The 144179-nt window shown below is 38.5% G+C and overlaps 5 protein-coding genes and 1 long non-coding RNA gene across 6 annotated transcripts in view; 4 read left to right on the forward strand and 2 right to left on the reverse strand.

Moving 5' to 3' along the window:
• Positions 1-10358, forward strand: part of LOC141428804 (uncharacterized) — a 25349-nt gene extending 14991 nt beyond the window's left edge. The window contains exon 5 of the mRNA XM_074088821.1: positions 10231-10358. Coding sequence (XP_073944922.1) covers positions 10231-10301 — 71 coding nt within the window. The 3' untranslated portion in view covers positions 10302-10358. The remainder of the gene's footprint in view (positions 1-10230) is intronic.
• Positions 10359-22861: 12503 nt separating this feature from the next.
• Positions 22862-58151, forward strand: LOC141428803 (uncharacterized). Its single transcript, XM_074088820.1, has 5 exons — positions 22862-22911; positions 33017-33178; positions 50561-50649; positions 55303-55423; positions 57978-58151. Coding segments are annotated over exons 1-5 (444 nt in total). The 5' UTR covers positions 22862-22910; the 3' UTR covers positions 58049-58151.
• Positions 58152-64819: 6668 nt separating this feature from the next.
• LOC141428808 (uncharacterized) lies at positions 64820-78172 on the reverse strand. Its single transcript, XR_012451466.1, has 5 exons — positions 77992-78172; positions 76511-76672; positions 73018-73094; positions 68083-68212; positions 64820-65041 (listed from the first exon to the last, which is right to left on the reverse strand). It is a non-coding gene; the product is annotated as an uncharacterized lncRNA (long non-coding RNA).
• Positions 78173-78836: 664 nt separating this feature from the next.
• LOC141428559 (anoctamin-5-like) lies at positions 78837-109623 on the reverse strand. Its single transcript, XM_074088564.1, has 22 exons — positions 109537-109623; positions 108387-108482; positions 107776-107910; positions 106483-106656; positions 105156-105355; positions 103499-103612; positions 102796-102907; positions 101649-101732; positions 101086-101201; positions 100118-100284; positions 98959-99049; positions 98486-98612; positions 97058-97222; positions 95731-95874; positions 94879-95066; positions 92739-92869; positions 91222-91309; positions 90643-90760; positions 89010-89120; positions 87639-87732; positions 81584-81708; positions 78837-79035 (listed from the first exon to the last, which is right to left on the reverse strand). The coding sequence occupies exons 1-22, from the start codon at positions 109552-109554 to the stop codon at positions 78904-78906; spliced, it is 2730 nt and encodes a 909-aa protein (XP_073944665.1). The 5' UTR covers positions 109555-109623; the 3' UTR covers positions 78837-78903.
• An 18123-nt stretch (positions 109624-127746) lies between these two features.
• On the forward strand, positions 127747-131329 carry LOC141428489 (uncharacterized). The gene is made up of 3 exons (XM_074088479.1): positions 127747-127834; positions 128822-128913; positions 129873-131329. The coding sequence occupies exons 1-3, from the start codon at positions 127829-127831 to the stop codon at positions 131173-131175; spliced, it is 1401 nt and encodes a 466-aa protein (XP_073944580.1). The 5' UTR covers positions 127747-127828; the 3' UTR covers positions 131176-131329.
• A 3835-nt stretch (positions 131330-135164) lies between these two features.
• The window catches only part of LOC141428799 (uncharacterized), a 164328-nt gene continuing 155313 nt past the window's right edge, over positions 135165-144179 (forward strand). The window contains exon 1 of the mRNA XM_074088817.1: positions 135165-135611. Within this exon, the coding sequence (XP_073944918.1) occupies positions 135226-135611 (386 nt within the window). The 5' untranslated portion in view covers positions 135165-135225. The remainder of the gene's footprint in view (positions 135612-144179) is intronic.

Raw genomic sequence — 144179 nt, forward strand, 5'->3', positions numbered from 1 at the left:
AAAAATCATTTGGGCTCATACCTGTTGAAATTGGGGTGTTTCTGTAAATAAATAAAAAAAATTGTAACAATATTTATTTAGATAATCTAGAGTTTGAAATTTGTAATCACCCAAGTGATTTTTGTGTACTTTGTATTGTCCGTTCAGCCATACCATTAGAGTCAGGGTGGTAAGGTGGGCTTCTAAGAGCTTCACAGCCATTAGCTTTTAAATTTTTTAATAAATTCATTGGAAGTAAATGGAGGCCCATTGTCACTTACAATATGCCCTGGTACCCCTATGAAAGCAAAAGTCTTTGATAATTTTTCAATGACCTGTTGTGTCTCGCCCCGCGCGCCCTTGCGAGTGGCTATTTTTATTTGCGTGACTGCGTGCGTCTTGTAGCAAGGCATAATGCCTTCGAATTTGGTAAAATGTTGCAGCTGTAACATTGTGATTAACGAGTTATTGGAGTTTGTGAATAATAGGATTGACGTGAAGGATGAGGAAAGTGTCAGTCGAATATGTATTAATGCGTTTTCTCAAGCAGACATATCAAGTGCTAAAAATCTGTTATTCTATTCTATTTTGACTACTAAACGTAAAAAGGTAAGAAAAAGGAGTGGCAAAGCATTACGTGATATAGATGATATTATAAGTACGTTAAAAGAGTGTGATCCGGAGGACATTCCTGTTTTTGTGGCTCGTGAATTACATAAACTGCGCTGCCTGTGCAGTTTGACCATGTTGATGTAACTCGTCTGCTGAAAGACATCGTAAAATTACAACAAGATGTTAGCCTAATTAAAGAATAATGCGAGATGCAGGTAAACTCAAACTTGTTGCTAAGATCGGAGTTGGATGTTTTAAAACAATCATTGGCGAAAAATGACTCACCGCATTGCAATGTAAATCTCAAACGAGGCGCCTTTCTAGGTATCTTCGAGTATAATAGTGGACCAATGGGACTATTACATATATGTGATGATAACGCAAGCATGCATAATAGCAATTTAATGCACAATACTCCATCAAAAAATGGCACTCCTGTGTATCGCGACATTGTAAAGAAACGATCTTCAACTCATGAATCATTAATGAATGTGCAATACAATTCACTTGAAATAAATGCAGAAACTGGGGTCGTTACAAATTTAAAAAAAAACTGTGAGGCGGTGACTCATCCTACTGATAGCGAGCAACCACCCGCGTCAGCCAGTGAAGTGCCAGGAACCGGTTTGTCGGGTGATATGAAGTTGCATTGCAGAATAGTAACAACAGCTTACAATACAATAAAGAGATCGATGAGAGTATAATTAACTGCGATTTTAAGATTCAAGAAAAGGATGTTGAATGGAAATTTATTCAAAGAAAGCGATTTAGAAATAGGTTCGCAGGCAACAGAGGGAGTGCTACTGTAAACAAAAATGATAGCGGCGGAAATTAAAATACCGATTTATATTATATAATGGGGCGAGGGAGCTGGCAGGCTCGGATGTTATCGAATACGTCAAGAATAAATCTAACTTGAATGTTTCTGTATCCATGGCTAATATGAAGGCCGCGAAAGACTACAATGTCTTCAAAATATTTATTCCAAAGGATAAATTAGATTTGTTCTCACGAGAAGATTTCTGGCCGGAAGGGATTGCTTATCGCAAATTCTACGATTTTAAGGGTAAGAAGACAGATAAAACGGAAAAATTAAATTAAATTTTGAAATGGATAGCATAAGCATAGCGAAACATAATTTTTTTAGTTTTAACTGTAAATTGGTGAAGCGATGTGTGGACGCCGTGAGGCAGCTGATTTAATCGCATTGCAAGAAACTTGGTTGTTCCCGAATGACCTTTTGTTTCTTAATGGTATACATAAGGACTTCGAATGCACCGGGAAGTCGTCAGTAGACACGTCTGCGGGCCTTATAAGAGGGTGACCATACGGAGGGGTGGCGATCTTGTGGCGCAAAAGTGCTTTTGAATCAGTGTCAGTGATAAGCTGTGATAGTGCGCGTATAACAGCGATCAGGGTCTCATTAGACAATAAATGTTTTATGGTATGTAGCGTGTATATGCCGACCGATTGTAAGGACAATATGCCCGAATTTGTTGACTGTATGGTTATTGGAGGAGACCTGTCGCTTCCGGCCCTTATTGAAAAAATGGCAGAAAGCGAAGAGGCCTGGGCGGCATTTTGTGTGTTTGCCGATGATATAATGTCGCAGAAGGAAACGGCGGAGCGGGAGCGGGAGGACGACGTCAACTCGCTTCCGCAACGCCGAAGGAGACCAGGTCGGCGGCGACGTGCCTTCGCAGGCCGAATACTGCCGCAATGACGGCGACCAAGGTGAGGTTGGCGGTGGAGCCAGCCTTCTGATCCACCGCGGGGCGTTGCCCCCCTGACGCCCAGCCTCTAGTGGTGGACACGGGGGAGTTCGCCACAGAAAGCACGGGACGGAGGCAGAGGAGGAAGACTCGCTCTACCATCATGGCGCGTTTTCGAGGTGGGTCAAGCGTCAGGTCAAGGTCAGCGTTCCTGTGGCCCTGCCGCTATGTGGCGAGGTGGAAATTTCGGGGAGTTTTTAGTGGGTAGGCCGCGGTCTTCTGCTCCGGGAGTCCCACATATCCGTCCCGGTCCCCCAGCCGGGCGGAATGCGTAATTGCATTTTCTCCCCGAAAAAGTGCTAACAAATACAGGGAATCGTAGTGGTGTCATTTGGGGGGAAAGGGACGCTTATCAAAAAAATAATTACCATGAGTTGTGCAGCGAGCGACTTAAGCTTATTGAGTTTCCCCAGGGGCTGGCGATGTGTATTGATAGTCATTGTGATAATCACGAACATAGACAGGTACTTGATAATATGTATGCAAATATTGTGTCCAAACTTACTGATGCTGCTATTAGTACTAATGTTATTCAAGGTGAAAAAAAATTTAAAAGGCTAGTTGGGTGGAACAAGCACGTTCGTGATGCACACAGGCAGGCCAGGTTCGCGTATCAAGTTTGGAAGTCTCATAATAAGCCAACCTTAGGCGGCGCATATGAGGAAAAGTGTTTAAAGTAACGCGCAAAAAGTTTAAAAGCAAACTTAAATGGTGTCAAAACCATCAAGAATAGATAAAACTACATCATTGCCTCACATCGTGCTGCCAAAGATTTCAAAAAAATCTGGAAGGCGACAAACAGACTGGATGGGGGATCTGAGCTGCCTGTGAGTGTTGGTGACGCCAGCAAGCCTGAGGCGATAGCAAATCTATTTGCGCAATATTTTAAAGTGGACTCGCCGCTTGGCCGCGCTCAGGGGAGAGTCAAGGCTGGGGTATGTCATGGCATGGACCAGGTTTCTTTCACAGAAAACCAAATAAGCAGGGTAATCAAGAATATGGCCAAAGGCAAATCCCCTGGCCATGACGGCCTCAGCGTCGAGCATCTGCAGAATGCTGGCATCCACCTGCCGCGGGTCCTGTCAATGTTTTACTCGCTGTGTATGGCGCATTCCTATCTCCCAGGTGACTTCATGATACCCATTGTATAAGTCCCATAGACTTTTAAGCTACTATTGTTATTTTTTGACTGTATGTGGCTTGTGTGAGAAGAATGAAGTGAGGAATGCCTATGACGGAAAATTGGATGTGGTTTTGGTATCAGACCGTATCAAGGATGTTAAGGTTGTGGAGATTGACGGTGGTGGGCTTGTCCTCCATAGAGACGCTTACCATCCGCCATTATATGTATTAATCCCAATCAGTAGCGGTGTGAAACGATCACCTGTCGGTTCAGTAGACCCTAGCCAATGTTGATATGCGAAAGGATTGGATTTTTGCAAAAGGTGACTTTGAGCTTCTATACGCATTGTTCTCGGAAGTGTGTTGGGATGATGTTCTTCAGTCTCAAGATGTTGAGGTAGCAGTAGACATTTTGTATTCGACTATTTATTGAATATTTAATATTTGTATACCTAAAACCTGCACAAATCTGCGAAGCAATTCAATGGTGTGTGTGAAGTTCCCAGGCCGCACTGGGCCCGCGTGGGAACTATGGCCCAAGTCCTCTTGTTCTGAGAGGAGGCCTGTGCCCAGCAGTGGGACGTATATAGGCTGGGATGATGATGATGATGATACCTAAAAAAGTTCGTCCTAAGATCCCTAGTGGACGCTATCCAGTTTTGTTTGACGCTGACTTAATTAAAGCGGTAAAAACGAAAACTGTACTTCAGAAAAAATGGAAAGCGTCCAAGAACATGGATATTTACGAGGAGTTCAGTAAGCTTAGGAGACACGTTAAGGAACGGATATCTTCCGCGTATGACAGTTACATTGTTCGTGCTGCTTTTGCTTTTTCCAGATTTTTTTCTAGCGTGTTCTTACCGGATGTTCCACGCCTCGATGGAAATGATACTAGCAACAGAGGCCGAGGATGTAATGCTAACCTTGTAAATATTTCTAACATAACTGAAGCAGATGTTGGGGCAGGCAGTAAGTGTCTTAAACCTAATAGTTCGTTGGGACCGGATTGTTTGCCGGCATACATTATTAAGGGGTGTGCTGATCATTTGAAGGCACCTCTGGTTCACATTTTAAACTTGTCCCTCTGCACTGGAACGTACCCACACCAGAGGAAAGTCACCAGAGTAAAGCCAATACCCAAGTCAGGTGACGCATCCGAGGTGGAGAGTAATAGGCCTATCGCAGTTCTTTCTACTCTCGCGAAATTATTCGAGTCTATCCTTCACCGTATAATTTCCCCACAGATAAAACCATTTTTAAGTGATTCCTAGCATGGTTTTAGAGCTAATCGCTCAGTGAGTTCTAATCTCTTAATATTGGTGGATACTATCTCGGAGCAACTGGACCGGGGGGCTCAGGTGGATGTCCTATACTTTGACTTCAAAAAGGCTTTCGATCGAGTAGATAACGACGTATTACTGACTAAGCTTGACGATATAGGTTTTTCCCTTAAGCTGATCAAATTTTTTGCTAGTGTTCTACGCTACCGAAAGCAGTATGTTTGGCATGGAATATTCATTTCATCTCCGTATCATACTCGATCAGGAGTTAGCCAGGGCTCGATTCTGGGTCCTCTCCTGTTTGGAATCATGATTAATGATCTGAAATCATCGGTAAGATTTGCGAAGTGTCTTCTATATGCAGATGATCTTAAGTTGGTGTACAGGGTTGGGCACGAACAGGACTGTCATGATCTGCAGGAGGATATCTCGTCAGTGTATCGTTGGAGTATTAAAAATAAGCTGGAATTCAATGATGCTAAATGCCAGGTGTGTATTTTCGTCGCTCTAGCACTCCGATACATAACAAATATATGCTTGGTTCAGTGGGTATAGAGAGGGTCTTCTCCGTCAAGGATCTTGGTGTTGTCTTTGACACTCGCTGTTGATAACAACATGTCGCATACTTCGTGGCGAGTCGGACTGCCTTGAGCTAGTCGCTAGACTAGTGCGATTGTTTGTTCCGAACATCCCTCGGATCGAGCTGCGGCGCTGGCGATGCTTAATACGTTTTTGGTTTCCGCGCCGGACCTTGACCTGTTAGCTGGGAGACTGTCGGCAGTGTGCAGTGAATGCTTTAGGTTTTGTGAGGAGATGGATAAAAGGAAATCGAGCGTTATGTGAGCTATGTATTGTCTTGTTAGTTTACTAGTTAAATGCTAATTTTTAATTTGTTGGTTTTTTTAGTTTTACGGTGAATTGGATGTATATCTGTAATGCCGTGTTAACGTTATGAAATAAATAAATAAATAAATGATGAAAGTGGTGATACCCATAGTTAAAAATAAGACGGGTGACATAACGGACAGGTGTAATTATCCGCCCAATTTACTTGCCACGATCTTGGCGCTGGCGGCGGATGGATGCGAGGGGCTGAAGACAGAGTGTTGTGGCGCGCCATGGAAGAGGCCTATGTCCAGCAGTGGACTGCTGTAGGCTGATGATGATCTTGGCGAGGGTTCTTGACAGCTTGCTGGATACCTGTCTGCAGGACTATCTAGATTTGCACGATGCACAGTTCGGTTTCCGATCCGGATTGTCCACAGAAAGTGCTATCCTCGGCTTGAAACACACGGTGCAATACTATTCGAAGCGAGGAACACCAGTGTACGCTTGTTTCTTGGACCTATCTAAAGCTTTCGACCTGGTGTCCTACGACGTCTTGTGGGACAAGCTGAGGTGCAGAGGGGTGCCAGCGGAGCAGTTGCGAATCTTCCAATATTGGTACTTAAACCAACTCAATGGTGTGAGATGGTTGGATAAACTATCTGACACATACAGGCTGCAGTGTGGGGTGAGGCAGGGGGGAATGACCTCGCCGAAGCTCTTGAACCTGTATGTGAATGACAGATCATTAGCATTAGCCGAGCTTAGCAGCAAGCGTATCGGTTGCAGTGTGGATGATGTCATCGTCAACAATATCAGTTATGCAGACGATATGGTGCTGCTGAGCCCGTCGGTCAGGGCACTTAGGGAACTGCTATCGACTTGTGAGGGGTATGCTACGGAACATGGCTTAGCCTATAATGTCAGAAAGAGTGAGTATCTGGTTTTTAAGGCCGTCGGTGGAAAATGTCCTGAATTCGTACCTCCCGTTAGGATTAATGGTCGAGAGCTTCAACGGACCTACCAGTTCAAATATCTGGGACATATGGTTACCGATGACCTTAAAGACCAGTTGGATATCGAGCGGGAACGGAGGACGATGGCGGTTCGATGTAATATGCCGATTCGGCGGTTTGCTCGTTGTAGTGAGCAAGTTAAAATATCTTTATTTAAAGCTTATTGCCAAGTATACTACACGAGCAGCCTATGGACCAACTATACTCAGAGGGCCATCAACAGCTTCCGAGTCCAGTAAAATAATGAATTCAGGATGCTGATGGGACTGCCGCGCTTCTGCAGCGCATCAGGGATGTTTGCGCAGGCGCACACTGATGATTTTTACGCCATAATGCGCAAGAAAACAGCCTCTTTGCTCAGTCGTTTGCGCGCCAGTCCCAACACCATCCTGAGGACAGTTGCTATTAGGTATGACTCACATATCGCTACCCAAAACGAATAAAGCGGTAAGTGCTGTAATTCCTTTTATCATTTTATTGCATTATTAGATGCAAAGTGCCCAGCTGCTCATTCCTGATGTTTTTCATAAACGTAGCACTAATCCTTGCGAAATTATAAAAAAAATGTAATAATTACGTCAACTTTTTGAACCAAAATGAATCGCAACACAGGTTTATCGATATATTACTATCAAGATCTAATACTAAAGATTGTACATGATTATTACCGCCTTTTTCGCCGGAAATATTTAAATGCTTAGAAAGTAAACTATTGTTAAGTCTATATCAACTAAAATATTTTTGGTGGCGCTGAAAGGCAATGTTTAGTTAGGTACTTTAATTATTATTAAAGATGGAATGGTAACATAAACGAACAAAAAGTTAAATAAAGTTTTTACTTGTAAATATGGTGAAACAAAATGATTTAGCCAGGACTAATTTAGCCATATTCGCTTACAGTAAGTTGTTTCTAATCCATGATGCATAAACACCACTCGCTTCACACTCACTTTTATGTCAATGTATCTACTCTTTGGCTAATGTAAAACATGTATGTGACAACTGACTTTGCAACTGACTGACATCAATGTCTGCCTGCGATCTGCGGGGGTACAACGAAATTCGAAAATCGAAGTTCGTGTCGTTCCGTCTCTCTCACTTAACTTAAATGATTAAATAATATAAGCGTCAGCGGGACGGCAAATTTTGCACTTCGTAATACGGGCCCTGCGTGACAGATACCATAAATAAACCTAGATACTTATGGATTTAGGTACTTTCAGGTAAATGAATTCAACCCTTAAAAATACGAAGGTCAATCTAAGATCAAACATATTTTTGCCGATATATTCGTAACCCTTAAATATTTTTGAATCAGAATAGGACAAAATTGTTCAAAACCCCTATCCCTCGAAATGTTTTTAGATTAAGGGTACATTGGTAAAATATGAACAATGCTAATTATATTTCATATTACCATGAAACTTAAACTGTGAGGGTCAGCTGACAGGCCGTTAGTTAGCGTATCGGCTGTTAGCAATTGCGTGTGCGGAACTTTCACTTGTGAACGACAGGTCGACGGATTTTACACCTTATTTACTACTCCAGAGAACCGACTTCGCAATGGCGACTTGTGCTGGGTGCTTAAATAAAATCGCTGATAGAATATTTTTGAAGTGCGCTAACTGCCAAAAAAGTACCATCTACTTTGCGCGAATATTACCGAGGACATTTTCTACAGCAAGCATCACAGGAATGGAGAGGCCGGATGTGTGTGCAGTGTAGAAGTGCAGAGCCCAGGACGGACAATACGGGATCACCGGAAACACCGTTGCGGGGCGGATACGCCAATGTTAATATGGGTCACGGTGCGGCACGGTACCGTGCGGCTCGGAATCCGGACGAGCCCGAGGGAGACAGCTCCGTCATGGAGGTATCCTACACTGAAAACCGTCCACACAACACCACCCCGCACGACAATGGGCTGGACGCGTCACGCGTCACCGACATGCAGCTGCTGGTCGCCGAGCTCCGGCTCTTTCAGGAGAAGATGCGGACGATGAGCCATGAGCTGCATGCCCTCCGCACAGCCATGTCGAGCTGAGATATCTAGTGGTGGCGGCCTTGGGTCAGAAGTTGGGGGTCACACTCACCGAGCACGACATCGTCAACGCGACGCACGTAGGGCGGGCGCCACAGCCGGAGGGCGGACAGGGCCCGGCGCCGCAGGCGCGGCCGCTCGTGGTGCGCCTGGCGCGCCGCGCCGTGAGGGACCAGATGCTCCAGGCAGCGCGCGTGGCGCAGAGGGCACCGGCATTACGGGCCGAACAGCCAGGTTCTGCGTCAACGAGCGGCTGACCCCTCACAATCGACGTCTTCTGTACAGGGCTCGGGAGCTGAAGCAGCAGCACGGCTGGCGATATGTGTGGACCAGGGACGGTAAGATCTTCGCGCGACAACAGGCAGGCACTGATTCGCCTCGACCCCGCATACGCACGGAGCTAGATATAAATCGTGTTTTTGGTCCACGAAATCTTTGAACTTTATGTATTTGTTTACCTTGTTTAACTATGTATTTTTGTAATTTTGATTTAAATTTTTTTCTGTTGCCGCTTGGTCGCTTCGACCACAGCTTCGACACAACATCGCAAAAAAACACTCGCACTCCTTACACTTGTAATCATCTGATTCCTGCACTTGTTACCTTAATTCAATTTATTGTTGACATTTCATAATTACACATGTAACCCTAATCTACGCATAATTTTCGCTAGTTATTATCATTTTCACTAGGTAACTTACGTAAGGTTTATTTTATAACAATTCTGAGAAATAAATGGTTTCAGCAGGAAAAAAAATTATGACTAACAATAATTCTGACAAACATTACATTATGACTTAAAAAGTTATGGGGAACAATAGAGACCCATATTAAACGTAGTGTTAGAGTGCGTAATTTACTGCATCCGGTAGAACCCCAGCACAAGTCGATAGATCAAATGTGGTTACATAATAATATGACTCTTCAAGGAAAAAAAATAGTAGTAGGTACAGCGTACCACCCACCCTGGTAGGACATTGACCTATTTTTTGACGCAATATCAGACACCAATTGATTCCGGACTTACATGTTTATTCATAACTTTTGTTTATCCAATTTCATCCAAATACCAAAGAGTTGTAAAGAATCAGCTAGGTCCTTCAACATTATCAGGTGAAGCCATACGAGCGTAATTTTTTGAGTTGTGAGCCGCGTAATTTTGGCCGCGTAATTTCTGCTGCATTCATTTTTATTTATACAAACGTCTAGTTTGTGCCACACGGCGGCTGAAAATGAGGTGTGCACATTGTATGAAACAAAAGTATGCGGCTCACAGCTCAAAAATCACGCTCATCTGGCTTCACCCTAAATTGCAAACCTTGCAGCGTCTCTGCCACGATGACGATAACATCTGCAAATCTCAAGTGTGAGAGGTACTCGCCGTTTATATGAATGCCATGTCCTGTCCAGTCCAGTGTCTTGAACATATCCATAGTCATGTCATACACACGTTGAATTATGCCTGCACAAATGAGCTGTGCAGGTATAACCATCGGTTATAAATTATTATCTAGCGTGTGTGGCCGGCTTTATCTATCATATGTTTTTATTTTACTTTTTGTAATAGATTTTTTTTTCCGCAGTTGTGTTGTTGGGTATGGACAGCTACTTCGAGTTGGTGGTAATTAGCTACTTTCTAGAACTCGTAAGTTAAGACTACGGAGTACCTATTTCAAGTAATTTTTACAATTAAATATACATATTTTGTGACTGTCTACTGCTTTGAAAAATTATATTTAATTATGCTCAATACTGTTGACACGTTGTTGTTTAATTTCCTTCACAAATCTAAAGGGCGATTGTAGACTTGCAAGAAAAACCGTGCAAGTTGCATTCATTGCGAGGCCGTAAAGCCAACGAGTTTGTAGTGGCCAATCGAGCGCGGTAATGTAATGCAAATTTCACGATTTTTCTTGCAAGTCTAAACTCGGCTTTACTTACACTATTCTAATCGCAAAAGTCGCTACACGCGGGGTTTTAAAACAGGTTTTGCGTAGTGTTGTGCTGTGCTTGCATAGAGCACACGCGCTGTCGATTGAACTATTACAAAAAGTTGGAAAACCCCCGACTTTGTCACTTCAAAGTTCAATATCTCAAAAATGGCTGAACCAATTTTGATGAAACATATCTAAGAATCATTGCTAGAAATCCTGTATTTAAATAAAAAAAAACACATTTTTATGTAAGTGATTCGCGGGTAGTTCTAAATCATTAATATAGCATGTCTGCCCTACATGTTTGGAAGATGATTATTACCTGAATGGCGATAGTCGGGATACGGCCTTTCCTTTCGAAAAACCCTAATATCTCTTAAAACCGGGACATAACAGTGGCGACGAGTTGAAATTTGATCAATACATTCAGTGCGGTACAATAAGTGATTTTCGAAATTATGTCGAGTTTTGGTAGTGTTCCGATATTTGACTGCAAGTCTGACGAGTGGGTGCATAAGGCACAATTATCAAACCTAAGATGAGTGATTGGTCTCGCACGAGACCAATCATTCATCTAAGTATCAAACTTTTTCTTAACGAATGGAATCGACGATACTTCCGATGAGTCGGCTGGTAAACGGCGAGCGATTTTTCTAAATTGCATATCACAAGAATCTTATCGACTCTCGCGAGATTTACTTTACCTTCTCACGCCAGAAGAAACCAACTACATCGTATCTACACTATACCCATTTCCAACCAAAAAAATGTGTTTACGCAGAGCGACAAAAGTTCTATTCAGCTAATAAGGAAACTCATGAGTCATTGGCCGGGTTCGCGGCACGGCTACGGGGATTAGCTTCGGATTGCAGTTTCGGCACGGCACTCGAGATGTGCCTGACTGACAGATTTGTATTAGGCGTAGACTCCCCAGCTGTTCGTGAAAAACTGTTTCGCGAGAAGGCGGACAAGTTGAACTTGTCAACGGCATTAAAATTGGCATGTGCCGTGGAGAGTGCTCGACTGGTGCTAGCTGGGAGTGAAACGTGTCCTAGTGGAGCGGCAGCGGCGGTGAAGGCCGAGCCCCTGCTGTATGCCGCGGCCAGCCGCAGCGGCAGGCGCGCGGCACCGGCGGCTCGCGGGGGCGTCGCGCAGTGCTCCGTGTGCGGCGGCAGGTCGCATGCCGCCGCCGATTGTGGTTATCGTCATTTAAATTGTGATAATTGTGGAGTTAAAGGACATTTAAAAAAGATGTGTACAAGTAAAAGTACTTACTTCAAAATAAACGCACAATAAATCTTTCAATAAAAAAAGTAGCAAGAATTGGCGTTACTATTATATAACGGTTCGGTGCTGACGCCGGTGTGCATGCGCACGCTGCCGGTCTCGTATAATGGTGTGACGCATGGTCTTAACTTTTATGTTATTGAACACGACCCAGTATCATTGTTAGGCCGGGATTTCCTATCAAAATTTAAGTTAGCTTTTGTGGCACTTAATTATTGTGCATCAAATGATGGCGGTAAAGCCGTCTTAGCGAAATATGGGTCATTATTTTCGGGCAACCTTTGCACATTTAATAAATATAAGTTGACGTTGCATCTAAAAGAAGGTTCAACTCCAAAAATTTTAAAGCCAGAACCGTGCCGTTTGCTTTGAAAGATAAGGTGAGTGCGGAATAAGATAGATTGGTGAGCGTAGGTATTTTAAAACCAGTCACCTATTCAAAGTAAGTATGCATCGCCTGCCTAAAATCTCCGAATTGTGCGCGTCGTTGCACAATGCGCGTTACTTTAGTTAATTGGATTTATCAAACAGTTACAATCAGTTTTGCTGGACGAGCAATCCCAGCAGTACACCTGCATCAATACTCACAAGGGGCTCTTTGTGTACTCTTTGTGTGTGGGAGTTGAAGTTTTCATCGATGACGTGCTCATAGCCGCCCCGTCTGCATGCTGGGAATTAGGAAAATGCGGATATATATTATAACGTCTCAGACATTGGGGGCCAACCTTAACCAACTCATTAAGTAAGTAATTAAGCTTTATGGAGCGCAGTGTTGTCACATCTACCTATTTTCCATTTCAAATTCTACCAATTTCTACTAATTTTGTATGCCGTTTTGCTAATAAATTGTACAGCCAGCCAAATAAGTGGTCTATCAATTCTTAAACAAGTTCCTATCAAATGAATATGTCGCTAAAGTCGAACTTTCAAGTTGACAGGCACCTCTATTGGCATTATTGTTTTATGACATGCAAACGATTATCAACTTTAGGGTGGTAGAAAACATATTTGGCTGATGGTACGTGACAATACTGATGGAGCGGTTCCTGTTCAGTCTCACAATAACGGACCACAAGTGATCGCCTACGGGGATTAGAGATGACTGACGTAGGAAAATGTTATTGTCAGACAGTAACGACCACTCGCACTAGTTTGGGCGGTAAAACATTTTAAAAGGTACCTTATGGAGAGAAATCTTCTGATTTAGGCATAGACTACGAACCGCTGAGGGTTATTACTTAATACAAGCTTTTATTAGTTTCACCTGTCCCGATGGTTGTCATCAAATCTTGCAAATTAAATTTGGTCCACTTCCCAGTTACCGATTAAGCTGAAATTTTGCATACTTGTGTCAATTGCGTAACAACACAATAATCTGGTAGTGACATCCTGGTACTCCAGCCAGGATCGTCTCCGCGGGACGGAACTCTTCAACGGGTAATGGAATCGACTTGAAATTGGTATGCAAATGTGGTTTTGGCGGCAATGCGGGTACAGGCAACAAAATCTTTAACATATAAAATATATTTACTATCATGGTCAATGATTTGGCATCTTGTCTTGGAACAGGCCGGACATTATTGTATGCTGATGACGTTAAAATAATAGTGGAAATCAGAGACCCACAGGATTGTCAGGGCATGCAACGCAACTTAGATGCCGTCCATCGATGGAGTGTTGCAAATCGTCTGTGCCTGAACGCATCGAAGTGTTTTGTTCTGAGCTTTACTCGGTCGAAGCGGCCAATATTGACTCAATATAATATAAATGGCGTGCCCATTGCTCGTACTCAGTCAATAAAGGACTTGGGAGTGATGTTTGATCCCGGACTCACTTTCCACGATCACATGCGCTATCTGGTTGGAGAAGGGTTCAGGAGATTGGGATTTATCACCCGTAACTGTGAGGCCTTCACATGCATGAGCGCCATCAGGCTCTTGTATACAGCACTTGTGAGATCCAAGTTGGAGGCGAGCTCGTGCGTGTGGAACCCTCACGAATCGACGTACGCTTTGATGATCGAGCGAGTTCAAAAACGTTTCCTGCGCTTTCTTTATAAAAAAGGTCATGGACATTATCCCTTTCTGTACCCTACCGCCTATCTGCAGGGAACCCTCGGCTTTAACTCGCTGGCTACGCGCAGGCTGTTTGACCAGGTCATCACAATTGTCCGAATCATGCGTGGTCGTCTCGACTGCCCCGTCCTATTTGGTGAGGTGTGTCGTTTGTTTGTTCCCGACCAAAGGACACGTTTTCGCAGCGATCGGATGCGTTTATTCGCGGTTCCCTTCTCGCGTACAATTTCGCGTCGCAACTCTCCAGTGTGCCGTGCACTGCACTGTCTTAATACCCTCGGCGCTGCGCGACTTTCGTGTGACCTATTTGCGGATGGCTGGACGGTAATCGAGAGGGAGTGCATGAGGCTGTGCGAGAGCCTTACTCAACAGTCGAGTTCTATTTGTGCATAGCACCATGGCATCTTATTATTATTGTTATTAGCTGACTGGTAATTTAATTTTCAATTGTCTTTTTCTTTTTGTATTCTATTTTAATTTATTTTTGTTTGAAATTTGTATGGTATTTTAAATGTGGAAAAATTGTAATGACTTGGGTTTTCACCTGTAATGTTACACTTTTTTTTTTTTAATGATTATTATTGAATAAATTGAATTGAATAAATTGAATATTTAATATTTATTTAATAATAAGCATATTACAGGTGAGGACCCAAGCCATTACAATTTTCCACATCTAAAACATTATATGCCAATGTCAAACAAACATAAAATAAAATTTGTCAAGAATTAAGTAGTTAGGTATAAAACAATATCTTACAAGGTCATATTCCCCGCAACAATAGTCTTGCGGTAGGAGATGGTTATAAAAGTTGAGCAATAGTATTTACCTAGATATTATATACGTATAATAGATTAAATAAACAACCTACTTATAATTAGAATCATGTACTTCAATTGTTTAAATTAATGAAACGAATTTATATCATTTCATTATATATTATGTATTGTAAATCTGTTTAAAATATTTATACCTCGTTGAGTTTCTTGCCGGATTCTTCTCAACAGAGGTTTTTCCGAACCGGTGGTAGAATCACAAAGTCATTCATATACATTGTTAATTTATTATTGATAAACAAAGTAAAGACTGATAAATTAATTATAAAGACAAAGAGATAAATAAATAAATACAACTTTTTTTAAGTACCTACTAGTATCAATAAACTTTGTTTGAATTAAAATCACACTCAATAGCATAAAGAACATTATATAAAATAACTTAAAAGTAAAATTAATAATAAAAGTAACTAAATAATGACTAGATAACAACCATATTACTTACATACAAACGTAATTCTTAAAGATTCTTCAATTATACCTGGTTTTTCAGGGCCCTCTACTTTTTCCATAATATTCTTCAGAATCCTTTTTTCTTTCAGTGTTTTCATCCTTTGATAACTTGCTTTCATTGCTGTAGATAGCTGCTGATATTTAGTTTTATCATCTACTTTGCGTGTTTTGTTTTTTTAATTCCGTTTCTTTGGCAACGCTTTCTATACTTTTTGCATTCTCTTTTCAGTTTTTCTACCTGTTCTTTCAGTCTTAAATTATCTCTATGTAGTTTGGAACGATCTCTTCTTATTTTCTTTTTGCCTTGCGCTTTTTTATTAGGTTTATCTTTTGGAACTGGTGGTAGTGGTGCTGCGTCAATTCCGGGTAAGTTCACGTCTTCATTCAAATTCGCATTCAGGGGCTCTTGAAGGGGAGCTGGAAGGTGTTATATCGAGAACACGGTTGAGGTTTTGTTTCCGCTGTTTTACATTCTTCTTTCTCAATTTCCATATCACTCTAGCGTTGAATCTTTCTTTTGGTGTCAAATCCTTTACAAGTCTTTTCTTCTTGTGGTAATTTGCTCGTTTTTTCTTTTTATATTCTTCATACTTTTCTGCATTCTGTTTTAATTTTTCTTTATAGCGCTTCTGTCTTTCTGCTGCAGTTAAGCCCATATTAGCTGAAAAACACATTAAAGCGTAAGCAATCGAAGAAAAGCACTGCCACGTGAATAGAAAAAGCGGCCTTATTTCAGACCTTACGATGAATTAGTATAGTAGTAATATTAGTATAATCTAACCCGATTTTATCGAATCAGTAAGGACAAACTATTAATAATTAAATAAAAATAATAAAATTACTTCAAATTAATTATTAATTCAATTTTACTATTAACATAGTGTAGTGTCCGAGTATCTAATTCTTAAGTTTAAATGAGACTCGTCTAGGAATATTTTGACAAAATACCGCAATTTACATGACGACTATATCTAAGGGACAACGCAATTTAGTATGGAACTTGAAAATTAACCACTGGGTCACTTTTTTTTCACATAATTTTGAATAACATTATGAAAGTTGATTGTGTAAACAAGACCACAATAGTTCTAATTTTGTAATTGAAACAATAAAATGAACGAAATTCAGTTAAGATTGGTTTTTTGGAATCTTTTTGTATTTTTTATTTCAATTCCAAATTTTTACTTTTACGGTCATCCCGTAAAACCGAAATTGAAAATACAAACTGAAATATAGATGCACAGAAAAAACAGAAAAATAAGACCATCACTGGGAATCGAACCCAGGTCCTCGGTAATCCGTACCGCGTGCTATACCGCTACACCACTGATGGTCAACGGTACCGACACGAATTTCCCTATGCACCTCATATCTCAGCTTGTGTTTCTTACTTAGTCACTTAAGCAGCGACGCTAGCGACATCTATGCCGTAAGCCCTCAAACTTTTTCGGCATTCCTTTGGAACTATCCGCTCACCCGGACAAGAGATATCGTTTCTAAGCAATCAAATTAAGATTGGTTTTTTGGAATCTTTTTGTATTTTTTATTTCAATTCCAAATTTTTACTTTTACGGTCAAAATTCAGTTAGTTTATTCAAAATCATGAAACGTTTGCAACGGACAGGTATTGGCAAGAAAAAGTTGATCGACCCAAATAACTTAAAAGTAAAATTAATAATAAAAGTAACTTAATAATGACTAGATAACAACCATATTAATATTTGAATATATGTATATTATTATTGTACCTCCGAAACGTATCGCCTAAGAAATATTTATTGTAAGTAGGTATTATTATTATTTTAAATTAGATGTGTATTCTAAATTTTCTAATTCTTATTCTTACGATTGCTGGAGTGTCTTATTTTCATTTTTATCGTTATTAACTTAAAATGAATCCAGACAAATCATGGCGATGTAACAAGTTAATGTAATACCTACAATTAGGATTACTTAATTTTACTACTATCTACTAGGTTTATGTTCTAAGATTTGTATAGTATCTTATTTTGATGCGGAACATAAATTGTGACAGTTTACGAATTGAATTATATGAGGCTCCATTAAACTTGATAAAAAGGGAAAGATGTGACGTGTGATTACCTTACATTACTATAAAATAAATATGCACATCGCCGGAAGTGCGGGTAGCGCGGGTGCTATGTCAGGCAACCGGAGCGGACCGTACTTGCGGCAATGAGCTAAACCCCAAAAGGTGTTTAATTTCTACCATTAACTAACCCTGTCCCGGGACGTCACATATACCCTAAATAATAGAAGCCTGTTTCAATTTAATCGCGGATAGTGTGGTTTTCTGTTGAATTCACTTATTCCTATCCCACGGTAATCCTATGTCGCGTAGGTACGAAGTCGCGCAAAAAAAAACAAGGTTTTCTAAAATTACACCCCTGACCTGAAGATGTGAAACAGAGCTTCAAAGTTGATTTTTAAATTCGAAAATTTGCAAATATAATCCTCCGAAAAGATCGTGGAAAGTAAATCTGTGCTACACCAAATTTAACGCGAGCGAAGCCGCGGGCAAAATCTAGTAAATAAATAAGCAAACAGGGCAAGCTAAAGAAAATCTTCTAAAAATATCGCCGAAATGTTAGCACTTGTGCAAGTATTTCGAATAAAAAACAATTTGTATTCTCATCCTCTTTGGTTCTGGCTGTTTGCTTCTGAAGCCATTGCCCGCAACTTGCCGCGCGCGGCTAAAAAAATATATTGCCAGATCTCGGTTTATTCGCGGGAAATTCGGCGGACTTCGTATGTTGTGTAATTAAATAATAAGAAGCTCGACTAGTGTGAATAAATTTTAAACTGTATTATAAACCTTGTAAATAGTGTTAAATACTTAGTATGACTTTTTTTAGTGTAAAAAACAATAGGTAAACATAGTGATTAATGCGGTGTGGATTTGGCGAGCGCTTTATCATAGTTGGATTCATTGAGGTTTATGGTTCATAAATTGCTTTATTAATTTTGCGCAAAAACAAATAAACCACACAATCAGACATTCACTATAATTATTATACTATCGAAGCTTTTATAAAACATCATTAAAATCGCAAACTTAAAGGTAAATATTCAAACGACATAGCTACCCGTTGCTAGGCGACTTGGTCGCCTTAGCAACGGCTAATAACGTTCTAGCAACCAAAAATCGCTGAAAAAAACACGTTTCTTGTATGACGACCCCCGTTAATTTGTAATTTTATTTTATTTTTAGTATTTATTGTTATAGCGGCCACAGTAATACATAATGTGAAAATTTCAAGTGTGTAACTTTTACGGCTTCTGAGATAAAGCCCTGTGACAGACGGACAGACAGACAGACAGCGGAGTCTCAGTAAAAGGGTCCCGTTAGCACCCTTTGGGTACGGAACCCTAACAAGTGATATCTCATTTACTGATATGTAATGTAATATGGCATTACATTTGAAAGCACTGTTTAGCGCATGTCTCGGTGCCCTAAATCTGGTCACGTGACCCCATTTTGAAGGTGATTTTGAATTTCCCGCGACTCAAAAAAAGTAGCGTCAAGTCGCCGCGTCGTGTAGCAGCCACACGATGGCTTTTTGCAGGATTGATCTTGGCCTTGGAAGCTGATTTCTTAATCTAATTTAGTACCAGTCGTATCAGTGGTACAAATAAAATAAAATAGTAAAAAAAAAAAAGTTTTTTTGCCGAAATTGAAGAAGTTTTTTTCCAACGATAAATCTCAACATTGTCTCAGTCTCAGCTTTGTCGCTATATGTCACGTGACCAGATTTGACACTAGAAATGAGCATCCAGCGATTTCATGTGGCCGCGGGCTTATGTCATCGAATGCGCGAGAGGACGGCGCAATACTAACTTTGAGTTTCGTAGTAGCCCCTCAGTCAGATAAGCAAGCGCGGCCACATCAAAGTCACTCGACGCTCGCTTCCAGGGTCAATCTGGTCACTTGACATATAGCGATTAAGCTGAAAATGTTGAATAAAAACCTCTTCAATTTCAGCAAAAACAATGTGTTTTTTTTTCATTCACTCCAATTTCTTTTATTTGTACCACTGCCACGACTGCTTCTAAATGAGATAAAGAAATTAGATTCCAAGACCAAGATCATTCCTGCAAGCAGCCATCTTGTCGCGCTGCTCGACGCGGCGACTTGACGCTACTTTTTTTGAGTCGCGAGAAATTCAAAATCACATTCAAAATGGGGTCACGCGACCAGATTTGTCGCTGCAAACGAGCGACCAGCGACCGAATGTGGCCGTACCTTAAGAAATGCATGGCATGATAATCGAAAGCCAATAAACCGATATGTCTTAGGTAATGTACAATTGCGACCACAATGCGCAAGGCGAGCGTGCCGCGGCAGCCGCCAAGATCAAAAATAAGTTATTATTTTCTATGCTAAGCTAATTGTCGAACAAACTTAGAAATACTAACCTCCAGTCCAGCCAAAGTATACGAAAATCGGCCGACATTGACATGGTGGTAAGTACCTATCAGGTCGGAATTGATCATCAGTAACTATGCCGGACTGATATTTAATATTCCGTGACATGGGTTTCAATGCACGTGTAACACGAAAACAGGATCGGTATTTCCAATTCCAAGTCGGTAAAATCCGAGCCGGCAACGAGTTTTTGTTCAGTTGAGATGGATGTTGGTACCTATAAAATTTGTATAACCAGCTTCAAAAAATAATAAAATACTTGCCAGAGCAATTACATCTTGAGCAGTTCGAGTCATTGGAGAATCACAGCGTGACATATATTAATAACTAGTAATAGTAGTGTTGTAAACTAGTCCTTCCTCATTTCTGTAAAAAAGGTTGCCTGGAAGAGATCGCTCTTAAGCGATAAGGCCGCCTATAACTTACCTTGTAATTTTTTCTCTATGTATCTGTTTTCTGTATCGATTACTATTTCTGGTGTAGGTACAATAAAGAGTCTTTGTATTGTATTGTAATAAAAACATATAATAATAAAATCATCTTGGATGTTTAATATATTACATTCAATCTGTTCAAATGGGTTTATCTCTTACCTAGGTAATCCTTATTTACTTTACCTATATTATATACCCATAATAATACAAGCTTTGCTCACTTTGTGACTGAACCAATAATTATTGTGAATTGTTCTATGATATTTATTTATAATTTAATCGATTTTTCCCACACCTTCGCATGCGTAAACCATTAGATCCGGCAGTTGAGTTGAATTCCGGAATTTTAATAGACTCCCACGGAATTCTCGAAAATTACATTGTGGATTTCATTAACATTGCAGATAAAAAAAATTGAGACGGCTCAATTTGTGGTGTCTAATCCCAGTGGCTGAAATTTTGACATTTTGTGGCTGGGACTCCGTCTTGTAGCTTCGTTCAGCTATCTCGAGTTCAATTCGAGTTATGAGTAGGTGTAACAACAAAATTCAAATTTAAGAAATGATCTTTAAAAAAAAACATACTAATCATAACAAATAACATAGATATAATAAAAATTAGTAAAAACTGAGAAAACTCAAAAAATGCATAACTGTCGCGATAGCCAGACAGCAGAAAGTTGGCAGAACGACTTTGAATTTGTCACGTCAAGTCAACATTTATATATATAAAAGAAGAAACTGACTGACTTATAGATCAACGTACAGCCCAAACCGCTGGACCTAGAAACTTGAAATTTGGTACAGGGGTTCTTTTTATAATGTAAGTGAGCACTAAGAAAGGATTTTTAGAAATTCATCCCCTAAGGGGGTGAAAAAGGGGGTGAAGTTTATATGGAATTTTCTCATTACTCGACTTAGAAGTATGAAAATAGGTGTAAAAGTTCTCGGTTACAATTAAAAATTAACTGTGTAAGTGGAATGGATAAAATTCTCCCCCTAAAGGGGTAAAATGGGGGGGTAAAGTTTGTATGGAAATATTCTCATTTCTGGACTTAGAAGTATCAAAATAGGTAAACAAGTTCTCGATTACAATTAAAAATTATCTGTGTAGGTGAAATGGATAAAATTCCCCCCTAAAGGGGTAAAGATTGTATGGAAATTTTCTCATTTCTGGACTTAGAAGTATGAAAATAGGTGTGTAAGTTCTTGATTACGATTAAAAATTATCTGTGTAAGTGAAATGGATAAAATTCCCCCCTAAAGGCGTAAAACGGGGGGACGGGGGTTAAGTTTGTAAGGAAATTTTCTCATTTCTGGACTTAGAAGTATGAAAATAGGTATAAAAGTTCTCGATTACAATGAAAAATTATCTGTGTAAGTGAAATGGATAAAATTCCCCCCTAAAGGGGTAAAACGGGGGGGGGGTAAAGTTTGTACGGAAATTTTCTCATTTCTGGCCTTAGAGGTATGAAAATAGGCATACAAGTTCTCGATTAGAATTAAAAATTACCCCTAAAGGGGTAAAATGGCGGATAAAGTTTGTATGGAAATTTTCTTATTTCTGGATATAGCATTATGAAAATTGGTATACAGGGTCCTAATTAGAAATAAAAATGATCTGCGTAGGCAAAAATAAAGAAAGAAGAAGTAGCTTTCGACTTATTAGGGGGAGTTTCTATGAGACTTCCTTATTTCTCGACTAAAAATACTTATGGCTGGTCACAATTTAAAATGATCCGTATGGTGTCGGCGACTTCAATAGGGGAGGGGGTTTTTCATACAAAATGTGATAAAATGTTGAAATTAAATTGATATTTAAAATGATGTGTGATATAAATTTGCAAGTAATTATGCAGTAGGTACGGTAGGTTGTGCATAATAAAATCAATAATATTAATATAAGCGTATTTTTTTATGATTACCCGATATTATTTATCTTTTACCTAATTTACAAAATATTATGCACACTGCAATTTCGAAATTATACTTCGGGTTCTAGAGTAAGATTCGGTTCTCGCCGAAAGCACACGAGATAATTAATTTACTCTCGTGCTTTGCATAAAACTTTTCATAAATTCATAAACTAGCTTCAAAACTGGTAAAAAATGTTGTTTATAGCGAAGTACTGTAGTAAACTGTTACCTATCGTTTACGGCAGTACTTCGCTATGCACATAGATACCAATGTCACAATTATAACGGGGGTTAATTAAAACATATGCCCTGATAACTAAAATACACGCGGACGAAGTCGCGGGCAAAAGCTAGTTTGACATATTTTTGTCAATTTCGTTTAGCGCCTCATAACAGAGGCGCTGAAGTGCCCGTAAAAAAGTGACGTTTTAAGTGTGATTTCTATATAGGTACTAATACTCTTTGGTTTAAACACTTTAAACTGTCACAGTCATGCTCTTCGACGAAGTGTCACTTTTTAGAGGGCCTTTATTAGACACAGCTAAACGCTTTATAAAACTGAATAAAATCATCAGTTCGTCCGTAAACATTTGGATCCATGACAAAAAACCTGGCTATAATTACTTGGACTAGTTGAAGCGCACAGCAGGAGCAGTTCTGGGGAATCTTTGTTTATGAGTCTGCAGCAAAGCCAGCGTCGCAACAAGTACGTACAGACGTTTTACTAAACCGTTAGCGGGCACCGCGAAGCCACAACAAATGATTATAATCTAAGCAGACCATGTATTGCGAAAAAAACCGATACAGCAAGTCCTCAAAATATAAAAAAACATTGCCTACATCCTAATGGGTTACCCGGGGCAAAAGCAACTAAAAAAAATAGTAAGTATAATAATTTTGCCGCCCTCTACCATGAGCTATATAATTACAAGGGTTTTATAAATAAATATATAATTATATAATAAAATAGGCTTAGGTTTCCAATAATTGATTTTATTCTTTCACGAGAGCAGTAGGTAACAGTTACATTCACGCTACCGTGGGGTTAAAGTGACTATTAATTATAACATTGTTGTAATCAGTTACTATGCTTTGGGAGATAAGAGTACGTACGAGTACATTCACGCAACACATATCCGAAGATGGTATCTAGTTGCTGAAAATAGGGCTGTCTCCAGCAAATTCTTTTATTTTTATTTTTATGGGGTAAATGCGACTATCTTCCATAGTGGCTAGTGTTGGAATACTACTTATCGATAAATGTTTGTGAATTAAATTCAACATTTTTTTTTCATGTTTTCCTTACCATTCTTTGACCTGATGTTTCCATGACCTCAGTATTTGATGAAATTATTTAGCTGTGCTGTTTCAAACATATTAAGATAAAGTTTTTTTTTGTTAATTTTAGGCTTATTTTTTTTTAAGCTACTTCATTTGTCTTTTGTTATAAAGTCTTACATGCTTCGCACCAATTGCAGATCTTAAATAGTAATAAAATATGTGAAATTCATTTATCGAAATATCGACACGGGACATCACTATACTTGGTTTGGATAGGAATTTTACTAAATGTAAACAAAACAATGTCAATGGGTGTCATAAATGTTGAAATTCCCCCATTAAACTATCTAAACATTTTCATTTATGTATTGAAATACACTAGTCTAGTTTGTATTGCAAAGATAGAACAGTAAAATGTTTAAAATCCTTGAATGTACGAAATCTGACAGCTGAAGTTTGTTTACATTTAGTTAAATACATATCCAAACCAAGTTTAGCGAATAGCATTTTTCGTACAAAAACTATGGGGCTATTGCAAATGTTGAAATAGTTGAGGTTAATGTAACTACGAGTATATCAATAAACTATTAATTGGAAGAATAAAATTAATAGTTTATTTAACATATCAAGTAATTTTTAAAGTTGTACAATTATGAGTTTACATACATACATTGGAAGACATACAGTTGAAATAAATATACCAAAAGCATTTACGTTTTATCTTGTTTTAGGACGAACTTGTGTTTTTTCCATAAAACGGCTTGTAATATTTTTTATAACACAAAAAATATAGACACACTACACTGCACTACTAATCTACATTTCAATTTTAAACAAACGTTACTTTCAGTTTTACTAGTAGACAAACTCTTTTGCATTGGGGCTCGTAAAACCGATGGCTCTTTTTACAAAAACCGTTACATTGAAAGAAACTTCTCAATTAGTTACTTTAGCCTCATACTTGCTTTCGCCTCGGGTGACCTTGCTAATATTATAAATGCGAAAGTGTGTGTGTGTTTGTCCGTCTTTCACGTCGAAACGGAGCGTCGGATCGACGTGATTTTTGGCATAGACATAGTTTATGGGTCAGAGAGTGACATTGACTACTTTTTATCCCGGAAAAATGGTCAGTTCCCGAGGTCACGCCGCGGAAGGTTTTGGCACTCACAGACAAAACGCGTACCACAATACAAGTAATATAGGCAGTCATTCGACTTTATACTAGATCCATAGTAGAAGAGGAGAAGTAAGTTCACTACGACCCTTTAGGAGACTTAACTGCCTACTCCAGCGCGGGCGCTTAGGGTTGTCGACGTCTATTTTAGATTAATTACCTACCGGCAAATAATTTTAGCACGAAAGTTAGCTTAAATTGTCTTATGTCTCTGTCTAGAAAAACAAGATTCTATGCCGCTATATTACTATTATTATTATTATACTAAATTAGAAAATACGAGATTACGAGAATTATTTATAAATTCGCCGGAGTGGCGATGGCGACTGTGTATATACTACTCATGTTTAACTACACATAATAACTATATAAAACGCAGCTGAAGTTGGTTTTCATTTAGTTAAATACCTATCCAAACCAAGTATAGGTATTTACTTAAAGTAAATAAAGAATAGTTAACATTATTCATAAGTATTAATTAATTATTAATATTTCTTACCGTTTCCCTTGTGTTGGTAACTTGGTATGCCAAAGAACGACAATGCTGGATTCGCTGAATTGTTGAGGCAGCCGAAAACAGAACAATACGTCTTCGCGATGCATTTGTTGTCATTATCAATAGGTTTTATTGTTTGTAGGTGTGTCCTTGCATGAAACTATTACATTACACTACACTTATATCTTACTACTAAATTACTAATTTAAAACTACATATTTATTTATTATTTACACTGTGACTATATCTAATACAAAAAAAATACGTAAATACGAGTACGCGAACGTATAGTGGTCGCAAAGAGACCGCGAGACGATCAACGTGCGGCACCGGCGATAGCGTAGCCTTGACTAAAGACAACTTAATTAATCATCCTTAAATTATCAGTGTGTGCGTGCGGTGGGTGCATGCGTACCGCCGCCAGCCGGCGCGCACATATTTAAGCCGCGCGATGTACTTTTGTTTATAGTGAACTTACTTTTCCCCTTTTACTATGTTAGAGCGCCCGAATCGACGCACGCACACAGCGAAGCGTCTTACACGGCCGCTAACTAAACTTCGCCCGATAAAACTACGCAGTGTCACGCCGCACGCCACGCAGTCCGGTCGCTGGTCGAGTGAGTGCTGCACCGCGCCGCCCGCTCTATCATAGTAAAAGAGGAAGAGTAAGTTCAATACAACCAAAAGTACATCGCGCGGCTTAAATGTGTGCGCGCCGGCTGGTGGCAGTACGCAAGCACCCACCGCACGCACAAACTGCTAAATTTAAGGAGGATTAAGTTATCTTTAGTCAAGGCTGCGCTATCGTCGGTGCTGTACGTTGCTCGTCTCTCGCTCTCTTCGCGATCACCTTTCACGTTCGCGTACTCGTATTTACGTATTTTTTTGTATTAGGTATAGTCAGAGTAGATAATAAATAAATATGTAGTTGTAAATTAGTAATTTAGTAGTAGGTATATAAGTGTAGTGTAGTGTAATAGTTTCGTGCAAGGACACACCTATCTATAATATAAAAGTGAAGCGCCAGAACGGGAAAAAAACGAGACAGAGCAGGATGGCGCTCTTCAACAAAATTTTGACACGTTTCTCCCAAACAACGCATTATTTCTCTGGAATTTTAAAGCAATTCGATTCTTTGACCTTGGAAGTTGCGAAAAACTTGAGAAAATATGATATTGAGTGTGTACATTTTGTATATTAAGCAAAATCAATTCACAAGTTCGAATTTCGAGCCAAAAACGAGCGATCTATTATCTATGCCAGTGTTGCCATTCAGGCAAAAATATCTATTCATTATCCTGCATTGCAGTCTGAAAAGCTCTTTACTCATTCATTGCCGTGCACCATAATACGCTGGTAAACATTCAGCTGTCTATGTACATAGATAGCTGAATGTCTAAAATAACACATAGGCTACTTTTATTTCAATATTCCCACAGGATAGCCGTTCTTAACACAATACCTCAATGAAGATTGATATAAATTTTGGGATTTCCCACGGGAATTTTGTAAAATCCCGGAATTTCAATTGTTACTACCAGATCGAATAGTTTACGCGTGCGAAGCCGTGGGTAAACTCTAGTATACAATAATATTGATAATGGCAACAAAAGGAGCGCGAAGGTATTGTTCTGTTTTCGGCTGCCTCAACAATCTACATCACTAGAACTCTATGAACTCTTTCCTTGCCATTACAGAGGCGAGAGTGCAAAGTGTTATTAAGTGTTACGAGGGTCAAACTGAAAGTTCTTAGAAAATCAAAAACTGAGCAAACTAGGTAGCAAGTTATTAGTTTTATTACAGCTTTTCAAAATAGTGTCCATTCACATCAATAAACCGCTGCATCCGATGGAACCACTGAGAAAAGCACTTAGCCCACTCGTCCTTAGGGGTCTCTTCGACGGTCTTTTGAAACGCACCCACTGCTTCCTCGGTGTTCATAAAAAGTTTTCCTAATAAATAAAAATCGCAAGGTGCGAGGTCGGGGCTATACGGCGGGTGACCCAGTAATTCCACGTCTGACGTCACTAAATAGTCGATCGTTCGCCTGGCGGTGTGCGACGAGGCGTTGTCGTGGTCAAGAAGGATCCTACTTCGAGGTCGTTTCTCTCGAACTTTTTCCAATACTAGTGGCAAACAATTGTTAGTGTACCACTCTGCAGTAACTGTTTTTTGATCCTCTAAAATAATTGTCGCATAGTGACCTGTCCTTCCGAAGAACGAGGCCACCATCTTTTTTCCCACGCTTCGACCTCTCTTCACTTTAGTTGGCAACTCCTCGAAAGGAAACACTCATTGAGCAGACTGTCTCATCGGTGAGATTAGTGCGACCACGTTTAAACTCATTAAACCAGTTGTAAATAGTTGCACGAGATGGAACTTCATGATGAAAGGCCAATCGAAGTCTATCATAGCTTTCTTGTTGACTTAAATGACATCGAAAGTTATAAAAAAACGTTGCACGAAAATTTTTGAACAGACAATTTTCAATTTGCCGCCAAATCGTAAAACAAATGACAAATGAATTAAATACATACTCAATAATATGAATAGTTCCATTTTCAAAATTTTAACTTACTTATTTATTATATTGTTTACAAGTCGCCAGTTCTAAAAACTTTCAGTGTCGCCCTCGTATTAGTGTTGTTAAGAGTTCAAAGTGGGCAGAAGTCGGGTGTCTACAAACTAACATGCGACACCTGTAATCCATACTATACTATATACTATAATATACTATATATACTTTTGGCAGAATGGTATCCTAAATAAATTAAATACTTCCCAAAGTTACTATTCCACGCGGAGGAAGTCGCGGGCAAAAGCTACTTAGTAAGGTATATGTAGGGCAGACGGAACGTAATTTTGCGACTAGGTACAAGGAGCATGTTTCTTCTTTTAGGCATAGACGCTCCGAAAAATCCAATTTCGCAAAACATTTACTCAAAGTCATAGTCAAAATATCTTTATTCAATTTAGGCTATAACAAGCACTTATGAATGACATGTCAATAAAAAAACTACCTCCGGCACAGAATATATAATAGTACTGACGTACAGAATGGCCACGCTCCGCCCCGCACCGTTTCGAGTTACCCCACCCCTCAAGCGCAGATTGCAGGAAAACCGCAGGAAAGCAGTCGGGCGCGCAACGCGATGTATGTCGGCCGCACGGCACCAAGTTCGGGAGCAATAACTTTGCGAAATGGTGATATACTGTTCATTGTATGGGTGTTTGTCAACAGCCAAAGATAAGAAAAGGAGTTTTTTTCGATTTCCGAAGGACGAAAAAAGGTAGGTAAGGTACCTAACCAACTTTAATTAGCAACATGTATAATGTAGGTATTAGGTAACTGAGGAAAAAACCAATACCTAGGTTTAAAAGTGTGTACCTATAATGTATAAATAGACGTCTTATATAGTAGGTAGGTATTTGTAAAATTTATTTCTTAATTCTCTCCTATCAATAGACCAATATATATCTTATCTACACACACTATACTAATTATATAACAAATTGTCTAAAAGTATCGCGATTAATACATGAAATAACTAATTAGGTACCGAATAATTCGTTCAAGTTTGTAGTCATATATTTATTGTAATGTATAATAATAATGCTTAAATACATAGACAGACACATTTTAAGTAGGTTTAAATAAAAATATATGATTAACGATTACATTTATTTACACATCTAAGCCATACCTACATACCATACCCTATAGTACTAGGGTTTTGCGATAGTCAGCCCTGTGTGTCTTACGCACACATTGACGCGTGTACAGACGTCGTCGTGCCTATGTAGATTCAAGAACGCGTATTTTGTATGGCGTGTCCGCCCTGTGCCTCCGGTTCGGAAAAACCTCTGTTGAGAAGAATCCGGCAAGAAACTCAAAGAGTAATTTATTGAATCAGGCGTTACTTTGCGGAGGTCCATATCAATGAACTAAAATAATTTCCTTGCTCACCCGCGACCTTACGATAGCCAATCTATCTATCGTAAGGTCGCGGGTGAGCAAGGAAATTATTTTAGTTCATTAAACTCAAAGAGGTCTATTTTTTTAAAACAGATTTACAAATATTATTAAGCCGGGTACTCATCAGCGAGCTGTAACCGTAACCGTTGCATGCACTGTAACCAAAAAACATAGTGTGTACGTGGTTCGCGAACCTGCTGCGAGCGGGTACGCGTCGGGCTTGCAGCGAGCCGATGTTTACAGCGTACTCATTTCTGAACCTGTCACGTTGCACGTAACTGTAACCGTTACTGTTACCAAAAACATAGTGTGTACGTGGTTCGCGAACCTGCTGCGAGCGGGTACGCGTCGGGCTTGCAGCGAACCGATGTTTACAGCGTACTCATTTCGGAGCCTGTAACGTTGCACGTTACAGTTACCGTTACTGTTACCAACCATCTACCAACCGCTACGAACCATCTGTACTATCTATTTCTCTCGACATGAGTGAATGGTCAGAGGAGAAATGTCTGTCGTTGATAGACGCCTAGAGGGAAAACACGGTGCTATGGAACCCTAAGGATAAGGACTACTACAAAAAACATTTAAAAGAAGATGCCTGGGCTAATATAGGAGGTATAATTAATGAAAGTGGTGCAGCATAAACTGAGGGCAGGGAAGGCCTCCACGGTCGTTACACTCCCCGTACACACTAGAACTTCGTTACTGTATCTGTTTGGTTACAGTTACAACTCGCAAAATGAGTACGCTCGGTGAAAGCGTTCGGGCGACAACACGAGCCTAAGCTGTAACACGCGTACACACTAGAACCTTGTTACTATATCACGCAGGATACAGTTACAGCTCGCTAATGAGTACACGGCTTTAAATGATATGTATACATCACAAGTATTTAACACAACTTTATTTTTAACACAGTAGGTTCGCTATTTGAAGGGATCGCTAATGCGGATCGGAATTATTTCCAAATAATTAATCCTGCCGTGAAACAGCAGTGCTTGCACTGTTGTGTTTCGACGTGGAAAGTAAGACAGCCGGTGAAATTACTGGCACTTGAGGTATCCCATCTTAAGCCTCTAGGTTGGCAACGCATCTGCAATCCCCCTGGTGTTGCAGGTGTCTATGGGCGGTGGTGATCTCTTATCATCAGGAGACCCACTTGCTCGTTTGCCATCCAGTTGAATAAAAAAAAATATATATCCCTGTCCATGATATAATCATTAACTTTATAATACGCCTTAGACAATAGACAATAGATCTGAATTTTGTATCCGTTTCATTTATAATATTTTTTGGAATTTTATTATAAAAACGTATACAATTTCCCAGAAACGACTTTTTGGTTTTAGCCAGTCTATAAGATGGAACTTTAACCCTTAACTACCTACGTCCGGTTTCAGAAACACAACCACCTATGAGCGGTCTAGGAGACCACTAGTTTTAAAAGATAATATTATGCAATAATTATAGAAATTTAGTTTAAATTTAATAAAAAAGTAATAAATAGATTTGTAACAGTCTATGCTATTTATTTGCAATAAACATTACAAAATAAATCAATAGTTTTTTTCATAAACAACACAATTCAGTACTTCTCCTATCTTTACTGTAAAATTACTTACCCGAAGGGGATATGAGATCTCAAAATATAGGAACATAATATAAAGATTATTAAGTATCAAAGTTTCATCAAATTAAATGTTCAACCAAGTTATTTAACTGATTTAATTTTACAGGAACATTTTATTTTTATAAAATTGGAAACCTCAAAACAACCATTTTTGTCGGCAATCAATAGTTATTTTTCAAACATTCGAGACAAATTAGTCTCTTGCATTCAATAATGTTACTTATTTTAACCACCTTTTGTGACTGTGTTACTAGGAAGCATGTTTTACTAAAAAATAAAAATAAATATTTTTTCACTATAATAAAAATGTTAACAAATAAAACACAATCACCTACGTTCGGTCTGGGAGACCACGTAAGAATATTACGCAACCACCTACCTACGGTCTCTGAGACCGTTGTCGCCAGTATTATGCTCACTTAATTCAAAGGAATACACATCCAAACGTGTCGACCACATGGCGGCCATTAATTGACCCCCGGAAAAGGTACAAGGTCACTAGAAGTTTGTTCGCCGCGATTGCATCGAATTATTATGATGTTTATATCTGCTAAGCTCTGAGAGACCGCACGTAGGTGGTTAAGGGTTAAACTTCCCTGTGTTTCTAGTAGCCTTTGGCTTATCGACGTTAGTGGGAAAATCACATTTGTTCTTGTTTCTAGAACATAACCATGATTTACTAGATTCACATACATACGACATATTACATGTTTGTGAAAAAGGATTACGTCTGAGTGTCCTAGAGCAGATGGAAATAAATAGGTCCAAAAATAGGGGTGTCATTATCAATGAACAATTAAATTTTGCGTCATTGCCATTGGTATTTTCTAGTACTACAGGCAATTAAAGTGAAAGGGAAGGCATAAATAACACCAATCGTTCTGAGTGAGCTCATTCTTCGACCAAGCGTCGTAGGGTCAACATCCGCTGATGATGCTTCGGAGAGAAGCGAAACACGTGTCCGGGATCTTAGTTGTGGTGGTGGTGGTTCTCTTGGTGGTGGATTCAGTTGCGTTTGAGTTGGTTATTTACGTTTTTTATGCGGAGGGAGGGCGGGTTAAAATGCATGAAAAAACATTTCTTCAACTCAAACGTAGCTGTTTCGCACGACTTGGTCTCACTACTTGGTGGAGGAGCAAGATAGACATTCCATTATTTTTTTCGTACACGTTAGCACAGTTTACACATTTTAGAAAGTATTTATCTTTATTTTATTTTTTTACATTCACAATAAACGGCCATAATTAAATTTTAAAAACCTATTATGATATTTATGGCCTTGACCTACCTAAACAAATAGGCTGTTTCACCACCCATTGATTTATTTTAACTGACGGATAAATGTGATGCCGTCTCTCTTTTTAAAACTACACAGATACAATAAAAATCTACACACGTCTGTTTTACTTTTTGTAGTTGCCAACCCTAGCGCTCCGCGCAGCCGTAGGTATAAATTTCAAGAATACGACCGAATCGGTCTACTGCCTGTTACTTGTATTGCGCACGTACACTCTTACTTACGACGTATTATGTAGGCTGTTATGTAGCGAAATTTTAGTCCCATAGTTCTGTTACTAGTCGAAATAAAAATCGAGGCACCTATCCCACTGGGGTTGGGTTACTAATGAAGTTTTAAAATACGCTTTTACGGTAACTTTATAATTAGCCTGTAGATTATGCTATGCACTTATTTAAAGTATACCTAATAAGAAAGGTATATAGGATATTGGGATTTCTTATTCTATTGATGGAGCGAGCGTGAAGCACGGGCCAAGAGTCTTACGTTCCACTGTTAATCACGGCTGACAGACAAACAGATTGGCGGAATGAAACTATGTTTTGAGTTGCGTTTTGGTCATTTGAGTTAGGGAGCCGGTGTGAAAAATTCGCCATTTGCATATCCACCTTGTTCAGTGAAACGGGTGTAGTCGTGAGTTGAGCCGTTTTATAACTTTTAGTCGTTCATTGACAAGCTTGCATGCTCAAGAAATCACTTGCAAGCTTAAAAGTCACAGCTCATTACAGCTACCCGGCACCCGACCAGCACCGCCTCGCCTCGAGCGGTTAGTATTCTTCATACGGATTTGCATGGGCATGCGCTCACTACATCAACTCCGTAGCGTCACCGGGTCGCCTCACTTGCGAGGTTGCCACGCGCGGAAGGTGAAGGACCACTCGGTTATAGCCCGCTGCTCACCGCCATAGTAACTACTAGGAAATTCGTGGACCACGCGAGGTCTACTCGTTGTCAAGTCAATGCAGCGTCGACCCGTGGACCACCTGTCAACAACAAGTGGACGCCGAAAGTCGAGACCAGTCGAGACGGTGCTGGTCGGGTGCTGGGTTGCTCTATATTTACCTTTACACCAGATCATACATGGCCAGATTTTATCGTGTACAGTCTTTAAGTCTGATCATAACTTTTTGTAGTGCTGACGAATTGCTGCGGAGGCAGGGATCTAAGAGAGGGATCTCAGCTCATAGCATTTTTGGCAGGATTAAAACTGCTCGTTGTTGTGATAGGTGCTATTCTTATTGCACTGGGCTTGAATGTTTCTAACAAAGAAGACGACTATCAAATGGAATCCAATAGTAAGTTGGAGGAACTTCATTATTCAAACGGTTAATTTAATCTCGCGACTTTGAGAAAAACACATTGCACCTTATTAGCTAACACACATAACTCAATATTCGCCATATTGGCATCTGATCTGTTATCTGCGATCACCATTCTTGCACTATTATTGAAAGATATTTTCATTTGTTTAACTTTTTTTTTTTTTTGAGGGTAACTTATGATTTCCAGCTATGATGGCCTCTTATATCGTTCATTTAGTTGAGAGCTAAGTATTTAAGAAATATTTCGCGATGCCCGTATATTTAGGGAGCGATATGATGAGCCTAGGGACGCAGCGTCCCTTGGGAGGGTGGGATGCTAATCTCTTCGGACGAAGCCTTCGTATAATTATGATAGAACTTCACGTACAGGTATGTTCGTTTAATCATTAATTATACTCGGTTTCGTCCTCGAGATTAGCAAACAAATAACACATGTAGACTTTTAGAGATAATCGTGAAATACTTTTGATACTTGAGAGGAGTTAAAGTATCAATGAAAGATGATAAATGTATGAATTATGACATGACCATTACGGTCTGTAATGAGCTGTCTATGATAGCTCGAGCAAAAGAATCATTATTTACATCATCCTGTAAGGGTTTGTTATAAAACCTAAAGAAAACATTAGAGGTACCGCTCCAGCCGGCCGTCAGCCTGATGTCATCGAGGCTGACGCCGGCGCGGTGCGCCGCGGACGTGGCGGCGTGGCGCGTGCTGTGCGCACTGAACGCGGCCACGTCCACGCCGCTTGCACCCAGGGTGCTGCGGATCCAACGGCTTAGCGTCTGCGCAGAGACAGCCGAATGTGGTTTCTTTAAACCGATGAATAGATATTTGACGTTTTTACGTAAAGAATTTGTTTTATCTAAGTAACATTGTAAAGTTTTTCCTGGGCATAATTCGGGTTTCTGATTGTAAAATGGTAAAACTAAAATAGGCTGTAAGGACCCAGGGCGTGATGTTTTAATTAGCTCAGTGATGTTAATATTAATCCGGTTTGCTGAAATTGAAATGTGATCTATGCTAATTTTGCGCCGAATGCACCGAAGACGATTTCAGAGTATGCAAGTGAACTGCGAAACCGGATTGATGGTGTTCACAATCATGTTCGTGAACACGGACTGCAGGCTAGCGAAAAGATGAAGACCAGATATGACCGGAAGTCTAACCAGGCGAGGTTTGAGGAAGGATCGTTGGTATGGCTACATAACCCTATGCGAAGAAAAGGGAAGTCCCTCAAACTATCACCGAGTTGGCGAGGGCCGTACAAGGTAGTCACTAGGATCAACGACGTCACATACCGGATACAGCGTAACGCGCGTAGCACCTTTAACCCTTAACCACCTACGTACGGTCTCTCAGACCTTTGCAGACATAATCATCATAATAATTCGATGCAATCGCGGCGAACAAACTTCTAGTGACCTTGTACTATGGCCTGCAAAAGTCGATGGACAATTCCAAAACATAATCGTCTGACGCGAGAAACGGCGCCATCTATGTGTTTGAAGTGTATTAGCGGTATTTACTTATTTACTAACTTAGTTAGTTTATTAATATCTCACTAGATGGCGCTGGCGCTAACCTTAAAAAATATTTTATATTCATGATAGAAATTTTATATTTCGCTGCCGTAGTAACTAAATTATGTCTCTGCCTGGGTGGGACACCTAGGGATGTTACCGCGAATCGCGTAACGACATTTTCTGTCTCTTTCGTACTTATCGTAAGAGAAGGAGAATATTATTATTCGCATTACTATCGTTTCTTTTCCTTCAAATATTCCAACGATAAATTATTTGGTGTGTGTGAAGTTCCCAATCCGCACTGGGCCCGCGTGGGAACTACGGCCCAAGCCCTCTCATTCTGAGACGAGGCCTGTGACCAGCAGTGGGACGTGTATCTATAGGCTGGGAGGCTGATGATAATGAAATTCTTTATTTACGAAGACCCATGTTGCGAATTAGTGTCAACTTTAGTAATCTCCAAATCTAGCAGTAAATTTACAAAAACACAAACTCAATATTTATCGCCTGGTGGGATTTGAACTTGTGACATACGAACGAAGAACGAAGTTCACAACCACTTGACTATATTACTGTTATCTTAAGCGATGAAAATCGGATCTATATCGGGTCGTCTTAAAATTAATCGGTAAGTCATGCGTGTTTAACGAAACTTAAAGAGGGTAGACTGAAGATCTTAGAACTACCAGGCTAAGTTTTTATTACAAAGATTTTGCTACTTGTTCAGCTGCTTGCAACATCGTTTGATCGTCTCTTTCAAGTTGAATCTGCTTATTATCGTAATTATTCTTTAAAATGAGTTCTCATCGCAATATTGAGATGGTTAAAAGTTGTGAAATTATTAATTTATATGAAGAAGGAAAAAATATGTCGGAAATTTCTAGAGAAATTGGAGTTAATGTAAGTTTTTTTTTGTTTACGTTCATCCTACCAACTTCTTCATTAAAATGATATCTACGTTATATTATTTTATGTTTATTTATATTGTTACAGATAAAAACAGTTAAATTATGGGTACGACGATATCAAGACGAAGGATCTTTGCTGCATCGTCAAAGATCGGGTAGACCACGACTCATCGCAACGCCAGCTATGATGTTGCCCACTGTTAGAGTTGTCTATCCAAAAGAACAAGTGCCGTGCATAACGTTCGTGCAAGATAACTGCCCAATACACCGGTCGCGTATTGTGCAAGACTGGTTTAATCAACACAAAAATAATGTTAAAGTCGTTCCTTGGCCTGCCAGATCACCGGATTTAAATCCCATTGAAAAATTATAAGTTGTTATAACCATGTCCAACGTTGGGATAACAAAAATAAGCGAACTCCGGAAACGTTAGAAGCCCACTGTGTAAAAATAAGGGACAGTATTCGCGGCTCTAATATGTGTGAAAATCTAGTTGCATCGATGCGATTCTTTTTGCAAGCAGTTATCGACTATCATGGTGTTTACAACAGAGTTATTAAAATAAAATTGATAGTTACGTGTAGACCGGGTTATATACTCAACAATTATGTTATAATAAAATATATAAGGTGCGGATATTTTCAGGGTATGTAATTAATAACCTAAGAATTAATTATACACATAAATTATTAAGGTATTGTGTGGTAAATTTTTTGCTTCATACAAAAATACCATTCCGTTCAAAAAAAAATCATCCTCGCATTAACATTAACTGTATTTTTTTTTTAATTTAATTTAATTGAAACCAATTGACGACGATGCAAATAATCGATCCTTAAAATATCCGCATCCGATTTTCTAGCACACTGTATTATATGAACCAAAATATTTATCTTTATTTGTGATCCATCCTGTAGGTATCACTTTGTTATGAAAAGTAATTATTTGATTATTATGAACAAAACATTTAATTATACCTTGATAGTTTTGTTTACTTATGTGAGATAAGTGTGAAAGTTCAATATATGACTGTAATCTTATTATAACTGTCAGTAACACATTACACACACTACAGTGGATCTACGCCATCAATTATTGATAAGTAAATGTTTAAAACTGGAAAACTTCAATTATTATAGTTTATAACGCGTACGAGTCTTACGATAACCCGGTCTCAGGTATAATAATTTCAAATACTATTTTGTTATTGCGGTTCAGCTTCAATCCTCTTTCCAGAATCGGAAATGAATACTTAAGCTAATACCTCAATAAAATGTTAAAATACAACTTTTGGTCAGGTGCTAATAAAATAACTGAAAACCTCACACGACACACAGAAAATATTTTTTCATTTTATTTTAAGTTAGTTGTTTGCGTTTATTTTCGAATACTTACCTTCATTATTTCCTAAAATAATTGTATGTTTTTCGTAATCAGTTTCTACTTCATTTCTAACTTAACTACTTACTTACTTACTTAATTACTTACTTTTTTTATTTTCTTATTGGGATTTAAAAGAAAGCCAAACTGACGCAAAACGGCCAGTATTAAATTATCTAAGGGGTATGAAACATCCCTAAAACATTTAATTGGCGTATAAATTCGTTATATTTAGACTGGGCACAATAAAAAAGGATTTAAAAACTCAAACACTACCTGATTTTAAACATAGTGTAAACGATTCTACTCTGGATTCTGAGCAAACTACTTTCTGGTTTTCAGTTATTTAATTAATATATTATTATAGTATAACATTAATAACTGCGTCAATATTTAATGAATAGAAATATTGTTTTAGGAATATTTTTTTATGTTTTAAACTTCAAAACGTGTATTATTTCTGTTGCAACGTTATCCTTTTTTCAGAGTTTTTTTTTATTTCCATATCAGTTATCTACAAAATTTAAATAGAAAGTTATAAATAAAAAATAAGAACAAAAAACAATTCTGATATGTAGGATACGAACTCATGATCATTTACGAATTTATCTAAGCAGCCGATCAACTTAGCTATCGGCACATTGCTGTTACGGGGATAAAATATCGATCATATCATAATAACAGCGTCATCTAGTTCATTTCTTGTGAACACCTAACAAAATCGCCAACTCTCGTGTTCAAACGATTATAGAACGTAAGGTGTCCATCCACTTATGCTGGCCATTGTACCTTTTCCGGGGGTCAATTAATGGCCGCCATGTGGTCGACACGTTTGGATGTGTATTCCTTTGAATTAAGTGAGCATAATACTGGTGACAACGGTCTCAGAGAGGTGGTTGCGTAATATTCTTACGTGGTCTCCCAGACCGAACGTAGGTGGTTGTGTGTTTTATTTGTTAACATTTTTATTATAATAAAAAAATATTCATTATGTGTATGCCTATGTGTGAGAGAGACAGACAGACGGTCCTATTTCCGGAATATTCTAGTAACTGTGTGAGAGAGATAGCACATGAAAGAGACAGACAATCTACTCGTTTCCGGAACATTCGAGAAGTAGGTATGACGTCCTAGCTGGACTGTTCTCGAAGTTTGTAGACCGATTCACCGGGGGTATATAAGCCGGGCGAGGTTGCAGCGGAGGGAGTTTCGAATGCGATACCGAGAGATAAACATCGAAGAGAATCAAAGCGACTATGGTCGAAGCCATAATTCGTGAGACTAAATTGACAAGTCAATGAAATAGAAATAGAAATAGAAATAGAATTTATTTATTGTCAAACTGTGTACAAAAGATGACATAATATAATAGTTCCAACAGTTACCCAATGTGGGCGTACAATATTTATATCCCTACCATACATATTTTATCAGTTAAATACAAAATTTTTTTTTTTTTTTTTACAATACTGTTATTCACTTCCTTCCGTCACATTCAAAAAATTCTTTTAAATTGTAGAACACTTTTTGTATTAGCCAATTTTTTAATTTGTATCTGAACTGATTGCCTTCCAGAGTTTTAAGTTCGATAGGAAGGTTATTAAATACATTTATTGCGCTTATATATGTACTTTTTTTATAAATTCTGGTTTTTACCCTTGGAAGAATTAAATTATGTTTGTACTGATTACGTAAATTGTTTTTGAAAGCAGATTTTTTAACAAAATATTCAGGATTATTTTTAACAAAAGTACATAAATCAAGAATATATATACCAGTCAGCGTGAGAAAACCTTTTTCCCTAAAAGTTGTTCTAAGAGAATACTTCTTATTAAGGCAATAAATAGTGCGTATACATCTTTTTTGAAGAACAAAAGTTGACTGGACGTTTGTAGAGTTTCCCCAATATATGACTCCATAAGTAAGTAATGGATAAATATTTCCGTAGTATGCACCTTTAGTGATTTCTTCTGAGCATGTCTCAGAGAGTACAGATAAAGCATAGCATTGGCTAGATATGCTTTTGTTCACTTTTTCTATATGAGTCTTCCAGTTTAAGTTGGGATCAATATTTACTCCTAAAAATTTGGTACTGTTCACTGCTTCGATAGGTACCCCCGTTTTACTTATATTTAAACTTATCGGGATTGTATTGTAACTTCTAAACTGCATAGTTTTAGTTTTAGTTAGATTTACATTGAGGTTGAGTTTGCCCAACCATTCCATAATAATCTTTAAAGTGCAACTTATATTGTTCTCCAAAATTGATGCATTCGAATTTGCATCAGAAAAAAGTACCGTTGCGTCGTCAGCAAACAGTACACAGAGTTCCTTAACTACCCTCGGGAGCTCATTTATGTATATCAAAAACAAGAGGGGCCCGAGAATACTACCCTGTGGCACACCTAACTTAACAATTTCATACTCAGATTGATATTTTTCAATCGTTTTATCAGTTTCACAGTATTTAGTAATTATTGTCTTTTGCTGTCTATTGCATAGGTAGTTTTCCAGCAACTTTAGTGCTTGTCCTCTTATACCTATATTTTCAAGTTGCTTTAACACTATTTTATGTACAACACAATCAAAAGCCTTAGACATATCTATAAATAAGCCGACACAGAGTTGTTTATTATTTATTTTATCCCATATGTCTTTAAAAATGTTGAAAATAGCTAAAGAAGTAGATTTCCCTTTTTGAAATCCGTATTGATTAGGATTCAGTATATCATGTGCGTTAAAGTATTTAGTCAGTCTATTGTATATTACTTTTTCGAATATTTTGGAAAAGTTAGACAATAAGGCTATAGGCCTATAATTACTCATATTGTCCTTCGGACCCTTTTTGAAAATTGGCTTTATGATGGCCTTTTTCAACTCATCTGGGAATATACCCGTCTCTAGTGTAAGATTTACTATGTGAGTAAGTGGGTGAACAATGTAGTCTACACTTGCTTTTATGACCTGTATCGGTATTTCGTCATGTCCACAACTCTTTTTTGATTTTAAAGACTTTATAATTTTTCTTATTTCATTTGCATCAGCTGGCATGATAAAAATGCTGTTACAAGCTGAAGGAGTAATAGGTTTATAGTCCATAGATTCTAACTGAGGCTTAATATTTTGATATAAGAAAAACTTATTTAGTTGTGTTGCCATATTGATTGGATCTGTAATAGAATTTCCGTCTTGGTCAATTTTCTCAATCGAGGAACTAATTAAATTGTTTGAGCACGTGTTATGCTTGATCAACTTCCACATACCCTTATTTTTATTTGTACAGTTTTTTAAAAAAATATCATTTGCCAATATTTTAGCTTTACGTACAACTATTTTAAACAACTTACAATATTTTCTATACTTCCTTTTATTCTGAATATTATCACTTTTTTGGGTAGCCAAATGCATTTTTCGTTTAACTTTACTAGCAGTTTTTATACCCTTTGTTATCCAATTTGTTTTTCTTTTATAAGTCTTTTTTATGATTTCTTCAGGTATACACAAGTTAAAAATTAATTTAAATAAATCTATAAATACATTATATGCCTTGTTCGGATCAGAATGTTGGTATACTTCGTCAAAACTAATTTGTGAAATATATTTCAAAAATATATCCATATTTTGTTCAATTTTCCTTACTCGTATATACCAGTATTTTTCTTTGAAGCTTATGTTTGTTGGGATTTTTAAAATTTGGCCTGTATGGTCAGATATTGCTAAGTTCAACACCTCCGAAATATAATTACTAGTGTTTGTTAAAATATTATCAATGCAAGTTTTGGTATGACTGGTAATCCTTGTAGGTTCGTGTATTGTAGGATGGATACCATATTTGCGCAATAAAGAAACAAAGAGGTTCGAGTTCTTATCATCGTTCAGTAAATTAATGTTAAAGTCTCCCGCAATAAAGAACTGGCGTGTGAACTTTTTAGTCCGGAATACTAGTTTATCAAGAAGAGAGTCCAAATTCTGCAAAAATATATTGAGATCGCTGCCAGGAGTTCGATAAATACAAAGTACAATGAGCTTTAGGTCTGGAATTATTATACCACAAGCTTCGAAGTGACACTCAAGACACATATCTTTGATCCAATCCAAACTATAACAATTTAATGACTTCTTAACATAGATTGCAACGCCCCCTCGTGACTTAAAATTTCTAGAAAAATATGAAGCAATCTTATAGCCGTGTAGCTGCAACGTTATGGCATCGTTAGCTTTAAGGAAAGTTTCCGTAAAACACATCACATCAATGTCAGTATTTTCTATTAAAATCTCAATTTGACTTAATTTTGACTTTAAGCCCTGTACATTTTGGTGGTAAATGCTAAAGTTATATTTCTTAGTTACGAAAACAATTTTTTATCACTTGGTCTTCAATGTCTGTTTCAACATTTGTCCGACTATATATTTGACACTTGTATACTGAATCTACATTTTCACTACAAAAGAATGCCAAATACTTTTTCAAATTCAGAAATATATTTCTCACACCAAATTGCGTAATTTTACCTGAGTAATTTGAAAACATATCCAGTGATAAATCATAATTTGTGTCAAATATATATGCATAATCGTGACTCTGTAGGTCCATAGCTAATAGAGTATTGAACATTTCAACTTTATAATTGTATATGGGGGCTCCGCAGACATAAGTAGGTAGACCTATTATTATATTCGTATGTGTAATTTTTCGAAGGGTTTCTCGTAAATAATTTACTAAGTCTATGCTATTTACATTTGATGTTAAATCTTTTTTACCGATAAAGACGATACAAAAATCTTTAGTAGAAAATGATTCTAGTTTCATCTCTAAATTTTTCAGAACATCTTTAATACTACCATTTGGAGCCACATAGTGACAGAAATTAACTTCGCCATGGAACGCATGCTCAATAGCCTGGAGCGTTTTCTTATTCGTTAGATTGCTAATTATGCAAAGTTTAATCTTATCCTGTTTACAGGCTTCGCCAGTATCAGTACGAATGTCCCGATAACTCGGACCTGGGTCGGGGGGTGGGCTGCCTGGTACAAGGCTTGGGAGATATCTGCGTTGCATTAAGGCTCTTTCTCCCCGATTTCGGTGAATTTTTGGGAGTTTTTGAGCAAATATGTGTTAGTTTATTGATTTTTGTTGCATATTCATTAATTGTTTTTTTTAACGTGGAATTTTCAAGAAGTAGATTTTCGATCTCGCGCTCTGCACTTAGTAATTTTTCTTGTAGCGATGCTATTTTGCCTTCCATGGTTTCCAATCGTAAATGTAGACTCACGGCTATTTCTGGACAGCTTCTATTCAGCATACTCATAGGTGAAGAGGATCGGAGCGGAGAGTAATCCATTCCCATATCCTCCGAATCCGATAACGAATCAAAGGAGTTACGCGTAGGTTTGTTTATTTTCTGTTTTTTGCGTTCAGTAACTTTGCTTGGTGTAGGAGAAACGACAGCAGCATTTCTAGTAACGGATTTACTAGGCGAAGAAAGCTTTTGGACTTTAGGTATCTTATCATTATTTTGCAGTTTTGGTTTTCTTTGTGTGACCTTATTGCATAATTTACATTTCCAATTTTGTCTCGATTCGATCTTCATTAGTAAATATAATTTCTCTGATAAACCAGCACAATCAAAATGATACCTGTTATGACATACTGCACACTGTACAGATGTTTTTATTTCAGCAGAAGATTTACATTTGAAGCATATTTCTGGTGCCATTTCGCCTTTAAACGCTGCCTATAATTGCAAATTTCAAATTATTAACAACGTAGTTCCACTTTAAATTTAGGCCGGGTAGATTAACACACACTGCAAATCACTAAGTATCGGAATCGATCCTGGTATGAAAGTCACCCGTCTCACTCGCTAGCATAGTAATGGAGCGAGAGATCAATGCAATGTCGATGCGAAACAAATAACCAACTGTGAGTGCGAATCTAAAAATCACTGTTAGTTCACTTCATTAACCAAATTTAATCATTATTTTCACTGTTGTAAGATTCACTGACTATGTGCTAATATTAAATGACTCTTATTTAAATTATCAGTTGTTTATATTTTTTGTACGGGAACTATTTAGACGTCCGTGACAAACGACTTACGGCAAGAGAGAATGACAGTTACAGGGTTGCCAGGGTTCGACAAAATAAATAGTGATGTAGCCGATATCGATATTCAGTGTCGATTCGACTAAATGGTGTGCTAAGTGGCATTTTTTTGTACAATGACGGGAATATTGTTGTTGCAATTGTCAATTTCATGGAGAAAAACGAGATCTTTAGAATAGATGAACTACTAAATACCTACTTGTTTTTGTAAGTTTCTTAAGTAAGTATTAGGGTGGGAATTCGGAAGTACTTTGGACAAGGGAAGAAAAACTGGTAGATATTATTTTTTATAAGTAGTATTTATTAGGTTTATAAATTGAGATCGATTCAAGAGCACGCGGTCCGATTCGTGAATCGTTTCATAGGCATAAGATCTATTACGATTCAAAGTGGGTAATCGACGAATGCCCCGCACCTCCCCTGGCCCTATAATACTACGAAGTGTATAAAATTCGAACTTCGTATCTTGCCGTCCTTCTGACGTTAATATTATTTAATACGCAAGTGAGAGGGCCGGTACGATACGAACTTCAATTTTAGAATTACGTAGTAGTCCCCCTGCCCCTGCCAATCGCGACACATTACCGGTGACAAAATGGCGTCTCTTCTGAAGATAATGATGAAACTATTACTTCGGTTAGCGCACTGCGCACTCGGGGACGGCAATGATATCATGCGCATATAAAATAAATAAAGCGGATTCAAGGTGAGGCCAATCAAAACAATAATGAAATAATTGTCGTTGGTTCGTATTTGCACTTCTTACAATGATATCTTACATTGCAAAGTAAATTATTAAACTAATTTGATATTGTCACCGTAAATAATGGATAAATGTCACAAGAAGCCAATCCCGTAATGTTTTATTTTATCGATACGAACAGCACTACCCTGACTGTGGCAACATTTGAGCACAATGAATTGTCAATTTAGTCTCACGAATTATGGCGTCGAAAGTGAGTTTTAGAGTGCGAAATTACTGTGAACTGTTTTTAAGTATTTTGTAAAGTTAAGTAACAGTGTGATAATAAATCCTACTCTTATTCGTCGGCGTTAAAAGTGCTTTTCAATCACGAACTCACCCCACGAACGTAACAATATTAACAAAAACTACAAGAAATATTATATTCCAATGAGGGCTATCGCGTATGAATTTGCCACTAGAAGCGCTAGTGTAGCGTGAGGTCTCCGAAATGTCAAATCTCATAGTTTATGGGTGAGATACGCGGGTTTATTTATAATTAGAATAATTTTGTGAATATTTTGCAATATCTGAAATTAATTATGGCAAATATGCGTTCCGGGGCAATGAATGTCTGTGTTTTGAGACAGTTTTGTCTTTTGGAAACCTTTGTCCTCCCTTTTTTCCGAACAAAACGGGGGCTATGCAACACTGTGGCATGCTCGATATTTTTATGGTACGGTTTTAAGGTGTATTAAATATTATTTTAATCTAAACTTTGTTTTCACGCCCGTAATAACAGACTTTGAAAGCCATACTTAAAAACCTCACGCAACAGTGCGCCATCTAGTGAGACAAAAAACGATAGCCCTCATTGGATGCACTGTTACAGAGAATTGGTTACAGAGATACGTGTGCTATACGCCCTGGTGAAAACACAAGGATTGAATTAGATGTACTTTAAGACATCGTAAACTTGGCATATTTTGGTTCACAAGGGTGTAAAGGTAACATCATTACAAATTTTGTTTTCATTGGGTCCTCTTTCCTTGGGATCATATAAAGGACAGTTGAATAAATTACAGCTTTTACGCCGTAGGTCTTAATTTTTTTTCGAGCCAATAAAGGGAGTGTAAAAGTATGAATCGCTTTAATACCAGTGTTTTTTTAACATAGGTACTTTATACTTACTTCCTTGATGATTATTGGCTATGTGCGAAGCGGGTGGTGGGGGTAGGTACAGACAACGATCGCAGCGCACAATATCGCAAAAATTGGAAGTAAATTCTCCGCAAATGTTGTAAACGCTACGCGTCGCCACCGTCGTGCACGAAGCCAATACAATGTAATTTTTTTGTTCTTTATAAGTATCCCAAATTTTGAAAATATGTGTTTAGTTTCGATTCGTCGTAAGGTCATTAAAAACATTTTTGAGCGAATTTCCTTAGGTGGATTATACAGATCGATAGAAAAAAAAAAAAAACAAAAAAGTAAAACCGACTCCAAAAAAATAAAAAATAACAAAAAATGGAACCGACTACAAAACCCTTGAAAATATTTTTCTAGGTAAGTAGGTACGTACTAGCTCGAAGTCGGTGCCTCAGCACGAGCCAGCAGGAGTGAGACAATTCACAATAGTCGTCTACTTCACCTACATACTATGGGTTTCAATCCCTCCTGCTGGGTCGTGCTGAGTCACCGACTTCGAGCTAGTACGTACCTACTTACCTAGAAAAATATTTTCAAGGGTTTTGTAGTCGGTTCCATTTTTTGTTATTTTTTTATTTTTTTGGAGTCGGTTTTACTTTTTTGTTAAAATTTTTTTTTATTTCTCACTTTTTAGTGATTTGTAGCCAAAGAACATCTCACAACTATTCCATTAAGCCCAAACACGACTTAGTTACGTTGTTTTATAACAGAGTTCCGTCACCTACCTTCTGGCTTCAGCATCAGATCAGTTCGAAAGAATCATTAACTTAAAGCTTCTTCTTAGTTGCTTATCTAGGTAAGTATATTAATCATGATAATTTAAATTTAACCCGTGAAATACTTGTTATTGATAGTAGTAGTTCCGTTGGTCAAATCTGGTCTTCATCCTCAGTTCCACTTCACCAAATTATGATTTGCAAGAGCAAATGCACGAGTTACTGCTAAATATATCCAAATTACCATAGGTGTCCCTACAATATTTGAAGAGTTCCCTCGATTCCCTTAAGATCCGATCATCAGATCCTAATTTGCTGCTTATGGGACCTAATTGAAAGCATTCCTAGACGAACTCAAAAAAATTTTTTGAAATCGGTTCATAAATGACGGAGTTCTGAGGTAACAAACATTAAAAAAAAAAAATACAACCGAATTGATAACCTCCTCCTTTTTTTGAAGTCGGTTAAAAATGAAGCAAGTTGTTGTATGGAGACCCATCCATTAATTTCTCAGTCGATGATATTTTGCTTTGTTATTGTATAGTATGATCCGAAACTAAAATATAAATTATGATTGATTTTTCGGAGTATTTTTGTATTTTTTATTTTAACTCCAAATTTGTTACTTTTACGGGTATCCCGTGAAACCATATCTTAAAAACAAACTGAGACATGGATGCACAGAAAAACCAGAAAAAGAGACCAGCACTGGGAATCGAACTCAGGTCCTCAGCATTCCGTGCTGCGTACTATAAACCCCTACACCACTGCTGGACAGGAATATAGCGGTATAGCATACGGCACGGAATGCCGAGGACCTGGGTTCGATTTCCAGCGCTGGTCTTCTTTTTCTGGTTTTTCTGTGCATCTATATATCAGTTTGTATTTTCGATATAGGTTTTACGGGATGACCGTAAAAGTAACAAAAAATATGGAATTGAAATAAAAAATACAAAAAGATTCCAAAAAAACAATCTTTAGACGTCATATTCTTTCGGAACCAACTGCTCACCCAGACAAGAGATGTCGCTATTAAGCAATCAAATTATAATTGATATTTGTAGTCTTTTTGTATTTTTTATTTCAACTCCAAATATTTTACTTTTACGGGTATCCCGTGAAATCATATCGTAAATACAAACTGAGACATGGATGCACAAAAAAACCAGAAAAAGAGACCAGGGAATCGAACCCAGGTCCTCAGCATTCCGTGCTGCGTGCTATAACCCCTACACCACTGCTGGAATCTAGACACGAATCTAAACAGGAATCTAGACAGGAATCTAGGCAGTCCGTTACTATGGTAAATTTGACGCCTGAAACATGCACCCGAAGCCTATTTAGAGACACGATCGCTGCTAGTGTTTCGAGTTCGAAGGAATTATTTTTCTGTTCTTCTAAAGTGGTCTGTTTACTAGAGTAAGACACAGCCCTCCACCTCCATCTACCCACATCGTCTTCCTATAATAATATACCCGCGATACCAGTTTTACATGCATCGGTGTGGATCGAAGTCTTAGCAAGTGGGTTGTATAACTTGTATAAAGCTAGTATCGACCTTTTTACAAGTTCAGTCTTCAGGGAATCAAATGCTTGTACTTGTCTCGAAATCCATTCCCATTTAATGTTTTTATTTAGTACTTAATTGTGTCAAAGGGCTAGCGACAATAGCGAAGTCCTTTACAAATTTGCGGAAAAAGCTAGCTAAACCTATGAATTGTTGCACTTCGTGTTGCTAGTGGGCTGCTTAAACTTCTCAACTGCCTCAGTTTTTCTCAAGACGGCCATTTCACCGGCTGTCTTACTCTCCACGCCGAAACACAACAGTGCAAGCACAGCTGCTTGACAGCAGGATTAGCGAGCAAGATGGTGGTAGCAATCCGGGCGGACCTTGCACAAGGTCCTACCACCTTGCATGTGCTCCGGTTCTGAGTAATTTGCTGCCGCATCTTTTCCAAATATTTTACATCGATTTAATAAATTCATTTTATGATAAAAATAAACTTCCAATGATTCATTATGCTTTACTTTTCGATTTAACATATCGTGTAGAAGTCGTGAATAATCCTGCACGTTAGGAAAGGTTTTGGTAAGCTTATCTTTCCATTCCGACCATGTGATATTAATTGAGGGTAGACCCTGATACCAAATTTTTGCAACACCGGCTAGCTTCGGTAAAGCATAATGAATCAATTGGGTTTCCGACCATTGCTATAATTTTGAACACTCATCTACTTTATTGATCCATGCGTCTATAGTCTGCTCTTGGCAAGTCGGATCAAATACCGGAACGGCATTAGCATTCATAAAAAAGTGATTTTGAGATTGAGATGTATTAGAAGGCGGTGATTTTGTTAATACCATAACAAAAAAAATGTAATTCATGCAATTTAACCCGCCCTCCCTCCGCATAAAAAACGTAAATAACCAACTCAAACGTAACTGAACCCACCACCAAGAGAACCACCACCACCACAACTAAGATCCCGGACACGTGTTTCGCTTCTCTCCGAAGCATCATCAGCGGATGTTGACCCTACGACGCTTGGTCGAAGAATGAGCTCACTCAGAACGATGCCTTCCCTTTCACTTTAATTGCCTGTAGTACTAGAAAATACCAATGGCAATGACGCAAAATTTAATTATTCATTGATAATGACACCCCTAATTTTGGACCTATTTATTTCCATCTGCTCTAGGACACTCAGACGTAATCCTTTTTCACAAACATGTAATATGTCGTATGTATGTGAATCTAGTAAATCATGGTTATATTCTAGTAAATGTTTTGCGAAATTGGATTTCTCGGAGCGTCTATGCCTAAAAGAAGAAACATGCTCCTTGTACCTAGTCGCAAAATAACGTCCCATCTGCCCTAAATATACCTTATTACAGGTGTCGCATACACGTAAAAAACGTAGTATTACTCTAAGTTTCTTCTACCCCCTCCCCCTCCTTTTTCACCTCCATAGTTTCCAAAAACAATTATATTTGTGTTCTTCCCTACGAATAAATATTTATTCGTATTAATATTTATTCGTAGGTTCTTTCATTCGTCTTTAAAACTACACGCACATTTATCATATTATACAACATGGTGATAACATGTTTCCGTACTAGCATTCTCCCCCTTTTTTACCTCCTCCGAGGTAGAATTTTCAAACAAGTGAAATATGTATTTGTTTATTTATGTTTAGGAGCAATTTCACAAAGCTTTATAATGATATCTTCAATAATATTTTTTTCCCGTACGAACTTTCACTCCCCCTTATTACCCTTTAAGGGTAGAATTTTCAAAAATGGCGAAATGCATTTTCACTTATATTTTTGAAGAATGTTTTTCCCGAATTTCACTTCTAAACTAAAGAATTCGATAACTAATTTAAGCAAAGTAAAACTGCAATTATAAAAATCATATTAGATAGATAGATAGATAAAACGTTTATTTGTTACTGCAAACACACACAATCAAAATTACATAAATAAGTAAAAAAAGAACAGTCCTAACTTAAATGTAAACAATTTTCAATTATTTGTGTGCGCTGCAGTAGTGCAAAAGGGTCATGGCTCAGTGGTCAACATTGCTCATAGGAGCAGAACACTGATATTCTGCCACAACCCAGAGGGCCAAGAACAAATATTATCACCTTATTAAAAAACAAATATAAATGTACAATACAAAACGAAACAGTGCCAAGCAATAATCAAAGTAAGCAATAAGCAAAGTATTAATTTAATTCACGATCACAGTTACCTTGTTTTCCTTCGATGTCCGTACAACGACTGAGCTCCGTCATCGATGGCCGCCAATATACGAACAATTCAAATCATGTTCGTTATTTCTTTTAATAAAATCAAAAGCTTACCATATGCCTACAATGTTTAAGTCTGTGCGGTATGCTAACTTTGAGCCTAGGCCGGCAGCCATTGGGAGGTATGCGAACTTGGTGCCTATGCCGACAAAATGTAGTGTGTGTGTGATACGGCCGTTTCGGGCCCCTATCACCGTGTCTCTGTTTTTGAACTAAGTTTTATTCTTTGTGTTCTAGAGACATTAAATTCGCTAATTTGCATATTATTCAACCGGCATTTAAAGGTAGATTTGACGTACTGCTCTAGACTACGGAGTTGTTGATTTTAAGCGAAGACGATGACGATGATGATGTGGACAACTCCAGGGATATGCGGAATGAACCAGACGATTTCGTCAGGATTTGGCATTTCCGCACCGTAAGTCTGATACGTTCACGGAGCCTGAGGAGGACGTCAGGGTGTCAGGAAAGGCCGTGTCGGATATTTGATGACGTCGTACTAGCAATACTCTAGGGGGCTGTCAGGATGGTACTAGAGGAGAGATCGCTTTCCTTTTGTGGTCTCTTTCATCGGCGACCGTCGGAGAGTAAGGACGTACCTTTAGTCGACTAAAGGTACTTCCTGCGTATATTGTCTGCGCTACCTACTTAATTATCTTATTACCTATATTTTTTAAAATTGAAGTGTGTTAGCTACTTGGTGTACTTGTTTCTAATAAAATCCGCTACTGGTACCTAATAATATAATAATCTCTTTTAGATTTTTTTTAAATTTTTGGTTCACGTGATTCGGTAGTTTTGGGAAAAATCTTAAAATCGGCAATATCTAGGAAACTAATAGATTTCGGACAGGACTACATAAGTACCCTTGAAAAAAATGTATTCAATAACCAATCACCTGTATATACTTATACTAAAATTGCTCGTTTAAAGGTATTAGATAATTCAAATTAGAAACTGCATGTATTTATAGTGGACAAAGTAAATTTAATTACTTATTATTTTTCCTTTTCAGGCTTCCTTAGCATATCACTACTAATTTGGGGAAGCTTTATAATTCCTTATATAATATCCGTCATTTTGCTGTACGTGGGACTTGCACTGGTAAGAAAGACATATTTAAAATTTCAAAAGTTTTCTACCTAAGTACTTTATCCAAGTAAAAACAGAATCCTTGTATATGAAATGAAAAATGAAAGAGGGCTATCGTTTCTTGTCTCACTAGATGGCGCACTGTTGAGCGAGGTTTTTAAATATGGCTTTCAAAGTCTGTTATTACGGGCGTGAAAACAAAGTTTAGATAAAAATCGTATTTAATACACCTTAAAACCTTACCATAAAAATTATCGAGCATGCCACAGTGTTGCATAGTCTCCGTTTTGTTCGGAAAAAAGGGAGGACAAAGGTTTCCGAAAGACAAAACTGTCTCAAAAATATTCTTATTATAAATACACCCGCGTAGCTCACCCAAAAACTATGAGATTTGACATTATTTATTAGTGGCGAATTCATACGCGATAGCCCTCCTCATTACATTAGTTACCACCTCGCACTAGTGTAGTTTCCATATGTGGCCAGAGATGGCGCTAGCAGTCAAGTTAGATCACGCTAACGTTTGTTCGCCCGAGATCATAATAAATAGTTTTGATTGTTTCATATTCTGGAAGTTACAAAACGTAGTGGTTATAATTATCTTTGGTCTATTAGCCTGAGTAGTTGTCCAACTGTTTGAACTACATTTGAATATTGAAATAATTAGCAAAACCGAATTTGTCAAGATATAGGTTTCACTTACAGTTTGTTCTGGCTCTATTCCTCAGTCCCAGGGACACAAACAGGACACAATCACAGCACTTTCACAGTTTTTTATGAATCATTTAAAAGAGCGCGCGCCGGGCGGCATACATTTTTAGCTGTCAATTTTGCGAGACTCCTGGTGGCGCCGCCGCGCGGGAGAAAGCGGAAAGTTCATTCAGCCAGTATGTTTTGAAATGTGCAGGAGGTTTTAATGCACATATTACTAATTATATCTGCCCAATGTAACGTACATAAACCCCCCACCGGGAATCTACCCCAGATTCCCCAGTTTACAAACCAAACCAGGGATGGCATTGAACAAGGTAAGTGGACTGTATAGTGTAAGAATTTGTTGACTTAATGAATTAAACACGTGTAGCTGTAAATTGAGTAAAATAAATGACTTATTTCGAACCTAAAATTGTCATAAATTTGACACCTTCTTGCGTTAAATTCATGCAAAGAAACAAAGGAAAATAAAAATTATGCTGAATCCAATTCCATTGGAAGTGGACTAAGCTTTACAACGGGTCGCGTGTATTCGCCATTCTGGGTTTTTACTTTTACCACCCGTACAACTCCATCAGCTCCAGGATAAAGTTCCGTCACGCGACCAAGAGGCCATTGAAGCGGAGGAGCGTCAGCATGAATAAGAACGAGTTCGCCAACTTGAATATTACTACTATTCCTATGGCATTTTTGTCGCTGCTGTAACGTGTGCAGATAATCGTTTCGCCACAATTTCCAGAATTGTTGGGAACTTTGTTGTACTAGCTGCCAGCGTGTTAGTATGTAAGTTGGTTCGTCTAAGAGATCATACTCTGGAACGGCTAATAGAGAACGACCGACTAAGAAATGGCCGGGCGTGAGCGCCTCGAACTCGGACGGGTCGCTCGACGCACTTGTTAACGGGCGAGAGTTCAGCACTGCTTCGACACGAGCAAAGAGAGTGCTTAACTCTTCGAATGACAGCGATCGCGTACCCACGATGCGCTTTAGAAGGAGCTTGGCCCCTTTTATGGCACTTTCATACATCCCACTAATCCTGTAGGCAGATTGTAAGTCCATTTAACACTTCGATTGTTGAAACCGGTTAAAACATCTTCAGTGTTTTGGTTAAAAAAGTTAGTGATTTCCGCGAGTTGCCTACCAGCGGATACGAAGTTTTTTCCGTTATCGGATACAATGGTTTGACATAAACCACGTCTAGCAGTGAAACGATCGAAAGCTGCGAAAAAACATTCAGTTGAAAGTGCACTGAGAACTTCAGTGTGCACCGCGCGAGTTGAAAAACAGACAAAAATTAAAAGATACGATTTTGAAATTTTCGCGTTACGTCTGTTACTCTCTTTTGTAAAGAAATGACCGCCTATATCAACAGTCAACTCCGACAGTGTGAAAAGCATGTATATCTTCAATGCGGAATTTCGGTAAGTTGCCCATGATGGGCTGTATGTGTGAAGGATTGACTTTGAAACACCTAATACATTTCCTAAAACGAGATCTTACAACGCATTTTCCGGCAATAATCCAGTATTTCTGACTGATTACACTGTGCAATGTACGCGGACCGATATGTAAATAAATTTTATGAAAATAGTCGATAAGAATATTTGTAAAGTTGCACTTTTTAGGAAGCAATAATGGATACTTCTTTTGATACGGTAGGTCGGCGAAAGACAACCTACCCCCCACCCTGAGAAAACCGAGGGGGTGACATAAGGTGCTAACCTTTTAAGTGATGCTGTAACCGTTTGAAATTGCTTCGATATCAGTTGCAGTTGTATTTTTCAGTTAAATTATAAATAAGATTTGAATCTGCTGTGTATGCGTATGTGTATGCGTGCATGTGTGTGTGCGCGGCGCGTGTGTGTTTCATTACGTATACCTAACGGGATTACCTTATACATACCAGAATCACGTGTTGTGTCTTGCACGCTAGTTTGAGCCAAAGTCGCGTATGGAATTTTGAGTTCTGGCACATTTGCCGATTGAAATTGATCAATTGACTTTACTGGCCAATTCTCTCTTGGTGCGTCTAGCCAGTTCGGTCCCCCGAGCCACTCCGCTGTCGCTAGCAGCACGGAAGGCAGCGCACCGCGGGAGCACACGTCAGCGGGGTTGGACGCGCCGCTCACGTGGAACCAACAATCGCTTGGCACGGTCTCCAAAATTTTAGAGACACGCGAAGCCACAGAAGTTTTGTAACTGGGTGTATTCAACCAACTAAGCACCACAGAGGAATCGGTAAACAAGAGTATTTCATGAACAGAAATTCGTTCAGACAATATTGACTTCGTATATTTGACTAACTTAACTAACAAATGCGCAGCCATTAGCTCGAGACGTGGAATGGTCACTGTCTTCAAGGGTGCAACCTTGGACTTTGCAATGACCAGACTGACCTTCGTATCACCTTGATCGTTAAAACTATGCATATATTCCTTGAACTGAAGCATCGCAGAATCCTAGTATTTGGTAGTAGCTGTGCTGCTTGATAGTAACCTGGCGCTCGTGACTAAAATTCGACAACAGCGGGAGCTCTGAAATGAAGGTGAGCCACACCTTCTCCAGTTCCGGAGGCAGCCTGTCATCCCAACTCAGCTGTTGGAGCCAGAGTTTCTGCATGAAGCATTTCGCGTAGAATATGCAGGGAGCCACGAAACGTAAGGGATCATACTGACAACCTATATGTGACAAGTCATTACGCTTGGTGATCGCCTGTGAAGCTGGAAGTGGATGGAATACGAAGGAAAACACATCTTCGGCGGGTCGCCACTGCAGACCTAAAACTTTTATCGACAGGTCTTTGTCATCCTCGAATGCAATGGGCGTTTCGCGGTGATCAGCTGGAACCCGAGCTAGTACCTGGGGACAGTTGCTGGCCCACTTACGAAGCAGAAATCCTCCTCCACTCAGCAACTCTAACAGTTCATCCTGTAGCCTAGCTGCTTCATCATAGCTGCTCACCGACCACAGAATATCATCGACGAAGAAACCCTTTTTTAGAACCTTGCTCGCTAAAGGATACTTCTCGCAGTCGTCGTCAGCCAGTTGATGCAGGACTCGGATCGCTAGGTACGGACTGCTAGCAACGCCATATGTGATCGTGTTGAACTCATACACTTTTAAAGGTTGATCAGGTTGAAACCTCCACAAGATGTGTTGGTAATTGCGTTGAGTTTTTTTCGATCAAGGTCATTCGAAACATTTTACAAATGTCACTTGACAAGCAAATTTCATGTAAGTATACGAAAATTTATTAAAATTTCGTTAATGTCTGCTTGGAGCTTAGGACCGGCGTAAACGACTGAATTCAAAGAATTATTATTTGTCGTTTTGCATGAGGCGTCAAAAACCAATCGGAGTTTAGTCGTGGTACTTGACGGTCGGAGAATACAAAAGTGAGAAATTATGTACTTAGAATCCACAGTACCAAAATCACCTACGCAAGTCATGTGACCAAGGCTTTCATATTCGGACATGAATTTATTATATTCTTCCTTAAGTTCCGGAAGACGATTCAGCTTTGTCTCTAAATTGTTGAAACGGCGTAACGCTTGTGGAGTCGAATCGCCGAGATCAAAACTGGGTTTGAACCAAACCGTCGTATTAAGTCCTATTTTACCTGTGCTACTAGCACTATTCCATTGAATAAAGCATTCTAAGAATTTTAATATAATATCCAAAATTACAAGCTGGTCAACCACGTCTAGGTCTTAAGCACTAAGTTTTTTTAAAAAAACGTCAGGACCCAGGAGTTCTACAGGACGGCCATTTAAAAAAATGACAGGTTTCAGAAAAATAAAAAAATCGGAAACAAAGATTATGACTAACAATAATTATGGCAAACATTACATTATGACTGTTAAAATTATGGCAGTCTCTATTTAACCATTCAGGTCGGTTATGAAGTTGCTCTTTATAGGTACGAAAGATTTAAATTTTGCTTGTTCGCAGGAAAATGGATGGTTGATGCTGCCATGGCTCATAATATCCGCTTTAATGGAGATTGTGTTTGTATTTGCCGTACTCTATGGAGCGACAAGGGCGAAAGATTTAAAGGGCTTCATTGCCTTTGGTAAGAATTAACGTTTTTTATACTTATTTCTTTTTAAAGTACATTTTTTTTAAATAGCCTATAACAGTGTCCCACTGCTGGGCAAAGTCCTCCCCTTTCTCCTTCCACTCGTCTCTGGCTTCGGCAAAATCGTCCCACCACATTCTTTAAGGCCTACCTCTGCTCTGGTGCCCGTCGCTTGGAACACAATCAGTGGCGATTTTGGCCCAATGATCCGGATGCATCCGGCAGACATGATCTGCCCAGTCTCACTTGAGTTTGGCGTTCTTCGTCCCATCATCAACAATTCGGGTTTTTAAGCGCAGTTCAGTATTATTTATCCAATCGGCTCTTCGAACACCTAGAATACTATACTGCGCTCCATAGCCCGCTGGCAAACCTTGAGTTTGGACTTCTGGGCCTTAGTCAAAGACCAGGTCTTTTTATGTATTTAAATAAAACTTGCTTGATCTTTAGACAATTTATTCGATTAGAACACACAGTTAAGAGTCCACCCACGCCAAACGGCGCGAGCGGTTTTGTACCTCACCCCCGCGACCCCTCTGAGATAGATCGCGTGCAACCGCGATTTGTTCGTAGACGTTATGTGACAGCAACGCGTTTTCGCGCGCAGCGTGGCGAAATACGGTACCGCTAAAGTTTTTCAGAAATGTCAAAACGATCGTTTGTTATGGAGTTTGTATTGAATACGTCATATACTGACTGCTATGACAAGGCTATGACGTTACAATTTTCCACGTTCAAACTGATTCAATTTTATGTACTACTTAGGTACTTAGGTAATTCGTTTTTATACACCTATATTTGTTAGAAGACTGCGATGGTAACACGGCGTAAAGCATGCTATTCACTATCCGTGCCTGCTTCTTCTGAACCAAACTATTGACCATTGATTTAGTATAACCATTCGACAACGCTATCTGATAAATAGTATTTAACTCTAAATCAAAATCTTCCCTAGAAAGAGGTACAGTTAACAATCTATGTACATAACAATGAAAAGCTGCTAATTTATGCTGCCACGGGTGATTAGACGATGCTGGTATCACGGCATCTGTGTACGTGGGCTTTCGGTAAATTTTGAATTGGTGTTTATTATTAAATATAGGTGTAGCATTTCATACGTTGGTCGTTTGTCTGATAGAATTTGTGGTATTTTAAAATCAAACAATGTTAAGGTAGCCTTTAAGACTAACAACTCTTTGTACTCTAAACTTTGTAACCACAAAGAGAAGGTAGATAAAGGAACTAGATCGGGTGTATACAAGCTCACTTGTAATGACTGCAGTAAAGTATATTATTATGTTGGTCAGACAGGACGCAGTTTTAATGCTAGATTTAAAGAGCATGTTTCGGCATATAGGAATGAGCATCCTGATAAGTCGAATTTTGCCAAACATTTGTTGGAACTAAATCATTCTTTATCGGACTCAGATTCGTATGAAGTGTTACATTATTGTGGCAAGGGGTTTCGTCTCGATGTTTTAGAATGCATGGAGATAATTATATACAACAGTATGGGGTCTATTATTAATGAGCAGGTAAATTTAGTTTCATCTCCCTTGCTACGGCTTGGATCTAATTTCAGCAATGGTAGTTAATAAAACATGCCTTGACAGTAAATAAATAAAAATCAAGGTAGTTTTGAAGGACGGTTAAAAAATTTATTAATAATTTGTGGATAGTTTTGTTTTGTTTCATAAAACGTATGTGGGTACTTGGCGAGTTATAGTGACAAGTTAAAACGGTGGTTGTGGTTCGTTAGTCTAACAACTGGTAGCATGGTGTACGGTTGTGTCACTCTGAAGATGAGCTCTGTTTGAGTTCGAAACGCGTCAGTGTAGTGTGGTGGTGGTGATAGATGGGTTTGTGTGATTTGTGTGTGATTTTGCATAAGCTTAGCTATCGTAAGGTCGCGGGTGAGCGAGGAAATTGTTTTGGTTCATTGATATGGACCTCCGCAAAGTAACGCCTGATTCAATAAATTATTTGCAATATCAGACACCAATTGATTCCGGACTTACATGTTTATTGATAACTTTTGTTTATCCAAGTTCATCCAAATACCAAAGAGTTGTGAAGAATCAGCTAGGTCCTTCAACATTATCGGGTGAAGCCAGACGAGCGTAATTTTTTGAGTTGTGAGGCGCGTAATTTCTGCTGCATTCATTTTTATTTATACAAACGTCTAGTTTGTGCCACACGGCGGCTGAAAATGAGGTGTGCACATTGTATGAAACAAAAGTACGCGGCTCACAGCTCAAAAATTACGCTCATCCAAACCTTGCAGCGTCTCTGCCACGATGACGATAACATCTGCAAATCTCAAGTGTGAGAGGTACTCGCCGTTTATATGAATGCCATGTCCTGTCCAGTCCAGTGTCTTGAACATATCCATAGTCATGTCATACACACGTTGAATTATGCCTGCACAAATGAGCTGTGCAGGTATAACCATCGGTTATAAATTATAATCTAGCGTGTGTGGCCGGCTTTATCTATGATATTAAGTTTTTTTTTTTACTTTTTGTAATAGATTTATTTTTTCCCGCAGCTTTGATGTTTGGTATCGACAGCTACTTCGAGTTGGTGGTAATTAGCTACTTTCTAGAACTCGTAAGTTAAAGCCTACGGAGTACCTATTTCGAGTAATTTTTACAATTAAATATACATATTTTGTGACTGTCTACTGCCTTGAAAAATTATATTATGCTCAATACTGTTGACACGTTGTTGTTTAATTTCCTTCACAAATCTAAAGGCGAGTTTAGACTTGCAAGAAAAATCGTGCAAGTTGGATTACATTGCGAGGCCGTAAAGCCAACGCGTTTGTAGTGGCCAATCGAGCGCGGTAATGTAATGCAAATTTCACGATTTTTCTTGCAAGTCTAAACTCGGCTTTACTTACACTATTCTAATCGCAAAAGTCGCTACACGCGGGGTTTTAAAACAGGTTTTGCGTAGTGTTGTGCTGTGCTTGCATATAGCACACGCGCTGTCGATTGAACTATTACAAAAAGTTGGAAAACCCCCGACTTTGTCACTTCAAAGTTCAATATCTCAAAAATGGCTGAACCAATTTTGATGAAACATATCTAAGAATCATTGCTAGAAATCCTGTATTTAAATAAAAAAAAACACATTTTTATGCAAGTGATTCGCGGGTAGTTCTAAATCATTAATATAGCATGTCTACCCTACATGTTTGGAAGATGATTATTACCTAAATGGCGATAGTCGGGATACGGCCTTTCCTTTCGAAAAACTCTAATATCTCTTAAAACCGGGACATAACAGTGGCGACGAGTTGAAATTTGATCAATACATTCAGTGCGGTACAATAAGTGATTTTTGAAATTATGTTGAGTTTTGGTAGTGTTCCGATATTTGACTGCAAGTCTGACGATTGGGTGGTGCATAAGGCACAATTATCAAACCTTATCAATCATTCATCTAAGTATCAAACTTTTTCTTAACGAATGGAATCGACGATACTTCCGATGAGTCGGCTGGTAAACGGCGAGCGATTTTTCTAAATTGCATATCACAAGAATCTTATCGACTCTCGCGAGATTTACTTTACCTTCTCACGCCAGAAGAAACCAACTACATCGTATCTACAATATACCCATTTCCAACCAAAAAAATGTGTTTACGCACAGCGACAAAAGTTCTATTCAGCTAATAAGGAAACTCATGAGTCATTGGCCGGGTTCGCGGCACGGCTACGGGGATTAGCTTCGGATTGCAGTTTCGGCACGGCACTCGAGATGTGCCTGACTGACAGATTTGTATTAGGCGTAGACTCCCCAGCTGTTCGTGAAAAACTGTTTCGCGAGAAGGCGGACAAGTTGAACTTGTCAACGGCATTAGAATTAGCATGTGCCGTGGAGAGTGCTCGACTGGTGCTAGCTGGGGCTGGGAGTGAAACGTGTCCTAGTGGAGCGGCAGCGGCGGTGAAGGCCGAGCCCCTGCTGTATGCCGCGGGCGGCCGCAACGGCAGGCGCGCGGCACCGGCGGCCCGCGGGGGCGCCGCGCAGTGCTCCGTGTGCGGCGGCAGGTCGCATGCCGCCGCCGATTGCGGTTATCGTCATTTAAATTGTTATAATTGTGGAGTTAAAGGACATTAAAAAAAATGTGTACAAGTAAAAGTACTTACTTCAAAATAAACGCACAATAAATCTTTCAATAAAAAAAGGAGCAAGGATTGGCGTAACTTATATAACGGTTCGGTGCTGACGCCGGTGTGCATGCGCACGCTGCCGGTCTCGTATAATGGTGTGTGTGACGCATGGTCTTAACTTTTATGTTATTGAACACGGCCCAGTATCATTGTTAGGCCGGGATTTCCTATCAAAATTTAAGTTAGCTTTTGTGGCACTTAATTATTGTGCATCAAATGATGGCGGTAAAGCCGTCTTAGCGAAATATGGATCATTATTTTCGGGCGACCTTGGCACATTTAATAAATATAAGTTGACGTTGCATCTAAAAGAAGGTTCAACTTCAAAAAATTTTAAAGCCAGAACCGTGCCGTTTGCTTTGAAAGATAAGGTGAGTGCGGAATAAGATAGATTGGTGAGCGTAGGTATTTTAAAACCGGTCACCTATTCAAAGTAAGTATGTATCGCCTGCCTAAAATCTCCGAATTGTGCGCGTCGTTGCACAATGCACGTTAATTGGATTTATCAAACAGTTACAATCAGTTTTTGCTGGACGTGCAATCTCAGCAGTACACCTGCATCAACACTCACAAGGGGACTCTTTGTGTACACTCGTTTAGTGTTCGGGTTAGCGAACGCCCCCGCACTGTTCCAGCGCGCTATGGTACCATCAGCCAAATAAGTGGTCTATCAATTTTTAAACAAGTTCCTATCAAATGAGTATGTCGCTAAAGTCGAACTTTCAAGTTGACAGACACGTCTATTGGCATTATTGTTTTATGACATGCAAACGATTATCAACTTTAGGGTGGTAAACCACATATTTGGCTGATGGTACAACTCTTACAAGGAATCGAGGGCGTTGAAGTTTTCATCGATGACGTGCTCATAGCCGCCCCGTCTGAGCAGTTGCACTGGGAACGGGTGTACCAGGTTCTCAAAAGATTGCTCGACGCCAGTCTCATGTTTCAGATAAGTAAATGTTCATTTTGTCAGGACAGGGTCGATTACTTAGGGTTTGTTATCGACCGCGATGGTAGGTATTCATAAAAATCATCATATGCAGGTATCATTTTGCAGGTGGTAGGACCTTGTGCAAGGTCCGCCCGGATTGCTACCACCATCTTGCTCGCTAATCCTGCCGTGAACAGCAGTGCTTGCACTGTTGTGTTTCGGTGTGGAGAGTAAGACAGCCGGTGAAATTACTGGCACTTGAGGTATCCCATCTTAGGCCTCTAGGTTGGCAACGCATCTGCAATAACCCTGGTATTGCAGATGTTTATGGGCGGTGATGATCTCTTATCATCAGGAGACCCACTTGCTCCTTTGCCATCCAATCGAATAAAAAAAAAATCCTGAAAAAATTAAGTCTATAACAGAATTGAAAATTCCACAAAATACGAAACAGTTGAAGTCCTTTTTGGGCTTAATAAATTTTTATAGGAATTTTATACCGAATGCAGTCTACGCTATTAAAGCCCCTTACACAATCTGCTAAGGAAAGAAAACAAATGGATCTGGTCAGATGAGCAACAAAAGGCATTTGACGGCGTAAAAAAGGAATTAAGCTCATCTCGTGTGTTGGCTCATTTTGACATACGACAGACACTTGTGTTGACGGTGGACTTTACTGAACAAGTCTTGTCGTTTACGGCCCGTCACTGCGATTCCGCACCGTTTCGGTATTTGAAGCGGCGGTGTGGAAAGCATGCAATAAAAAACCGGCCAAGAGCGTGTCGGACACGCCCAAAATAGAGTTCCGTAGCCATTACGAAAAAAATAAGAACCTAATATTTTTCTACGGATTTCGTATTTTATACGGAATCATCCAAGTTTAGGTATATTTTATACCTTAGGCTGCTATTTATATTCTCAAGCAAACTTAGCCGTTAAAGTTTTCCTTGAAAGTTTGATATACTTACTACCATTCTGAATTTTTTCAAAATTTTCCACCCACCTGTTTAGATTTTAGAGGGGGGTGGGACGCTCGATTTTAATGAAAGTTTGCACTTTAAAGTTGAATATTTTGCAAACAAATTACTGAATCAAAAAATCGTTTTAGCAACCCCCTAATGATTTTAAATACCTATCCAACGATACCCCACACTACACGGTTGGATGAGAAAAAAAAATCACCCCCACTTTACGTCTATGGGAGGTACACAAAAAAAATATTGAATTTTTTATTACACCATTATATAGGTACCATTTTGTCCGCATAGTTCACATACGTATTCGTACAAAAGTACAGCTGGGCTACTCCGAAACTCGAAACTCGAAGTTCGTGTCGTCAAAAGTCAAAATATCTTTATTCAATTTAGGCTATAACAAGCACTTATGAATGTCAAAAAAAATCTACCACCGGTTCGGAAAAACCTCTGCTGAGAAGAATCCGGCAAGAAACTCAACGAGGTATATATATATTTTTTTTAAAACAGATTTACAATATTATTGAATGATATGTATACATCACAAGTATTTAACACAACTTTAACACTTACACTGTTTGATACGAGAGCGAGAGGGACCGCACGACACGAACTTCGAGTTTCGAGTTTCGGAGTAGCCTGCCTGCTTTCTAGCATTGATAGTTCCTGAGCAAAGCCGCGGACGGACGGACAGACAGACAGAGAGACAGACAGACAGACAGTGTTGATATTTAGGTTGAAATATATTGTAAATAAAAGTATCTAAACTTAGAAAGAAAAATCCTGTATTGTTTCGAGCAGAAAAGACATGACATAAGGAAAAACAGAGTAGCCAACGTAAAAATAAAAAAAAATCCAATAAGGTGGCGTTCAAAACTCAACACTCCCTACAGAACGCAAACCCATTTTACTAATACAATACAAATGCTTCACAAGTGTAGTAACTTTAGTTAAGTTATCGGCTACCATATCAGAACCATTAACAAATAAAAACTTAACTTTACCCTTCACAATATTTTCTCTAAGAAAATGCAAACGTATATCTATATGTTTTGTTTTCGGTTTATAACAATCTGTTGATGCCAGTTTTATCGCACTCTGGTTATCAGAATAGATAGGTAATGCACTGTCAACGCCTTGACTGAGTTCATCCTGTAGTTGCTGAATGTGAAATGTGTACCCTGTGCATGACCTTCTGTCTAATGGGTCACTGGCCCAGTCTGCATCGCAGTAACCAGTTATTTCTTGCGAGCCATCTTTGACATAGCATAGTTTTAAGTTCTTAGTCCCCTGAAGGTATCTCATGACCCTTTTGACTCCAAGCCAGTGTTCATTTCCTGAAATATTGCAGAATTGACTCAGCTTGCTCACTGCAAAGGCAATACCAGGTCGTGTAACATGTGCCAGATAAATAAGACAAACCACCGCTTCTCTGTACGGGATTTTACTATCTGCTCCTTCAGTACTTTTGTCAAATTTTGCATTAACTGCTATGGGAGTGCGTACAGAACTCCAGTTCGCTCCAGAACTGAGTTAATATATTTTTCTTGGTCCATCATAATTACCCATGTCTCATGATTTCTATGAATATTCATTCCAATACAATGCCTCAATTCACCCAAGTCTTTAATCCTCAATTCTTCTTTTAATCTTTCTTTAATTCTTTCTGTGGTATTTTTATTATTTGTAAATATCAAGAAATCATCTACCCATACAGCAATGAATATCATTGTTGATTTTTTAACCGCACGTAAATATACTAACATATTAAGATTGTTTTTTTGGAATCTTTTTGTATTTTTTATTTCAATTTAAAAAAAAATTGTTACCGTAAAGTAACAAAAAATTTGGATTTGAAATAAAAAATACAAAAAGATTCCAAAAACCAATCTTAATTTGATTGCTTAATAACGATATCTCTTGTGCGGGTGAGCGGTTAGTCCCGATGGAGTGCCGAAAAGTTTTTCGATGAGGGCTATGGCATAGATGTCGCTAGTGTCGCTGCTTAAGTGGCTAAATAATAAACAACACAAGCTGAGATATGAGGTGCATAGGAGAAATTCGTGTCTGTATCGTTGTCCAGCGGTGGTGTAGCGGTATAGCACATGGCACGGAATGCCGAGGACCTGGGTTCGATTCCCAGCGCTGGTCTTATTTTTCTGGTTTTTCTGTGCATCTATATTTTAGTTTGTATTTAAAATTCGAAAAAAAGCTTCATGAAAAAAACAAGCTTGTAAAAATAAAATTCGTGTAAAACCGCGAAAATAAATTTTGCTGTAAAGAAAAAATGACTATGGGAAAGTAATCTAACAAATCACCTCATGCATCCCATTCGCCTAACCACCTTTGCGAAATAGGATAGGTCACAAAGGTACAGTCCAATTTGATTTCTGAGTCACTATGGAACCATATCATAGCAAATAATTTTATTTGTCTAAAAATGTTCATCGAATGACGTTAAATGTCATATCGAAAATACAAAATGAAATATAGATGCATAGAAAAACCAGAAAAATAAGACCAGTGCTGGGAATCGAACCACCAAAAGCACCAAGCACTGGTCTTATTTTTCTGGTTTTTCTATGCATCTATATTTCATTTTGTATTTTCGATATGGGTTTTACGGGATGACCGTGAAAGTAACAAAAATTTGGAATTGAAATAAAAATACAAAAAGATTCCAAAAAACCAATCTTAGTTAAATGTCATTACGACACGGTTCTGTGGTGACCTAGGAATACAATTGGCTGACTACATGCAATAAATTTTTTATTGTACCTAGGGTATTATATCGTCACATGTGTGAATTAACGTAAAATGGCGACTTTTCGTTTTAAATCAGGTTGTGTTTGTGTTTTTAAATCCCTTTTTTATTGTAAATATTTTTGTGATAATTGCTTACCTTATGAAAATTAGGTACATTTTCCTTCCTGGCGGTGGCATTTTGATCACTGTTTTCTCGTAACTACAGGTAGTAGGTAAAATTTTTTTTAACTAGCCTACAATTTCGTATATTTTACTCATTCATAAGAAATTTGAAAAGTCGACTGCTTCATAGTGAAATAGATATAGCGCCCGCCAGAAAGTATCCTTCTTAACGGTGACAGATTCTGATTGATCACTTTTTTCTCTACGGATAGTAAGTTCTTTTAATAAGCGTACAATTTCGTACATTTATCGTAAATTTTTAAGATGTGAGTTTGAATTCCATTTTTTTTAATCGACTGGATGGCAAACGAGCAAGTGGGTCTCCTGATGTTAAGAAGTATGACACAGTTTTACTACTACTACTAATAAAGAAAAAAACGTTTTTTTATACTTTAATAAAATCATCAAAAAACTATCAAAGCAAAAACAAAACATTGAAATACCGTCAATGGCTTAAAAAAGTAAGCCTCTCACATAACATTTGCTGAATTGAACATCTAATTAGGTTTTATTATTAAACTGACTGTCTGTTGTATCCAATCAGGCATTTTCCGAATACCAACTCAACACCACCAATGCGAGGTAGCTATGAATGAGGACTGTAAAAAAAGATATAGATTAGTTTATTTATTCATTCAATATATGATAAGGTGCTAGGTAACAAATTAAGTTTAATTTAACATTGAAGAGATGTTAAATAAGATCAAAACAATAAACTTTAAATATAAATTAAGAAAACTTTTTATAATACAATATTTTGTCCCGCATCATTTTTTATTTGGTAAAAAAACATTATCCTTTCATCTGTTGCCTAATTTATCATCTCGTATCAATAATGCCACGATAACGAAGACATTTATTGCCACCAGAGCTAATACATCGATTGGCGAAGGTCATTTACAGCGGTCTGTAGCTGCTTTCTTCGGATTATCTCGCAGAGCCACCCAAAATGCGTGGAATCACTTCCAAGAGACTGGCAGTGTGGCGAGAAGACCTGGATCGGAAATAGTGCGCGCGTCTACGGCACAAGAGGATCGTTTTAGGTTAAATGCCCGACGACAGCGCTCTATGACGGCTCGCAAGTTACAAAATCGCCTAAGTACATAGGACTGACTGCGGAGACTCATGTTAATGACCAAACGACCAGCAAGAATCCAAACGGTATCGTCTTGGGTCGCCCCATTCGTTTTTTGTCAAGTTCTTAATTCGTCTCATTCTGCTTTCGTCATCCATTCTTCATTCGTCACTTTCGCTCTTAGTCATTGTCATCTTGGGTCATAGTTGTTGTTTGTCTTGTTCTTATTCAGGTTCATTCGATGTTCGTCTCTTCTTCTTTTGACATGTTCGGTGTTAGTCTTTTTATTTTTTAGTCTCATTCGTTACTCGTCTCATTTTTTTTCGACACGTTCGTTGTTGGTCCCATTAGCAGTAAGTCACTTTCGTTTTTAGGTCCATTCATAATTCGTCTTGTTCGGTTTTCGTCTCAATTCCCGCTTTAGTTATACAACCTCCGCTGTTACGTTACTGACCACTCAACGTGAATGTGTCCAATAAAGTGATATCAATTTCTAAAGAGGACAAATAAGAAAAACACAAACTTAGAATAAGGCCAAAGACGATGGGACGAATAACGAATGAGACTAAAAAAGAGATATACTAACACCGATCATGACTAAAAAATATGAAGACTAGTAGCAGAATGGCCCGGAATAAGAAAAAAACAAACAACGAATACGACCAAAGACGACAAAGACTACCACCGAAAGTGAAGAATGAAGAATGGATGACGAAATAAGAATGAGACGAATTAAGAACTTGACTAAAAACGAATGGGACGACCCAAGACGACACTATCCAAACGACGAGTAGTGTCAGTTTTTGTTCTGTTTTGTGGAGAGTTCCTGTTTAGTTTTTCTGCTGAAAATGGACTCACTTTTTATGAATTGAAATAAATGTACCAATTTACGAGAATCTTCGATCGCTTCGGTCGATTTTTATCGAATTTTGTAATCTCGTATTTGTTATATATATAAATTTTCTTGTGTCAATTAAAAAATAAGTGAGGAAGAGCTTTAAAAAACTAGCAAAAAGGACAGAAATCGAGGAGTTTTTTGACGATCTCAGGTTACTACTTTTTGTCATTTAAAAGAGGTTAATAGATTTTTTTTTAATACAAAGTTGTAAAATAGCAAACAGGATAGAAAGCTACGTGTTTTTTGTCAATCTCAGGTAAAAATTACTACGTTTTGGACATTTAAAAGTTGTAAAGTAGCAAATAGGATAGAAAGCTAAGTGTTTCTTATTGATTTCAGGTAAAAGTTACTACTTTTTGACATTTAAAGAAGTTTAAGACTTTTGATTTTTTTTCATACAAAGTTGTAAAGTTTTTATTATAACTATTAAACCATTTTGTAATTATAAACCTGTTTTATTCATAACTTATTACCCTGACACAAATTAAGTAAATTAGAAGATATTTTTATAATGGTGGACTCTATTACAACTGAATAAGGTTCTAAGTGCTATAAATAACACTATATAACGTAAGTCCACATTACATATTTCTTAGCTTTTTGTGTCATACCTTAAAGTATTTTTTTTAAATAAACCTTAATATAATCACATATTTAAAAAAAAAAAATTTACGTAAACCACATGTGATTTACTAAACTATTATAACTATCTTTTTATGACCTTATTTATCTAAAAGATCTCACGAATATAAGATTGTACCTATAAAAACATAATTCTAATAGAATAAGGGGCTGTTTCACCATCCATTGATTAGTGTTAATTGGCGGTTAGGTGTGATGCCGTCTCTATTTGTTTAGTTCGAATAGACGGAGACGGCATCACATTTAAACGTCGGTTAACGCTAATCAATGGATGGTGAAACAGCCCCTAAGTATAGAAAAGTTACAACACTTTTTCAAATTTGCAAATCACGTTTTGGCCTCTCCTGACCTGAATAGGACAGTCGCCATTTGGCGGTTTCGTTAAGTAATTACAGTTGACGATAATAATTTAGTCTTACTTTACTGTTGTATATTCATCCCACTGCTGGGCACAGGGCCTCCTCTGAGAATAGGAGGGGTTGGGTCTTAGTTCCTACTCGGGCCCAGTGCGGTTTGGGAACTTCACACTCACCATTGAATTGCTTCGCAGGTTTGGTTTCCTCACGATGTATGTAAAATAAAAATACGAATACACAGATAGGAGAACAAAGGCGAGCTTATCCCTATTTTGTTTTCCTTCGCAGTAAAGCTCGAAAAACTCAGAGGTGAGAGCCGGGGCGGGGTTTGAACCCACGACCCTCTGCTTGAGAGGCGATAGGTGAAACCACTAGACCACCACGGCTGACTGTAGTATATTACATTTTTCAAAAAATCAAAAAAATCTAAACTCTTCGAAAATGGTAACAATTTTACTAGGGTCATTTTTTATTTTTAGTACTTTGGATAACTTACTCACCTATCCCCCATTCAATTTAGTCCTACTACTTACGGGACACCGTGTATGACTAGAACTAATTAAGTATTGAAGCAAAATATTACATAACCGCAACTTGTCTTTAAACTTGCCTTTGCATGTATAAAAAATTATGAAACTTCTATAAAGTATAAAATAAAAAAAAACTTACGCATAATAATAAGGGCTACTATTATTGTGAATTCTGATGTCGCGATAATAGTGTAGATTCCAACAACGAGGAAAAGTATAGTTTGCACTATAAGCACGCCAACATATGGTAGAGCTAGCCAGCCTGTTTCCTGTTAACAAAAAACAGGTTGGGTCCTGGAGGTCTTACTTGCATTTAGCCTTAGCGAGCAGAGCACCTCAGTTGTTTTATTGTCCCGGTAGCAAAATGTCTTGGTCTGTAAAACGACTTATTGTTATAATATTTTAGTAAATAAACGGTCTGGTCTCGTCTTATAAATCTATTTAATACAATCAAGACCTTACACAATTGAGGTATTCTGCTGCACGACCTAGATGTTTTGCTAAGTACTTATGTCTTCCGGAAACTTAGACAATTTTGTAATCATGGCATTGGTCAGTGTAATACTGAGACGTTTTGAATGCCAAGGCTAAATGCAACTAAGGCCTTCAGGGCCCAACCCCAAAAACAAGCCTTTGAAGTTTTATTATAAACACGAGATGCTTAAAAATTTTCACGAAAAAAAATTGCAATAATAGAACCATAGTAGTTCTACATTGACCATAACATTTAACTTTCGATTTGGTTTATCCATACCGTTGTTTGTCATAATCATTGCTCGTCATATTGTCTCTGGTAATAATAATTTCAAAAGTCATAATTATCTTTCGACTCCTTTCATTCGTCATAACCATAACTATTGAATTTCATACCGTTATTGGTCATAACATTTAATGTGGTGATTGTATTGAAAGTTAGAAATTCAAAAGGAATAGTATTATTTGAAATAATTCTTATTAACCATAACTATTGAATTTCATATCTGTATTGGTCGTAACATTTAACGTGGCGATCAGAACCAGAATATTTCATCAGAATTATTATATTTGCGATTGTATTGAAAGGTAGAAAGAGAAAGGAATTGAAAGGGAATACTTATTATTATTTGATATAACGCTTAGTTATAATCAGAAAGTACATACTTTTCTGTCAGCTGAGCCTTTTGTAAGGGGGTCACAGTTCTAACCTAACCTAACCTACTTATCTGTCAGCTGGTACTTTTCGTAAGGTGTCGCAGTTCTAACCTAACCATTTGAGTTGAGTTGAGGAGTTGTTACTGAACCAATGTTTTTGTAAGATGGTGTTTTGTTTATGAATGACATGTAGATATTATTTCTGAATTTTTAAATTAGTCTTTTAAAACATTACAGAATAAAACAGTACGAATAATAATAATAGTAAATATAATACATGACTTACAATATTTATGAAAAATAAACGGTATGTCTTTTAATATTATGCTGATCAGTTTTATGACTTTTGTCTTGTATGATTATGTAACATTATTGTAGGTACTTAATATTATATTTATTTCGCGTTATACCTAACAACTATTATGACTATTGATTATTATGACAAAAAATATCATGGACATCAAGTTCCGACTTTCGAAAATCGAAACAAATTATGGGTGTCGAAGGGATGCCATTTAACCTACTAATGACCTAACCAACATAAAGTTGAAAAACCCCCAAAAAGTTGAATATCTTGAAAACGGATAAACCGATTTTGATAAAACATATCGAAGAATAATTGCTAGAAAACCTAATTTAAAATAAAAAACCGCATTCAAATTGGTCCACCCGTTTAAGAGCCTCAGTGCCACAGACAGACACACAGACACACATAGCGGTCAAACTTATAACACCCCTCTTTTTGCGTCGGGGGTGAAAGAAAAGAAGTATTACAAGACTTACAAGTAACATAGTTAAACTACTCTAAGATCCGAATAAGAAAGGACCCTGATGGTCTAACAGAAAAAAAGGCATTTTAAATAAAACTTAATAAGGTACGTACGATTGCTTGTCACTGTCCCAGTAGTTGGCATCTTTAATCTTTATGCTTATGTCATTAGCAATAAATACGGCAACAGGGTGTCGTCTACTGGACATTAGCGCGTCGTGCGCTCGTACGTTTACCTTATGTTACAAAATATGCTAAAAAAAAAACCTAGCCAAACTCACGCTTTATTAAAAATTCAAAAATGATTTTTTCATGACACTGCTCGAAAATGTGGCCATGATAACCTAAATCCAGTACACAAAACTGTATTGTGCGTAACTGCTTATATTTTGTGCATTTGACAGCTGTACTCATTTATGGCTTGCAAACAAGACAACAATGTAGTACGTTACGGTAACAGGTCGTATCTACCGGGTGGGCCCTGTAGCAGGTTCGGTTTTGTATTATCAAGGGTCCGCTCCGCTATTTCTAATATATTTCTCCTGGTACCGCTGATTAGGGAGATTTTTTGTTGGTTTGCCGATGGCTCGAGAGTAGGTCCTGAGGTACTATTGTTGAGCAGCTGGTTTGCATCCCAAGTGTGTGGTCCAGGTAATTCTGTACCTAAATTTTTATCCCGGTCTTCTCTATGTGTGTAGCTTAAGGACAGCTTGCTCAGCCGAATACGTTTCTTCGACGTATATACATTTGTACTATTCGATTTTCCTATTGGAGTAGTAGAACCTGAACCTGAGGAATTGCAGTTTCGTTCTAGTTTTTTTATCTTTTTTTTTGAGGCAGGAAATTTCCGTCAACAACGATTCTATTTCTTTTTCGGCGGAATCGGGTTTTTGTTGAATCACTAGAAGTCTGCATTGTAGTTCCTCCTCACTATAATGGTCTAGAGCACTTAGTACTGGGCAGCTTCATTTAGTTGACTCGTTTGCGTGACAGATGCTACAGAGTCGGTGTTATCTAACGATTCCTCGTCTTCTGAATTATGCAAACATGCTAACAATGAACTGAAAGAGCTGTCATATTAAATGATATTGTAACGGATAACTCGTTTCGGGCTATTTCGTAGCCCTTCTTCTCAGGAGCACGCGACTCGGCGGCTGCCGCAACACGCACACTACGCGCCACCGCTCTGCTCGCGCGACTGCCCGACGAAACTAACACCGGCGCACAAGTACCCGCATTTTTATCGTCATTTTTATTAAAATTGAAAGAGCTGTCCACTGAATCACTACACGCTACCTTTTTTCTCAGAGCCACATAATCCATATCAGGATTAATTGGTGTGTTTCTATTAGTGTATTTCACATTTTCATTGTTGGAACGAGACACCGGCAACTGCTTTAATGATGTGGTCAATGACCCATCATCCTGATTTGTGGCTGCTTGTATTCGACATTTGTTACATTTCCAGGCCTGTTTGCTTGATTTTGAATGACATGATGAAAAATCTTTTGAGTCCAGCACCGGCACAGTCAAGATGAATGTTGTGCTTACCATATACCTAAGTACTACATTTTATGAATTATTTCGTATCTATTTTCGAAGCACACTGCGCATTTTATAGAATTTGTTTTATTTCGTGAAGCCATAATCATCAAAAGTTCCACCAATTATCACTAGATGGCGTTCCAATACTCAATAACCCTGTATAGTCAACGATAATGATGAGCACTTTTTATAGGTTATTTTTCTCACTACTTTTTATAGGTCAGTATTCCCAATCCTTAAATTTCACGACTGCAGTCGCTGGTTTGTATATACTTAATTGCTCACTTTTATTTATAGTTCTGTTGTAGTTTTTTTGTAGAAAATTATTCATATTATTTTTTTTTCATTTATGACGGTGGAAGCCATTATACACTTCCACTGAACCTAGATATAGTTAATGTTTAGTTTTGTAACTAAGGGACCCCATACATCCCTGTATTATTATTTTTTTGTATTTTTTTTTATTTAATTGTATAAGTATGTAGTTTTTAAGAATTTTATTTGTAATTATTTTATTTGGAAAAAATGTCTTTCTCACAAGTTTCTTGCGGCGCATTCTTCTTGGCAATGATGGTCTTTCCGAAAGCGCTGGTAGTTTAAAAAATGACGTGTGAAAGTGCCCATTGCGGCCTATTTACTGAATAAATGATTACAAATTTGATTTGAAATTTGAACGACACGAACTTCGGTTTTCGAATTTCGTCGTAGCCCTGCTGCAGCAGATTGTGCGACGGGTTTCGCACCTGCCCACGCACTACGCACTGAACTACTTAACTACTCCGAGATCGTACCATGCGGATGAGGCGAGGGTTTTCACAAAGGTGGAATATCACTAGGTATCATTGGTATTGTGAGGCCCGTTTGACGCAAAAGTCTTACACGAGATATAGGATCCCAAACTTAACACAAGTGTCAATTGGATTTCGTGACACTAGTGGCAACTAACCTGTCCTAACCCTACCGGTCACTTGACAGCACAGCGCCGCACCTACTTTGTTTATGTAAAAAAAAAGACGGATCGAGTATCATCTGTAGCTCTCAACCTTGACGCTGGCAAAATTGTCCCATTGGACAAACGCCAATTAAAAAAAAAAAAACTAACCTGTCACAAGAACCCACATTCAACGTTTCCTTTAGGTATGGAAAATGTTAGAAGCCTCGCAAGCTGCAGCGATGAAGCTGACAGCAATCAGTCTTAGTATAATGTATATCATTTTTTGTTGTCATTTTTCACAGTTTTGTGAACTGAATTTTAATTTCATATTTAATTTTATTGTTTTTTGTCATTTTAATTATTTGATTGTTCGTTTGGTTCCTATTGCATAAATTTGACTTAGATTTAAGAATAGTCTTGTTTTGCTTTTAATTATTATTATTGAATTGAATTCTAATTTGACATTTTAAATTTATTTATTTTATTATTTTTTATTCTCGCTGACTATTTATTATACTTAATAAGTTTTTTTTTGTATACATTTGACGATCCTTTTGTGAATTTCTTGTAATTAACTGACATGTGCTTATAATGTATTTTTTCAAAAGGTAATAAATAAATCTAATCTAATCTAATCTCATACAAAGTCAAATACGTATATGTGATCTATACCATACAAAGAAAACTCAAATTACCGAGGCTGCTCCAATAATTAGCATTATACCGAAGATTACAAATAGCAAACCAATAACTGCGAGGACTATTCTTGCAACTGTAAAAAAAACACAGAATTATTATCTAACACGGGTAAGGCCAGATTTAGAGACCATACACTAATTATGATTGAATGATGATTATAAATAATTAAGTACTCTTCTTTGTTTATAGTTCATTGATGTAGACATCTGCACAAAAAAAATTACGTGTCCTTCAGTACAAAAAATTTACATAGACACATAAATTTAGGGGAACACCCAAATATTCCGAAATATTTTATTCCGAATTTGCTAATCCCGATTTTCACAATTCCCAAGACATATAATTCCGATTACTTAAAAACACGAAATTTATCTTTCCGAATTTCAAAATATCGATTTTTTTAATATTCTATTTTTATAACTCCGAAGAATGAAAAACACGAAATGTTATTGGCCCGAAGTACAGTATTCCGATTATCAATTTTCCGAAATGACATCGCTAATTCGGAAATATGACATTCGGCAAAATAAACATGGTGGTTTTAATAGTTCGAATCTCGAATTAATATCAATCAATTTAGGTAAATTGACCTACATAGGTAACGTTAGGTTAGAATTGCGTCAAGGCGCGAAGTGCCTTAACTGCGCGGAATAGGAGCTCAGCAAAGCGGAGCTCCGTCGACCTTGTGTCACATTGCTCGAAATGAATAACAGTTACTACTGTTTTATAGGCAAATCTTAACCTAGATCGCTTACGTTAATGAGTAGGGATTTATTATTGAGTAATGGTATCTATATTCGGAATTTTCAAAATCGCTATTTTAGTGATCGGGATTCGTATTTTTGTCATTTCGGATTATTATTGAGTCGGACTTCGTATTGTTTGGTATATTAAAATTCGCAATTTTGAAAATCGTAATTACCTTAGATATTTTTAATTTTCGGATTTATAAAAAACGGATTTAAGAAGAATAGGAATAGTCATATTAGATGGTTTTGCAGGTGGTAGGACCTTGTGCAAGGTTCGCCCGGATTGCTACCACCATCTTGCTCGCTAACCCTGCCGTGAAGCAGCAGTGCTTGCACTGTTGTGTTTCGGCGTGGAGAGTAAAACAGCCGGTGAAATTACTGGCACTTGAGGTATCTTATCTTAGACCTCTAGGTTGGCAACGCATCTGCAATCCCCCTGGTGTTGTAGGTGTCTATGGGCGGTGGTGATCACTTACCATCAGGAGACCCACTTGCTCGTTTTCCATCCAGTCGAATAAAAAAAGAGGAGTTTTAAAACATTCGGAATTATAAAAATAGGTATTTTGAAATTCGTGATTCCGACTTTCGGAATTTAGTTTTTCGTATTTATGTAGTGTACCCCCTCGTTACTAACATTAGTTAGGTTTTCTGTTGGTCGCAGTTCTAACCTTATCTAACCTACTGTACGAGTACTGGCAGCAATTCGTTTTTCTTAGGGTCTTATATAGTTCTAACCTAACTTAACCAACTGTACTGGCAGCAGTTCGTTTTTTCTTAGGGTCGCAGTTCTAACCTAATAGAACCAACTATACTGACAGTACATATTTTTTCTGTGGGTCGCAGTTCTAACCTTATCTAACCTAATGTACTGGCAGCAGTTCGTTTTTTCTTAGGGTCGCAGTTCTAACCTAACAGAACTAACTATACTGACAGTAGATATTTTTTCTGTGGGTCGCAGTTCTAACCTTATCTAACCTAATGTACTGGCAGCAGTTCGTTTTTTCTTAAGGTTGCAGTTCTAACATAACCTAACCTGCTTTTTTGTCAGTTGGTCCTTTTTGTAAGGAGTCATACTGTACTAACTGGCAGAAGTTAGTTTTCTTAGGGTCTCAGTTCTAACTTAACCTAAACCATTTCTTAATTTTCTGTATGTCGCAGTTCTAACCTAATTTAACCTACTGTACTGGCAGCAATTCGTTTTATCTTAGGGTCGCAAATCAAAAGCTACAGGCACCTCTAATTATTCTTAATAAAGTGTTTAAACATTTTTGAAATGCCAAATGACGAAAATAATAAATGAACAGTTTGCCAAGTAATGATTTGTTGTAAGTATGATAGTTTCTCAAATAAGGAGTTTGTGAAATGATTTGATTAATTTGTGAAATGTGGTTTTATAAAACGATTAATTTGTGAAATAAAAGTTTGCGAAACGTATTTTGTAAAATGAATATTTGTTCAAACGTTTTTTTTGCCAAATGATTGGATAGCCATTCTTCTTATAGGGCGCATCTTGCTTTGGTAGGCGCTCAAAATAGAAAACCATTTTTTTTCTGTTTTACTGTTAATACTTAGACACTCAGTTACAATTGGGTCAATCAATTTCTTAATGTTGTTATTCTGTCCCATAAATCAGGAGACATCAATGATATACTTTGTTAGAAAAACGTTCGCAATGCGCATTATTAGATGAGCCAGGAAGGAATTGCCTTTAAACTGTCCCAACTCTTAACTTAGTCGATTTGCAACTTGTGTTATAGAAATACCATCTCCAATATAATTAGGCTACGTAATTTCTTATATGTAGATATATAAATCATCATAATGCACACATTATAATGGAGTAACTAGATCAGTTCCCTAAACTTGTTTGTTCCGCGTAGCGAAATAAAATACCCAGTTGCATTTTTCCCCATTCTCAATTTATATCAGACATCCGACAGATCCTTAATTTATTCCTTACTTGGGATTTTTTAATTCCTTACGGGGCTTCACGGGGCTCCTATTTTTGTGCAGTTTGCCCTTCGGGCATCTGAAGATACATAACTAACCTAACCTACCTCTCCGTTTGTGTGGAAAAATAATTATGCGAATGGTTAAAAATCCCGTCAAGAAAATAAACTATTGATAAATAAATAAAGTGGGAAAATATGCGAATTGAAAAATCATGTAAGGAGTAAATACGTCTGGTGTAAATTAAGAATGGGGAAAAACGCGAACGAAAACAAATGCTAGTGGGGAAAAATGCGACTGGGAATTTTGCTACGCGGAACAAACAAAATTGGGGAACTGATCTAGTCCCTCTTATAATGTAACCTATGAATAGAGATCTAGACGTGAAACAGTAAGGCCATGTTCAGATGACAAGCGCTCAACGCTAATGGTGTGTAGTAAGACGCAGCTACTACAATACAAACTCATGAGGTTAAGAAGTTGATTGACCCAATTACAATTTGAACCTTTAGGGCACCCACACAAAACAGCGAATTCGCATCGCATTGCAAAAATCTGCGAGCTCGCAGGACGCATCGCAAAATCTTCCGATCTGATTCGCATCGCGCATTCCTGCGAATTCCTGCGTTAACATATATTCCTGCACTAACGCTTTGCCGGACGAAATCGTATCGCATCGCATCGCATCGCAGTTTTGTGTGGGAGCCCTTACGTAATATAATTAGAATAAATCTAGATCCTTACGACTAGTATTACACTAAATAAGGTCAGAGCGTTTAGTCAAACTTACTATTCCAATATTCCAGTAATCCGAACAAAAAGGGTGGTAATTGGGTGATATCCAGTACTAAAGCCTGTAATATAGTACTTAACCCCTGTGACAATATACTATAAAGCCCTATTAGTATGCATCCAGTGCTTAGCTCAAGGCTAAAGCAACAAGTTTCAAGCACTGTAAAAAAAATGTTAATATAGAATAGTACATTATGTTTATGTAACTGTTATACATAGGTAATAAGACTAATAAGGTTCCTTGAAATACGAGTAAGGCCTTATTATGTACAGTTGCATATATTACTTTATCTACGCACATATTACAAGTACAGTCGAGGGCATAAATATCTATATAGCCATATCGTCATATACATATATGTATATACTAGCTTTTGCCCGCGGCTTCGCCCGCGTGGAATTCGGTTATCACGCGCTGTTCCCTCGGGAACTTTGCATTTTTCCGGGATAAAAAGTAGCCTATGTCACTCTCTGGCCTATAAATTATCCTTATGCCAAAAATCACGTCGATACGTCGCTCCGTTTCGACGTGAAAGACGGACAAACATACAAACACACAAACATACAAACACACAAACATGCAAACACACACTTTCGCTTTTATAATATTAGTTAATTCATAATTCATTTATTTATTGCGTTTCATGTTGTACATAAGATTTTACATTATTTTATAAGACCGGAACATGAACCCTGCAAGGGCACAGCAATCTTATAGATATACAGTACAATTAAATTATTAGGTATAATTAGAATAGATATAAGAGGTTTTTGGGTTTCAGATAGAAAGTCTTGTGTGGTGTAGTAACATTTCCAAACCAGAAGGGCCCTCAAGTCCTGTTTGAATTTTTGAAAATTAAGTTCGAGCAATGGATTCTGGCAGTTTATTGAAAATTTTCACACACATCTTACATGGGCCAGAATGCACCATTTGTAATTTTGACACAGGTCTTTTCAGTTTATCATGAGGTCTCAAGTTTTCTGCTCGCGTAGAACCGCGCCAACGCGCCAAAGATGAGAATGTCTTGTTCAATAAAATGTCTTTTGAAGCTTTCCATCAATCCTATATTTACCAAAATTCTGAGGCAGCGCTTTTGCAGTTTAAAGTAAAAGTTTTGCAGTGTAAAGATTAGGATGGACCTTATTGTTACTGGCATAAAGTATACATAATATTTATGCCCTTGACTGAACTTTAAGATTCAGATTCAGATAAGAATTCAGAAATCGTTGACAAATGAACGAATACTGTTTCCACCGAAGATGCACTTAGAGGGAATTGAAATTTTGCCTTAAAAAATTTAACGGTCGTCTCGCCTCGCCGGTGGAAAAGCGCCTGTGCTGAGCTGCTGTGAGTCTTACACTAGATCCGTTACTTGTGAGGGAAGGAAGGCAACAAAACCAAAAAAATCGCGTTGCTTCCGACCAAAAAACTACAGCAAACGATCCAACACGTTCAAGAAGGAATCCAGATGTACGTACTTGTTGTGGCGGTGGCTTCACTACAAACTTAGAAAACGACAATTCCTCAAAAACGCTCTTTCAGTTAACTTCGCCTCGTTTGTTATGCTTATGTAATTACAATTGAGATTTTTACCGAATCAAAATGTTTATGCAAATATAATATTTCTCGGTTACTAACAAGTTGCTAAAAATGTGACATTTCGTCCCTCAGCACGACTGTCACAGAACAAGGTACTGGTTTTTAAAAAGTTTTCTATTGATGATTAAAAAGTTTAGTCTACGCCATGTTTTATCATTTTCTCTAGAATTAAGCTGTGTTTCCACCAGAGATGTGCGTGGACGTGTGTGTCATCCGAACTTAGGAATGTTGATCTAGCTGCTAGATTCTAGCAGACCCATTCTTCGATAAGCTTATAAATACTCTACTTTCTCATTTTCCTACTTTGACGTATAATTTCGAGTTATCCATTTTCCATTTGCACCAAATGACAGTAAATCCCTCTAACCAGCCGAAAATCGTAATCGCTTTCATACGCCAATAATTGCTTGTGGTGCCATCTCTCGCGACTTTCACAAATCATAACTAATTTGCAACTTATTTCCCTTTTCAACTAATTTGGTACGTAGAGCCACAGGAAGTGCGGGTTCGAATCTCATCCAGCGATCCGAAATTCTTTTCATTTCCAAAGGAAAATTCAATTTTGTTGAGCAATCCTATTACTAATAAAAACAAATAACTTTATGCACACTAACACAGAAAAACAAAATCAAGCTTGTGAAATATCTTTATTTCCTTCATTGTTTGATATCCAGTATATCTTGTAAATAAAAGGTAAACATAAGCCCACTAGCTGCATGTAAGATGAAAGAATTTATAAATGACGGGAAATTACAATAGTTCATTTGAATTATCTTGATTTTAATAAATTCTCAATTGTACTTTTCAGATATTTCGAGAAAATCGTTTTCCATCTTTGTTTCGACATTTATGATGCTCTTTAATTTTTCATTGTAAGATGAAATCGCATAAAATATCATACTCGTGCAAAAGATAATCAAAATCTGAAACATTTTACTAAGTTATTATACTTAATTGTAAAGTTCAAAGACCTAAATACTTGTTAACTACCACCCCAGGGATTTAATCACTTTTAAATTAAAAAAGGCGATTAAATATTTAAGTTTCTGTTATAATTTTTACTTTTAATACAAGCTTCTTTTGCTGATGTACTTGCATTGTTATCGAACTTCATCATCATCATCATCCCAGTCTATATACGTCCCACTGCTGGGCACAGGCCTCCTCTCAGAACAAGAGGGCTTGGGCCATAGTTCCCACGCGGGCCCAGTGCGGATTGGGAACTTCGCACGCACCATTGAATAGCTTCGCAGGTTTGTGCAGGTTTCCTCACGATGTTTCCCTTCACCGCAAAGCTCGTGGTAAATTTCTAATGTAATTTCGCACATGAATTTGGAAAAACTCAGAGGTGCGAGCCGGGGTTCGAACCCACGACCCTCTGCTTGAGAGGCGATAGGTCAAACCACTAGGCCACCACGGCTATCTAACTTACATACCCATAATGAACTTGGATGGAAGATTTGACCCAACAAGAACAAACAGAGCAAGTTAAATATACGATTTTGTTAAAAAAAAACTAATCTTTTTTTGCTGGCTGTAATTTTTGTTTACTGTACTTGCATTGTCATCTTACATTTCCATACTAAATAAATTTCAAGTCAATGCCATTAACTGTTGAGGAATGCCGTATTACGGAGACGATCCTGGCCCGACTACAGGATATCATTGCCAGATTGTATTGTCACCAGATTTACATAGGGTCTGCTAAATTCCAAGTCAATCCGACTATAGGAAGTGGGTTTAATTTAGTTTCCAAGATTTGACCCAAATAAATAAACAAACGAATAAGAAGCCGTGGTGGCAGAGTGGTTTGACCTATGGCCTCTCAAGCAGAGGTTCGTGGGTTCAAACCCCGGCTCGCACCTCTGAGTTTTTCGAAATTCATGTGCGGAATTATATTTGAAATTTACCACGAGCTTTACGGTGAAGGAAAACATCGTGAGGAAACCTGCACAAACCTGCGAAGCAATTCAATGGTGTGTGTGAAGTTCCCAATCCGCACTGGGCCCGCGTGGGAACTACTGCCCAAGCCCTCTCATTCTGAGGGGATGCCTGTGCCCTGCAGTGGGACGTATATAGGCTGGGATGATGAAATAAACAAACAGGACAATCTAAATAAGAGCTTTTAACAGATCGTAAGCCGTACATTAGAAATTACCAACTGAGACATGGATGCACAAAAAAACCAGAAAAAGAGACCAGCGCTGGGAATTGAACACAGGTCCTCAGCATTCCGTGCTGCGTGCCATACCCCTACACTACCACTGAACAGGAGTACAGACACGAATCTTATGCACACATATCTCAGGTTCCTTTTTTTCCACTACGCTACTTAAGCAGCAGCACTAGCGACATCTATGTTTCGCTCACATAGAGAGACGTAACACTCTTTCGGAGCTAACCGCTCACCCAGACAAGAGAAATCACTATTAAGCAATCAAATTATGATTGGTTATTTGGAGTATTTTTTATTTCAACTCCAAATTTGTTACTTTTAGATACGGTCATCCGTTACGGTCGGTCGGTTCGTTACGGTCGTACGTTAAAAGTTCATCGAACATTTAAATGATGAATTGACATAAATGAACCACGATATAATCTGTGAGTGAAATTATATAAATTGTAATTTATATAAAAAAAATAACGTGGCTCATTCATGTCAATTCATCATACCTACGTATCAATTTCCTATAACTTCTGCACAGTTCCATAACAGCGGAAACGACAAAAAATTGTGTTACATCTAGGGATGTTAAATAACGCTCTTTAGAGCTTATTGCACTTCCCTGTACACTTGCAGCCTATGGGTTAATTACACTCAAAAAACATACAACGCCCTCCGTGTCCAGTTTAACAACGCGTTTAGGTCAATGTTGGGGCTGCCTCGCTGCTGCAGCGCGTCGGGCATGTTCGCGGAGGCGCGAGTGGTGGATTTCCCCGCGACCATGCGCGCGCGCGGCGCTGCTCTAGTGCGCAGGGTGCGTGCCAGCACTAACGTTGTCCTAAATATGATGGCTGATAAAGTAGATTGTCCATATGTACGCCATTGTTGCGATAGACATGTAAGAATAAATTAAATTATAAATAATTCTGTTGACATGATAATAATTTCAATTAATTTAGTGTTTTTTTTAATTATTTTTTTTTAATATAATGTGACAATGTAATTTATTTATTAATCAAGAGGCAGACCCAAGAGGACATGGCGGGACGACCTGAGCGCTTTTCAGCTCGATTGGCAGGTGCATGCCCAGGACAGGGAAGAGTGGCGGAGAAAAGGGGAGGCCTTTGCCCAGCAGTGGGACATAATACAGGCTACATAAAATAAAATAAAAAATAAAAAAAATCAATTGTATTTTGTTTCTATGATGTGTATTTTTTTTTCTCTTTTCTTTTTGTATTTTCTATGAGTCATGTTACTTGAAATAAATGAATATTATTATTTAATATTGCAACGAAAATAAAACTTACTGAAAAAACTGAAAATTCTACGTGAGTCCCTGCCCTAAACCAAAAATGTTCAGCATTAAATGTGAAATTCCTTCGCGGGAAATAAATAGGAAATATGTCGCCCGTAAATGGTTCACCAAACAAACCTGAAAAGTAAAAAAAAATTAACATAATTTTCTAACAAAAAGTATTTAAATCTCAGAATACCTAAACAGGCAAGTCAATATTTATTTTTCATTTGATAAATCTTCGTCAAAATCTGACGTTATTTTCTTGATTGAAACATATCGATGGTGGAAGTCTCAATTGACGTAAGGGACAAAATGCTACTTTTCAGGAGAGCGAAAAGAAGTTTTTGGTAATTTTCAAACCCTCACAGCATTGTTAATGTTTAACTTAGCAGGACGTTATAATTACGTAAAATCTTGAATTTTCTTGCTTTTCAACGTGAAACTATAGACATTTTCGTAAAAAGCTTAATAAGAAAAATAGCTGTCCCTTACGCCCGTGACATACGGGTGTCATAGCCCCTTACACCCATAAACCGTAAATAAATAAATAATGTAGTAAGCGATTTTTGGTCTTATAGGACATTTTATATTTTATTTGCTACATATTTGGACGTAAGTTCCTGTAGAAAAATTAAAAAAAATGGTGAATTAACTCAAAGAACCACTTTAATTATTTAAAATAACGCGCAAAAGCCATAATTTTGTACGTCCCCTTAAAAAATATGTAATTTGTAACATTTTCTTTAAATGGACATTGTAAGTTAAAAGTTAAATATCAAATAAATTTTATAACGTTTTAAACTTTCGTGATTCTCACTCATAGTCAAAATACCACCAACGGGACTTATCACGCTAACACACACGAGTAATATTTACCTCGACGTTTCGACAACATTGCAGTGGCCGTGATCACGAGTGGACTGAAGTGTGGGGTGTCAAGTCTGCCTAGCAGCGCGAGTCCTTCGAACTACCCGCACTTGATCACTAATAGTACCAGCACTCGTATCACGAAGTACCCGCAATTGGTGATTTTTATTTGTCACCCCATCACACCGACTCACAACATTCATCCCGACGTCGACACTTATTAATAACAGGATTCCACGAAGATGAAAGCTTATATCCATCGTCCCGGTTGACATTTTTATGCTTTTTTATTTCAACTGCTTCACGTACCATTCTTAAGTAGAAATGACGTTCCGTGGACAGAATTTTGGGATTGTGAAGCTCAATCCAGTGGTTTGGTCCTGACTCCAACAAATGCTCGGCTATGGCTGACTTGTTTGTTTATAGCTGAGAGGGTCAAGGAAGATATTGCAGCTGTTAAAAATCGCCAAGTAAATAAGTTTTTATCCCGGAAAATAGCATAGTTCCGGGGGGTAGCGATAAACGAACTGATGATGTTGTTGATGACGATGATGATGAAATGATTTTCACTACCACCACTGGCGTACTAACTCTGCTTGCTTGCATTATTGCTTACATGCTTGCTTGCTTGCTTGCTTGCATGCTTGCTTGCATGTTTGATTGCATGCTTGCTTGCACTATTTCTTGCACATTTGGGAGTATTCTTGCTTGATTTGTTGTTTGCATGCATGCTTGCCTTCTGGCTTCACGCTTGCTTGCATGCATGCTTGCACTATTTATGCTTCCTCTAACACACTGATTGCAGCTGTGAGGGAGTGGGACGCCAGCCCGCTTCATGAGCGCTGGAGGAGATACCATAGACCTGTCATCGCGGGATCGGGGTAACCCGCGATGTTCATCTAACCCAGGCCGATAAAATTGCATGTTTGTTGATTTGATTGACAAAATTACATGCTCACTTGCAAGCCTGCTTAGGTGGTTGCTTACATGGTTGCTTGCATGCTATCTTGCACGCTTGCTTGCACTATTTCTTGCACATTTGGGAGTATGCTTGCTTGAGTTGTTGTTTCAATCACTACAAGTTCTAAAAACCATCTGTTTTGATGCCTCTTACGACCTAACATTAACAAGGTATTTTAATGAACTAAAAGAAGCAAGCTAGGTATTTTAATTTAAGTTACACCCATAAAGTAACCTCAATTTTTAAAATGTCTAATCTCTAGTTCTAGCTTTTGATGTCCTTTACGCCCATAAGAGTATTCCTTATTTTATAAGTTGCTGTTGTTTAATGCCCCTTACGACGTACCAATTACACCTTTTTTTTAAATGTCTGTTTGCTACTGCCCCTTACGACCGACAATTTACTCTAGCTCTTACTTTTTATACCCCTTACGTCCATAAAAGTATTTATTATTTTATAAATTGCTGTTTTTTAATGTCCCTTACGACGTTCCGATTATACCATTTTTAACCCTCACCATACATAATTAATTATACAGGCCAATTATTATTATGTATGCATCATCATCTCGGCCTATATACGTCCCACTGCTGGGCACAGGCTTCCTTTATTAGGATCTGTCAGGACAGCTTAAAATAAACAAAGTAGCTAAGAGAAATTTACCTCAACATCCTTGACTGAAATTCCATTACGGAAATGTTAGCTCGACGTCAAGCCATTAGGGGATCCATCAACTTAATCTTCTTTTTTGTTTTGCTTTTGGCATCTTATAAAAAAATACGCGCGTTGACAAAAAACAAACGTAGGCAATCAAATACGTCCTCCGTGTTTGACGTGTCTGACACGACTGACCGAATGTGCAATGCGCAAACGCTCGGCGCGTGGAAGGTAGGTAGACGCGTTAGTATTAATTTGATGTTAGGTACAAGAAATAGGTACAGGCGGTAAGGTTACGCCCAACAACTTCTTGCTTTTTTATTTTATTCGTTATAAAATGTTGGGGTGTAAAGGGCAATGAAACAATAATTGACCCATACGCCCTTTTATTATATTTGTTGGGTTTTTTTTTAACGACATGAGCCGAGTCGTAAAGGACATATGAGACTGCCACAGCCCCTTACGACCCAAATATTAAAAAAATAATACATTTACGCCATTTTTCAGCTCAAATATTTTATATCATGTCCCTTAAGCTATTTTATTTTAAAATAATAAATGTTGATAACAGCAAAAGTAAGGGCGTATCGTAACTTGAATACTACCAATCGACAGAGAAAAAAAAACTCTAATTTTCTATGTTTAAAAGTGATTTTCGGTATTTTGTCCCTTACGCCAATTGAGACTTCCACCATCGATATTATAATCTGTAGTAGCATATACTAGCGTAGATAGTGGAAAATTTGACATTTTAAAAATCGGTTAATGCGCGGACGAATAAGCGATATTTATTTACTATCCTTAAAATTAAAAAATAGTTACTGTTTTTATAATTGAATAAACAATCTTTGGAATTAAATCAAGAATTGTAAATAATAAAATAGACAAAAATACGTTGATCTATTCAATTAATAAATAATCGATTTACTAAACAGGTTAATTATTTTGCAATAGGTTCTAGGTTTTCACATCACTAAATGGCGTGGTCGGGTTAATGGCGTTTTTGTTTACGCTTGTCATAAATTTGATTGGAATACAATAGACGATACGGCCTCTGTGCGTTTGGGGAAGCAAATGACTTGTGACGTTCAATATACCTGCTATAAGAGTGTTATCGTATCGTTACATTTCGCACTTACTGGTTATTTAATTATTTAAACTTATACTAACCAGCAACGGCTAAATCATATGGAATGCCACAAAAGGCCAAATTTTAGCGATTTTTTTTTTCTTACAATCAATCAATCATTTATTGCGTTCAGTCAAGGAAACTCAAACACGTATGTACCACCAGCCAAATAAGTGCTCTATCAATTTTTAAACAAGTTCCTATCAAATGTATATGTCACTAAAGTCGAACTTTCAAGTTGACAGACACGTCAATTGGCATTATTGTTTTATGACATGCAAACTATTATCAGCTTTAGGATGGTAGATCACATATTTGGCTGATGGTAGGTATCTGAGTAGAACCGGTAGAACCTTTTCATAAATAATCTATTGCACTATGATTTCTTTGAAGCCGTGGTGGCCTAGTGGTTTGACCTATCGCCTCTCAAGCAGAGGGTCGTGGGTTCAAACCCCGGCTCGCACCTCTGAGTTTTCGAAATTCATGTGCGGAATTACATTTGAAATTTACCACGAGCTTTGCGGTGAAGGAAAACATCGTGAGGAAACCTGCACAAACCTGCGAAGCAATTCAATGGTGTGTGTGAAGTTCCCAATCCGCACTGGGCCCGCGTGGGAACTATGGCCCAAGCCCTCTTGTTCTGAGAGGAGGCCTGTGCCCAGCAGTGGGACGTATATAGGCTGGGATGATGATGATGATGATGATGATTTCTTTGGAAAATATACGGGATGTCAACATGACATTAGTAGCACAAAGGTTCCAGCCTGGGACCTTTTTCAGTTTTCTTGCCTGTACATTTTATGTCCTAAGGCTTGGCGTTTATGAAATCCAAAATCTCACTACTTTTTACACGACTTCCCGAAGGAGGGTTATTATTATAGTCAAATAACGGGTTCCCTTTATCTTGCATAATATCGATTCTCCAAAATACACTTCGCATAACAGGTATCAAGTAAGGCTATCTTTTTATTTGTATTGTATTTTATTTCTAAGTAGGCTTAAACTCGTCCGTGTAGAATTTGTTTATCGCTATCCCGCGGGGACTGTACAATTTTCGGGTATAAAAACTATCCTATGCCCTTTCCCGGGACTCAAACTATCTGTATACCGAATTTCATCTAAATCGGTTCAGCGGTTCAGACGTGATGAGGTAACAAACAAACAGACTTACAAACTTTCGCATTCATAATATTAGTGGGATTCTTATACCTACGACGGTATATACCTACTTACATACATACATAAAATCACGCCTCTTTCCCAACGGGGTAGGCAGAGACACATCCTTCCACTTGCTACGATCCTGGCATACAACTCTCGCTTCCTCTACATTCATCAATCTTTTCATGCATGCACGTCGGTTTAGAGTACTCCTGACCCGACCTTTCTTCAGAACGTCCCCAACTTGATCGTGGTACGTTCGTCTAGGCCTTCCTCTCCCAATATACCTACTTATTTTTTTATATTTATAAGATTTTTAACCCCCGACGCAAAAAGAGGGGTGTTATAAGTTTGACCGCTATGTGTCTGTCTGTGGCACCGTAGCTCTTAAACGGGTGGACCGATTTGAATGGGGCTTTTTATTGAAAGCAGGCTTCTAGCGATGGTTCTTAGACATGTTTTATCAAAATCGGTTCAGCCGTTTTTGAGATATTGAACTTAAAGTGACAAAGTCGGGGGTATTCCAACTTTTTGTTGGGGTTATTAAATATTAATTTTTATGGGCGATTAAAAAGCGCTCATTAGCATCAATAAATTTTACTAAGAAGACATCTCAATAGTTCTTATTGCTTGGCAACGCTCTTATGGTAAGTATTATTTATTCAATATAACAATACAATATTGTGTATAATAAATACTATCTAACATCCAAGACTAAAACTATATATAAACTAAACTATGTTACAAAATAAAAACGTCATCCAATTTTTCTGCCCCAGGCATTGACCCCAAGACACTGGCAGCATTACCTCTCTGAACTGTTATTCCTAATCTTTGCGAGAGGTAAGTGCCAGCCCTGGGGTCACCTGAGGCCAAAACCAGACGAGTAGATAAGTCCTTGATATTTTTTTTGTGTCTTCCGACCATGGACCCATTGTCTCGAAAGCAAGCGCCGCAAACTCATGATAGTTTGTTAAAGCTGAGTATTTGCGGCGCTTGTTTATCTGGGCTCTTATGGTTCCATATATCAGGAATTTCAGACTTTATATTTTAAATTATAATTCTTCTTTTTAGGTAAGAATCATAAGAATCAAAAGCTAGTATAGTTAAAGTGAGAAAAGTTTTTCCATGTCAAAGTGTTTTTATGTGTGCAGTCTAGCTTAATATATTATCCAACCCTCTCTTATCTTATGTTATCAATTCTTTTAATGCGTACTTATCCCACCCAATCGTATCGTATCTTATTTAAGTTTAGATGAGTACTTATTAATTCTATAAATACCTACTTACCAGGAAAGTAACATAACTGTGGTACAAAATGGTTCTTCCTGTACTGTTTCACAGCGGTACCAATTTCCGGGCTTAAATAATAATCTTCGTAGGCCTAAAATAATTAGAACAAAACATATAAAAAACAATCCAATTAACATTCTATAGAAAAATATCGAAAGTGACCTAGGTACTTATATAAAAAACCGGCAAAGTGCGAGTCGGACTCGCGCACGAAGGGTTCCGTACCATTATCTATTATACAACATTAGAAATTAGCAAAAAATGGCAAAATAATCAAGTTTGTTGTATCAGAACTTGCCCTAAATATTTGTTTTATTTTAATTTAATTATTTATTTTTTAAGTTATTATACGACTAAATATTCTCTGAATATTTCAAGCGTATACCTGTTGCCTTTAATTATATCAAGCAAATAAACAGCAAAAAAAAACACATTTGTTGTATGGGAGCCCCCATTAAATATTTACTTTATTCCGTTTTTAGTATTTGTTGTTATAGCGGCCACAGTAATACATAATCTGTTAAAATTTCAAGTGTCTAACTATTACGGCTCAAGAGTGACAGACGGACGGACCGCCAGACAGACAGTGGAGTCTCAGTAATAGGGTTCCGTTGGCACCCTTTGGGTACGGAACCCTAAAAACAGTGCAGAAACGTTGCCTGCCTCTTGAGAACTATGCTGTCAAGTAATGTTAAGGATATGGGTATATTTTTATGAATTTTTAAGTTTTAGCTGAATAAAAACTAAGTGTAAAAAAGTACTGTAGTAGTATATTTTGATTAGAAAAAAAAACCAAACCGTGTAATAACAATTATATTATAGCTCAGCGAATAAATTAGTAGCTTAAGAAACAGTAAGGTACAGATAGGAAACACAATCAGGCAGGTGCAGGTGGCAGTGTGCAAGGTCCGCCCGGATTGCTACCACCATCTTGCTCGCTAATCCCGCCGTGAAGCAGCAGTGCTTGCACTGTTGTGTTTCGGCGTGGAGAGTAAGACAGCCGGTGCAATTACTGGCACTTGAGGTATCCCATCTTAGGCCTCTAGGTTGGCAACGCATCTGCAATACCCCTGGTGTTGCAGATGTTTATGGGCGGTGGTGATCTCTTACCATCAGGAGACCCACATGCTCGTTTGCCATCCAGTCGAATAAAAACAAGAAAAATAAAAAACAATCACGGTTTTATACTCTTGAATTAATGGCAAAAACCTTTAAAACGGAACACTTATGTTTCGCCAGGTCTGTCTATTTTTAAAATGCAAAATTGATAGTCGCGCGTTGGACACACACAACACATTGGAACCCTTTCTGGGCGTGTCCGACACGCTCATGGCCTGTTTCTATTCCTTGACTACACTACGTACTCACCTGAACCTGCATATACTCTAATACGTAGAAAAGAAAGCCACGCATGCTCCCTGTTCTCATCGTGTATAGCTGCCTTGAAATCATCTTCGTCGTTCGTGCCAATGTCAACGCCTGTAGCAAAACACGATCAGCAGGGTACGAAACTCGAAACTCGAAGTTCGTGTCGTGCGGTCCCTCTGACACTTATACTATTTAATACGAGAGCGAGAGGGACGGTACGATACGAACTTCGAGTTTCAAGTTTCGTGGTAGCCCTTCTGTGGTAAAGGAATTACTAATTGGAATGAACTAGTTCATTGATATGGACCTCCGCAAAGTAACGCCTGATTCAATAAATTATTACTAATTGGACTAATTTATACGCGACTAGTTGTTGACCGCAAATCCGTCTGCATATAATTCGCTTATCGCTATCCCGCAGGTACTCTTCATTTCACCGGTATAAAAAATAGCATACCTATGTCCTTTCTCGGTAAGCCAACTATCTCTATACCGAATTTCGTTTAAATCAGTTTAGCGGTTGCAGCGTGAAAAGGTAACAGACTGACAGAGGTACTTTTTACATTTATATTATTATTAAATAAAGTAATGATTATGTGTTTTATGCAGAAAACGCAGTCTCCTCCACTTGCATATACCTATTATCATCATCATCATCATCATCAGCCGGAAGACGTCCACTGCTGGACAAAGGCCTCCCCCTTAGAACGCCACAATGAACGACAACCTACCTATTATACAGGGTGGAAAGTTGAGATGGAGCAGCAAGGGCAGCTACTATAGATCCCTTGCTGCCACGCGAAAATGCTCTTAGGAGACCTTTACTAACTTCACTTTTCACCTTTGGTCAAGTTTTGATCAAAGGTAGGCTTACTACAAAACATGCAGTCAGACGTTTTGTGACAGGGGAACAAAATAATTGCTATTGACATAGCAATCTGTGTGACAGGGGGGAGGGGGGAGGGGTTAGACGTAATTTATGGATGGCCTCAAGTAAAGCAAAAATCAACGTGTGGCACATAAGTATTTCGACAGGTATTTTACAAATTGATAATTTTTTGTTCGTGTTTATGCTGTATCTAGGCGACATAAAATGACTTTTTATGCTCTAGTGCATAAAATAAAATCTTCGTCTAAGACCAAGGTAATCAGGTGTCAACAGCCACAAAGAAAGAAAGTTTCTACATATTTTTTTAATAATTTTTAATTTATATAAAACTAAAAATCAATCAAATCAAACATTAAAATAAAAAAATGGAATTATATAATGATGCATAAAAAATAAAATGTACATAGAAAGTGATAATTGTTTTAACTGTTGCTATTTCGTTTCCTCGCAATCTAAGTGACAAGCAGTGCCCTTAAGTGTAAGTTCTCGGTTACAAAATACGTCTCGATCGCGTTTGCGTTAAAATCTCAATTTGTATGGAAACAGGAACATCCCAAACGTACCGAAAACTTACACTAAGGGCACTGAGTGTAAAACTCGAGCATTAAACCACCGCCGCCCGCGTACCGGCTCGGGCTATATGAACGTCTTGGGTAAAATGGCTCGTTTTATGCTCTTGTTGTACAATCTACTATTAACATGCTCTTTTGAAACGTTTTGATTTAGTTTTTTTAATTCACTTACGTTTGCCGGCACGCTTAAGAGAGCCAGTACTTTTATAATGTGCTTCCAGACGCCGATTCCAGCAGTCTCCAGCAGTAAGGGGCGGCGGTGGCACAGCAAGAACATGCGAGCCTCATATCTACAATACAATCAGCCACAGCTACAAGGTGTTAATTGAGATTAGTCGTCATCCAAATTTCATCCATAGGTAATAGGGGTTAATGAACTATCAGATGTTTGAGTCTAACATCTGGTAGCATGGTGTACGGTTGTGTTGCTCTGAAGATGAGCTCTGGTTGAGTTCGAAACGCGTCAGTGTAGTGTGGTGGTGATGATAGATGGGTTTGTGGGATTTGTGTGTGTTCTTACAGTGCGGAGGTGGAGGAACTGCATGAACACGCATATCTTGCATAAACTTAGCTATCATAAGGTCGCGGGTGAGCAAAGAAATTCTTTTAGTACATTGATATGGAACTCCGCAAAGTAACACCTGATTCAATAAATCATGTCGAGCTTAACTCGATTTAAGACGTGTTATTCGGGCTTTTTCCACCTATGAGTGCGTCCCACGATAGCTTTATGTTACAAAGAGATATTAACCTTATGTTAATGACATTGGCGAAGAAAGCGAACAGCGGCGCCAAGGGGAACACTGCTCCGACAAGCGACACCAAAGCGAACTGCAACACTGAAAAAAAACAGCCAAGAATGAGTCACTCTCGCGCACTGGATGCACTTTTGAATTAGCAACAAGCCGTGGCTATTTCAACAGGACTCTGTTCCATCTCACAGAGACCGCAGAGTGCAGCAGCGGTGTTAAGATCTGAATCCTTAAGCTCAATAAAGTGGCCTGGTACTAGCCTGTGATCTAAACTGATTATAGTTTATAATCAATCTTAGAAGCAATAGCTTGTGTACTCAACACCAAAGTGTAGGTAGGTAAAGCAACGCTCACCAAAAAGTGGGCGAAAATATCATTGGAAGAGCTGCGGCATAATGTGTATCAAATCAAAGCTATAGGCGGATATTTAAGAGTGTTTTTTTTTTACTTTTTAAACATTTTAGTTTTCATTTTTAACATCATTTAGTATTTTTTTTTATCTACACCCATATAGTAAATCCTCAATTATGCGTTCAAATACCATTGATATAACCAGCATTACGACATTGGATTCTATTATGAACACGGCTGTATAGAAGATTTCTGTATCTTAATGAGATTTCATTCATCACTACAGCACGTGGGGGGGGGGGGGCGCCGCGACCACGTGCAGCAGCAGGTCGTCGCGCGCGCAGCGGGCGCAGCTCGTGGGGCAGACATACCTACCTACCTAGTTCTCGTTAATGCAGGTCATTCTCAATGGTTCTTGAACACATGATAGAGGATTTAATATATGGATATAGATAAAATATTGTATGCAACTGTACGTAATTAGGCCTTAAAACACTCATGTGACCCTATTATGAAACTCTGCTACGCCTCTTTTCATAAACCCAGACTCGTGTTTTAATACTATTAAGCAATTAAAACCTTATGGTAAAATTCTAAGTCAACTTTATTTTAGGCCACGGTGTAAATTGTAAAAAAGACGGCCTTTAATACTGTAAAAATAGTGTATCTGTTTGATTTTCTCGATCTGAGACCATATATTGTCTAACGCGCAGACGCTTGCTATCGCATTATTTATTTCTTTCTGTCTAACGGTGTACGATGGTGACAGAAAGAGATGATGAAAGCGATGGCGAGAGCCCGCCTGCGACAAAAAGGCCTCTTCTTTATCCACTGATATAATAGGCCATCCGACTGAGTGTCTTCCATCACGTGGCCGTTCATTATAGGCCCGCCTCACAGCTCATCGTCCCAACGTGGCTAAGCCAGCGCAATTGCCCCGAGTTCTTCGATTATGTTCCGCTCCGCCACTAGTTCTTAGTTAAAAAGAAATTACCTAGAGACGAGCTGTCGGTAGTCCTCCAACAAGATGGAGCAACGATCTGGTTAAGATCGCAGGATTGCGGTGGATGCGGAAAGCACAAGACCGGTCTGAGTGGAGAGCTTTGGGGGAGGCCTATGTCCAGCAGTGGACGTCTTTCGGCTGACATGATGAATGATGAATTACCTAGAGAATTGTATTTTCTTGCCATTTTTTCTTCTGTCATTGTGTCCAGTCTGAACTCTCTTTCCCAGCATGGTACCTTTGTAGTAATTTTTTTGCCTTGATTGAAATCTGTCCGCGTATTGAAGATGAACCTGTAAAAAAAATGAAGAAGCCTTTAACTACTATGGGTTGCGTCTCTTGTAAGCTTCAGGATAAGTAGGCCTCTTCAACATTTTACCACAGACCGGCCAAGTGGCGTGAAAATAGAACCTCCTCCGCCTTTTCTCGTACTCAGCAGTGGGTGGATGGAGGCCTAATTGATTATTTGATTGATGAAAGGATTTATTGCAATTCGAATTAGAATTCAAATTCGATTTTAAATTTCGAAATGTTAGTTTACGTCACAGTAGGGGACCGAAAAGCTGGCAGCTTTCTCGGACAAAGAATTAGCTTGGCTATTCAAAGAAGAAACGCTGCCAGCATCTTTGGGACCTTTGTTTCAGTTTTAGGTTTTATTTTATTTTATGTAAGTATCTTAAGTTAGGATAGATATTTTTATTAATTTCATGAAAAAAATAAAATAAAATAATATTTATTCACTTGAACAGCGGTTACAGAGATGTTCGGTTGGTACACATAAAATGAGTAGAATGTTCAGCACTCTCGCCGGCATCACCAGCATGTGAATATAAAAGTTGCAATTTAATTTCATGCAATAATTAACAACTAAGAACCAAGTAGGCCAAGCAACTTATAAAATTAAATAATTTATGGAGATAAGAATTATTAGCAGACACATTTATTTATTACTAACATATTTTAAGGTCATACACTAACAATTTTATGGATAATCATCTGAAAATAAGCTATTATCATTATCATTATCATTATTATTATTATTATCATTATCATTATCATTATTATCATGCTTTTGGTTTTTTTTTTTTTTTATACGACTGGATGGCAAACGAGCAAGTGGGTCTCCTGATGGTAAGAGATCACCACCGCCCATAAACATCTGCAACACCAGGGGTATTGCAGACGCGTTGCCAACCTAGAGGCCTAAGATGGGATACCTCACGTGCCAGTAATTTCACCGGCTGTCTTACTCTCCACGCCGAAACACAACAATGCAAGCACTGCTGCTTCATGGCAGGATTAGCGAGCAAGATGGTGGTAGCAATCCGGGCGGACCTTGCACAAGGTCCTACCACCTGCAAAACAAAAATGAAAATGAATTTTGTGAAATGAAAACTTCGAATATGCACAATAAGTGTTTATTCAAGCGATGATCTACTACTGTCGCGCTTCACCCTCCCTCCCTTGACACCCTCCCTCCGTTCTCTCCCCGATGTCGTCCGAAACCGTCGCGCATTTGCATTGATACAGCAGGGCTACTCCGAAACTCGAAACTCGAAGTTCGTGTCGTGCGGTCCCTCTCGCTCTCGTATTAAATAGTATAAGTGTCAGAGGGACCGCACGACACGAACTTCGAGTTTCGAGTTTCGGAGTAGCCCTGCAGTCGCGATGCTGTAGCGCGTTAGTAGTAGAGGTGAGACGTACTAGGCAAAACGCGAACTGAGTCTTGCGAGTACGCGTCCACAAAAAGACTAGATCCAAAGACTAGGCCCACGAGTATCTACGAGTACTTAACTCAATTGACTCATTGCGTAAACAAAATGATTCCCGTAAATGCGCTCCCGTGATTGCGTATACACCGTAAGTACTAGTTTTAGTGGTTTTATTAACTACCGAGTTCCACGTCACAGTTCAGTCTTCACATTTAATTTTTTTTTTAATATTAAAGTATATTAAATACCGACTAAAAACTTCCCTTCATACTTTATACAGGCTTAGGACTGTCAGCAATTTTTATAATTTTTTCAGTTAAAAAGTGTACATAAATGCTTGTTTTCAAGTTGGCGGAACGTTGACAGCCGCCGTACTCCTAAATACTCGTACGCTAAAAGAATCGCGGGCGGGAACGCGTACTCACGCGTCCAAGCCAAAACCTATTCCAAAAACCTATTCCAGTAAATACTTCTCACCTTTAGTTAGTAGCTCATTGGCATCGCTTCTGGTAGCGCGTTCCCAATGCGACTAACGCGCGGAGGGCCCTTAAAGATACTTTCGTCGCTGGTCAGTTTAAAAAAAAACTTACTCTTTAAAGTATGTCAGTAACGGAAGAGCGATATATCTTATAAGCAGCGTCGCAGCCAGTACGGTAAACACTTCGTCGAGACAAGTAAACGGGGCGCAATGGGTGAAGCTGAAATATCCGCGATAAGAACTCCATTCGTGCCTTTGTTTTATGTTGAATACTCTAAACGGCAAATAGTATGCAGCGCCCTAAAATTTAAGACAATGATGAATAGTTGCTGGAAACACATACCCAAATCTCGAATTAGCGTTAAGCTCAGTTTAGTAGTGTCTAAATGTATGGAACTGTCAAACTTAAGCCAGGTTTAACTACTAAATCTAGATTTATTTTTGCTTGCAAGACGGCCTGATGTGGCCCCCGGGGGAGCCCGGGGGTACCCTCGACGCATAAAGAGGGGTGTTATAAGTTTGACTGCTATGTGTGTCTATCTGTGGCACCGTAGCTCTTAAACGGGTAGACCGATTTGAATGCGGTTTTTTATTTGAAAGCTAGTTTCTTAGCAATGGTTTTTAGGTATGTTTCATCAAAATCGGTTCAGCCGTTTTTGAGATATTAATTTTTGAAATGACAATGTCGGGGGCCTTTTACCCCCGACGCAAAAAGAGAGGTGTTAAGTTTGACCACTTTGTGTGTCTGTCTGGCTGTCTGTCTGTGGCATCGTAGCTCTTAAACGGTTGGACCGATTTGCATGCGGTTTTTTTATTTGAAATCAGGTTTTCTAGCAATGTTTCTTAAACATGTTCCATCAAAATCGGTTCAGAAGTTTTAGATATATTCATTTTTGAAATGACTAGGAAGTTGGTTAGTTTGTTTAATTACTCTATGGCTGTTTCTTCTCTCATGTATATTTACCTTCACCCATGCGTAGTAAAACATTAATGGAAATGTTAACATGAACGACACCACGAACAACTTTAAAGAGTACGATCGGAAGTAAGACTCGTATGTTCTGTGATTTTCTAGTTTAGTTAAGAAGTTCAAGGTTTGTCTGAGCATCTGAAAAAAAAAGTGATAATAAAGTTTTTGGTCAAAATTTCTTTTTTAATACAAGCTTATTTTGCTAACAGTACTTTTTGTTGGCTGTACTTGTACTGTCACCTAAACTACATTTGCGTACCAAATTTCAAGTCGATGCCATTAACCGTTAAAGAGCCACTGTCACTACTACTGTCACGCAATTTATACCAAATTTCGGGTCAATCCAACCACTGGAAGTTAGTAGAATTTAACTTGCAAGATTTGATTACAGACAGACAGACAGACAACGTGACAGGTGAAACTAAATAAAAGCTTGTAAAAAAGTTGTCGGATCAATTTAACTTGCAAGATTTGATTACAGACAGACAGACAGACAGACAGACAACGTGACAGGTGAAACTAAATAAAAGCTTGTAAAAAAGTTGTCGGATCAATTTAACTTGCAAGATTTGATTACAGACAGACAGACAGACAGACAACGTGACAGGTGAAACTAAATAAAAGCTTGTAAAAAAGTTGTCGGATCAATTTAACTTGCAAGATTTGATTACAGAGAGACAGACAGACAACGGGACAGGTGAAACTAAATAAAAGCTTGTAATGAGGATTTCTAGACAGGCAAAATATCGCTAGATGACGTTAGTGTTCAAAGGCCCGTTTGATGTTAGATACAGTTTTGCTTGCGATTGGCATAGATGAGCCAATCTATGATCTGAGAGCCAATCGCAAGCAAAACTGTACCTAACATCAAACGGCCTTTGAACACTAACGTCAAAATGTTGCTAAGCGCAGAACTCGGGAACGTCTGGACCGATTTCGCTAATTCTTTATTTGTTGTGTTCGTTATCAGGACAAGGTTTTTATGGAAGAAAATTTAGAAAAAATACAACGGGGGCGAGGCCGCGGGAAACAGCTAGTTTAGTTATAAAACCAATCAATCACAAAACGTGTCAAAAAAGCCGTGGAGGCCCAGTGGTTTGAACTATCGCGTCTCAAGCAGACGATCGTGGGTTCAACCCCGGCTCGTCTTACGTTTAAAATTTACTACGAGCTTAACGGTGAAGGAATACATCGTGAGGTAACCTGCACACACCTGCGAAGTAATTCAACGGTGTGTGTGAAGTTCCCGATCCGCACTGGGCCCGCGTGTTAACTACGGCCCTATCTGAGAGGTGGCCTGAAACAATGAAATGGTACTCACAAATTCTCCAAATATTTGAACGACAAATACCACTTGAACGGCAAATATCACCACAAGAGCTATTTCTACCCAAGGAAGTGGTATTGTTTTGCGTGCCAGCAAAGTTCGGTCCACGTAGCGTTTGTACATGAACATCGGAATAAGCAGTGCGACCAATCCTGCAATCTGAAGTGAATAAAAATTATTATAATAGTTAATAGTAGTAGGTTTGCCTGTAGGGCTGCCATCCGTCCGGGTTTCCCGGATTTGTCCTAGTTTAGAGGGCGTCCGGGAGCGTCCGGGCGGGATTTCATTTGTGGTCCGGGTTTAAAAATATTTTGAATTTTAAGACTTAATTTGACTTTGATTTGAGAAGAAAGTTAATTTCCAGCAAGCTCTAAATCGTTTTTTAAGGATTTTATTTGATTGGCCTATATATTATTATACAACCAAGTTTAATAAAAACCTAAACCTGTTGACATGTCCGGGTTTTGGGCTCCAAAATCCGGGGTTTTCACGCGTCTTGTCCTGGTAGCCAAATTTTAGAGATGGCAAAAATTATGAGCTAAAATATGTCTAAGTTAAAAACCTACCAAATGTCATTTAAATCCATCCAGCCTTTTCAGCGTGGATAGCAAACACAAGCACGCACACACACACACAAACTTTCGTATCCTGTAATGGATAATAAAACGTTTGGATCTTTGAAGTCTTATTCCATAACGCAAAAATTAATCCACTAATATAGAATAAAATTGGCCCACTGGTAGTTTAAAGACATACTTTTCATCTCGGAAAATTACACAGTACCCTTGTTTGTTTATAATATTAGTAGAATAGTTTTTTTTCATGATAGTCAATGGATCTTTTTTAGGCACTTGTCCCACCGAAAGTGTGGAGGCGATTAGCTATCAACTATTTTCTCGCTCATGAAATGAACAATCCATACTATACTAATATTATAAATGCCAAAATGTGCGTTTCTATGTTTGCGTCAAGTTTGGGTTTTTGTATGTTTATATTGACGACCAGATGGCCTAGTGGTTAGAGAACCTGACTACGAAGCTTGAGGTCCCGGGTTCGATTCCCATGTCGGGGCAGATATTTGTATGAAAAATGTATATTCGGTTATCGCGCGCTGTTCCCTCGGGAACTGTGCATTTTTCCGAGATAAAAAGTCGCCTATGTCACTCTCGGGCCCATAAACTATCCCTATGCTAAAAGCCACGTCGATCCGTCGCTCCGTTATGGAGTGAAAGACGGACAAACACACTTTCGCATTTACTCGTATAATATTAGTATGGATAACGTTGACTGTAGGTACGATAGATTTAAATTTTGTTTGTTAAAATGGATCGTTGTTGCTGCCATGACTTATACTATCCGTGTTATTTGAGATTGTGACTATAGTGAAGATGTAAGTAAGTAAATATGGATGTATTGGCTCACCGCACTTATACAAATGATCGATATAACAATCAAACGTATATATCTAGTGAATCCGACAGCATATGATATGTCCAGACCAGTACGTGTAGACAGAGGTTTACTCAGATAGCTCCTTGAATAGTTCGTCCTGTAAAATAAAGAGGAACAGGGAACATCCTTTTAGTCCGGACGCACAATGCACATTCGCCATTTTTAACCCCCGATGCAAAAAGAGGGGTGTTATAAGTTTATGATTGGTTTTTTGGAGTCTTTTTGTATTTTTTATTTCAACTCCAAAGTTACTTTTACGTCTGTCGACGAAACATACCTAGATGTCGCTAGTGCTGCTGCTTAAGTAGCATAGTAGAAATAAACAACCTGAGATATTCTCAATGCTCACGCATTCTGTTTGTAAAATATACGCAAATACATACAGTAATATTGGTCGTCATTAGTATTAATAGAAATAGAAATATTAAGTAAGTATTACTTGCCTGAATGCGTCTTTGGTTCGATCAGTGTTTATTTCCCATAGCCACACCCAATAACTTTGTTTGCGTTTCCAAAGGACGTAGAATGCAGCTGCTATAAATAATTATATCGCTTTAATTCATAAATGTAGTCCATTTATAACATCCTATTTATTGCTATAATTATCTTGACGTTTGACCACATTACACCTGGCTTTGGTCGCGAACACAGAGCACTCATGTCGCGAATAAACTAAAGTGGACTCTACACTGCATTACTGCAGCGGTCGTTTAGCCGCGCGAGTTTGAAAACTTTAGTCTACTCTAAAACTTTAGCCTTAAAGGTGATATCAGATGGTTCACTTGATTGAATGTTCACTCGAGTGAATGCTTTGTTGATCTTACTGTAGCGACTCCTAGCGCCATCTAGTGAGCATCAATAGAAACTCCGACCATGTTCTACGTCGCGCTATCAAAGTTTCACAACTCGGCCGCATTTATATGTCGGCGGCCGATCGTAAAATCCGCCAGATCACGAAATTCCTAGGCATATCGTGAAACGCCGCCATTTCATGAACTGGCCAAAGGACATCCGCCATATCGTTCAAAACTCACCGTTTAACGATTAGCCTAGTGACGTTTAGGCAGATCATGAAATTCCTAGGCATATCATGAAATGCTGCCATTTGCTGCATATGAGATAGTATTTTGTAAACGAAAGCTTACACTAAGGGTACCATATATAGTTTCTTTCAATAGGTATGGCGTCGAATGAAGTCGAGCGTCATAACTGGAAAATGGCCGAATCCGAGTGAATGTCTCTATGTGTTCATTCATTTTTCGTTAATTTAGAGTGAGAATGAATGATACCGAATGAAAATACAACAACATCGTTAGATCGCGCAGTTTACTAATGAATTCATTCGGCATTTTTGTTTCACTTTGTGTTCAGACGAGTCACTTTGAGTGAAAAATGTAAAATGAAACAATAAAATGAAATAAAAATGACCCGTCTGATATCACCCTTTTTAAATGACATTAGTGTCCGTGATTAAATTCTGGGAGGCATTTTAGTTATGAAAGGCTGAGCACATTGACTAAGTATTATGTGAATTGTACATGAATCTAACATAAGTCGGTAAAGTAATTTCTTGGGCGACTAAATATAAACGATCGAACTTACCCCACATGGTCAGAAATATGGCGTAAAATACAGTGTATGGGTTGTCCAATACTCTATGTAACTTTGCTAGATAGCAAAAATTGGTAAGCTTAATGAATGGGCACGCGTCAAAAGAATTGCAACGCGGGCAAATGTAGGTGTTGTTGGCGTTTGCGCAGACGTCTCTCCTGTGGAAATGATTAGGGCATTTCCACACGACGTTTTATTTACGCCCTGACGACGCGCGACAGACGCGATACAAACGCTTGCGATCGAAAATCGTGGCGTTTGAATCGATACAAACGCAAGGATCGTGTGTACGTAAGGTTAAAACGTGCCGGCTTCCTTGCGTTTGCTGAGCGTTCGATTTCCATTTGTATCGATACAAACGAGCGTAAAAAAAAACGTTATGTGGAAGGGCCCTAAACTTTGCACACCGCGCTTCTCAAACGCGCCGTAGACGCCCGTTTGTATTGATATAAACGCGATACGCACGCGAGTAAGTATAGCTGCTATATGGAAAGAAAAACTTTACATAAATTTCAAAAACGCGCGACGAGGGTGCGTTTAAAAAACGCAGTGTGCCTTTAGTGTGCAAAGGCTCTTAGGTTGGGTTTTGAAGCCCATGATGCATAACATAAAATAGACTTATACTTACTCTTTTTTCATAATATAAAAATATTATTTAAGTTAGCTAGTAGATTTATTATTTAGTAGTATTTAGCTCTTAGGTATATGATTGTATTTTCTATAAGTTTATATTCTTAAATAAATTTTCCCATTTAAACATAAAATAGACTTAGTTATATAGATAGCGGCTTTTTTTTGCCCGGAACTTATACTAGAGTCATACCAAATTTTATCTAAATCGGTTCAGCCGTTATTGCATTATTGAGTAACGAACGTCAAAATTTCACAAACTTTTTATCATATTTATTAATATTAAGTAAGTATGTAAATAGGTAAGATAAGATTGAAATGAAACTCACTCAAACACTTTGTCGGTTGTGTTGAAATAAGCGGAAATGAAGACAATCAAACCCGAAACAGCAGCTATTAACAACGCGTGATTATAAAATTCATAGAAAGCGAAGTACATGCCAACCTGCAACAAATTTTCCAGAAATGTGTAAGTCTTACAAAATAGCCCCGTTTCAACTGCCAACCGCCTGGGAATAATAATGTTTTCCATGCCACGGTAAAACTTCACCGTCCGATCCACCTTTACACTGAGCCTTCAGACCAGTGTTACGGTAGGGAAATTACTTTCCCAGCCTTAACACTAGTATGAAAGAAGGTAAATTATATTACCAACCTACACACTAGTAGTAAGGATGGGAAACCTGACACATTAGTGTGAAGGTTGGGAACCTCTTGAGATAAACACAAGTGTAACAACCTCTTCAGATAAATATCAGGTGGGTCGGATGGGCAAAACTTATGTGTACGTGTTTGCATTTCAAGTCTAGCACAAATAATTTTGACTGTGCATTGCCTCCCAGTCAATAAGAATATTCATGATTTATGAACAAAAACATTTTATAGGTAATACCTTTTCTCCAAAATATTCGCGTATTAAATTCAAGGGGTGAACTTTGAACGCGTTATTTTTTCCAACCCATGTATAGAATAACATCTGAAATTAAAAATAGTGGTCTATAGTTTATCTTTCTTTTATTTTATTACTAGCCTGTTGCCCGCGACTCCCTCCGTCTGCTTTGAATTCGTTTATCGCTATCCCGCGGGAACTATGCAATTTTCCGGGATGAAAACGACCCTATGTCTTCTCCAGGAATCAAACTGTCTGTATACTGAATTTCATCTACATACATCGGTTCAGCGGTTAAGACGTGATGAGGTAACAACAGACTTACAAACTTTCGCATTTAAATTATAAGTGGGATTAATACTATACAACCAACACTTTGAACTTACAAATATAACAATTAAATTAAAACTATTCACGTGTCTCAAACTTAAATTATATAAAAAAAAGCCAAGAGCGTGTCGGACACGACAATTTTTTTTAGTTTTTTATTGTACCATATTGTCGGCATAGTTTACATATATATCCGTGCAAAATTACAGCTTTTTAGCTTTGATAGTCCCTGAGCAAAGCCGCGGAAGGACGGACAGACAGACAGAGAGACAGACATGGCGAAACTATAAGGGTTCCGTTTTTGCCATTTTGGCTCTGGAACCCTAATAAAAAAGACCCAGAAGTATAAAACTAATTAACTTAAAGTAGGCCGCTTTCCGGCATGGTCCCGAAGATGCTGGCAGCGTTTGCTCTTAAGCTAATTCTTTGTCAAAGTTTGCGTTGTGATATAAGAATACGAATCATTAATAGTAGATTTACATTAATCCAGTAAAATTATGCTAAAAGTCAAAAGTGATCGATCTAGCACCACAAAGTCATTCTACTTAAATAATGTAGGTATGCAAGACCTTAAAACCTGTTTCCGTATACACATAGGTACATACACTAACATAATTAATGAAATCAATCCGGATAACTCACGTCTTAAATCGAGTTTAGTTCGACATGTTTCGGGCTATGAATTAGCTCGATACTAACGAGATAAACTCGATTTAAGACGTGAATTATACATATTTATTTCATCAATTATGCGTTGGTCTCACGGTAGACACTAACATAAATCTGGTACTGGGCTCCGTTCAGATTGCAAACCACTAACCTGCCTAGCATTAGTAATGGCCGAACCATACATCCGATCTTCATTTCGCATAGCAAAATACTCCCCATCGTGCAAAGCGTAGGCATCCAGGAATACTTTTTTGTCGAGCAATCTGCAACATTTTTCTATTTATTTAACGAGAACTGACAGCTTTCCTGCTGAGCTGGCAACGTTGTATTTTTGTTAGTTTTTCTCGATTATTCCATAAAAATTGTTGTCTGATAGAACACTTCTAAATAATATGTTAATGTGTCTACTCCAATCAGGGGCGTTCCCAGCTTCTGGCCTAGGGGGGGGCAAGTCAGATTTTTTAGGTCAGATCGCCCGCGCTTGTTTTGTACACACTACACAAAGACACCTACATGAAACACAAGGTATATATGTAGTGTGTAGGGCAAAATCCCGCAAGGGATCCTGCTTGATAGGTAAACGGGGCATAATTATTGTAGAACATACAATTTCCAGGGGGGGCAGCACCCGAGAACAAACATTGTATTATTCATCCAAATATCTGCCCCGGCCGGGAATCGAACCCAGGACCTCAAGCTTCGTAGTCACGTGGCACGGAATGCCGAGGACCTGGGTTCGATTCCCAGCGCTGGTCTATTTTTCTGGGCATCTATTTTTCAGTTTGTATTTTCGATCTTCGTAGTCAGGTTCTCTAACCACTTGGACATCTGGTCGTCAATAGATCTGTACTTACCTGTTAAGCCCGAAATGGTTAGCTTGATCTCCAAAAGGCAGTTGAAGCAGTATTTTGTAAACAATAAGACTTCTTTCACTATTTGAAAGATACAATTTTTCTTTATATTCTTTCCTGAAACAAAATAATTTTGAAAATGATGTACAGTTTTCGGCGATAAAGATTACACATCGGTCTTCGGAAAAAAACAATTTGTTGTTCACGACGATTTCCGGACACTGGCACTGAATAAGTAATAGTACAAGTACAGTACAGTGACGTTTAGGCATAAGAATCGTGCCTACTGTATGCTTCTCTGTCTATCGCATAACTCGTGTTCACTCGCACGCGTTGAGTCGCACTGAATCGCCTCAACGTTGGGGAGGCCCGGTATGTACTTGTAGCTCGGCGGCGGAATGGCCTAGTGACACCCCCCTGACACTGGCCACCGTCCATCAATCATCGTATTTATTAAGTGACGTTTTATATCAAATAAAAATACTGCACCTTTATGCACTTAATTAGTTTATTAATGACATGTAAACTTCGGATATCTATATATATAGAGAGCTGTTGCAACTACTAGAAAAAGGATAGAATTCCCTCTTTCCTAAAGATGCCATCATACAATTTAAAGTTACGCAGTTGTCCGCGATAAAAACTATCCTATGTACAAACTATCTCCATACATATGCCAATAAATTTATATAAATCGTAAGTAAGCTGTTTAAGCGTGAGTGAAGAGGTTTCGTACAAACAGACAGAGTTAATTTCTCATTTTTTAACCCCCAACGCAAAAAGAGGTTTGCACGGGGTCGATTACTATTGAAAAATAGTATGAGCAACGCTAACTGCGCGTCGCGTGCGACGGATTTTACCAGTGCCCTTAGTGTAAGTTTTCGGTAACAAAATACGTCTCGATCGCGTTCGCGGTTAAATCTCAATTTGTATGGAAACACGAACATTGCAAACGTTCCGATAGAGGCGCTGTTAGTTTCCATATAAATTGAGATTTAAACGCGAACGCGATCGAGACGCATTTGTAACCGAAAACTTACACTAAGGGTACTGTGCCCTTAGTGTAAGTTTTCGGTTACAAAATACGTCTCGATCGCGTTCGCGGTTAAATCTCAATTTGTATGGAAACACGAACATTGCAAACGTTCCGCTAGAGGCGCTGTTAGTTTCCATATAAATTGAGATTTAAACGCGAACGCGATCGAGACGCATTTGTAACCGAAAACTTACACGCTTACACTAAGGGTACTGTGCCCTTAGTGTAAGTTTTCGGTTACAAAATACGTCTCGATCGCGTTCACGTTAAAATCTCAATTTGTGTGCAAACACGAACGCGATCGAGACGTATTTTGTAACCGAAAACTTACACTAAGGTACTGCACCCACACTTGCAGACGTCCAGTCGATACACAGGTAGATAAATAATAAAGTTTATTCACAAACATACCATGATAATTGTATGAAAACAAATAATTCATAATTCAGGAACAAAGATGCGCCGACTCAGCATGTGCTGCGACATTGCTGTCACAGCGCTGATATTCTGTTGGAACCATCGCTGATATTCGCTCGGTGCACAGAGTACCTTTTTATACGGCTCAGTGCACCCGCGCCTGCTAGCGTAGGCCTTAAAGATTTGCTAGTAAACACTGAGTCATACCTGGCTAACGTGATCATTTCTCGCTCGTGCTTGACTCTAGTGAACGGGAGCGCTTTGCCAATAATGGTTTGGTCTGGTTTAACAAAGCGGACATGTTCGCTTTTAAAATATTTTTTTGTGCATAATAAATGATTAAATTCATCCAAAACTGTGTCAGGGGCATGTATTTTGATGAACAGTAGGTTTTTGTGAATCCTCATCTGTTGGAAAAAAATGTTATTAGTTTACAGTTCACATTAACTCTTTGAACGCTTTTACATTTGAATGAAGTGATCATCAGTCACACTCCAAGCACTGGTACGTATGTATGTATTTAAACTCTTTATTGTACAAAATAAGTAAACAAACACAATTGACAAACAATGAGATATATGTACAAAGGCGAACTAAACGCATATATGTATGCGCATATGTATGTGGGCGTGTGTTATCGAAAAGAAATAAACTCGCAGTGTTGTACAATAGTTATTTATGCAACTGTATCGTAATAGGGGTCCTTAAAACACGAGTAGGTTCACATGAGTGTTTTAAGGCCTAATTACGTACAGTTGCATACAATATTTTATCTACATCCATATATTAAATCCTCTATCATGTGTTCCGCGAACCATTGAGAATGACCTGCATTAACTCTAACTAGGTAGGTATGTCTGCCCCCCGCGCTGCGCCCGCGACGACCTGCTGCTGCTCTTGCGGGCGGCGCGGCGCGCCCCGGTGCTGTAATTACGTATGAAATCTCATTACGATACAGCCGTGTTCATAATAGAAACCAATGTCATAATGCTGCTCATTATATTGTTTTTGAACGCATAATGGAGGATTTACTATATGGGTGTAGATAAAATATAAAACAAAAACGATTCGAACAAAAACGCCTTAGCCCTGACACTTTAAAAGTTGCTGGCGTGGTAGGACGACCACGATAGGTATTCTTGGCGTTCAAAGGGTTAAAGAGTAGTGTGGCAGCGCAGTAGTTTCAGGCAATACAGTACAATACAATGACTCTTTATTGTATGCCAAAAATAGTAAGCGATACAGGTACGCAGAGAGAAAATTACAAGGTAAGCAATCGGCTTCGGATATATATAAATAAGAAAGAGGAGGGGTCTTGACGAAATTGTCAAATTTGCGACACAGCAAACAATGTCATTTTAATAGTACTAAATTAAGTTTTAAGCTTTCCCCATGAACCTCCAGTTGCTTCGGTTGGCAGCGGTCATCCGCCCATCTCGTTGATGAGCTCTCGTCCTTCGTCCATTATTATTTTTAAATTTCGACACGTTCCCCTAAAATCCAGTAAATAGATAGGACGATATAGGATACTCACAGTACCACGTACAATTTCCAAATCCAGACCAGTCCTTAGAATATTATGCAAGAACCTCGTTCGAATCTCATCCAAGTCTTTCCGGCCGTCTTCCTGCTGGGCGAGGACGAGGTCGATGCGCCTGCGGCCGTCTCTGAACTCGTCGTTCTTGGTCGCAATTGGTCGGTTGAACAACTACAAATCTTGTTGGTCTTATATTTACAAAATATTACAATGCCCGTACTATGCGATTCAACTTAATTAGAACGGGATTTGGTGAAACTAGGGACGATTTATTGAATCAGGCATTACTTTGGGAAAGTCCATATGAACTAAAACAATTACTTTGCTCGCCCGCGACCTGATAGATACATCTCTGCAAGAAATATGAAAGTTTGTATTGCCCTAAAGATGCGCTACGGTTGAGTTTGAAATGGTTTACTATCATTTGGCAAACAACGTTTAACAAATGATCATTTCACAAACAACGTTTCGCAAACTATTCATTTCACAACCACTTCATATCACAAAACTGCTAAATATAAGTATCTACTCTTAACAAACTTGTCATTTTACAAACACACTTGTCCATTACCCAAACAACTCTTTTTTTATAACTACTCTGTACCTACTACGTTGTTTGCTAAATTAATATTTGTTGAAACGTTTGTTGCCAAATTATTGGATACCGAGTATTGATTCTCATTTCGGATACGTTCGGAAGCGACGGTGCGGAGCCGACCGTACGCGTCGACATCCTGCCGAACGTGATCGGCTGTCACTGCATCCCTTCATATCCTTTTCACACCTCTCCTTCAGAAAAGTAACTTTTCCTCCCTGACGAGAGGGAGCAAAGTGCAACTTTCTGTTCAAGGCTTTTCTAAGTGTTTTATTGCAAATTCCATTTTTTGAAGTTGATAATTGTAAAGCCACGCCATTTTCTTTGCTGGTTGTTCTTTAATAATAATTTAGAAATTATTTTTTCAAGTTTCTTAATGCTTGGTGTGAAAAGTTGTATGAGCGACTCGGGAGCAAAATTATTTTCATCTTGGGCGTTAACACTTGAATCCCTCATTACGCTCAGGATTCTACTTTAGAATCCCTCGCTACATTCTGGATTCAATGGTACGCCCTCGCCGTAAATACAACATATTGCTCCCTTGTGACACAAATAACTATTCCGATCCGATGCGATGCGAGCCGTTTGACGAAAACCATCAATCTAACATCAAGCTAACATCTTTGCCTAAATTACTCCACCTTTTCCTCTACCAACCACATAACCGAGATTCAACAAAATGTAATAGATAGTACCGGGTTAGGGACAGCTTTTAAGACATCGTCCGCATAACGGTATTGTGTGCCTTTCAAGTTAAAGCGCTGGTCGTAATAGTGCAGCTTATGGAGCGACGTGCTCTCCTCTTTGATGTCTCCTTTCTCTTCAATTGGCTGCAATGAGTTATAAATAAGTCAGGAGACGTTTTTTTGTGCCCACGTAAATTAAATAAAAATAAATAAACACTCCAATACGACCCGTGTACGTGTTATTTATTTATTAAATGCAATTCACATGTCAAAAGTACAATATAGCACTAACATTATGAAACCCGGAAGGGCGCAGCGTTTTTAAGAGAGATATTGTTGGTTGATCGATGATCCTTCTAATATTATAAATGTGAAAGTTTGAGAAGATGTTTGGATGTTCGTTACTCAATCACGTCTTAACCGCTGAACCGATTTAAATGAAATTCGGTATACATATAGTTTGCGTCACGGGGAAGGACTTAGGGTAGTTTTTATTCCGGAAAATTGCATAGTTCCCACGGGATAGCGATTAACGAATACTACGCGGACGGAGTCGCGAGCAATAGCTAGTAAATAATAATAATCATAAATAAATAAATCATCGATCGACATTATCTTACCTCGGAGGTTGAATTAGCATTGTCTTTTCCGTATGTGCCGTAATCAATAACCTTCAATTGGTGGCATATGCTGTCATCGATGTATGGTGTTCTTTTCTACAAAGTAATATCATCATCATCATCATCCCAGCCTATATACGTCCCACTGCTGGGCAAAGGCCTCCTCTCAGAACAAGAGGGCTTGGGCCGTAGTTCCCACGCGGGCCCCGGCTCGCACCTATGAGTTTTACATTTGAAATTTACCACGAGCTTGCCGGGGGAGGAAAACATCGTGAGGAAACCTGCACAAACCTGCGAAGCAATTCAATGGTGCGTGTGAAGTTCCCAATCCGCACAAAGTAATATGTAATATAATAATATATAACTAATATTATAATTTTAGAGCATAAATGAATTCAGGTTGGACCATTTTAAGGTGTCGTTGCCCAAATAGCAATAACCCAAGCAACAAAAAGTTGGACAACCACCGACATTGTCACTTCAAAGTTCAATACCTATCTCAAAAACGGCTTTACCGATTTTGATAAAATATTTTGTTAGAACCATCGCTAGAAAACCTGCTTTCAATTAAAAAAACTGTTTTCAAATCGGTTCACTCGTTTAAGAGCTACAGTGCTACAGACAGGTACACAGACACACATAGCGATCAAACCTATATACTCGTATAACACGAGGATTTTGCGTCGGGGGTTAAAAATAGAACATTAAATATTTCCTACGGGAATTTTTGTTTTCTACTCTTTCATTGCTAAAACTAGTGGACGGATTTGGATGAAATTTGGCGTGTAGATCCCAAAACACCTGGAATAATATAAAGACAACTTTTTATCCCGATATTCTCACGGTGTCGGGATAAAATCTCGAATTTTCAACCGCCAGCGACATTTTTGCGAAAGAGACAGGGGATTTAGTAAAATCCCGAATTTGAATTCAACTGCTGGTTTTATAGTTTACGCATTTGACGCCGCGGGTGGACACTAGTTAGTATATAATATATAATAGACTCTGCCCGTGATCTTGACTCGTGCGTTGAAATATCGGGAACTCATTTAAAGGGCACTCACCATCTACATCCCGTAATCAATATATTTAAGCAAAATAAGTAACTATAAACTAAAAACAGTTATTTATAATATCAATCCGATTGTACCTTGTTCCTCCTTTCCATGATAAAGTCAATAAATCCCCAAAAAAACTTGTAAAATAAATACTTTGCATATAACAAGTAGTGTAGTACAAAAATAGAATACGGTATTATAATACTTACATACTTACTGACAGGGCGTTTATTATTTTTTTCATAAGAAAGGTGCCAGTCGTTTTTTTTATTTTCAGGTTGCGTTTCCACCAGAAATGTGCGAGGATAATAATGTTGCGAGGAATCTGTTTCTCATGAATCAATTAGTCTCGCACATCTCCAGCCAGCTAGTTTGAAAACTACTTTATTTTCCGTTCAGCCGGCACCGCTCATCTTTTTCATTTCTCATTTGCCGTGCAAATTTTACAACTAAACTCTTTGTCAAAAACGCAATTTTATCAAAAAAAAAACCCGCTCACGTTTACGGTGGAAACCGTTCATTACCTAAAGCTGGATACTTTGCAACTTTTCCATTGTAAAATATTGCTATTTTTCTCTGTGCACTCAATTAAGCTTTAATAAAGCTCAATTAAGCTATTATATTGATAGGATCTCCAAAATTAAAATGACAAAATAATATACCTACTATTCCTACATACGTGACGTGGATATAGCCTTCTTGTGTACTGTCAAAACACGTCATTATGAAATTTTGATGTTCTATTTTCAATACGTACTTTACATTCACAGCACAGTGTTCACAATAACTATCTTTACAAGTAGATAACTTTCAGGATATTGTTCTAAAATAATGAATTCAGGTTTATTTCTTTCACAAATTTGTTTTTGAAATAGCAATTCTTCTTCGCAATTTAGGGGGTAAAGATAACCAGATTTCTTTGACAAACAGGCTAATTTAGAATGAACGTAAGTGTTTTAAGGATTAATTTCATTTTCTAAGAAAAACATAGCCCTCCTTCGTAAATAGTACTCTTTGTAACTATTCTTCTTTATCTCTCTGCTATGCCTCTCATAATTATTATAGTTATTACGAATCACAGGCCGTATAGTCTAACAAGGAAGCAATCGTTTTACCACCTCTTTCTATCACACTATACAAGATGAGGGTAGAAAGAAATGGGGTATGCGGTCATGAACCCCAGCGTCTTGTCTTTTTTTTTCGTACCTCAGTCAGGAAAAAACGGAACCCTTATACTTAGCAGCCTTATACTCACCAATTCGCTTCATAAGGCGTCCGGTTTTTAAAATAAAACGACCATCGCCCTCCGTTTCTACTTGAGTTTATCTAACAAGCAATAATCAAAATAAAAATAAGCAAAACGTAGCCTGGAAGAGATCGCTCTTAAGCGATAAGACCGCCTATTGCGCACCTTGTAATTGTTTCTCTGTATCTGTTTTCTGTATCGCTTACTATGTCTGGTGTACAATAAAGAGTCTTTGTATTGTATTGTATCCATTAACAAAAAAGGAAAAAACGACACCAAAAAAAATTTTTAACAAAAATTTAACCGACTACAAAAACCTTGAACATTTATTTTTTTACTAGTTTGAAGTCGGTGCCTCGGCACGAGCCAGCCGATAGTTTGTGATGCTATTGTTCGTATTTTGATAAGTGGACTGTTATGTATATGGCTGATGATAATGAAGGCATATAGAAAAGGCAATACCTATACTTTGTACATTTATTTCATCATCCAGCCACCAGTTAACGCCTGCTGCTATATAGATCTCGCATGTTGATATAGTGTCGTCCTGTATCCAAGCTGCAGTACCTTTTGTGGATATCTACCTGTCGCAGTTGAACAAGAAGACGACAGAAGAGAAAGTCGTCGAGCAGATCCGCGAGGCAGCTAGAGGACGATTAAAGAAAGCCGAGCTATTTATCCGCCCGCTAGAGTTGAACAAGGCCATCAATTTTCCTTCTTTTAGACTCCAAGTGCTGGCTAAGCACCAGCAGATGTTCCTGCACTCCGCGGCTGCACCATTTCAAAACCTAGTAAGTCTCAAAAACTCAATTTTGCGATTTTCGCTTATAACGTGGTTTCTAGCAAGTGCCTACAAGATACAAAAACATTTAGAGGCCTATCTCGCTCAACTTCAGAGATACGAGTACTCCAAAACCTAGTAAGTACAGAAAAAAAACCGGCTTGACCATTTCAAAACCTAGTATGGCACAAAACCATTTCAAAAACCTAGTATGGGACATGCACTTACTAGGTTTTGAAAAAGTCAGAGAGACTTACTAGGTTTTGATATGGTCAAACGAGTTTAATTGTAACTTTTTGGAAAGTAGTATGTGTTTGTTAGTTGAAGTTACTAGTTTTTGTAAGTCAAATGTTATAGGTACGTTGTTCTTTATTCATTTTGACGCGTTGTTGGCAGCACTGTGCTGCCGCGCTAACTTCATGCTATTGCGCTGGAGCTGTTCGAACTCATTTAAACGCGCAGTTGCCAGCCAAGATTGAGTTTGTATGCACGTGTAACGTTAAAATTTTGCTAAAACGTAGCGTAATTTGGCTAATAAATGAATGAAATAAGGCAATCGCACCAAGCGTATAGTGAACAACGCTTTGAATTTAGACAACAACCATTTTGTGTAAGTAAATGTATATAATACTAGCTTTCGCCCGCGTGGAATCCGGTTACCGCGCGCTGTTCCCTCGGGAACTGTGCATTTTTCCGGGATAAAAAGAAGCCTATGTCACTCTCTGGCCCATAAACTATCTCTATGCCTGAAATCAAGTCGATCCGTCGCTCCGTTTCGACGTGAAAGACGGACAAACATACCAACAAACACACAAACATACAAACACACATGTTTTGCAAAATATTTGGATATTTAATTATTACGCTTCATACAGTAAGATTATTTCTACTTTAATACTCGGGACGTCTCAGTTTTAACCGTAAATGTTCGTGTTTTTTCATAGGATACTTATTTAAAAACCAAGAATTTAATCACATAAAATACCCAAACCTATTTCATGTAATTAATAACAAAACCTCTGCCTAAGTACCTATTGCACTTCAGATCTCTCTCGATGTAGGTATGCCGAGAATTGCCGAGTGCCAAATCGGAAGTAATCATACTGTATTATTATTGAGCGTGGGAGTGTGTGTCTCATGGTTTTATTGAGCTTGAGCATTTGTGTTATGTTTTATGTCTGTGCCATTTAACATTTCATGTTATTTCGGTGTTAGTTTTTGCTATTTTATGTTATTTTTTCATCCCATTAATAACGACTAACGTTCAAAATACTACCTCGTCGCTTATTTGCTCATCTTTGTTTCTACTAATAGAACCATCTTGCTATTATGATATATCGCATGCTTAGTAATAAACGGGCCTAACTCAAAATTGGCGAAAAATTAGTTATTGTACTAAAACGGCTTATATCTGAGAGCACTATCGGCTCTCTTTCTTAAACCAGCCTAAATCGGGTATTATAAAGAGATAGCACGACTTGATGCGTTTTACTTTTAACAAAATTGCAAATTTCATTTGGTGCTAAAGCAGCTAACTTCAGTCATGTTCCGACTTAGTTGCGAGCAAGAAGTTGGCTTTCGTGAGCCATTTGAAGATAGATCGTTATTGCAAGAAGGAAAATGAGTATTTTGAATAACTTTTAAGCCAATAAAAGCATATTTGGATTTACTTCTTTTTAGCACAAAAATCAAACGCAAAATGAAGTGATGTAATTCGGATTGCCTCGTTTTATTAAAAATAATCCTTGAATACTTGGTGTTGTATTAAGACTTGCATCATTTATTATTTTTATTATTTCGCTACATTTTGCTACATTTTGTAATAAAGTGATATATGAATGCAATGTTTTTTTTAAACCTTAGCAATATTATTAAATATATAAAAACAAATTGGTTTATAAGAAAAAACTGCAAGTAGACATTATATACAACGTTAGGAATTATAAAAAACATAGTAAACAAAATTAAATCCTACCAAATAATTCAACGGAAACGAGAAGTGCTAATTACTCAAACTTTAAACTCGATTTGCCAAAATTTACGATTTTTGAGTTAAGACCGTTTATTACTAAGCATGCGATATATACTTCCGCAAGAATATTAAAGTGAGCCCCCTATTCCTTCTCCAGAAATGTTTCCAGAAGAAAATGAAAGTCAACCTGTTGTTTCCGCTCCTGAATCCGCTCCTAAACTAGTACCACTGATACCCTAGTCCCGAAAAAATTTGGATCAATCTCCCATTCAGTAATCAATAATAGTAATGATAATTATGGTAATTAATAGGTAGTTGGATAATTTAAAGTAAAAAAAAATAAGACTTGGTGCCGTATTTTTTATTTTTTATAATAAATTATTGTAATGAACAACTACTTAGCTGACTGTTTGTTTTATTTAAATTGAAAAAAGGTCCACGTATTAAAACTTATGATTTTTAGTCTTTTTAGTCTCTAGATCATAACAAAGTGACAACACATACTGGGTTTTGAAATTGATCGGTTCACTATAAGTTTTATTTGAGTTTAATTTCAAAACCTAGTATGGCACATAAAACATGCAATATAGGAAATTAAGTGCATATATATATACCTGGATATTCGGCTTAATCTAATAAATCGAGAAAGTATCACTTTTGGAACGAATATTGCAAAATTTCGTACGGCTGAGACAAAACATGTTTTTTCTCTCTCCTGTAAAATTAGCGTAATGTCCCTTACTATGTTTTGAAATGGTGCAGCCGTCCGACTTCTGGCCGGAGAGTGTGGTGGATGAAATCTCTAAATAACTTTTTGCCGGAGGGTGTGGTCTTCTGTCGCTTTAGGGACGCACGGATGAAATCTCTAAATAACTTTTTTATTTATTATTTCTGATTATTTTGTATTAACAGCGCATTGTTACGAACTGTAATGCTGTAAATTTTAATTGGTTTATAAATAAATAAATAGATTGCCTGGAAGAGGTCGCTCTGAAGCGATAAGGCCACCTAATGCTTATACCTTGTAATTTTCTCTCTGTGTACCTACCTGTTTTCTGTATCGCTTAGGTACTATTTCTGGTGTTGTAAATAGATGAAAAATTAGCCATAGAATTTTTCTTTATTGAAACAATATTCTTTGGTTTAGATAATACGAGTGATTATCACCTTGTTAGGCTAGTTATCATCAAAGTTCAGGCTCGTGCAGGAGCCTTCTAATAAAATGTCGGAAATTAAACAATACCGAGACATGTTGCTCGTGAACTTTAGTAGGCGTTCGCATGAGCTTGTGCAGTGCGAGTTCTACGATGGTTCTACGTACGCCTACGCATCCCGTGGTTTCATGGGCGTAAAGGGGGCAGGGAAGGGCAACTGTCCTTCCTCGAAATTGTATGTTGTACATATGGAGGTTTTACTCTATAAATCATACACTGTAGAAACACGATTACTTGTAGTGTAGGTAAGTAGTTTTCGATAGGGTTAGGCCCCAGGACTCTCAAAACGAAATAAACCCTGTGTGCAGGGGTGGCTTAGGACCGAAATTTGGCGTGGGCTAGAGAAATTTTGCGAGGCCCTATGATGCCACACCACACATTAGATGACGGATGTTTAAGTGAACAAAAACGCGGCAGATCATGAGTTTTTGAATTATAACAAGTTACATTTTTAAAATGTGTACTTTTTTAGTAATAGGTGCGAATAAAACAGCTAATAAAACCGGCCAAGTGCGAGTCAGACTCGCCCAAAATAGGGTTCCGTAGCCATTACGAAAAAATAAAGTAATATTTTTCTAAGGATTTCTTGTTTTATACGGAATCTTCCAAGTTTAGGTATACTTATTTTATACCTTAGGCGGCTATTTACTCATAAACTACTAATAATTCTCAAGCAAACTTATCCACTATAGTTTTCCTTGAAAGTTTGATATACTTACTACCATTCTGAATTTTTTCAAATTTTGCCACCCACCGGTTTAGATTTTAGAGGGAGGGGGGGACGCTCGATTTTAATGAAAATTTGCACTTTAAAGTTGAATATTTCGCAAATAGATCACTGAATCGAAAAATCGTCTTAGCAAACCCCTAATGGTTTTGAAAGACCAATCCAACAATATCCCACACTACAGGGTTGGATGAGAAAAAAAAACCACCCCCACTTCACGTCTATGGGAGGTACCCTAAAAAAATTTTTTTTAACATTTTTAGTTTACATGTACATCCTTGCAAAATTACAGCTTTCTAGCATTGATAGTCCCTGAGCAAAGCCGCGGACGGACAGACAGTCAGACAGACATGGCGAAACTATAAGGGTTCCATTTTTGCCATTTTGGCTACGGAACCCTAAAAACGGCAAAAAAAGCAAGTTTATTGTATGGGAGCCCCCCTTAAATATTTATTAAATCATTTATTTTTAAAGTGACTATACAACTACAGATTCTGTGAATATTTCAAACGTCTAACTGTCGCCGTTATGAATATCAAGCAAAAAACGGCAAAACAATTACGTTTACTGTATCCCTGTATCCCCCTTAAATATTTATTTTATTCTGTTTTTAGTGTTTATTGTTATAGCGGCCACAGTAATAGGTACATAATCTGTGAAAATCTCAAGTGTCTAACTATTACGGCTCAAGAGATAGAGCCCTGTGACAGACGGACGGACAGACAGACAGACAGCGGAGTCTCATTAAGATAGGGTCCTGTTGGCACTCTTTATTTACGGAACCCTAAAAACGCACGCTGTCCCCTTTTCTCCATATTAGGTATCCACATTGATTAACGCTAGAAACTAGCCAACCCCCTCCCCCCCACTCCTCCCACGCCACGCCGCGGTTGTAGCTAGAGCGTTATAACTTATGGAACTTTAAAAAATGAGCAACATCAACATCTGGCAAAGCCATTTTCATTTACCAATTTTTTTATATGTTCCTTGCGTAGGAAACATGAGCGAGCACCCATGAGGATGACATGATAACCTGGAGTGTTCAAAGCCTCAAAAAAAAGAGAAAAAAAATGAGCCTATACCTACCTGATTACTACCCCTCAAGTTGCAGGTGTCTATGGGCAGCGGTGTTTGCTTCTGCTGTGTTTAGTTCTGCTCCTCACCGTTAGAGGGCGCTGTTTTAAAAGAGTAAATATTCACGTGAATGTTAGCAAAATTTTATTATATTAAAAATAAATACTCAAAAAGGGACCTGAATAAAAACAGCTAATTTCCTGAGTATTTATAGCTTATTAAAAAATTACACTCGCCGTCTTACGGCGTGTAGTCGATCAGCTGATTCGGACAGCTGATCGCAGATCAACGACCTTTATAAAGGAAAGCTCGGCTGAAAGCTTCACTTTCTCCGAGCACATCTAAGAGCAGAAAGCAGCACTGAGAAGCCCTAAGCTGATTTATTATCTATTTAATTTACTTAATATCTTCACATCGCCGAACTCAAGGCGACTCGCTACGGAGTAGCAATCTCCGAGGTCCTCTTAACGTCTGCACCTCCAGTAACCACCTGGCTAGCGCACCGGCTGCTCAAGAGGCTTCCGACCAGCACGTCCAGCCGCTACTCCACCTGCGCCACCTGAACACCCGGGCCAAGGGAAGTGCCTGCCTGTAATTCCTGAACCAACCACTTGTACGAACCTTCGCCCTGAAATCTCATGCCGCGTTCTGTAGGAGAAGCAACTGAATAAATCGAGTCTTCAGATAATTCATTGTTTACTTTCTCTCCTACAAGTTGACCCGCTAGCCGCTAAGAGCGACAATACATCTCAACGTTTGTCATTGACGTTAGTTACTTTACACCTCGTTTTCAGATTGGAGCAAAAGTAGTACTCCGCAGGATGGATATTTACCCTTGTCAGATATGTCCAGCGGCTTTCCTTTGTCAAGATGAGCTGAACCAGCATGCTGCTAAGCACGATGATATCGTCTCCGATAAACACATACTCGTATGTATTCCATGTGTTCTTTAACGTAATTAAACTTTTTAAGAAAAGAACCTGCTTCATTCTTCAGTCGCCAAGCACGCCTATTGCTTTCATCATGTCATCATGTCAGCCGAAAGACGTCCACTGCTGGACATAGGCCTCCCCCAAGGCTCTCCACTCAGACCGGTCTTGTGCTTTTCGCATCCACCGCGATCCCGCGATCTTAACCAGGTCGTCGCTCCATCTTGTTGGAGGCCTACCGACAGCTCGTCTCCCGGTCCGCGGACGCCATTCGAGAACCTTTTGACCCCATCGGCCATCAGTCCTGCGAGCAATGTCCCCGCCCACTGCCACTTCAGTTTCGCAATTCTTCGGGCTATGTCGGTAACCTTAGTTCTACTGCGGATATCATCATTTCTGATTCTATCCCGCAGAGAAACCCTGAGCATAGCCCTCTCCATAGCCCTTTGAGTGACTTTGAGCCTATTGCTTTACCAATGTTTTTTTTTCTATACCGGGTGGAGGCAAACTGAACAACATTAGTTCAACGACTTTTAAAAACGGTTGACGCTTGAAAATTTTATATTAAAATAAACTCAGTGTACCTAATATAAATTTTTATAAGTCGCTAAACCATTGTGTCGAACTGTCGACGCATCAGCTAGCGACCTCACGCGGCGGTCCGCGGAATTATTTTAGTTTTTGCTTTCGCCGCGAGTGGCGCTGTTTTTTTGTATACCTAAAAGTAGCTTCCACCACCAGAGCCGACACAATTTTTTCTTTTAATTTGGAATCATGTCCACAATATTGCAAACAATGAAAATTAATCCATCCGATCCCAGCCAATGACATAAAATTAAAGATTGTTGGCTGCTACTCTACTGGGTAAGGAACCAGCACTCTGACGTCCATTTTATACTTAGTAGGTACTAGCTTTTGCCCGCGGCTTCGCCCGCGTGGAATTCGGTTATCGCGCGCTTCGCCCTCGGGAACTGTGAATTTTTCCGGGATTAAAAGTAGCCTATGTCCAAATTTCATCGAAATCGTTGGAGCCGTTTTCGAAATCCCCGAAATATATTCATATATACACAAGAATTGCTCGTTTAAAGGTATTTGATAAAATGTTGTCCCGAGGCCCTAAAATAAAGACATAATCCAAAGTTCTGGGCCGTTAGTAGGTAGGTATATATATCTCAAATCAGCACGCTGGGTTGTTATATTATAATGTCCTGATATATCTTAGGCATTACGAGGATAAAATGATTTAAATGTTATTTTTGTTTTAATCTTTACTAATATAAAACAGGTTCCAATTAAAATACCTACATACATATGCCTTGTAATACTTATTATTTTCAGGAATTAAACAGTCAAACGGGCTTCAGACGTTTGTCTCTGGGTGTGTATGGCAAATCCTTTGCCACGCGAACAGTTCCTATAAACAAAAATAATGGGTTAGTATGGACTTGTTTGTATCTTAAATGGACTTGCGTTGATAATAATTCATGCCGATATAGACATTAGTTCTGTCTATTGGCCATAAGTAGTGTTAAACAAGGTTAAGACGAAGCCAGTAGCGCTGGCGCCAGCCCCCAGATAAGCCAGCGCTGGCCTGGCCCATTTTTAAGCCCCAACGTAAAAAGAGGGGTTATAAGTTTGACCGCTATGGTGTGTATGTCTGCCTGTCGCACCGTGGCTCTTAAACGGATGAACCGATTTTAATGCGGTTTTTAAGTGAAAGCAAGGTTTCTAGCCATGGTTCTTAGTTAATGGTTAAACTGATCGAGTGTTGCCATTATTTCCGGTTGCGAACTTCCTTCCGCTGGCGTTCGTGTCGTCATAGTGTGTTGTGTTTTTATATGTTTTAGTTTTTAAATGGGTCCCACTGAAAAACAGCGTTGCGGCTTTCCGTAACAGTATGCTGAGTGGGGTCCACTTTATACTATTCGATGTTTTTTTTTTTTCTCTCCATCTAATGTATTTTTATGTGTATCGAATATGTGTAAATAAATGTTTCTTCTCTCTCTCTCTCTCTCTTAGATATGTTTTATCAAAATCGGTTCAGCCGTTTTTGAGATATTGAACTTTGAAGTGACAATGTCGGGGGCTTTCCAACTTTTTGTTGGTAAGATATTAAGATGAGGCCAACTGGATTCGTTCCGTTCCTGGATTATAGCGTGTGGGCTTTAAAAGCAGAGGGCCTACTCCGAAATTCGAAAATCGAAGTTCGTATCGTACCGTCCCTCTCACTCTCGTATTAAATAGTATAAGTGTCAGAGGGATGGAACGACACGAACTTCGATTTTCGAATTTCGGAGTAGCCCCGCAGGCCAGCGCTCTATCCCCGCCAGTGCTGGCAGCCAGCGCTGGCTTGTCTTTAAAAACTGTTTACACGAGGCCAATAACAAGCCAACACTGGCTTCGACTAAACCTAGCTTTAATGTAAGTTGGGTTTATATGACGTAAATTATGGTGAATTATAAGAAGCCGGGGTAACCTAGTGGTTTGACGTATTATCTCCTATAAGGTTATATAACACATCAGTATCAGCATAAACCATTAACCTCCTGTAACCATTAACCTGCTGTATCCTGCAGACAAACTGTGTAAACAGTTTTGCAGGGCTATGTGCAAAAAACCTGTGTAAAAATAATGTCAAATAAATACTTTTCATTCATTATTTAATATGGAACATTTCTTATTAGGTGCTACGGAAATAAAAAGGCGTTAACAGATCACAGCAGCATAGAAGAACGAAAAAGCAACTATGACGTGAATAAAACAGACTTATACAGCAAGAAGGAACCAAAACTAGAGTCCGTAATAAGTATTAACCCGGAATACAAATTCCTTTTCATCAAAACTGAACCACAATCAAAACTAACATACAAAGCTAACTTGAGAAATAAACCGGACGGAACTCGATCACACATTTTGCAGTCTGATATTTCGAAGAAAAAGCTATTTGAAACGCAAATCACCAAGAATTCTAACAATCAGTATTCATGCGGTCAGTGCACCCAATCGTTTAGAACGCTGACAGATATAAAATTCCACTTGGAAAGCCATTTAGATTCATCTTTCCCCTGCGATAGATGCCCAGCGTCCTTCATTACTTTAAGGCGACTAAACAGGCATTCGTTACTCACACATTCACAGAAACAAGACATTAAATGTAACATATGTCAGAAAAAATTAAAAAGCAACCGAAATTTGCGTCTTCATCAGCTTACGCACACAGGTGAAAAACCATTTACTTGTAAGCAATGCGGAAAACGGTTCACGCAAAATGGCTCGCTGCAAATGCATATGAAAATTCATTTGGGTTTGAAAGAGCATGTCTGCGAATACTGCAACAAGGCGTTTACTGAATACAAAAACATGAAGAATCATGAAAGAACACATACCAAAGAACGCCCTTTCGAGTGTCGCTTTTGCAGGAAAACATTCGGTGACTCCTCTGCCTTGATTAGACACATCCGTATCCACACAGGGAACAAGATATACGATTGTCAACAGTGTCATATGAAGTTTAGTGACCCGAGCGGCCTCACCGCTCACAAAAAACGCCATGGTGGCGTCAAAAGTTACACCTGCGACTTTTGTGACAAAAAATTTACAACGCAGCATATTTTGGCAAACCATGAGTCTTCCGTGCACATGAAGCTAAAGAAATTCATATGTGAATTTTGTAAAAAGAATTTTAGTTTGAAGCAATATTTGAAGAATCATATTCTACGTATACATATGCAAAACGCGCAGTAAGCGTATTATATGTATAAATTAATAGAGCAGACTCCTAAAAAAACTAGGAAATAATTAAAATAAAATTAAAGAAAGCGATAGGGACAATTATCTCAATGAGCCAATCGCAAGTAAAGCAAGACTGTAACGTCAGACGGATTTGAGAATCCTAACGCCATCTAGCGACATTTCATCTACCGTACAAAAAATCTTCAAAACGTGTGAAAGGCGGCAGGCGGCGCACGCGGCGAGTTTTCTATTCATTTTATCTCATTCGCTGTGCCACCGGTAATGCCGGGCCTTTAAAATAGTACTTACCTATAGTTATTAATGAAGTAGTATTAGTTTTGTTGATGTTTAGTTTGTTTAAGAAGAGAATGTTTTTAATTATTGAATTAAACTAGATGCGGTCTAATCATAACAGACTTCTTTTCTGACAATAGCCCTACGTACACACCACGTATTTTGACACATAATGTAAAACTTGGGACTTGACGATTCTCGCAAACTGTAAATAAAGAAAATAACTACCTGTTCATTAAATGGGGTTGTTTTTTTTTGCATTTTTGGTGAACATAGCGGATATCGAATCTTTTCAGTAGTAATATTGAAATTAACGTTATGTAGGTACTAGAACATTACATTAGTACACGGATCCCTGTAATTCCTTCACAAGTTCAGTCACTTACTTGCATTTAAGTTACAAGTTGTAACGTATCAAGTGTGGAAAAATTCGCAGGAACCGTATAGTCAATCAATTGGATTCCTAGGCCACCACAAAACAGTGTCGACACAGTGTTCAAACCCCGGCTCGCACCTCTGAGTTTTTCGAAATTCATGTGCGGAATTAGATTTGAAATTTACCACGAGCTTTGCGGTGAAGGAAAACATCGTGAGGAAACCTGCACTAACCTGCGAAGCAATTCAATGGTGCGTGTGAAGTTCCCAATCCGCACTGGGCCCTCTTGTTCTGAGAGGAGGCCTGTGCCCAGCAGTGGGACGTATATAGGCTGGGATGGAGGTACCGTCAACTGTATTAATATCTGCCACGGCCGGGCCTTAGAAATAGAGTCGTGTCAGATTTTTATGCACGCTTAGTTGTATCAGATATATCGATGCTTGTTGACTGTAACGTCCTAAAATTAATTCAAAATACTTCGGATGATTGAGTTACTGACTGAACAGCGCTGTAAGTTTTCAGGATTTTTTCTTATTGTTGACAAATGTTTTGAGATATTGACCGGTCTTCAAAGCGAATTCATTACCTTGGATATTATGACCCAGTGCAGCTGGGACGTTGTCAACGTGCTCAATCATATATAAAAATAAAAAATAAAATAAATATCACGGGACAATTCACACCAATTGACCTAGTCCCAAAGTAAGCTTAGCAAAGCTTGTGTTATGGGTACTAAGCAACGGATAAATATAATTATATAGATATAGATACATACTCAAATACATATTAAACACCCAAGACCCGAGAACAAACATTCGTATTTTTCATACAAATATCTGCCCCGACACGGGAATCGAACCCGGGACCTCAAGCTTCGTAGTCAGGTTCTCTAACCACTAGGCCATCTGGTCGTCTAAATATATATATGTAGATTGTGCAGATTGGTATACTCTCTCTACCTGTGGCGGCATTGGTTGTTTGACGGCTAACGTGGCGGCGGATGGCGCAGCGTGAGGGAGGAGGCGTCTTGGTGATCGGTGAATTCCCTGCAAAACAATGCATCACACAAGTTTAATATCGTTCAAAGGCAGTATGAATTTTAAATATACTATAACGCATATACACGCACTATAACAGCCGCCATTATATGAGTACTGCCTTTTCGCAACGTAACTTTTGGCAACCTGTTTCATTTTGCAACTTTCCATTTTGCTAACTCGAAAACTGTAAATAATTCAGGATTTATTTCAAATTCATCGTGTAGAACCCTTTAGGTTAGGTTGGGTTAGTTTCAGAAATGAAACAGGTTGCCAAACGTTATTCGCCGAAATATTAGTAAACCGCCATTTTAAGCGCAGAGACGGGGCCCAATGTAGTACGTACGTACGTAATTACTAGCTGTTGCCCGCGAGTCCATTCGCGTAGAATTCGTTTATCGCTATCCCGTGGAAATTATGCAATTTTCCGGGATACAAACTATCCTATATCCTTCCCCGAGAGGGAAACTATTCAGAAGTTCAGCTGTTTTAACGTGAGTAACAAACAAAAACAGACTTATCTACAAACTTTCGCATTTAATATATTAATGGCATTAGAGAATCAACGTTAAATACTAAAAGGACATTACCTAGCGCGTATGTTTTTGTGCAGGCTTTTAAGACGTGAGTTATCCCAAGTAATTTTATTTAATATGAGTGAGTCTCACGGTAGTTTCATGTTCAAAATGAAATGGATACCTGTGTCAGGGACTCCCGCTCTACTTCTACAGTTTTTCTTAATATAACTGTGTCCTGTGCGCGTACGCGCTTGCCAAGCGTGTAGATCCAGCAGCAACATTACACCTGCTCTGCTTTTCAAATCTCTTTCATGTATCCGTGATCAATGATTATACCTGAGTCTCTATGTCCAAGAATAGTGTTCGGGAAGCTGCAGCTCTTTCCATGTTAATTTACGGCTCGCCAGTTCTGTACAATTTAAATCGATCGATTAGCTAGTTGGTATCATAACTATCATATATATCTCTCGGTCATACTTTGAAACGAAAATTTAATTTAATAATCAGTAGGCACATATCGTTTGAAAAATGTGTTGTTTAGAAGCCAGGAAATTGTTGATCTTGGTCCAATAACGTTGCAACCACAGACCACAGGTCTAGTCTATAGTTGCAGCGCAAACCATTCCAGCCAGAGAACAAATAATAAGAGAAACAGAAAATATGCTGTTACTAGTCTGATACCCGCGACTTCGTCCGCGTAACTCATTTATCGCTATCCCGCGGGAACTATGCAATTTTCCGGGATAAAAACTATGCCATTTCCTTATTTTAATGAATGAATGAATTTTATCTAATCGGTTCAGTGGTTTAGAGGTGATGAGCTAGCAAACAAACAAACAGACTTACAAACTTTCGCATTTATAATATTAAACACAGAAAAGGAGAATTATTAGTATGAAAGAATAGTACATTGTGTCTTAAGGGCGGTAAATAAGGAATTACGAACAAGAGTCTATTAAATTGTTCTAAATATTGGCGATACCTTAGGCTGTGCTCTTGGCAGCTTCGCCCCCCCCCCCCCTCTCCCGCAGCATGCGCCTGACGTGAGTGTACGTCGAGGGTTTTATTTGGGGGGTTGCAACCAAGGTAGCCTGCATGTTACGACACTGTTTACGAGCAAGTGTAATGAAAAGAACTAAAGGAACTACTGTGAGTAATCCAAACTGTCCTATATCCTTCCCGGGGACTCGGGCTAAATTCTCGGGCGTCTAAATCGGTTTAGACGTGATAAAGTAACAAACAAACTGACTAACAAACTTTCGCATTTATAATAGTGGGATATAGTGTTTCTTTTATCGATGTCGCCAGTTCTTAGCCTCACCCGCTCCCATTAAGTATCTAAACGATTTTCCGCTTTTCCATAGGTTTTGGTATGGTACTCACCAATGAAATGTAAGTAATCCTTTTGAACCACCTCTGCATAATCCATTTACAGACTCAGATGGGTCATATCGTATTTTTAAGCTCAGTTAACATTTCCAGTTCTGTGATTCCAGTGCTGGCGGTGATGGCATGGATCGCTGCGTCGATGGAAAAACAGCGTTAGCGTATTGTGACTGCAGCTCGCAGCCACAGCCCTCATATCAGACATGCGTGATGGTCGTGTACTGCGGCAGCCAACATCTGGGGACCAACATGTACGACTATTACGGGCTGTTTCACCATCCTTTGTTTAGTGTTAACTGGCGGTTAGGTGTGATGCCGTTTCTATTTGTTTTGTTCGAATAGACGGAGACGGCATCACATTTAACCGTCGGTTAACGCTAATCGATGGATGGTGAAACAGCCCCTTAATAAAATGTAATCTAAAGTCCGGATTAAAAATCTGTAATTATTATTGTAAACTCAGTAACGTATATAACTCCAACAGTTGTAGCGACCTGAGTATTAACACTATTATATTATAGGTATTACATATGAAATTTACCACGAGCTTTGCGGTGAAGGAAAACATCGTGAGGAAACCTGCACAGACCTGCGAAGCGATTCAATGGTGCGTGCGAAGTTCCCAATCCGCACTGGGCCCGCGTGGGAACTATGGCCCAAGCCCTCTGGTTCTGAGAGGAGGCCTGTGCCCAGCAGTGGGACGTATATAGGCTGGGATGATTATAGGTACAGTCACCAGCACCAGTATCTGACTCAACAAGCGTGCATAAATATCTGATACGACTCTATTTCTAGGGCCGGAAGGACGTGTCAGATATTTTTGCACGCTCCGCTGTGGCAGATATTAATGCTGGTGACTGTACCACATAACTACTAGTACTTCCGGCACGGCAGTTTCTCGAAGCCATAGCTTTATTTTGAAGTCGCACTTGCTTGCATGGATACCTACTTTTACAGCACACGTTAGGTAGGTATATACATATGAGCTATTTAACTGTGTAAACTTAATTTTAAAAATATAATTATACAACACAATAAAATAACTCTTTATTGGACACCAATACATAGTAAGCATTAGCATAGTAATTATGTACCTAAGTATATGTAGGTGTACTTAAAATGTAATTAACTTTCAATTGCTACACCGCAACAGATCACCGTTTTATAAACAGTTATTGTAACAAATATGTTACTACTAGCTTTTGCCCGCGGCTTCGCCCGCGTGGAATTCGGTTATCGCGCGCTGTTCCTTCGGGAACTGTGCATTTTTCCGGGATAAAAAGTATCCTATGTCACTCTCAGGCCCATAAACACACTCCATGCCAAAAATCACGTCAATCCGTCACTCCGTTTCGACGTGAAAGCCGGACAAACATACAAACACACGTAATTTCGCATTTATAATAATATTAGTATGGATTGTATACCTAAGGACCTACTAAATACTGAATTACTAAATGTTAAAAACAATTTTACTTTTAACTTGATATGTGTAGGTCAGATTAGTCTTTCTATTCTATTCTTCGTCTAAATAGCTATTGCTGCTACAAATCATGTCCCAAAAATAACTTTTCGGTTAACAAAAATTAGGCATAATTACTTAGAGCAGTAACTACAACTTACAGTAGGTACATACATACAAACTGGAAAATAATAACCCTATATCTACTTACTCTAAATAGGTACCTAAGCAGAACAAAGCCATAATTTGATTAACGTGTACATAGATTTTTATGATGTTATAATATACCTAACGGAGTTAAATATACTTACAAATAATCTATGTTGTAGAAGATGGGTTTCTTCCTTTGTATCACTGGCTCAACAAAGACATAAGACAGTGTATGTGCGCCTATGGACATACACTACATAACATAGGTAGATGACTACAGTGTGGTAGGATAAGTATCAACTGACATAATCACTGTATCTATTGCTTTCGTAATGAGAAACGTCTTTTACAAGACTTTTATTTACGTAGATAATTTTAAATACTTCAGTAAAGCGAAATTGTTAATTAATCATTTCTAATTGTTTCAAATCGAACACACGCGCGAAAGAAAAAGATAAAACGATATAGACAATAGAATAGACGTTACCCGTTACTAAATATTACCGAAAATGGCGCGAAATTTCGCGAGTTTTTGTAGGCAATAGAAGATAGACAGAGAAAGAAACAGTAACAAACAATGATGGTTAGTCGTAAACAAACATGCGTTTTTGTAAGTTTCAAAGTAAATAAGACACAATACCAACTTCTAATATTAAAAGCATAACTTACCCGAATTCGTACCAACACATTTGTTTCTAAACAATTTCGGCAACCTCAAACCTTACTGATCAGACATTAAGTGCCTGTGGTAATCTCATTGTAGTTCATGTAGCACACTTTTTTATGATTAGTACACTCAATAATAGGTGTAATAAACATAATTGACTATTTGTACGCTTCCAAAACCACCTAAATACACTTAAAATTTGATTTCAATTGGAAATTTGATCAGTATCAGAGAGAAGACAGCGAATACAGCGACACCTGTGTGCGCTCGCACCTGACTGCCGGTGACTGCCGGCCGCGCCGCCGCCTGCTTGCAATGTGTCATGTGTGTCACTGTCACCAAAGTGAGAAGCGGTTTGAGTCACGGTTTTAAACATCTTTAAAAATCGTGGATTTTGCCGCAGCATTAAAAAAATCATATTATTTCTAGAGATAGACTAAAATCTTGTAAAAAAAGCTGATATGCAGACGACGACAAGGTTATAAAATTTTCTTAAATTATCGTTGCAAGCTTGGCGCAGCTCAATTTGTCCACTAAGCTTTCAGACCTTTTTTGGCAAAATGTACAGGATTTCCCATGCTTCCCGTATGCACTAATATGAAGATTTTGTCTATGTATTTACAATTTTCGAAAATTTAAAAAAATGTTTAGATTCCTTTTTCAATTAAAACTTGCATGCAGAAGCACAGTGTGGCACAGTGTTGAATATTACAAATTCGATATTGAATGAACAAATTATAAAATAGTTTTGGATAAAGCTCTTCCAACCTTGAAGTACCTATCGTATATGATTCTTTAGCAAAATTGGATATTAACAAAATGAATGTAAGTACGTTTTTGTACAGTTGCCGCCACCCATGTGAAGCGAAATTGAAAAAATATTCCACTTTTCATAAATTTCAAATAATACACTCAAATCATTCCAATATGAATTTACCACTTATTTATTTATTTATTAAAGGAGAACCAACAGCTTATACATCAATATTTAATGTGGAATTACTTCTTAAAATTATTGACATAAAAGTTAATTAGGTATTTGCTGTACCTAATATTACGTAATACCTACCAACCTACAATAGGATCATCATCATCATCATCCCAGCCTACACACGTCCCACTGCTGGGCACAGGCCTCCTCTCACAATGAGAGGGCTTGGGCCGTAGTTCCCACGCGGGCCCAGTGCGGATTTTGAACTTCACACACACCATTGAATTGCTTCGCAGGTTTGTGCAGGTTTCCTTCACAAACAAACAAACAATTGGATCAAATTATATAATCTCTTAAAAGTACATAATCAAAAGTATTGTGAAATTCGTGGGTTTGCACTTGTTAAGGTTTTATTCACCTACCGTGAGCTTTTCGCTCAACAAAATATAATCAGAAAACCTGTATTCGAAGCAGGTACAGCTTCAGCCCTCTCGTTTCGGGAGGAGGGCTAGATGAAAATAATGATGAATACCTGCCTCAATTTGCGTTAGGTCTTTAGCAAGCCGCAGATGAATGCGACGTCAGAAACGGTGACTCAACGGGGTCACGCCGTTTTATCACCTAATTATTTTTAAATATTGAGATTTTTTAGCCGTTACCCGCGACTCCGCGAGCCGTTACTCCGTCCGTGTAGTATTCGTTTATTGCTAATCCGCAGGAACTATGCAATTTTCCGGGATAAAAACTATCCATGTCCTTCCCCGGGATTCAAACTGTCTGTATACTTACCGAATTTCATCTAAATCGGTTCAGCGGTTTAGACGTGATCGAGTAACCGTATTTAGTCTTTAAGGTATTTTTAATCGTCGTTTTTTCTTCAGAAATGGAACAATGCAGAAACTACCACATCTTCAACCCCGAATCAGTGCAATGGAACTTCTGAGACAATCAAAATACCTACCACGGTTAATGTGTAAGTACCAAAGAGGAACGCGAACCTTCCTCACCAACGTCCGTGATGATGAAATCTGTAGACTGAATTCCTTGAATCAGTTTTCAAAATTTTGCTAATATTTTTAGTCAGGCGTCAATTCAAACATAGTTTAAGGGTGTCTGGGCGGAGGCTAGCAACCCTAAAAAGTGTCTGGTAAAGAAGAAAATAATTAATTCTGACATCATTTTAAGCGAAATATATGAAAACGGAGTTATAAACAAAATTTATTGATAGAACAATATAAAAGGTAGATTACAATACCTAAACTAAAACTAGATTAAAACTAAATAAACTAAAACTATAATTTATCTAAAAATGACCCCTGCGGCATGGTACCAAAGATGCTGGAAGCTTCCTCGCTGGATCGTAAGACTGATTTGATGCGTTGTAAAACTTGTAAACTATAACGAATTTGAGGTAAAATTTTGTCATTGTCACGTTTAATTTAAGAGCCTGCAGGGCTCTACGAAACTCGAAACTCGATGTTCGTGTCATGCGGTCCCTCTGACACTCATATTATTTAATACGAGAGCGAGAGGGACGGTACGATACGGACTTCGAGTTTCGTGGTAGCCCTGCTGCTGTCCAGACGGAGCGTTTTGCGCGCGAGGGAACCCGCGCGTAGACACTCGCGCGTTCCCGAGGTACTAGAGCTACATACACCCCGTCCAGATGTCGTCTGGACAGTCTAATAGGTGTGCGGTATTTACCAAAGCCTCCAATGTCCGAATTACATAGTTGGGGATCGTTGTTATCTACCTATGTTTATACAAAAACTGTATGTATGTAATAACGAAGGTCTGGCTGGCATGGGTAAAGGCCATAAAGTCTCTTGTGAAATACCGTTCAATAATCGGAGTTAGCGACTATTAAATTTAATCAGTCGGCTTTACTCGTGGGCATGATATTTATTTAACTTTTTTTTCCTTTTTTTTTAGGCAGTATGGTAAGCCAGAATATGTCACCAGTGCCAACAGCACTCAAGAAAATCAGATCATCGAGAACACAGAAATAGAGATTTGCACAAAATTGAAAAATATTAAGATTCCCACAGTTCACACAAAAACCAAACCCAAGTCCTCAGAGCTCAATACAAATTCAAATATATGTTCTTCGACACCCAAGTTTTCAGTAAAAAAACGATGCCGACAAGCTATAAAGACTACCAAAAAACAAAATAAAGGAAAAACCACTCAACAATTCACGTGTGGACAATGCCCCAAAATTTACACGAGTCTAGCGGGTATAAGATCCCACTTAGCAAGTCATTGCGATCCAAATATTTGCGGCAGTAACTGTCAAGATTCAATCTTTACTTTTAATGAACTAAATAGGGACACCAAAAGCAAACATTTGGCTGAAAATGAGATACGTTGCAATAAGTGTGATAAAACATTCAAAAGCAAACGAAATTTGCGTGTACACCTCCAAACGCATACCGGCGAGCGACCATATGGCTGTAAGCAGTGCGGCAAACGGTTCACACAAAGTGCTGCCTTATACACACACACAAAAATTCATCTGGGCCTGAAGGAGCATGTGTGCTCGTACTGTAACAAAGCCTTCACTGAACGCAAAAACATGAAGAATCATGAGAGAACGCACACTAAAGAACGTCCTTTCGAATGCAGTACCTGTTTTAAAGGTTTTGGTGACCCATCAGCCCTCAGAAGACACGTTCGGATCCATACAGGAGATAAGATGTACCAATGCCAAATGTGCCATATGAAATTCCATGACGCTAGCGGCCTCATAGCTCACAAGAAACGGCACGATGACGTTAAAGATTTTGCGTGTGATTTTTGCGGCAAACAATTTTCCACGCACCAGATGTTGTCCAACCACGAATCATCCGTCCATATGAACATCAAGAAATTCCTATGCGATATATGTCACAAAAGTTTCACTTTGAAGCAGTATTTGAAGAGTCACATACAACGCAATCACATGCAGAGCGTAGAATGTGGCATATGTGAAATGAAATTTTTCTCCAATACTCACCTTCTGATTCATAAATCAAAAGGTTGTGTCAGAGACCGATTCGCATGTGATCACTGCGGGATTACGTTTTCTTTAAAGAGGCTTGTGAAGAAACATATGGAAGAGAAACATTTTGAAACTTTATATTGCCATATTTGCATGAGGAAGTTCTATTCGGATTTAGATCTGCAGAAACATAAATTAAAGGCGAATTGTACAAAAAAGTTTATAAATGCTAAAGTTGATAATAGGAATTTATAAAAGCATGATATTCGGAAACAGAACATGTTACAGTTTAACAGCCCGAGGCTCGTAAATTTGGCGCTGTAGGTAGTAACGTCCATGGGCGCTGAAATTTTTTTCTGCGCTTGTGACTCATCAGCACTTACGCTTGCCAGCCCCGCCCGCCCCACATCACAACGTCCAGCCCCCCACGACACCTTATTTTGTACTTCAACCCTTTAACGGTCACCGCTACGTGCCGCCTTTTAATTAGAGAGTAAAATTTATGTTTCAATGAGGATTTCTAGCTGGTGCTGTTGATGTTAGATTTAAGTGCTTATTTTTGTTGTTATTCAGTAAAAAAACTAATAATAAACTTTGAAGTAAAATTAATTTGAGTTTCGCAATATTCATAATTTAACCTCAGTAGTGCATAGATTAACTCTATTATTTTTAACCCCCGACGCAAAAAGAGGGGTGTTATAAGTTTGACCGCTATGTGTGTCTGTATGTCTGTGTGTGGCACCGTAGCTCTTAAACAGGTGGACCGATTTGAATGCGGTTTTTATAAACACGTGTTAAGCTGCTGTTGACTTAAAGGAGCGGCCGTATGCGCACCGTCTTTACCGCATGCTCTCCACACCGCTGCTTAAAATACGCAAACGGTGCGGAATCGCAGTGCAGTGCCGTAAACGCCACGACTATAGTTGTTTAGTAGACTTAAGGTGCGACCAAACCGCTGCTTATAAAATGGTGACGGCACGGAATCGCAGTGACGCACCGTATGCGCACTGTTTTTATCGCATGCTCTCCACACCGCTGGGGTAAAATACGGAATCGCAGTGACGTGTCGTAAACTTCAGGTCTTTACCGAACAAAAGTCGTGACCTTTACGGCAAGTCACTGTGATTCCGCGCCGTTTGCGTATTTTAAGTAACGGTGTGGAAAAGATGCAAAAAACGGTGCGCATACGATGCGTCACTGCGATTCCGTATTTTAAGTAGCGGTGTGGAGAGCATGCGATAAAAACGGTGCGCACTCGTGTAGTGATCCTCCATTTGCATATCAATTGATATCGGTTCAGCGGTTTAAACGTGAAGAGGTAGGTAACAGTCAGACACAGACAGACAGAGTTTCTCATCTGATATCCTACTTTTCCTACTTTTATATTATAAATGCGAAAGTTTGCGAGTGAGTGAGTATGTTTGTTACTCCTTCACGCTGAAACGGCTGGACGGATTTGGATGAAATTTGGAATGTAGATAGCTGGACATCTGGAGTAAAACATAGGCTACTTTTTATTAAAATATTCCCACGGGATAGGGATAAAATCTCGAAACAACAACCGCTGGGCTTAGAGTCATGAAATTTGACATGATTGTTTTTAATGTAACGTAAATGAAAATTCCTATGGGAATTTATCAAAAATTCCAAAATTTCAGTTCAGCTGCTGAATCTAATGATTTACGTGTGCGAAGCCGCGGGTAAACAAAACACTAGTACCTACTTAGATATAATATCCAGCATTATAACATCCACTCACAATTTCTTTAGACTATCTGTGATTCGATGGTTTAGATTAGAAGACAAATTATGTACTAAGTGTATTTTTTTTGAGCAAACGGGAGATCATGCTTACTTAGTAAATTTGGCATTCAGTTTAGAGTTCGTTTTAGAGTCGATAACTCAGCACGAGTTATCGACTCTAAATCGAATCAGGCAATGTTGGGGCTAGAGGGCAAAGTTGAAGCAGTTTACGGTACCACATTTGTCTCCTAGACCATCATATGACGTTCAGTTGTTCCATAGAAATATCAGCAGCTTGTTTAAAGGTAATCTTAGTCTACATCCCATATAAAACAGTATCTTATCTATATATTAATATATCTACGGGTAAAAATTTGTAACAGCTCGATAATAAATATTTTCACAGCAGTTCAGTATTCTGATATACTCGTAATTATTAATACTTTTTAATTTAATTATAATTTTCAATACATATGCCAAGTAAAATTATGCTTTCCTTATTAAATTTATGCCAACTCATCGTAATGCCAATTTAAATTATGCGAAACAACGTTATGCAAATTTGAATTACAAATGTTACGTTATGCGAATATAGACCCAATATTTACGGATGTTATGTTCGTAAGATGATGGGAGGGCAGTGCGCATACGGCGTCGCAGATGCGCTGACCGGAGATAGTTCTGCGCGAGAGCCGCTTTCACCTGCGCCTGCGACGAGCCGCCGGAATGCCAGCCAATTGCTTCCTTAGAATGTTTGTTCTCGGGCCTTGGATGTTTAATATGTATTTAATTATCCAAACGTCTCTCAGATACCACAGGGGACTGTAGAGCTGGCAGCTTCCTCGCACAACGTATCAGCATTGCTAACAGCGAGGAAATGCTGCCAGCATCTTTGGGTCCATGCCGCGGAGGGATACTTTTTCAAATTTCTTTTAATTATATTTTAGTTATTAGTTTGTTTTACTTTTATTAATATTTTTAAATTAGTCTAATTTTAATGTATTTTTATGTGTATCGAATATGTGTAAATAAATATCTATTACTTTCTGAAATAACCATTTTGCCAGTAAATAATATTTAAGTATGTATCTATCTATATAACTATGTTAATCCGTTGTCTAGTACCCATAGTACGGCCAAGGACTTTAATTTATTTTGCAGGTGGTAGGACCTTGTGCAAGGTCGGCCCGGATTGCTACCACCATCTTGCTCGCTAATCCTGCCGTGAAGCAGCAGTGCTTGCACTGTTGTGTTTCGGCGTGGAGAGTAAGACAGCCGGTGAAATTACTGGCACTTGAGGTATCCCATCTTAGGCCTCTTGGTTGGCAACGCATCTGCAATACCCCGTGTGTTGCAGGTGTCTATGGGCGGTGGTGATCTCTTACCATCAGGAGACCCACTTGCTCGTTTGCCATCCAGTCGAATAAAAAAAAATCCACTATGGAACCTTTTCAAAGGAAAATTCATTCATTACGATTTTCCTTGTTAATTAATGCGATTTTAATGTGACTATGACGTTTACTGTGAAATGGTTCCATGGTGGCTCATTATTCTCAGGAATTAAAGTCCTTGACCGCACATGTACCTACAAGCTTTGTTTAGTTTGGGACTAGGTCAATTTTATTGGTGTCAATTATTTATTTATTTATTTACCTCTTATAGCTCGGTAAGGCTATATTGCAGCGGTTCTTAACCTTTTTGGCTAGCACCCAAAGTGTAAAAATATGTGTAGCCCACGACCCTAAAATACCGCCAAAGTTGACGCCAAAGTAAAATATAAAACCGGCCAAGAGCGTGCCGGACGCGCCCAAGATAGCGTAGCTGTTAGAAAAAAATACAAGTAATTATCTAATGATTTTGTATTTAGTACGAAATCTTCCAAGTTTACGTATATTTTATACCTTAGGCTGCTATTTTACTCTTAAACTACTAACAATTCTCAAGCAAATTTAGTCGTTTCTAGTAAATAGATTACGATTTTGTCGGCATAGTTGGTACATAATTATTTGTGCAAAATTACAGCTTTCTAGTTCTAGCATTGATAGTCTCTAAGCAAAACCACGGACTGACGGACAGACAGACGGACATGGTAAAGCTAAAGGTTCCGTTTTGCCATTTTGGCAACCCTAAAAAAACAACAAAAGGAAGAAAATACATTTCTTCACAACACAAGACACAACAATTTTTTTGTCAGTTTTAATCAGACAATTCCCACGACCATTCAGTGGTCATTCATAACCTATGTCTTTTCCCTATGATCTTCATATTTATATCTCAGAATCTCAGATAACATCTCAGAAATAAGATATTTTTTATTCCGGGATTCCGGGATTCCGGGATAGTGATAAACGAAGGCTACTTACCACATAAATTAGCTAATCTTCATTTCCACGCCGTGCCACCTGCGCTGCGCGTCTGGTCCCGACGTTTCCTTTCCCAAACCTCATAGGTTCGGAAGAAAACCGAGACTTTCACCGTACGGCGCGCGCGCCGGTAGTCTATACCGCACCGCGACTCGAGCGCGACGTGTGCGCGTGCGACGCCCGTTGCTATGACAACGCGATGACGGACGAAAGCGCGCGCTCGGCGGAGGCCTACCCGCGCCTGACGGCCACGGTCTCCAGCCTAAAGTCTGAAGACTCCACGGAACAATTGATATGCAAAACGCCCCAGGATAAAATTAAGAAGGAGAAAAGTGTTGCCTCGAAAAGTGTGGAAGCGGGAAGTGTGAAGGTGGACAGCAGGAAGTTGGTGGTGTTCCTTGGGTTGGGGCAGGTGGTGTTAGGGGCTTTGTTGGTGGGGGCGGGCGCCATGGCGGTGGTGAAGGGCGCGGCGCTCGCGAGAGTCGGCGCTGGGCTTTGGGCCGGCTGCGTGGCCGTTGTTGCCGGCGTCGTCGGGCTGCTGGCTGGCATCAATGACTGCTACGGACTCAATGGACCCAGCAACGGGTAAGGCCGACAGTCAAAACATGTAGTGCACAAAGTTTTTCCATCGTATCTTATCGAACAAGTTCGTATTTATCGTGCTCTCTCACTCATCTCCAGTACCTACTCATCGTACAGCCGTTTTGACACTAAATAATAAAGTTCCATATTAATGGTTATGAAAATGGCACTTATTTACAAAGACTATAGTCACCACACACTATACACTGTCATAGTGACTTTTTACTTAACGACTCTACCTGAATGATGTCGACATATTAGACTTTTAATTAGATTTCGTTAACTTATCATGTCATGTAGAGAGTTCTTTTTCCGCATACAAATGGATATTTGACTGTAAAAGAAGTAGTTTAAAACCGGACAATATGAAAAAAAAACATCTATTACTTTTATAAGACATTAATGTTTATTCAGTAACGCTTGAATAGTGGTAGCGTCTACAAACTTGAATATTCTCATTATGTTATCCTACTAATATTAAAAATGAGAAAGTTTGTGAGTGAGTGAGTATGTTTGTTACTCTTTCACGCTTCGCCAGCTGGACGAATTTTGATGAAATTTGGTATGTAAATAGCTGAACATCTGTAATAAAACATAGGCTACTTTTTATTCCGATATTCCCACGGGATAGGGATAAAATCTAGAAACAACAACCGCTGGGCTTAGAATCATTTGTCATGATTGTTTTTAATGTAATTGATAACTTAGTGCTCACAGCGAGCTAGGGACCTGCTTCTCTTCAGTAAGCTTCGAGTTCCCATAGGGGTAACGGGCCTGGCATAATGCCGGCTAATAACTGCATCACCCGGAAGCGTTGCACTTATTGTTTCTAGAACTGCTCTGCCCTCCTAAGCCAGGCGCTATCTAAAAAAAACACTTGAGTTATTAATACTATTTTGTAGCTTAAAACATTCTGCATCACATGGTGTAAATGACAGAAAAGCGTTTTTTTTTGAGATAGCGCCTTTCGGCTTAGAGGACAGTGTTGTAGAGTACGCCTTATGTTGAGTAAAGCTCTCAATATATACTACATCTATAAAAATAGCTTTTGTATGACCGTTCTCTCTATTAATGAAAAAATCTATCTGCGTCGTTTACATTGGACAGATGGCATGAATCAATTATGTTATAAATATAAACTAACTACGTAATAAAAATATTCGCTCATTATGTATTACATTTGAAATTTACCATGAGCTTTTACGGTAAAGAAAATCGTGAGGAAACCTGCACACACCTGCGAAGCAATTCAATGTGTGTGTCGTGTGTGTGTGTGTGCCAAGTTCCTGATCCGCACTAGGCCCGCGTGGGAACTACGACCTAAGCCCTCTCATTATGAGAGGAGGCCTGTGCCCAGCAGTGGGACGTATAAGTACCTATAGGCTGGGATGATGATGTATTTCAAGCATACATATGAATTTAGAACTTTTATAGTAAACACTTCTGTACAATACAGCTTAGGATGTCAGAAAAACGATGTAGAAATTTCAGGAGGTGATTTAATGGAATATTTGATGAGTTGAACGCTAAATGATAATCAAATGAGTGATATATTTTGTTTACATATCTACCATACTGCCGGCACCTTTATTGTTCGATGTATTTAAAAAAAATATCACACATTTGACTAAGACATTCAAAGTTCAAACTCTTCCTAATATTCCAGTGTGTTAACGCCCGAAATTCCTACATCGTTGTTCTGGACACCCTGTATAATCCCACTAATGTTATAAATGTGAAAGTTTGTAAGTCAAACAAACAAACAAACAAATAAACAAACAAACAAACAGACTTACAAACTTTCCCATTTACTCGTATGTTTGTTCCTCGTTCACGCTAAACCGACTGAAAGGATTTGGATAAAATTTGGTATGTAGATTATCTGGAATAAAACCTGCTACTTTACATCCAGAAATTCCCACAAGTCTTAGATTATTTTAATGCAACGTTAACAATGATCACGACGTATTTTTTGGGAATTCCCACGGGAGTTTAGTAGTTAACATTTAATGGTTCACGCGTGCGAAGAAGCGGGCAAACACTAGTTAAAGATAAAGTACTTCCTCCATTCGATAGAGCAGTGATTCCCAAAGTGGTCCAGGTGGACCCCCAGGGGTCCACGGGAGACTTGCTGGGGGTCTACGTAGGCGTGAACAAAAAATGGGGGTCCATAAGATGTTAATGGGGGTCCACGAAAATTTATCTGCTTTTGATAGTAAAGAGCCAAAATGTAAGCAAAGTTTTTATAAGGGCCTACCTACATTGTTTTTAAGTACCTAACTAAGCAGATAATACTTTAATAAGGCAAGAGGCAAGCGACTGGACAGAACTCAGAAGCGACACAATTTTTATTTTTTGGCGACTTTAAGAATGTGGTAAAAATGTAGCAGCAGGGGGTCCACCGAAACAAGTAAAATTTTGAAAGTGGTCCACGAGAAAAATAAGTTTGGGAACTACTGCGATAGAGCAACGATGAAATCTAAAAATTTAAAAATACTTCATCACCATTAAATGGCTTTTCGAAATAGCAAAGATGTCTAAACAAGCATACGACAATCGCAAAGCTGTAATTTTATAATTTAGTAATTGTTTTGGTTACACAACGATGCTGTACCTCTAGTGTAAGTTTTCGATTACAAAATACGACTCGATCGCGTTCGCGTTAAAATCTCAATTTGTATGGAAACACGAATATCGCAAACGTTCCGCTAGAGGCGCTGTTCGCGTTTGCATACAAATTGAGATTTTAACGCGAACGCGATCGAGACGTATTTTGTAACCGAAAACTTACACTAGGGGCACTGTGCGCGTACGCAGCGTCACTTTGATGCACAAATACATCAGCAATAACATTACAATTATTAATTATTATCTATGATACTGCAGTGCCACGTAAACAACAATGGCTATTAACTGGCCAAGATATTAAAACCACCAAGACAAGAGCGTGTTCGACACGGCCAAGAAAGGATCCCGTAGCCGTTATGAAAAAAAGTAATATTTTTCTGAGGATTTTGTATTAAGTTTAGGTATTAGACGACCGGATGGCCAAGTGGAGTGGTTCGAGAACCTGACTACGAAGCTTGAAGTCCCGGGTTCGATTCCTTGCCAGGGCAGATATTTGTAGTAATACGAATGTTTGTTTTCGGGTCTTGGATGTTCAATATGTATTTAAGTATGTATTTCTCTATATAAGTATGTTTATCCGTTGCCTAGTATCCATAGTACAACAAATCTTTGCTTAGTTTGGGACTAGGTCAATTGGTGTCCCATGATATTTATTTATTTATTATTTTTAATTTGGGTGCTATTTACTCTTAAACTACTAAGCTAATAATGCTCAAGCAAAATCCTCTTTAGTTTTCCTTGTTTTGATATACTTAGGTAGTACCTACTACCATCATGATGTTTTTCAAATTTTCCAAACCAACTCTGCAATGATTTTAATAGACCCATCCAACGATAGACCCCATGCTATAGGGTTAGGCGAGAAAAAAAACGCCCCACTTTACGTCTATACGAGTTAAATTATTATTATTATTATTTTTACCATTTTGTCGGCTTTTTTTTTATTCAACTGGATGGCAAACGAGCAAGTGGGTCTTCTGATGGTAAGAGATCACATGATAAGACATAATAGCCGTGCAAAATTATAGCTTTCTTGCATTGATATTTTATTCTATGAGCAAATCCGCGGACGGACGGACAGACTGACACACAGACAGGCATGGCGAAAGTAGACGGTTTCCGTGTTTGCTATTTTGGCTACGGAACCCTTAAAAAGGCAAATGCGTGTACATTTTTTGACCATTTATCTTCGATACAGATTGAAATGGGAAAATCGATTTTTAGAGTTCCGTACCTAAATGGTGCCACCGGGTCCCTATTACTGAGACTCCGCTGTCTGTCTGCCTGTCCGTCCGTCTGTCACTGGGTTCTATCTCTTGAGTCGTAACAGCTAGACACTTGAAATTTTCACAGATTATGTAATACTGTGGCCGCTATAACGACAAATCATTATTATTAGGCATCTAAGGAATTATGCTGAGTGGGGACCTGTTTAGCGTCATGTATGTCTTGTATTTGTTCTGTGTTTGTTTTTATGGCGTTAAATAAATGTATTTTCTTTCTTTCAAAATACTAAAAATAAAATAAAGTTAAAAATTAAAGGGCGTTGGTCATACAAGAAAGGTGTAGTTTTCAGCGTTTTTTGCTTTGGTTGGTTGGTACGGAACCCTACATGTACGAGTCTGACTCGCACTTGACCAATTTTTATTAGCTTTTTTATCCCTCCTACCTATTATTTGCTCCGTACCCAGTGACAAGAAGGGACCTGGGTTCGAACGAACGAACCCACAGGTGAAGGAACTAAGCGCAAGCTATACGCAGAAGAGACGTGAGGGCCTACTCCGAAGTTTGAAAATCGAAGTTTGTATCGTACCGTCCCTCTCGCTCCCGTATTAGGGTCAATCAACTATTTGACCGACACTTGGGGCGTCTCCTGCGTTACCAAAATTGTCTCTGGCGTTACCAAAAAATCGTACTTCCAACAAGATATTTCACGGTTGAACTTACGTAGGATGGCATGTATTCATGTACACCGGTACCGGCACCGGTGGTATTTTTTTTTTGACATTCATAAGTGCTTGTTATAGCCTAAATTGAATAAAGATACTTTGACTTTGACTTTGACTTTGACACCATCTATTAAATTACAGAAAAAACATGTTTACTTACAGAAATTTGCAATTGATTGAAAAATGTCGCGGACAGATTAGTGTCGGTAAAAAAGTTGATTGGCCCATTAAATAGTATGAGTGTACCGACCGAACGACACGAACTTCGATTTTCGAATTTCGTAATAGCCCTGGTGGGACGAGGCGGGCGTTCCATCTCGTTTCTTCTGCCAGCTTTGGATCGCAACATTTCTATACATAGTATAAAAACTGAAGGGCTTTGGAAATCGAAGTTCGTGTCGTTCCGTCCCTCTGACGCTTATACTGTTTAATACGAGAGTCAGAGGGTACGATACTCTTCTATGTGGCTCGCGCCTTATCCACTGCGACTATGTACAGTCACCAGCATTAATATCTGCCACAGCGGAGCGTGCGAAAATACTCGACACGTCCTTCCGGCCCTAGAAATAGAGTCGTATATATTTATGCACGCATGTTGTGTCAGATATTTGTGCTGGTGACTATACACGCGTTTCGCGCCGCTGCGTTGCATGCGGGAGTTCTTAGCGTTCCGGTGTACGCTCTGTGCGTCCGGCGCACGCACAGCATTTCGTTGAAAACATCAAATTAAAATGTATAATTTAAAGAAAGAATGATAAGAAAGAAAAACATGAATTCCTGACAACATGGAAAAATTGTTAAAATAAAAATGTGCATGTCGCGAAATGATCCCAAATCAGCAAACTGCCGCTCTTACGAACACTACCATGAGTTTACAGTGACCCTACTCGATAGTGACGGCGTAAATTATTTGTATCGGGAATACGGTATTTGACAACTCCTGAATTTGCCATATCTTATTATTATTTTGATTTTTTTTATAGATCTGCAATACCCCTCTACATTATGGGCGGTGGTGATCTCTTACCATCAGGAGACCCACTTGCTCGTTTGCCATCCAGTCAAATAAAAAAAAGTTCGCATTATGAAAGATGAAGCAAACCGCTTCGTGCGGGCCAATGGAACGCTAACTACATAAGGGTGAAGACGCTCCCTCCACCTGGAAGGCCTGGACAGTCGGCACTAGCAGTTATGTTGCAGTTGGAATGCAATCCGTCTGTACTGGCCCTTATTATCTGCCACAGCGAAGCCGAAAATATCGGACACTTCCTCACGAGCGACCCTAGAAACAGAGTCGTCAACATCCCAGCCTATATACGTCCCCCTGCTGGGCACAGGCCTCCTCTCAGAATGAAAGGGCTTGGGCCGTAGTTTCCACGCGGGCCCAGTGCGGATTGGGAAGGTTCATGCAGGTGGAAACGTGGGGTCCTTCAGCGTAAAGCTCGTTGGTACTTAGATTTCAAATGTAATTTCGCCCATGAATTTCGAAAAACTCAGAGGTGCGAGCCGGGGTTTGAACCCACGATCCTTGAGAGGCCATATATTTATTTATTTATTATTTATTGCTAGTGACTGTACAAATATGTAATAGCTAGTAATCAAGTTCATGCCGCGTCGTACCGTTTTAATGCATTTCCTTTGACACTGCACTGACTGTACAATGCATGCTTTGTCACTGAATGCGATACAATCTGTCGCAGAAAATTAGTGCTAACTGTACTTAGTGGTTGCCAAGAGATTATTGTTAACTTGTACTTACACCGTTGGTTATAATATAAAATGGTAAAAAACGCGTATTTTACAAGCTTTTATTTAGTTTCACCTGTCCCGTTGTCTGTCTGTCTGTAGTCAAATCTTGTAAGTTAAATTTGACCAACTTCAGTAGTCAGATTGACTTGAAATTTGGAATACTTGTGTAAATCGTGTGACAATACAATAATCTAGTAGTGACATCCTGGTATTCCAGCTAAGATCGTCTCCGCAGGACGGAACTCTTCAACGGTATAGCATCGACTTGAAATTTGGTATGCAAATATTGCAAATGTAGTTTGGGTGACAATGCAAGTACAGTCAACAAAATATACAGTAAGCAAAAAAGCTTGTATTATAAAAAATGCAATTTTTATGGTTAGTTTAGGTTAGGTTAGGTTATTAGATATGCGTAGACGGGCATTTTCAGAAAAAAATGTACCCTGTACTTTTTTAACGTAACACATTTTGGGTTATTTCTACTCAGAATCACGAGCACTATCGATTTAAGAAATAATTGTGACGCAGTTAACCATACATGTTGTATGGACCATCACAAAACTGACTACTTAATAAATTTTATATGAAAAATTAAGAATAATTAAGGCAAAACGGGTACATTTTTTTCTGAAAACCCCCAGACACCCTTTAGATACCGCAGTATATAACTACAAATCTATGGAACCCTCGATTTACACGACTGTCTAAAAAAAAGATTGGTTTGCCATTTTCGACGGATACCTATAAATCGATACCCAGTGCCGGATTAGCTCATAAGGAAAGCAATTGCTTGGCTTAGCGCAAAAGATAAGCTGTCATATTCTAAGCTAAGATACGTAATGACCTATTTCATTGTAATAAATACGTTATTTTTTTAAAGATCGATGTTAGTTAACTTATGGATTAGGAAGGGGAGGGGGAGCACAGGCGTGGATGGCTTATATAGCGCATCGAATAATCTTAAATCCGGCACTGTCGATACCCAGTCATAGGACATCGTCCCATCATTGAATCCTCTTCATTACAAAAGTCGTATTCAGTGCCAAGACCCCTATATTTGAGCAATTTAGATTTTTCAGCCGCATCAGATGCTGCACCGGCTTATTATTTGTTTCATTCAATGTTCAATTCCACGGACCAATAATGTTCAACCATTTGGAAACAACGATTTTTAATAAAGATACAAAGTAGCGCGCTTAGACTTTCTCCCATATGATAGCTAGCTTTAAGGCACAAAGTAAAAAGAACCGTTTTCATATTACGACAGAGTACTATTTACGGCGTCGGTATCAGTGTTTGGACATGGATGAGGAATGTTGTGTTATTAAAACGTCTCGCTTATAATAATATATTGTGTTGTAATTATTATTACAACAATAGTAGTATTTATATTTTTAGTGTAGTTTTAAGGTTTCAAACTTTTTACTAGGTTATCTGTTTTTTTTTATATAAGTTGCTATAAAATTAGGTGCGGATATTTTCAGGGTATGTAATTAATAACCTAAAAATCAATTATACACATAAATTATTTAAGTATTGTGTGGTATTTTTTTTTGTTTCATACAAAAATACCATTCCGTCCAAAAACCTTTTTAATTAATTTAATTGAAACTAATTAACAACGATGCAAATAATGCAAATAATCGATGTAAATGACCTAACTTATATGGTAAGCCAAAAGTCGGGTATAGTTATGTTTGCTGACGACACGTCTTTACTGTTCAAGGTTGGTAGAAAAGATACCGACTTCATTGAACCCAATGCAACCCTAAGCTGTCCGTGATATGAAGAAGAAAGAAAGGTTTTTTTTGGCTCCATAAGTACCACCTAAAACTAAGACTAAAACTAGCACTAAAACTATGTTACTTGGTGACACGGCAGGATACCAAAAAGGGTCTCCACTCAGCATGTGTTGCCGCACATTATGTGCAGTAACGCTGGTTTTCTATGGAGCCCAAATATGCGCATGGTTTGCTGCCAATAATTTGTTACTAAATCCTAATAAAACCAAATGTATTAAATTCTAGTTGATAAATTCATCTAACTCGAATTCAGTTTCTAATATAAAGTTAAATGGTCAAACTATATATTTTAACGCTCGATTCTAAACTACAGTGGGGACCTCACGTCACAGCAATCGCGGGTTGCTTGAGCTCTGCGGCTTTTGCAGTTTGGAAAATACTTACGGTAGCTAACCGATGTGGCGACGGCACGGTTGGTGTATTTTGCTTACTTTAATAGCATT

The sequence above is a fragment of the Choristoneura fumiferana genome, chromosome 6, assembly GCF_025370935.1.
Source record: "Choristoneura fumiferana chromosome 6, NRCan_CFum_1, whole genome shotgun sequence".
Taxonomy (NCBI): Eukaryota; Metazoa; Arthropoda; class Insecta; order Lepidoptera; family Tortricidae; genus Choristoneura; species Choristoneura fumiferana.

Bases quoted from the DNA above. Each gene is read 5' to 3' on its own strand.
- LOC141428489 (XM_074088479.1), top strand. The intron at 128,914-129,872 runs GTAAGTACCAAA...CTTTTTTTTTAG, and splicing joins ATACCTACCACGGTTAATGT to GCAGTATGGTAAGCCAGAAT.
- LOC141428803 (XM_074088820.1), top strand. The intron at 33,179-50,560 runs GTAAGTTGGAGG...TTTCCTTTTCAG, and splicing joins CTATCAAATGGAATCCAATA to GCTTCCTTAGCATATCACTA. The intron at 50,650-55,302 runs GTAAGAAAGACA...GCTTGTTCGCAG, and splicing joins TGTACGTGGGACTTGCACTG to GAAAATGGATGGTTGATGCT.
- LOC141428559 (XM_074088564.1), bottom strand. The intron at 102,908-103,498 runs GTAAGTACAGAT...AAAATGTTGCAG, and splicing joins AACCATTTCGGGCTTAACAG to ATTGCTCGACAAAAAAGTAT. The intron at 101,733-102,795 runs GTTAGTGGTTTG...TTTTAATTTCAG, and splicing joins CCATTACTAATGCTAGGCAG to ATGTTATTCTATACATGGGT.